Here is a 143,055-nt window from a genome sequence, read left to right as displayed (position 1 = left end):
GAGACAATATTAAAACTATATGAAAGACTGTAGCTGCACTATATACAGTATTTGAGATACATTTTACTAATGTATTATTTGACATTATTATTTTTTACTTCTAATTTTACCTTTTCTTTTGAGTACGTTGTGTATACGCTTTCGATAGAACTTTATTTTGAAAAGCAGAAATAGGACTCCTTTTGCAATCCACGAAGCACAAACTGCAGCGTCTGTTGCAATAATGTGTACTGCCCAAGATTTTGTAAGGAAAACTATATTGCAAAATATACAATGATGCTGCAAGTCAGTTATCAAGGAATAATGTTTCTGCACACTGGGACTTGCAATGAGGAGATATCCTTTACTAAATTATAAATCTATTATGCTTTCATCCAGGCTATTTGGTATCAATGTAACATTATCATTTAGTGCAAAAAGTACATTAAGATATAACCTGCTCATGTGCAGGACTGATCCCATTCAAATTATATTCACATCCTCCACTTGCTACACATTTTTAAAATATGTTTTACACTTTCTTTGTTATTATTATTACTTACACTTGTCTCACTTCATTCCTCATTCTAATTAACCATATACATAACAAAGCCATATACGAGCACAATTTGTAACCAGCACAGTTCGGCATTAATGCATTATGCCGAACTGATACAGGTACATGATCAGAATGTGTAAGTTATTTGTTACATTGCTATGCTATAGGTGTCATGTCAGCTGTCATTTGTGTCTCCTTCTAATAATACACTTCAGCAGGTTGTACACTGATTCTGTCCACACTGACACAGACCATTTTAGTGGTTTCCTATAATTTTCAGATACTGGCATATCCACAATGTCCCCAATCTTAGTCTAATTACCCCATGCCTTCTTTTTAACCTAACTGAAAGCCACTTATTTCTAACAGAATGCTACAGAGAGTAATAATGCTCCATCTCCCACTGCTCTTGCCACTCACTGCATTTTCTTTACAGACACTAAAACATTCATCTTTTCCTAGACACACTATAATTTCCATTGCAAATGCTTCCTTACTGTGTTGTTTATTATTCGTTTTATTATTATTATATTTATTTTTATTTTTATTATTATTATTGTTATTATTATTATTATTTTACACTGTTAATTATTATTTATTAGTGAATGCAAGGTCGACGCTTCAAGCCGTCACACGGATTGAAGGCATGCTTTATTGTGAAAGGGAGCGGAAGTGTTGCTTGTGTTTTTAGCAGGCGGAACAAAGTTGCGTGAGCAGCAGGAGGGTTGTGTTCACGTCAGGGAGAGAGCGTATTAGCGAGAATCCTGTCAACAAACTCACACAGAGTGTGATTGATTACGTTTAATAAATGGACATCTCTTGACAGAAGCCTTTTTAGTTCAAGGAAAGCGGTGAGATTTGTGTAGCACTCGTGGATTATTATGAAAGTGTTGCAAATGTAGACGTTGCACGGTGTGGACGTTTTGTTTTAGCTAGCCCGGATAACGCAAATACGCTAACGCCAGCTACTTTGTAAATGACCGCACTCTTTAAGGCCCCGTGCACAGGTGGCTAACGATTTCTGCAGGTTAACGTTGGCCTTAAAGTTTGAATAATTGCTAGGGTGATGCGACACACACACACCCGCTGATTATAATGATAGAGATGCATAGCTAACATTAGCTAGTTCGCTGCTAACAGGGTCAAGCGGAGTGTTTGGCACTGTTGTGAGCTAAGTTTGTTTACCAATTGCAGCATATACACGTTATATGGCATGCGTGTGGATCAGCTGCAGTTAAATAACATTAATGAGTCCAAGAAATCCAATGTCGGCTGAATAAATAGTTTTAACATTCACTCTGTCTCTAAACCAACGTCACATCTGTCCACCCTGTGTTATTCACTCTGCCTCAAAGTTTTAACATCTGTACAGCTAAGAAATGCATCCTGAATGTCACCTTCCACAGACTCCTGAAACCTTCTGCCCAGATCCTGATCAATGCTCAGTGGTGAAACTATGACTACTGTCAACATCACCAGAGAAATTCTGCACAGGCAGATCAGGGTGAGTAAACGGATGTTATGTGTTACACAAGTAATTGTCCTGAAAGGTAAAGCTCGGTATTGATCTTAACTTTGATATATTTATTCCATGCACTGTCGAGTGTTTAATCGAAGTTGTTGCATCACTTTAGATCTTCTCAATATTTATCCATGCATTAAATAAGCACCAGCCTTTTAAAACACAACACACACTCACATCTCCTCTGGGAAATGAATTCAGTCTCAGGCCATAACTTCCCTCATGCTTCGAGACAACCAATCACAACCACTGCCAGATCTTAGTCCCACAGCATGTTGCATGCTTATTGGCTCACTGACTTATTAGATACCAAAATTTGATAATGATGGGCAACACATTCTCAATGTTAGGAGATGGAGAGGAAGTGTGGTTGATACCACAAATGTATTGCAGTGCGATACCCAGCCTCACTGATATGGCCCAACAAATAAAACATGTATAAGAGCAGGCGTCAATGTAACATTGGATTCATATATTCAGGACACGAAAGCGTCTGGCTTCCAAAGATTCTATCATGTGACTGACCCCTTCATCAAGAGACTTGGACTAGAGGCTGAGCTCCAGGTAAGTAACAACAAGTGTGTCATAGGGCTGCAACAAGTAATTTATTAATCTATTATTAATTGTCTTTTGAAAATCGATTAATCAGTTTGAGTGATTTCTTCATTGTGAATATTTTCTGGGTTGTTTGATCCATATAACAAATAAATCATTGAAACTGATTAAATTTGGTTTGTGGACAAAACAAGACACTGGAGAACATCATTATTTTGAGGTTTGGGAAACCCTGTATTTTTTTGCCTACATTCCTAAAGGCATTGCTTTGGTACCATGTGACTGATTGGTGGATTCAATATTTAAACAGGTGTAATTTATAAAGTGCCCGGTGGGCGTAATACTTCTGTATAATTCCATACCTTCCCCTGACTGTTCTTACTGTCTGTCGCGACAGGGTCATACAGGCTGTGTGAACTGTTTGGAGTGGAATGAACGTGGAGAGTAAGTCTTTGCAACCTATGCTTCCTGTTTAATTTATAATCTCTGTCATTCACATAATGTCACTGAATGTATAGTGGAAACCTTTTAGGGATGGGGTGTGTCAAAATCAAGTTAATGTCTTATATGTCATTGTCTTTTGCACACTTACTCAAAGAATACAGACCTGTCTTGTTTCATTACTATAGCACTATTGACACTCCTGACAACTTCAGCGCTCAAGGGGGGGATTCATTTAAATCACCAAAACAAAGCAGAACCAGCTGTTGCTGATGTTAACTGTTTTACAGCTTAATAATTTAACAGTGCAGGTTGTGAGGTGCTTATACTTGTCTTGTTTGACTTGTTGTTTATCCAGTCTACTGGCCTCGGGCTCTGATGATCAACATGCCATCATTTGGGATCCATTCAAACACAAGAAGCTTACGACTATGCACACCGGTCATGCAGCAAATATCTTCTCTGTAAAGGTAAGAAGGACTGAACGCAACATGGATGAATTAAATCACAGGTGGGAAAGTGAGCTGCAGTCATTCCCCTGAAAGACTTTTAAAGCAACCTGACCTTGACCTGCACCTGCATACCTGGGGGCCTTTGCAGAGCTCTGAGGTCAACTTATCGGCTGCTAAAACGGGGAGATGGAGCCTATTCTGTGGCTGCTCCTGTCATGGAACAACCTCCCTTTCATGTGAGAGCTGCACAGACCCTTGAGCAATTAAAAAAAACTTATTAAGAATGAATTCTTCTAACTGATTGGACAGTTTAGGACTTTGTAGTAGTATCTCTCTGAAAGTGCAATATCTATGTCAATAGGTGAATATAGCTTTTCACTCTCTAGTGTACTTCACATTCTGGGTGTCCTGTACAAAAGTTGCTCTGCAAAGACATTTTACCCTAACTCATATTTTCTGAAGTCCCGAAGAAAACAAATTCACTTACTGTACATTAGGTGGCACTGTTGACAAGTTCACGAGTGACCGGTTCAATGGAAAAAGCCATCTAGGTACAAGTTGTGCTGTGCTAAAGCTGCCAAAGGCATGGTGTTGTTTTCCCCTTTTTTTTTTTTTTTTACACAGAAATCGCCTCAAGGGCATACCACTGGTGTTTCATGAGAGATAATTTTTTGGAATGAGGTCAAATATTGGCTGGAGCATGTTGTAACATGATAGAGGGGTGGTACCTAAAGCCATTTGTGAGACTTAAATCTTAAGTTTTTAAAAAGGAATATCAGTAGACTGGACCTATAAATGCCCAGGTAAACATAATGTCAATGCCACTATTTTTGTTTGTTGGAAGAAACGTACAGCAATGTGCAGAAGTCTTAGGCCACCATTCGATTTGTTGTTTTAGCAATGCTATAACGACAAAAGAGCATCATTATTTCTATTTAACTCTACTGGAACACATCCAGAAAATATGTATGCAGTTTTTGTTGGGTTTTTTTCAGAAAAAAAACAACAAAAAAACATCCTCTACAGGTGTCAAGTATTCAGCGTGATCTACCCTACTGGAGTGGAACCTTAATTAATGTTAATGGTAAATCCTGTGTTTGTCCTACTATTTCATTTAAAGAAATATCTGCTGTAAAAAAAACGTCTATTACACCAGGTTTATTCAAGACATGCTAGGGCATCACATACACATGTTGCATGAATTAAACTCATTGACAGCTCTCTAAGATATAAGACCAGCTTTAAGTCGCATCACTTCATCCCAAATTCCATTGATCACAGAATTTGACACAAAACAGAGCTTGTGGTGCCCTGAAACTTTTGCACAGCACTGTATATGCCAATCACTAGAAACTTTGTTTTGTACTCATCGGATAATTCTGGTCTTTTTTTTTATTTATCCACACAGTTCCTTCCTCACTCTGGAGACAGGATTTTGATAACAGGTGCAGCTGACACAAAGGTCCATGTACATGACCTGACGGTGAAGGAAACCATCCATATGTTTTCGGATCATACCAATAGAGTAAAACGCATCGCCACAGCACCTATGTGGCCCAACACCTTCTGGAGTGCTGCAGAGGATGGCATCATCAGGTTAGAAAGCGAATCATCAATGCTTATTATACCTACATCAGCTCCACGTGGCTATGTCTGTGTTTCTGTGGGGCGCCTTGAATCTCATGTCGGCTGGTGACAGTCGTGAGCACCACACAGGAAGTGATTTGTTTTATGTCACTACTGAGGAAGATGTGGCTGAAGTACAAGAGCAACATAGAGCAAGTCAAGGGTCACCTGGTTACAACGGCTGTAGTTTGGCTGAAAATGCTAAGAAGCTCCTGTGAAAAGTTTCAGGAGTGGATTCTTCTACTAAAAAACCTGGCTGTTCAGCAGGATAAACATTATCAGCTGAGTAGTGGAGCGTTGGAGGGGTGGTGCTATAGATTACCCATCATTGAGAGGAGCTGATAGCGTTTTTAGTAATTACTCCAGAAGTTACGCGCTGGCGCTTTAAATAATTCGTTTGGACGATCATGAAATGTCCCATGTGTAATTTTGTAATGTGTTTGCTGTAGACAATATGACCTGCGAGAGAGCAGTAAACGCTCCGAGGTGCTGATCGACCTGACAGAGTTTTGTGGTCAGCTGGTCGAGGCCAAGTGTTTGGCTGTCAACCCACGAGACAACAACTACCTGGCAGTGGGAGCCAATGGTCCCTTTGTGCGCCTCTACGACATCAGGATGATTCACAACTATAGGTCGATAAAGTATTTCATTTTGTGTCACTCTATGCTAATAATTACCTACTCCTTTCTACGTTTTAACCAAATTGTTTTGGTCCTTACACAGGAAGTCTATGAGTCAGAGCACATCGGCAGCTGTGCACACATTCTGTGAAAGACAGAAGCCCATCCCAGACGGAGCAGGGCAGTATTATGTTGCAGGTGAATTGTCTGCGAGCACCTTTTATAGGATGTGAATATTTGGATTGTCATTATAAAGACATCAGCACAGGGAAGTGACTGTAAAGGTGTGTTTTCCAGGTCACCTGCCAGTTAAACTCCCAGACTACAATAATCGCCTACGGGTCCTGGTGGCCACCTATGTCACCTTCAGTCCAGATGGCACAGAGCTGCTTGTTAACATGGGTGGGGAACAGGTAATTCTTCTCAGAGCAAACAAGGACTGGTGAGGGGGAATCTATTCATGGTCATTGTTGTCATCTTTGTTTTATTTGTATGCTTCTTCTAGGTGTACCTATTTGACTTAACGTTTAAACAGAGGCCATATACATTCTTGCTTCCAAAAAAGTCATCGACAGGTCAGTCTGTGCAGTGTAAAGAAAGAGATAGAGATGGAGTACATGAAGTCTGGTGTCTGTAGGTGTACTGATAGTTTCTGAATCTTTGGCTCTCCAGGTGACACGCAGAATGGAAAGACAACCAATGGCGTCTCCAATGGACTCCACTTGCCAACCAGCCATATTCATTTTGCCGGAAGCAAATTGCACTCAAGGTAGCTGTATTCCCCCTTGACAGTGGCTGCTTGGATACACTGACTGATAGTTTCCACTTTGGCTGATATTTCCTTCCTTCGTGTCTTCTGATTTAGTTCTACTGAGCTTCCTCCTCACTTGGAGAAGATAAAGCAACAAGCCAATGATGCATTTGCACAGCAGCAGTGGACACAGGCCATCCAGCTGTACAGTTTAGGCATTCAGAAGTCCAACTGCAATGCCATGCTGTATGGAAACCGGGCTGCGGCCTACATGAAACGCAAGTGGTAGGTCCCATCGTGCCGCTGAGAGACGCGTCATATTTTCCTATGAGAGTGGTTAATGAGTGTTTTGTTTACATCTGTGATTCACAGGGATGGAGACCATTACGATGCTCTCAGGGATTGTCTGAAGGCTCTAACTCTAAACCCGGCCCACCTGAAAGCTCATTTCAGACTGGCACGGTGTCTGTTTGAGTTGAAGTACGTGACTGAGGCGCTGGAGTGTTTGGACGACTTCCGAGGAAAGTTTCCAGAGCAGGCACACAGCAGCGCCTGTGACGCCTTAGATAAAGATATCAAAGCTGCTCTGTTCACCAAGACTGAATCAGGTATCAAACATACGAACACAAACAAGTAGAAACTGAAACAAATATCAGTTTGGGTTAGTAATTTAACCGCTGTGTCTTTATTATAATGTACTCACATCACATTCCTTATTTATTTGTGAGTGTGTGTGTGTGTTTGAGTGATTGTGAATTCAGCGCTTAATGGTCTGATTTTTTTTTTTCATTAGCTGAAGATAAGAAGTCCAATAGCTCCATTCGATTCCACTCGTTCAGTCGGAAAGAGTCGATCCCTGAAGATGAGTTGGTGCTGAGAGAGCGCAGCTTTGACTACAAGCACAGATACTGTGGTCACTGCAACACCACCACTGATATCAAGGAGGCCAACTTCTTTGGAAGGTCAGGAGATGTCACTGTCAACCTGCAGCGGCCTCACTAGGGGGCAGTCTTGGTCTCAGTAATTAAAAGGCAGAGAACCATAAAGATTCACAATGAGAGGGTTGCTTTTATTCATAAATCTAGTCTGTATTAAGAGATTTTCCCACTTGAGCAAAATGTTCAACATACAGGTAACTATACTATTCTCTGTGCATACAAAATACTAAAATTGCATAATGCAAATATGTAATTACAAAATTTACTTTTAAAAAATATTGTGGATTTTTAAATCCATCCAAAAAAACAATCTAACTATTGTCAGTTGTTTAATGTATCAAATACTACACTACATTCCACAAATATGACATAGTGTCCATCTAAACACTGATACTCGAGATGATACACAAAGACAAATTTCCTCTCAACCGTACACAAAACATGCAAAAAGTGTTTGTGAAATGACCTCAGTGTTCCCAGTAAAAATGATGTTCTCCAAACACATTTCTTGTCAGGCAGGGCTGAATACTGTCCTTTTCACTACAGCAAAGGGCAGTACATCGTGAGCGGCTCCGACGACGGCTCCTTCTTCATCTGGGAAAAGGAGACCACTAATCTGGTGAGGATCCTGCAGGGGGATGAGTCCATAGTCAACTGCCTCCAGCCCCACCCCAGCTACTGCTTCCTGGCTACAAGTGGTATTGACCCCGTTGTTCGATTATGGAACCCCAGACCAGTGGTGAGCTATTGATTATCTTTGTTTTAAGCCCTGTATCCACCAAACGGTACAGTTTGGTTCACCTATTATTTAATTTGTGTTCATTAGTTGTGCTTTGGGCACCAAAATAACTGATTTGTTCCATCCCACATTTTGGGATACTCTGTGATCCTGCGCCTAAAGCTCGACAGAGAAATGTATTTTGTCTGTGTGACAGTGGGAGTGGAGTGGGAAAAACATAAATATGCTTAAATATACTGTGCAGTATGATAGAGAATGGATTGAAAACCACTAAGTTTATTTTTTAATGTAAAGTATCGGTGCACAACTGATCACGGTTGACTGTTCCAAACTGTGCTGTGACGTGTTGAACTGAACTGAACTGCACTGAATTGTGTTATAGTACACTCTTTTAAACAAACCCTTTCTCAATTTATAGACGGAGTGTGACAACGTGCGCGTAGTGGAGGACATGGAGGGCGCTGCACAGGCGAACCAACGTCGTATGAACGCGGATCCGCTGGAGGTCATGCTGCTCAACATGGGCTATCGCATCACAGGCCTGCGTGGCGTCGGCCCAGAAGGCTCGGATGACGAAGACAGCTCAGAGGGACAAGTTCAGTGTCGACCAAGCTAAGCAAACTGCCATTCTGCAGAACAAGCGTAGAAGCCAAGCGCTCTCCCAGCTCCAGTTTGAATCTTTATCCTGCCCCCACTATCTGACAGAAACATCGATTGAATGTCATGTCACATTTCTGAACTATGCATCGTCCGCCACCGTCCTGTAACGGGACCGGTGGAGACCACTTTGGGAAGAGGAAATTCATGGAGGGGCGGAGACGACACACACATCTTGCACCTCTAAAGCACCAACAACACCTCAGCCTCTCCTCCCTTCTGTGGAGGTCAGGGCAGACATTGAGGAGAGCACCTTCCACGCCACTCCCAGTTTCTCTCGCAGAAGGAGTAGTTCAGTACTTATACCTGCTCAGGTTTATGTTGGAGAGACACGCTGCATGTAGAAGGAGAAGCCCCCGCGGTCAGGTGACCTAATTTTCAGGTCATTGTGGCCACACAGTCGCAGTATCCTCCATAGAGGTTCACATCCCAAACCAGAAGACAGTGCTTTGTTACATCTCCTGTCTGCTCCTTGTGTTGGAGCTTCAAGTTGCAGTGCTCGCTCATCTCAGAAAGGCTGCAGACCCAGGTTACCGATTCTGAGTTGGACCTGAAAATATTTTCTGTTGCAGTTACAGAATGAATTAGAATCTCAAGGCTGTGAACGTTGCCCCAATAAATAAAAGTATTTACAAGCTTTGTTTAAGTTTGTAACTATGAGATAAATCTTCTGCCAAAGGTTGTCTATTGTTTCAGCAGCCAAGGATTAATGTTTGTTTTCTCCATTTCACTGAAACGTCACTGTTTTACTGTACCCTTTTAGTTTTTACCACAATAGATTGTTGTCAGGAGGAAGACGATATAAACAAAGAACTGTTGGTAAAAGAAAAAAAAAAAACATGTTATGTCCCGTTGATTGTTGATTGATTGTGTTATTTGGCATGAAATGTCAGTGTGAAACTTGTGTTGGGTGTAAGTGGGACACAGATGCTAATTTTGTGGTACAGTATACAGTATAAATGAGTATGATTCCTCTTTTCAGTGATTTTTCTTCATACGTGAGACATATATGGGTTTCTAATTTGATCTAATGTTTCTGTAACTCTGTTGATATTTACTAATGTCAGTATAACACTATAAAATGTGATTTTCTTAACAAAATGCTAAAATCAGTACATTTTCCTCCAAGTGCCAAAAAGTACAATTATTAAAGGTAATTGGGTAATAGATAGTACATGGAACTATCTCACTCGAATAGGTGTAATAGCTGACAATTAAGTGGGACTTAAATTCAGTCACTCAGACTAAATACTGACATTGACATCACGGGGTCGAGAATATGACATTAAGTTACTGTAATTCAGTCAGAAAGTGATGCAGAAAATGCAGAAAAGATCGTTGCTGTGAGGTTTTACAGCAGGATTGAGCTTTTGCAGGGGAAGCAGCAAGTATGTTCTTCAGAACTGGCAAATCACAGTTTAATCTCATCTGTGCAGGACGCTGCTGCTAAGAAAAACCTGTTTACGAACATAGGTGAGGGGTTTGGGGGCTCGCTCTCTGATCTAATGACAACCAGAGTCAAGTAATTTTTGGATCTGGTGCTATTCAGATGAGTAGGGCGTCACAGTGTAGTGAAGTAAATGGTCCTAAGAGTTATTAAATCCTTACAAAGAGATGTAAGAGTGCACTGACACCTTTTAATACAAAATCTCATAAAGGTAGAATGCTCCTTCAGTCCCAGGACACACAACATAATTATAGTTAACACTCTTCCACCACTAAATGCAGTCTTGGAGAAATATGTGGTGAAAGTACTGCAGTGTTCACGTATGTTAAAAGGCCAAGGCAACCGAGAAGGTCATCCTCATATGGAACATGCAGGGCAGATAAAACCAATATGTCATAATCTTCTGCATTCGGTGCCAAAAAGCCAAATATAGTGATCTTTTAAACCAATAATGCTCTCTTTTCAGCACAAGCAACATTTTAGAATGTATTTATTTTGCAGACAGTGATAACATAGTCCCTCTGAGATAACATTAATGTGTTTTAGTTTTACCAGCTTGACCATGATCACTGCTGTATCTTCTGTTCAGAGAGGGTGTTGTCATTCATACATACTGTATACTGTATATACTGACGTGGCTCTCGCTCTAGTCCTCTGCTGCAGTCAGCTGTTCAGTTCTGCTTCTATGAGCGCTAAGAAAAGCGACGCAGCTTTTCAAATTTATGGCTCAGAGAACAAACCAGCACGTCTAATTGACCTCAAAAGGGGGTTCATGTTAACAAATGGCTCAACAATAATATGCACAACGCTAAGTTTTCGTTTGACTTTGTTAATGACGTTTATTTTGTTTGTGTTCTGTTTTTCTTCCCATGAAGACCTTTGTTGCAAACAAAGTAAACGATGAAACACCAACAACATTATCGTCTCTGTTCTATTCTTTTTCTTATTGTAACACTTGCAACAGTCCCAGCAGCACTGAGACAGTGCTAACTATGTACCGTGTGTGAGGATGTGCTGTGAACTCTCTGGTATCCTGCTCATTCATCAGTGTCCGCTCCACTCTGCTTTTTGCTGACTATTAGGCAACAAATGTGTGCACAGTAAATCACAAGTGCGTTAAAGTAGTTAAAGGAGCATCCTGTGCCCCATATAGTGTGCAGTAATGAGGTGACCCAACTTCAGGAGTGTAGTGCCAGTTACATTGACAAAGCTCAGCGCTGACTGAGACTGTGACGGACAAATAACGAGGTAGTAATTTAGTTAGAGGCTCTTGAGCCTGAAAAACTAGCTTTTTACATACTGTTAAATAAAGCTTTTGTTGTGTTTATTGTGCCATACGTAAGAATGTGGTCAAAAACTTTACGTTACTACATTCAAATTCAAAAATACTGAGGTCTTTTAGGTTTCGTTTTCTGACGTAACTGGCAACCCGTGGTTGCTCGGCAGCTGAGACTCTACTGACTGCAATGATTGGTAGACGGTGGTAGGTGGCGCCACATGCCAAAACATGATTTCAAATTATAAACATGATTTGCAGTCTGCAAAAGATTTTTTTAAATGCAAATATTTTGGCTGTACTGTTGTTGTTGGTGAGTTCAGTTTGTTATATGAACATTATTCCCCAGTCTTTGTGACATATTAGGAGGATTTTGTGGCCAGTTGCTTTATATTTATTACATAATGCACCTTTAATGTAAATTCCCTCCTTAGGGTAGAAACAGTTAAACATTAGTTCCCAGGTGATGGTATTTTATTTCGAAAAATGTTAAATTGAAAATGCAGTTGGGAGTTTATGCAGTTTATGCTGTTGCTTTTACATTATAACCTATCCTATAATGATATAATTATATATAATTATATGATAATACTACCTCCTAAATGATAATATATTGACCTCAGACATGACAGAATATAAGGATGTTTCTGCGTCTGTAAACCAGCAGCATTCAATAATCCTATTATATAACCAGTCTTCAAACGCCGCAGTCCATGTTGTTGAACGCGTGCTGCGTTCACTGACCAACCGTCGACGCCAAAGGTGGCCGCGCTTATGCGCTTCCGCTTCCGCGCCGCCTGCGCGACAACTGAACTGACACCTTCTGTCACGGCAGTGATGGCGGACGCGGACGGTGTCGACATGATGATGAACTACCACGGTGATTTCTTGAAAGGCGACAGAAAAAACGGCCGTTTCCCGCACTGCATTGTCTGGACGCCCATTCCCTTTCTGTCGTAAGAAGCGAACACTTCCATGTTTTTAAGCTTCTCTTTAAGCTAGGCGGCAATGAACGCGGCGACTCTTTTTTCTGCCGCCCGCGCGGCAGGCTGCTGCTGTTGTTTAATTTGCAAGCGTCACGCAAAATGTAGCATATTTGTGTTAGCTCATGATGCTACCTGTGTGTTTCTAGAACAAAGCAATTGTCATCAAATAACTGCATGCTGTGTAATGGACCATGAATATAATATTATGTTGTGTTGTGCTGCAGGTGGGTGCTGCCCTTTATCGGTCACATGGGTATATGCACCTCCTCTGGAGTCATACGAGACTTTGCAGGATCCTACTTTGTTTCTGTGAGTATCTCTGTTTAGTCCATGTATTTAAATGGAATGTATGTAAAGTGTAAAGTATCATAGTCACATAATACTTATTCAAATCAATACATGTAACCAGTCTTGCATAAGGTAACTTAAAGGAATACTTGAGTAAAAGTATCTTACCAGAAAATGACTTTGGTAGAAGTTGAAGTCACTTTTTTAATAATATTACTTCAGTAAAAGTCTTAAAGTATGATATTTACTGTACTTAAGTATCAAAAGTCATTTTCTGATATAAAATGTACTTCAGTTTTAGAAGTAAAAGTGAGGAGTTAGGATGGAGCCATGGTAGCTCAGTGGCAGGGTCGTTGTCTTTCAACTGGACGGTTGTGGGTTCAATTCCTGGCTTTGCTAGTCTATGTGTGCTTGAGTAGGACACTTAAAGGTGCCATATGTAAGAATGTGCCCAAAAACGGTTACTACATTCAAATTCAAAATACCGAGGTCTTTTAGGTTTTGTTTTCTGACATAACTGGCAACCCTTAGTTGCTTGGTAGCTGAGACTCTACTGACTGCAATGATCGGTAGACGGTGGTAGGTGGTGCCACATGGCATAACATGATTTCAAAACATAAACATATTTTTTAATGCACATATTTTGGCTGTACTGTTGTTGTCGGTGAGTTCAGTTTGTTATATGAACATTATTCCTGAGTCTCTGTGACACATTAGGAGGATTTTATGGCCAGTTGATTTAGATTTATTACATAATGCACCTTTAACCACGTGCTGAAGCGTATGAATGAATATGGCAATATGTGAATGGCAAAACTATAGTGTAAAGCAGCTCATCAAGACTAGAAAAGCTCACTATAAATACGGACCATTACCGACTCTTCTTCTTCTGATTTTATTTGGTAGGAATGAGTAACAAAGATAGTTCGAGGAAATGTATTGGAGTAAAAGTAAAAGTTGCTAGAAATACAGAGTAAAGATTTGTGTATTTGCACTCACTTGCATACTCCTATTCAAATCAATACATGCTACTCACACTCATTTAATTGACACATGTAAATGTCATAATAATAATAAGGATAATAATGATAAATAGACATTTAGACATAAATAGATTTATTTAGCAGCTTTAAAACAAAGTTACAAGGTACAATAACATAAACAAGGTGGTAAAATAGTTGAAACGTCATGTTGAAATCATGGAAATACGAAAACGAAACAGAAAATAAAATCCCACATAAACACTCAGATATATGCCACATTATAAGAGATTAAAAAGATGATGATGGTGAGTTGTCACAGTTGCGTGACAAGCCCGGTTTTTGGAATGTCCGTATAGGGCCCTGCTGCTGGAGGAGCTCAGGTGGATTAGTAGGTCACAGATATAGGCAGAGTCATTAAGAATAGAAGAGAGAAAAAAACAAAAAGGAGCCTGGATCTCACCCGTTTGCACACAAGGAAACAAAAACATGACCTCCTTCGTGAAAGGTAACAATCAAATGTGAACACTTCGGGAGATTGTGTTGATTAAGAAATAGATAAGCAGATTAAATGAAGATTTAAAAAAATATATAAATAATAACACATGGATAGATAGAAAGAAAGAAGCAAAAGCAAATGATGAGAAATACCCAAGAGATTGAGTCACTATGCTCTTTAAATCATTTAAAATGTGACCTCTTTTTTCCAGGAGGACAACATGGGTTTTGGCAAACCAACAAAGTGAGTTTATCTACAAAAAACACTCATATTAAAAACATATCATGTTTAAATTAGTATGTTTACATGGATTGCTAGTCCGAATATGACAATATGCCATGCACACAGCATTTCCTGATCATGTTCATACTTAAAATGAGCAATAATGAGCTACTTAAGACATGTGGATTATTCTGATTTTAGTCCCATTATGTAGACATGTCTTATTCAGATTATAACATCCTTTTTGGAGTAGTTGCAGCATTGCAGTGGATGTGATATGGAGTGTTGTAGTAGCAATTAGCGTCACTTTATTTTAATAAAGTCAGCTTGAATCAGATTGTGGGTGTTTATGACTGCAGGTATTGGAAGCTCGACGTGGACAAAGTCTGTGGTAACGGAGTTGCAACGTGGGACAAAGCAGTGCTCGATGCGTCTGAGGAATACAAGTGTCGGCCGGTGAGACCATGTTCTAAGATTTGTTTTTATTTCACATGCCACATATTAACGTCCACTAAAATGACATCTGCCTTTCCTCTTTCTTTGAAGCACAACCTCTGCTTTGATAACTGCCATTCCCATGTTGCCATGGCCCTCAACCTCATGCGCTACGACAACAGCACATCCTGGAACATGGTGAACCTGTGCGCCCGGTCTCTAATTCATGGAAAACATGTGAGGTACATATTCACGCCTCTTATGCCACTGATTCTTGTACTGTGTTATCGAGATTTAAAGTCATTTTCCGACTGCTATCAGGGTCGTTTCTCACTCTTGGTCCTGGGGAGCCACTGTCCACTGTCCTGTCCCACCTGATTCAAATAAATGGATCGTGACCATGCTTCAGCAGAGCTTACTGACGAGCTGACCATTTGAGTCAGGTGTGTTTGAGCAGGGAAAGATCTAAAACATGCAGGACAGTGGCTCCCCAGGACCAGAGTGAGAAACCCTGATTTAAATAAGCAATGGTGTGTGGGCACCTTACTCATATGTACCCCATATATCACAGTATACAGCACGTATCCCAATCTCCTGATGCATCCTTGCTTTTCAGTTCTGTACAGTGCGTGTGCAGGGGGTTGTTGGTAAAGCAAGATGATGCCTCTCAATTCTTCCTGCATCTGTTTTTGACGTCTGAGTCATAAAAGTGGTTATGTCAACATCGTTACCAAAGGTTGATAATGTCTAGACACACAAATCTGATTTATAGTTAATAGTAAAATATCAGATTTTAGAAAACAAGGTAACTACGGTGGCCTGCACGTGCAAACCGTTATTACAAAATGTTATGCGATATTACAAAACACTTTTACAATTCCCAAAACAAATTTCACCAAGATTGTTCCACTATAAACAAAAGAGACAGAACCAGTTACCAGCTGATGTTTTTTTCTTCACACAGTAGTCAATCAGCCAGTTTTATATAGCACTTCCTTTCAACTGGGCTTTCAAAATAAGAGCCACCGACTTTGGCTTTTTTACTACTTACTACTAAAGTGCTGAACATAATAGAGGTAGAGCTCTCCCCACATTCACATAATACTTATTCAAATCAATACATGTAACCAGTCTTATAAGGTAACTTAAAGGAATACTCGAGTAAAAGTACATGTATCTTACCGGAAAATGACTTTGGTAGAAGTTGAAGTCACTTTTTTAAATAATATTACTTCAGTAAAAGTCTTTAGGTATATGACATTTACTGTACTTAAGTATCAAAAGTCATTTTCTGATATAAAATGTACTTAAGTTTTAGAAGTATTAAAAAAAGTAATGGAGCCACGGTAGCTCAGTGGTAGGGCGAGTACTTGAGCAAGACACTTAACCCCATGCATAAGCTTGGTAATGACAATGGGTAATGTGCGTGGGACCTAATTTCAACTTTATAACATGGTAATTGTCAATTTTCATCCACAAACATTTACATGTGAAGGTGTGACAGTGGCGGCAGCCTGCAGAATTCTCATTACCTTGCTATTACTTGCTGGATTTCACTTCGGAAATAACATTTACCACCATAACAAATGACCATACTTTGCTATTACCAAGTTGTACTGTATTGAAAAGTGAGTTACCAAAAATTTGCCATGGTCCTCCAGTTCCCGTAAAACTTGGTCATTTGCTGATTTAATCGCATGGGTATTTTCTGAGTTACTGAGCAGTAATATTTAGCATCTGTATTTATAGCAGTAGCATCTACGTCACAACCGTGTACGCTACACATATACACTCTTTATAGTGCTCTGCTGCTGGATGCTCATGAGCATTAAGAGACATATGGCTCAGAGAGTCCCCCCTCATTATTCTCTGCTGACCCACATAGAGTACGCTGGCGTCACAGTTTGTGCTGCCTCTGCACATACACACATCACCCCCCACCCCCCCCACCCCATCCTCCCTCCATACACACAGGAGTCGTTTAAACAGAAGGGTAGTCTTGTAATTCATCACTGACAGCAGCGCGCCCCTCTCTGTCACTGCTGGAGGTCACCTCTCTGCCGGGGCTCCCTGCACCGGTTGGTTGGAAAGGACAGTTGGTGTACAGTTGCAGAGGGAGAGAGGGAGGGGAGCTGTGGGCTTCTGGGAGCAAAGGGATAGGAGCATGTGACACAATGACACGTTACATGTCCTTATGTGTCCAAAATATACCACAATGGGTGTTTTACCCCTCACTCACACTTCCACTTGAATCATCCATGTGTTTTGGCGATTGCTCTAACATGTGCCTGCCCTCTTTGTGTCCTTCAGCTGGGCGGCGTTTCTGAAGACCTGGCTCCCCTTCCTCATGCTGTGTGGAGTCATCACTACCTTCATCCTAACATTCAACCTGCAGTAACAGCAGAGCGAGACGTACTCAAAGACTTTGGTTATACTTTCTCCATGACGTGCTTTGACGGGGACATTAGTTCCCAAATGAATGACTTCATTAGTGAGCCACAGTGATCTAGTCTCCAGGAGTCTTCCTGTTCATGGGCAAATTATTTCACTTAATCTGTGAATTAGTAAGATGTGTAAACCGCAGCAAGTAAACATCTTTTCAAAAGTTACCACTGCTGCTATTAGCTAAGTGATTATTATAGGATTATGACGGCAGATTCCACTGTCGAAGAGTAATAATGGCGAGTCCCTGCTATGTAGTTTTTCTCACATGGCAGTGACGAATGTGTTTTCAGGCTGCCTAATGTACATTTCAGTGATGAATGGCTACAAAATGGACCATGAAATCTTAACGCTGAAATATATTCATCAATTATTTGTCTAAGAGATATGAGCCGCTTCCAAAGATAGAATGATGTAGGACCCACATGTGAAAAATAGTGATACTGTCTCGTCTCATCCCTTCACTCCACTTTCCCCTGGTGTACAAAGTCACATTTGAGGAGGGTTTTTTTCCCTATTATATTGTGTTTTTGTTGTTTTTGTAAATACTGAAATTCAACACTTTTAATTTTCATTTATATATATATATATATGCTGCTATTTTACATCATTACTAATTCATTTGTTTTGAACGCTACGTATTTGAAAGAGTATTATTTGTTATTGTATATCCGTCTATTTAATATTTCCATTATTAGAACTCTACCTTGGATGTCCTGTAGCGTTTTTTTGTGTCTCCACGTCAGATGTGTAGGTCACAGGCTGTGGGCGTCCTATTCGTCCTCTGTACCTTTAAGGGAACCACGCACCTTTTTTATCCAGCAGATTCTGCGTGTTGTGAACTACCATCAGTTCATGGGAACCTTTATTCCCTGAGTGGAGCAGATGAGGGAGGACTGATGCTGGAGCGATCCGGGTTTACCACTTCTGTAGTGTCTGATTAGTTTGTGAGGAGAAGGACAACAGCTTAGGATCAAGTTTAGACTTCCCATGCAATCAAGTTTTGCTCTTCTGCAATTCTTTTGTGTCTCGACATTTTTTTCAATATTTCTTTTTGAATTGGCATTGGTTTAACTTCGACATGTGCACTTTTGCAGTTTGTGTGTTTTTGGGAATTCTTCTTTTTACGCCGCACCAGTGCTTGGAGTGTCCGTCGGGCTGCGAGTGTTTTGCTGTCACTCGCACAGTGAAATGTGTTTCCAAGGATCTGCTCACGGTGCCACAAAGTGTTCCAGGATATACAAAGTCTGTGATCATCACAGGGAATAATATACACCAGATCTCACCTGATTCATTCACAGAGATGGAGAATGTCACCAACATCATTTTAAGCAATAATAGGTGAGAATGTCAATACTTTGTGTGTATAATCCATGTTTATGAAGCCATATTGATATTATATAGCTAACTCTGTTGATGTGTATCTCATAAATAAACAGTGTCTTATGTCTGTGATAGTGTGGCTTTCAATTATTTGCTTTAACGGAACGCTGAGATGCATCAGCGTTGTGAGAATGACCGTAAATGTTACAGATGTGGTCGTCTCTGCAGGATCACAGAGATGGAATCCCACAGCTTCTCCGTCCTCATCAACCTGCGTTTCCTGGACCTCAGTGGGAACCAGCTGGCACTCATCCATCCTGAGGCTCTCAGCATACCTGGCAGCCCCCTTCAGGAGCTCAACCTGAGCCGCTCGCTCTACAACTTCACTGCCGTGACGGACCTCACCACGGCCCTGCGCTGGGGTGGCCTCAGGGGGCTCCTCCGCCTTGACCTGTCAGGAAACCACCTTGCTCTGCTTCCCCCAGGGATGTTCTCCCACCTTCCCAATCTGCATCATCTCTTCCTCACCAACAACTCTCTGGTAACCGTCTATAGTGGGACCTTTACTGGCCCGAACCACCTGCAGGTGCTGGACCTGACACACAATGCCTTCAAGACATTTGGTGCTGATTCTCTACAGGAGCTGGAGATGCTCGGCAACGTCCGCATCCTTCTTGGTAGCAATCCTTTCACTTGCACCTGTGAAATCCGTGATTTTGTTATTTGGCTGAATGAATCGAGAGCTCAGCTGGATGTGGATGCTGTGAGATGTGCCACACCAGAAGCGATATCCAACACCCAGCTGCGAGGGCTCAGTGACCAGGCCATCGGGTGTGTCGTTCCAGTTCAAGCAGAGGTGGCCGACCTCACGCTGCCGACGTCCTACGTGTTCCTGGGTCTGGTGCTGGGGTGCGTGGGCATCGTCTTTCTTCTTGTGCTTTACCTGAATCGCAAAGGCATGAAGAAGTGGATTATTGAAATGAGAGACGCATGTCGAGATGTCCTGGAGGGTTATCACTACCGTTATGAGCTTGACTCGGACCCCAGGCTGGGCCACATCCCGGCAGACAACAGTGGCAGCAGAGCACAAGGCCATTTAAGGATGGCTCTGTCACAGCAGCTGCCAACTGACACCTGTATTGTCCAGGTTCCCACAGACACACAGGTCAAACAGGTGACCACCTCACCCCCATCTGTGTGTGTCTTATGATCTCATATGAAATCAGTCAAAATATGGGCTTCATGTATTAATAGTTAATAGTTTAGGAGAGTACATTTATAAATACATTTTTCTTTTGATCTTCCTGTACATACTGTAGTTATAGCCTAAATTAAAAATCTCACCCTACAAGTGCCTTTGTGTTTTTGAGGCACTAGAATATTGTTTTGTAAAGTGACATTAATATTGTATGTTTTTCATAAATTTTATAAGAATATAATGCAAGATACAAGATAGGTTGAACTCATACTAGACGAACATCTCCCTGCTTTTTTTTTTTTTCTTTTTAGTGTGATTTCATTGTATAATCTTGAGGTGCTTTAGAAAGTAGATGAATGATTGTCAGCATAGATACCCAGTGACTTAAAGAACAAATCGTCAATAGGTTTTCTGTGCGTCAACTCAAGAAATATCAATTTGAATGTATAGTCAGCTGTGTTGCTTTATTTTGCTGAGTAGTATTCATAATGTGAGCTGTATTACAGTCAAAGCCAGTGCATGATATATATATAAAAAGACCTTGTATCATAAATAAAATAATATTGATTAAACGTCTTGTTCACTTGTTTTATAGTGACTGCAGTGAAAGTGGGTAACACCATGTTACACAGACTCTAAAACCATTTTTCTCCAGGTGAGGCAGCTCGACTATTCCAATACACAGACTGTGTGATTAAGTGTTTCCACAGAGGGAAAAATAGGGCAGAATGAACGATATTTGGAAATACACCTGCTGGCTCTGCAGCTGTGCACCTCCTTGAGTGTGTGTGTGTATGTGTGTGTGTGTACTATTTGTTATCTCTTTAGGACCGATTCTGACTTCAACACTGACTTTATCAAGACCAGTCGTCCTCATGGAGACTGGTCTGGTTAAGATGAGGGGGACTAAGATTTAAGATGTGGTTCTGCAATGCAGTGTCCTAGGAACAACTGCACATACCTGTGTGTGAGAGTGTGTGTTTACAGCACGTTATTAAAAATCCAATTATTGCCAGACAAAAGTGCAGAATTTCATCATTTGTTATGTTGCATCACACGGTGGCTATGGAAAGCTCAGACTTTCTTGATTAGATTCTCAGCCATTTTCACTACTTTTCTTCTTCTACTCCATTACATCTCATCTTTTGTTTACTGTTATTTTCAAATACTTGATGACATGAAAAAAAAAATCTTATTTCAGAGTAAACTGTGCATAGTTTACTTTAAACTCAACCAGTGGACTCGCCCCCTGGTGGCAATTCAATATGTCCTCCTGCTGTCCCTTCTTCAATTTATTGTATTTTGTTGTAGTTATTTTATTTTAATGTAATTTGAAAGGCCAGTGTGGCCACTATGGCAAGCAGTTCTAACATTTAATCGGTAGACAGGATATCCATCACCAGTATGTGCAACGTCATTCTTACTAGTCAAAAGTACAGATACACAATTACAGATATCTGCAATTCACATGAATGGCAAAAGTGCCATCATTATGACTGAAGAAAAAAACTGAATTAAGGTTATGTGTGACATTATAATGACGAGTAAAAACTGAATTAAATAGATCTGTGACATTATATTGACTAGTAAAAACTGAATTAAGGATATGTGTGACATTATATTGACTAGTAAAAACTGAATTAAATAGATCTGTGACATTATATTGACTAGTAAAAACTGAATTAAGTATATCTGTGACATTATAATGACTAGTAAAAACTGAATTAAGGTTATGTGTGACATTATATTGACTAGTAAAAATTGAATTAAGTATATATGTGACACTATATTGACTAGTAAAAACTGAATTAAGTATATCTGTGAAATTATAATGACTAGTAAAAACTGAATTAAGGTTATGTGTGACATTATATTGACTAGTAAAAACTGAATAAAGTATATATGTGACATTATATTGACTAGTAAAAACTGAATAAAGTATATATGTGACATTATATTGACTAGTAAAAACTGAATTAAGGATATGTGTGACATTATATTGACTAGTAAAAACTGAATAAAGTATATATGTGACATTATATTGACTAGTAAAAACTGAATAAAGTATATGTGTGACATTATATTGACTAGTAAAAACTGAATTAAATATATGTGACATTATATTGACTAGTAAAAACTGAATTGTAGATATCTGTGACGTTATTTTGATATAATATTTTTATTTTATAATATTAGTGAATTATTATTTATTTATTTTTCAAAGAAGAAATAAAAAACAACATATTTTTTTGTAAAGTAATTTTAATCCAAGACCAAAAAACAAAAGCCCCAGTACTCCTCTTACTTCCGCCTCGCGTGACGTCAGGCGCCACCTGTGGGTGGGTGTAGCATCTGGGATTAGCTGTAGCCGCAGGTAGTAGTCAAACATCGGGGAGTTGTCGGCTCAAGTTTGTGACTTTTTGCAATCAAAAGTCAGAGTGTGGTTGAGCTGGGTCGTGTCGTGGGGTTTATCGGTTGCGTGGTCTGGCGGACGTGGACTCACCTGGAGACAACGTGCGGGCGGCGAACGAGACAGAACTGCTGGTGTTTTCGGTGTTTTTGAACGTCTCTCTGTGTCTCTGTGTCACCGAGACTTCCGCGGTTTGCTCGTTGGACAGGTTGTCTGCGGTAAAAGACGAACACAACTGTTTCCTCTTATGCGGTGAGTCCGTGATTTTTCTTCAGGTGAAGCCACGTTAAACTTCAATGTTGTGTGATATTTTGACGTGAATAGTTTTCATGTGACACAAACCTGACTTCCCCCCTCCTCCTTTCTTTTCTTTTCTAAAAAAAAAGTGAACCAAATTATTATCAGGCGAGCAATCAATCCAGCTGGTCTGGTTTATTTACATACTGACTATTCAAAGGGAAGCTACTTTAGTCAACACATGACTTTAAAGTGAAGTGTTTAACACACAAGTCTGTTTTAATGTGCGCTACTGCAGCTAATGCACGCTTGTGTGGAGAGGTTTGCACCTTGTTGTTGTCTCTAAAATAAACCCTGTCCTCACTCACGTTTCAGAAACATGTTTCTGGGTTGTAAAAGGCAGTTAATAATCCAATTCGATCTTAATTCTGAATTCCTGCAGGTTAGATTATTGTAGCTGCTTGTCTATGGTGCTGTATATAACTCCACCCTCTCCTGTAAAACTGCACAGAATATCAACATATGCATATTGTAAAATTACAATCCAGGTTATTAGGCATGTGGTTTTTTTGTGTGTTTTTTTTAGAATGGTAAAAAAAAGGAGTATTTAGATGTCTAGTGAGATTTCATATATATTTTTTTAAATAAATCCATGATGTTGGAGTGAATAATAATGCATTTAAGTTACAAATGGTCCAGAACAGTGTACACTCCTGTTGTGAAACATTTGCACTGGTTACTAAACACGGGATTCTGCTGTTTGTCCTCGAAGCACTCAGTGGCCTCACGACACCAGTACATTTCTGATCTCCTCACCTTGTATTCTGCTCCTAAAGGTCATTTAGGTCGTCCTCACAACAGACGCAGTCAATTCCATTCTCTCATTTGAAATCCACCAGTGCCCCCGAATTTTCTCCGTCGCTGTGGAATAGTCTCCCTTCCCGCATTAGGTTTTCTCTCACCAGTTATATTATGAAATGTAATTTGAAACCATTTAATCTGCATCTGTGTTATTATATATCACTGTTTTAATGTTGTTCGTCATAGAATTTTTTCCTTATTTTATCTTCTCTAACTCTTTGTTTTTGTAAAGCTCAACTCCTGTTGTTTTAAATGTGCTGTATACACTGAGTGGCCACATCATTAGGTACACAGGACACCCATAATAAAGTAGCGCCAACTGTGGTCCGCTGCTGTAGCCCATCTGCTTTATAGTTTCAAGTGTTATGTGCTCAGAGTTTGTCTTCTGCATATCTTGCTTATAGCAAGGAATTCTTTATCTTGAATCAGTCTGCTTATTCTCCTTTGAAATGCAAAGTCACTCATATCACCTTTTGCAACTCAGCCTTTAGACTATTTAAATTTACATCGATTTCACCTAATTAAATGTAATTAAATATGTCTTGACCTGGCTTGAAAACTTGTCTCTCACACACCAGGTCCCAGGTGTTTTGAGCCATGCCTGGCCACAGCTCAGGGGCTCCCCCGGCGTCCCGCCACCACAAAACCCACAGCTCTGGCACCAGGGCAGAAAAGTACAGAAATAATCGGACTCTATCCAAGGAGAGTCAGGACTCTTACAAGGATCCTCATGGCGAGCATCTACATGAACACCACACTGACCACTCCCGGTATTCAGAGAACAAGTACAGTCGCAGCAGAGGCCACCCAGGAAACGGCACAGCGCGGGGCTCAGAGACTATAGGATTTATACCTGGGTCAGCAGACAACACGCCCAGCACCAGACATGCCTGTGGCTCCTGTGCCTCCGTGGGCTGGAGCAGCTGCAAGGCTCTTATCTGCTGTGTACTAACCTGTGGATTTTATAACAGCCAGGAGCCCTGCCTGTCTGCTAACGAGAGCTCCACAGATCATCCCCCTAAATCAAGTAGAGAACCTCACCCTTCTAACGGCATAGCTGTGTCCAACCCCACCTGTGGCATTTCTCTGGAGTCCACCCAGGCCGCCAAAGTCTCCAAGTTGCCCACAAGTGACAGCTTCCGGTACCCGGATGTGCGAATCGGAGGTCAGACCGTACAGTATCAGGTTACTGCCACCAAACGGAGCCGCACAACTGGCAAAGGAGAAAGCCACCGGCCAGTCAGCAACACCAGCCTGTTGTCCCGTGAGGACTATGACTTGGACGACGTCAGTGAAACGGGCACAGACATTGACTCTCTCATCACCAAGAAGTTGCTGGAGCTTTACGCTCTGCACCAGATTGACCAGCTGGCCAAATGCACCTCTGACTCGTCTTTCTCCCGCAAGACCAACGAGATCAGCGAGCTCATCTACAGCATTGCCCAGGATTACAACCTGGAGGAGCAGGAGGCCGAGTGCAAGCTGGTGCACGGAGTCATCCGCATCAGCACGAGGAAGGGCAAGAGAAACAAGAGCCATCAGTCCACAGGGCAGCGCCCTAATGGTCGGAGTGACGGGACGCTCCCTGACAGCGGCAACGAGACCATGACCAACACCTTCATCAGCAGTGACTGTAAGCACACCCAACTTCGTTTGTAATGATTATTACTACTGTATAAATATTTATAAGATGCCATGTGACAACATGGCTTTTCAACACCAACTTACTGCAACACACCAAATAAACTAATCGCCTAACCTGTCCTCCCTTAATGACTCATAGTCATGTCTGTTGGAACGCGGCTGAAGCTCCTTTGTTTGTCTTGTAGTTTAAAACCCTGAAATGCCAGGCATTTTACAGCCAATGACCTATTTACAATTGGTTGATCTCAGGCAAGCTGATACAAGTACCTGTTTTCTCCTTAAACATGTTGCACAATAAACAGGATGGGTGAATTAATTGGAAAAATTAGGGCACATTAATTTGTGTCAAATCTCCTTGTTTGCTTGTGTTGTTGTTGTTGTTGTTGTTGTTGTTGTTGTTGTTTTGCTCGTCTTGTTTATTTGCTTGTTGGTTTTTTTTTTGTTCCTTGCTCCAGTCCCAGAGGTTAAAGTGTCAGAGCAGACGCCGTCAGACGAGCTGGCCAGGAAAATGAGACATTACAGTGGGAAAAGTGAGTACATGTATGTGGGGAATTTTCCACATCAGACGGCACAGAGCCTTTTTGTGTTTTCCATTTTGTTGAAAAAGCGCTTCAGATTTGAATTGGATCCAGAATCGTGTGGCACAAGGGTTAATACACGGGAAGAAATAATCATCTTAATTGTATCCATTATACTCATAGAGGTGTTTGCCACAGATATTGAGGTATAATTACTACCAGGCTGTGTGTGAATCCGTTTCCAGGGCTCAGTCCCTGCGATCCATTGTACCTGCTGCAGCTGCAGGCATTTTCTCACCTCCTCTCTTACTCTCCTGTAGCATACCTCTCTTTAAACAGTGAAAGCCCCACATTCCAGTTCTTTTCTCTGCATATTACAATCCCTTGCTCATTAGCCACCTCCTCCCCTCATCTGCCACCTTACACCCACCTATAAATCTGCCTCATTATTCCCTGCAGCTTAGTCGTCATGCTACACCACCTGCTAAAGCAGCAGATCAAGTCGCATTAAATACATGTCATTTAATGTCCCCTGGTTTATTATGTCATTTTAGTGAAGAACTTGGGTTACAAATTGATTACTGCCGCAGCAGCAGCCTCTCTTTTTGTTCTGCAGAGAGACTTCTAAAAGGACGGGGGTGTCCTGTTGCATGCTTTTGAATGAGCGTACACTACATTGTGTTTGCACAACTTTCACATCACAGGCTGGGAATGTGGGAATCCAAGAAACCTCACCTCATTTGCAGGAAATGTACTGTGTTCCGTATTTCTATTTCCTGTTTGTTTTTTCTATTCGGTCAGTGCATTAAGTATTTTTGTTTTTCTTGCAGCGTACTCCTCCAACACCACCACAGCGTACTCGGCCTACCATCACGACACTGAAACAGACTCTTCAGGAGCTCCTCTGCTTCTCTGAAGGCCAACACAGGAACAAAAGCACCTACACTGACGAGAGATATAGGCAAACTCAATGGACAGTTTTATTCTTCTGCTTTCATTTATCCTGTTCCTGAGCGTCAGTGAGTTGGACGACTCCTTTTTTCTGTTGCCATGTCATTTGAATTCAAGGGCTTTTTTTTAAATGATTTTTTTTTTCAGCAAAATGCCCAACTGAGGAAACACAGAGAAAGACAAAGTGTTAATGTATTAGTTTGCAGTGTTTTAAAAGCTGTTTTCAGAGAAAGAAACATGGCAACACTCCATGGAGCCTTAGCAGTCAACATAGCTGTCCTCATTCTTGCCTGTGATTGTGTATTCAAGCCATCGTGCATGTGCTGTATGTATGGGTTCATCGACTCCTGCCATTTAGACTTGTTAAAGGCATGTTTTGATCTGAAAACTGTACTGATAAGCCATATTTTTTTGATGTGTGTATATATAAGTCATTGTTACTTTGTGAGTTGTGAAACCACTTAGCATATGGCCGAATTCTTTTCCTTTTTTACCATACTTAAAATAAGTCATGTTTTTAACAAAATAAAAATCTCAGTGCTTGTTTATGCATTGCCATGTGTATTTGCTAATTATACATATCAGGTAATTGATTTTTAAAGTTGTGGCAGATTCAAGGTTTGTCTTAGTAATAACACACAGTAAAACACAGATGAGCTACAACAGTAAATTATCTTTAAATAATCTACTTCTTATTATAACTTGCAGAAAAACTATAATACTCCATGCTTGCAGTTCATTCTGACAAACCTTTATGACAGTAACTTCAGTTCTGCAGGTGCGTTGGTTTTGCAATTCATTTTGCACACACAAAACACGTCGGATTCACGTGCTACACTTTCTTTCGTCTGCTTTTCCACTTCATGTTAGCAATTATTGTTGTCGAGCTCACCTCCCCAAGGTCACCGTGTTATACCAGACAGGCTTTTTCTGCCCTCAGCAAAAGAAGAAACTTGTTTGGCGGGTTTTGACAAAAAGGAAATAAAATCCCAAGCTTTGACTTTGTCGCTTATTGCAAAGGGAAGAAGCCGTGCAGAAAATCAGCCTGATTTCAGGAACTTGTCCTGAACTTGTTTTGACCCGATCACATGAATGATTTGAACTGGATTTATGAATAATGCACATTCAGTATCTTAGAGTTGCACACCCTCATGTGATGACAGGTTACAGCTGCCAACCTGAACATCACGAATGGTCGTTAACTTTATTTTTGTTTTGCTGGCACATTTCCAACCGTAGTTCTAGTCCCAGTGCTTGTTTTGTGTTGTACAGTATGTTTGTGTAGTCAGCCTTAAAACCTGAGATATCAAGTGTCAACATCTGGAGACAGACAGAAAGCTGCACGCTCTCACCCTTTTTCTGTTTGCGCGGAGCAGAAAAAAGTCGGCAATGCGTCGCAAAACTGAAAAAAAAAAAAGCAATTTATCCGTGCTCGAACGTTGACCTTTTAGCTGTTCTTTTGTGTAAGTGTTGAGTTGCAGTTGCCCTGTGTTACCCCTTTTCCTCTGGCTCTCTGCCCCCACCAGCACATTCCTGTTTTACCTGTATGAGTTGTCAAGTAAAGGCTCACTGTTTCACAACAAACATACCACAAGCTGTGAACCAAGGAGGCCCATTCTGCGTCGAACAAGGCCTGACGATCACCAACAGCAGCAGCAGCAGCCGCACGCCCCGTTTAGCATGGAAGCGATGACCTTTAGTGGATTGTTTTGTGTTGGGCTTCTTTTATGTTGCATGGTGTTGTTGTTGTTGTTGTGTATTACTTGTGCTTGTACAGCAGTCGACTGCCTGAGGGGAGGGACATGTACTCTACTAACTTCCATGAGGGGGAGACAGAGTATTACTAGAAAACAGCAACTTGAAGACCAATTCTATGGTGTGGTTGAAAACCGACAGTGGAAAAAGGAAAGTAACAATCACATTTCTGAGGAAATCAGGAGAAAATATTGTGGATTTCACTGGAAGCTCGAGGTTTTATCCAAGGTCACCAGTCGGTGTCCAACTTTTATCACTTGTTTTGTCCAAATGTGAGTAATATCTAGTGTTAAAACAAAATACTTATTCTAGACACTGAGTGTGGCTGCGGAGAAAGCAATAACAAAAAGAAGGCTTTATGATATAAATAGTCACTGCATCTATGAAGCTTTAGCAATTCAAAGTTGATAAACTTAAATGTACATTTACCTCAAGGTCTATTCCTTTGCTTCATTCCATTTCTATTTTTGTAAAAATGTTTTCCTAATGTATTTTTTTTTTTTTTTTTTTTTTTTTTAAGGTAAAATAGCCCATTTTCTTTACAACCGAAAAGATGGGTCACTTTGTAAAAGTTGCGAAAGAGTGATTTTGTATTTCCAAATGAAAAATTAAAAGGTGAAGGAAGTTTAGAATTAGATGAGGGATTTCTTTCCAAATAATAATCATCCAAACCGTTTTAAATGTAAATGTCTAGGGGTATGATTCTCGCTTTGAGTGTGAGAAGTCCCAGGTTTGGTTCCCCCAATTTTTACGACCAGGCCTAGGGGGGAAAACCTGATCGCAACAAGAATAAAGAGACTCCCTCTTTCCAACTCCCAAGAAACCACCAGCAACAAGTAAAACAAACCATTTTTAAAGGTTTATTAAAACCAAGCACAAAATGTCTGCTGGCAGCCTGGCCTCCTGTACAGGACCAATCAGCTGCCAGGATCCACCTAGACTCACTCACACATGTCACTCACTCAAACACACACACCTGCAGCCCATCTCACACTCACACGCAGACACATACGCACAAGGAAAAAGCATTATGACCCTGGGGTCGTAACAGATGGAGCAGTATTTGGCTGCACAACATTGGCAGAGCTGCTAAATGAACTGTATTAGTAACGTTTTGTCATCGTCATCGTCATCATCATCATCATCGTGCCATGTTCGGCTGACTGTGAGTCTTCTTAAAAGACAGACGGGACGGCATCTTTATGTTCATGTACAAAAATATATATTTATTTGACAGGTTCTGTTAATGCAGACACATTCTTATTTACAACAAAACATACAGACGCAGCATCTATGAACGGTGGGTTCAGTTCAGTCTGTGCACATAAATTCTTGTCTTTGAAATTCTTGCCTAAAGTGACCTCAGCTTCAGTGTGATGATAAGAAATGATTTCTTTCCAGTTCACTGACTCACATAGTTTTTTTTTGCTTTGCTGTGAGCCATTCCTTCATTTTATGAGGGGAGGAAGGCCAACAAAAACATCACCACTGTTTTCAGGTCGCAGTGCGTGAAGTCCCTGCTCGTCTATCTGCAGAAGAGCATGTCCACCAGCAGCTCCAGCAGGTCGGCCTGGCCGATCACAGGCCGGAAGAAGAGTTCAGTGATGAGACTGGGTGTGATGCTCTGCAGGGTGGAGGCTGTGAGCAGGATTCGAGCAAAGCGCTCCTGGTCTCCTGGGTGAGTGAGCTGGACCACCTCACTGAGGGCGTGCTGAGCCTCCTGTTGCAAGCCTTCGACAAACAGAGCTGCCTTCATATCTGGAACATCTGTTGGCCGTAAAACACGAGATATTAGTATCACGTTGCTTTTACAGTGACTGAGAAATGTGTTAAAAAATATTTTTGGTGTAACAAACCTGGATTGAATATTGTGGTGCCTTTGAGGTATGCGTACTCCTTTGGACTCAGATCCAAACTCCAGAACTTTTTGAGGCAGGACTTGAGTTTGCTGACACCACCGATGGTTGGCTGCTCTCTCTCCGTCTCTGGACTCTCCTGACGGTTGAGCAGAATCTTTTTCAGCATGCTGTCAGCAGCGGTGCCAGTCACCTCAAAGTCCACATGCTCCTGGGCCAGACCCAGGATGAAGAGCGGCGCCCAGCAGCTTTTCAGGAGCGAGAACTGGTCGTCTGGCGGCAGCTGGTTGAAAGCAGGTAAGTTCTTCATGAAATGGATCGTTTTAACCAGAACTGCTGAAGCTTCTTTGCAAATCTCAACTGGCCTTTTCAGGCACACAGTCCGCCGCAGCTCACAGTTGCATCTGTGAGGCACAGAAGTGTAACTGAATCTGTTTTGATTTGATTGGCTGTTATCCATTTGGCTCAGGATGTTGTAGAGAATAGGGTTCGAAAGCCTGTCACCGTTGGTTGAACAGTGACACCCGGTATCCATTCTATCAGCCTTGGAGATCTACGTAGTCGAATGTAATTGTCCTCTCGCACACAAAGAGCTTCCGAGTGTTACTGCTGCTGCTACCAGCAGCGTCCCTGTATTTATGAGGCCAACCCACCCTGCTCCATGGACCTTGACTTGTCAATATATTTTCTGTGAAAAACAACCGTGTGCTCTGCCAGGTGACTGATGGAACAGCCCCCGTGAAAACCGATAAGCTTTTCTCAATGAAAAAGGAGTTGGCGGTGTGACGCCTGGATATCAAGAGGGTTGGGCCTTATCTTGTTACCCGTGTCATTAACCCAGGCAGTACCAAGCCACCAAGGACTGCAGAGGTAATCAGCCCCTGTGCACACTGCCAGCTCACACCTGGAGCGCTGGAAAGAGGCCACAGCAGAGAGCGGGCATTGACCTGTGAGTGAAGTCCTCTTTTTCTTACTGTAATCCCACAATAGCAATTTCATTTTGTAGAACTTTGTTATAAAAGTTTTCAATACAACCTTTTTTTTTTCTTGACACATTTTGACACATTTACATATATTCACACAAATTGACACATTTATATATGTATATTTATGGAGTTGGAAAAGTTAGAAATAATTAGTTTCTAATCTACAAATCACTCTAGATCAGGGGTGTCAAACTCATTTTCACTGAGGGCCACATCAGCATAATGGTTACCCTCAAAGGGCCAGATGTAACTGTCATACAGAATAAATGTAACTAAATGTAAGCAAATATAATGTAAAATAAAGGTAACTACTCCGTAACATATTGCTAAATAACTTTCTATATTTATTACTTATTCAATTTCACTCGTCGCATGATGCATATACGATGATACACTGTGATCTAGTGGCAGGATGCCGTCACTTTGTGGGTAACGCAATCGCCATGCATTGTGGGAAATGTAGTTTATGGTCATGACTTAAAGCAGCATAGACCTACTTTAACACGGATCTTTAAGACCAATTAATCACTCGCGGGCCATATAAAATGACATTGCGGGCCACATCTAGCCCCCGGGCCTTGAGTTTGACACATGTGGACTGTTCTATACAGACAATAAACAAACTGAGACATATATAAAAAGAGACTACAACAGAATTATTGTTGAAGTTAAAGAGATTGTCCCAACAATTATTTCAAACATGAGCAAACTGATAAAAGGTTTTCTATATTTAATAGGGGGAAAAACACACTTTCTTTGCCAGTAAGTTTATCTTTTCCAGAGGTTTCAAATGGTTCATGCCTGAGATCAGACGTTCGTTTAATTGCAGTACATTTTTTGGCAGTGGCAGTTTTGGCAGATTTCTATAAACCGGATATACTGAGTGACTGCATGAGATCATATTTTTGAACGTTTGCCCCAAAAAAGTTGATCGCAGGAACATTTGCAAAAAAATACACACATCATTCATTTTGAGGATAAAATATCACCGAAACTTTTACGACACGGTGTAAATCATCATTCTACCTGACTCTTCTTTGAAATACCCAACTCTCAAGTGCAGCTTTATTTTTATTATGATAAACAGTATTATTTTTGTCACAGGTTACAGTAAAGTGAAATCCAAATGTGGTTGACTTTAATATTGTATAATATATATATATATACATAATATAATATAGTGTCTGGATATGATGAATAGAATTTCTTTCACAGTCACAGAATTCACTTCAGACTGCATGTTTTTGTTGATACTTTGCAGCTTTGATGCATCTCTGACTGACTTTCCAACTGTGTTGCTTTTCTTTTATTATTAATTTCACGTGACACAATGTTTCCAAATGTCATTTAAATTAGTTTATCCTAATGTTTTATCGTCCCTGTGCCTGGCACAGAGGTTTGAGACTGATAAGCAAATGAGTTTATTACTGTCACATGTAAACAAACGGCATTCTTACACACTTCTCTGCTTTGCATTTTGTTTTTGACATTTAACACAGTAAACATATTAAAAAGTTGACCACAGCGTATACAGTGACGAGTGACACAGTTTATAGTATATACTTGTTTTAGCAGAACGTTCAACGCGCCAGTACAGAAGCCTGGAAACCAGTGAGGGATGAGTTCCATGAGCGGCGGAGTCAAGGTCAGTCCATAAAGTGAACGACTGCAATAAAGAGATTATATGCCAGACACAACTGGCAGTGCCAGTCACTGAATGTTTGTTTTACTCTGCTGCTCATTCTTTCATAGATTTCTCTGAAACTGTGCTTCAGGAATACTTAATAATAATATTGCTTATATAAAGGCCTTAACCCTTTAAGGTACGCACCAAGAAAAAAGCAAAGGAAAATAATTGTTTTATTATTTTATTTCCTTATGATAACAATAATGACAATCAATATATATATATATATATATATATTTATTTTTTTTTATTTTTTTTTTAAATTAGACCCTACATTATTTCAGATACAGGCCTCGACCAAACGGTTGAGACGTCTGTTCATAATAAACCTGGTTTGCATAATTCCATAAAGTACAACATTCACAAGTCACATTAAGTTTTAGTGAGTTCAGCTTGATGCATTTTTCAATGAGATACAGTGACTTAAACCAAATGGTTGAGTAGTACCTTAAAGGTATATGACATGTACTGTACTTAAAGGTGCCATATGTAAGAATGTGGCCAAAAATGGTTACTACATTCAAATTCAAAATACCGACGTCTTTTAGGTTTCGTTTTCTGACGTAACTGGCAACCTGTGGTTGCTCCGCAGCTGAGACTCTACTGATTGCAATGATTGGTAGACGGCGGTAGGTGGCGCCACATGCCAAAACATGATTTCAAAACATAAACATTTGCAGTCTGCAAAATATTTTTTTTTAATGCAAATATTTTGGCTGTACTGTTGTTGTTGGTGAGTTCAGTTTGTTACATGAACATTATTCATGAGTCTCTGTGACATATTAGGAGGATTTTATGGCCAGTTGCTTTAGATTTATTACATAATGCACCTTTAAGTATCAAAAGTCATTTTCTGATATAAAATGTACAATTTATTTAGGAAATGTAGTGGAGTAAATGTAAAAGTTTACATTTAGTATAGAGAAATTAATTAACAATTTAAGTATTTGTACTTTGTTACAACACTGCCCATAAGGGATATTGATTTTATATACCCTTACCCAAAAAGAGTAAAAAATAATAATAATATTGAAACATACCTCTGTGGAATAAATACCAGAATCTTAAACATATAAAGGCTAGTGATGCTGGTGGATTAAGTAGAAGAAATACTTTTAAAAAAGATCATAAATGTGACTTAAATAAGAAAAGTAAAACAATAATATATAATAATAATATACAGATTTTGAATGCATGGAGTAAATAAAAAATGTTGCCAGGAATGAATCTGAGCCAATATCACAGGGTTAATCAAATGAGACATTACCATACCCATAATAACAGGAGCTACATCAAAATGTACAGCAGCTGGCGAAAAAACACGATGTTGTCGTTGAGAATGTGGTACTTTCCTCAAAGTGACCTGTAATGCCCTCGACAGACCTCATGAAGCATGCGGAGAGTTGTAAAGGCTTGAGATAAGGCCCGTGTTTATAGAGGTTAGGAGCAGGCAGAGACGGACACGGAGGACAGACGCTTATCTCCACCAAGACAGTAAAAAATAAAATGTCCTTCATTCTGCAAGTGAGTGGAGCAACCGCTGCTTTGTGAGTTCAAGGAAGTGAAACAGTTCAGGTCTGGTGTAGCATGATGTAATGGCTGGCAACACAGGTTTTTCTATTGGCTGTTGTTGCAGTTAAAATGATGCAAATCTGTGTTGAGGCGGCTGAAGGAAAAAAATGTATACAGTAAATGTAATTATTTTAAACTTCATCTTTTTTTTCTTTTTTTTTTTTTGAAACAGAACTGTGCTTAAATATCCCTCCTTTTCTGAAACAAACAGTGGCATTTGTTCTGTCTGAGGTTAAAGTTTCGCACGCATGCACACACACACACACACACACTACTTGTATTAGTTACGCTGCTTTTCAGGATATTTTCTGGCTTGACCTCATGGAAACCTGGTCCTAATGGGCCATTTCTGAATACCTGGAAATGTTTATAGGGCTACTTGATTTAAGGTTAAGGTTTAAGGTCAAGGTTAAGGTTAGACAATATCTGGTTATGTTTAAGATTAGGTATAACCATGTGTTTAGGCTGTACAATTGAATGGAAGTAATTTAAGTGTTTTAAGTAGAATAGCCGTTTAAATCTCTAAACTAAATCTGTTTAAATGTGTGTGTGCGTGTGCGCGTGCTTCACTGTTGTGACTGCGTGGTGGAACATGACACCTGACCTTGACCAAATACAGTGGAGGTTCATTTTTCACAGGGTCGTCGACCCAAAGGCGATAGTTAGTTGGAGTTCTGATCACATGTTCATATACAGTTCTCTCAGGGTCACTATTAAAGTCATGTATTAACGTGGCGTCAGTGAGCCACATGCAAATATGTAGTCTTGCATAAAAGGGATTATTGAGTAAAACTGCAAGTTTATGACCAGAAAGTGACTTTGGTAGAAGTTGATGTTACTTTTTATATAATATAATATTTTATAATATTACTTCAGTAAAAGTCTTACTTCAGTATATGACATTTACTGTAGTTAAGTATCAAGTAATCTTCTGATGTAAAATGTAAAAAGTGAGGAGCAAGGATTGAGCCATGGTAGCTCAGTGGTAGGGTGACTTGTCTTTCAACTAGAAGGTTGTGGGTTTAATTCCTGGCTTTGCTAGTCTATATGTGTCCTTGAGCAAGACACTTAACCCCATGTTGCAGCGTGTGAAGGATCTGTGAATGGGTGAAAACTGTGTAAAGACTAAAAAAGCTCTAAATAATTACAGACCATTACAAGCTCTTCTTCTTCTGATTTTATTTGGTAATAATGAGTAACAAAGATAGTTAGAGGAATAAAAGAGGAGGAGGGGAGTAAAAGAAAAAAGTTGCTAGAAATGTAAATAAAGTAAAGTACAGATGCGTATATTTTGTACTTAAGTACAGTAACAAAGTACACTGAATATTATATATTATATACATTACAACACTGCAAATCTGGTGACCAACTCACTCTCATGAGGTTAGATGGTGAATAAATCTATGAAATCAAATCTCTTCTCTTTGTTATATTTCAGCACAGACAGACAATTGTTGCATCTATTTGTATGTCTCCACGTGAGTACATGTCTCAGTGGTGAAAATTTGAATATTTTAAGAACTGATCTAATGAGATTATGAACTTAAAAGGGAGGTTAAACTCATTATATCTGGAAAGATTGTGGACAACCTAACACTAACTTTTAATTTCTCACTCATGACATTCTTGAGAATTAGTGTAGGCTCCCACAAGCCATAATGCCAATGACTAATGCACAGTAAGTGCAGTGTGTAAAGTGATGTCAGAGTCCAGACAGCCGAGTTGACAGTTTTACTGCCTATTACTATCAAAACACAATGATAAATGCTGAGGTGAAGGCTAAAAGACTGGGCCGTGGTTAAAGCCGCTGGGTCAGTGAACTTTGGCATATTTCATGGCTCTATCTCTGAAACACATTTGAGTGTAATGAAGGATACTGAACAGTTCACTGTGGTTGCTCTAATTGGTGATTGTTAACAGTTAGTAGTGTGTTACCAGGACCCTGGCACACTTCCGGGGGGTCGAGATTAAAATCATTATGAAATATATAAGTGTATGTGTTTTTACTATTTTACAAAAGCCTTCGATGTACAATGATTATTATATACATTTTGAGTTTTGTTAACTGAAAATGCTCATAAATTACAACAGATCATAGTCGAATGACTCCATGTGAAATACAGGAGGGGTCAGAGAAATGTTTTTTTGATAAATTAATCTAGACCCTTAGGGTCTGACACCGCTGTTGTGGGATTATTCACGATCTCTTCCATATAAGGGGAATTTCTGTTTGGATTAGATTGCAACAATATCATGGCAAATGCTTAATCACAACAGAGCACACAGACAAGAATTTAATGTGGTAAAAAATGTATCTATTTATTTTTTTGAATTGTGTTTTGCACCAATACTTTTTAAATGTGTGCTGTTTCTGTCAGTTATATGTGTATAAAGGTCACTCTCTTCTCTCCTCAGGTGATATCGCATTATCAGCAAGGCTAAAAAAAACCTTCAGGTCGTGTTATTTCAATAATGTTGTCAGCGGTCTGTTTGCTGTGAGGCCGTGGACTATTTGTGTGTGAGTGAATGTGTGCGTTGACCTTAGATGAAATGGTAATGACACCAATGGAACATAGTTACAGGTAAACTGTGAGCTGAGTGTGTGTGTGTGTGTGTGTGTGTGTGTGTGTGTGTGCATCCTACAGCCAATGTTACTGGTCATCCACTGACTGCGAGTGGTGAGGAGGATCACAAGCCCTGATCCTCCTCACCACTCGCAGTCAGGCTTCTTGGAATGTTACTTAAAGTAACCACGTAATATACTGCTGCATTACATTACAAAATTAACATCCATTTATCATGATTTGCTATCAGTGGCTCAGTTAAATCATGTCTGATCACTTGTGTTGAGGTCACTTAAAACATAATGTGATGGAATTCTTTCACATGCATCGCAGAACATTTTAGCTCCATCTGGTGGCATTGACGGTCCACTCAAAGTTCACCGAGTTGATAAATAGCAGGTGAAAGGTAGGACACATACAGCAAGAGGCAACGCACTTGATAGTGTGTGTTGAAGAGCACGTAACTGCCTGAAAGGTGTTACAGGACTTCTTTTCATGTCCCATCCATGACCAGTGGTGTGCGCAGACATTTGGAAAAGCATGGGCGAAAAATGAAAAGGGAACCGACTGTGCAACGGTGGGACAGGCGTCATTAGTATATAAAATCTCCACATTCTCACACACCTGTGTATGCCTATAAAGGGACATCATTTACAGCACAGCATCACTTTCAATCACCAAGACATTTCCTATACATCATTTATTATCATTTCCTTGAAGGACACCCTTTGGTACACTGTCATGTAGCCTTTTAATTGGAAGGGCACCCATAGGAAACAAAGTTGCAAGGGCAACTTATTGGGCGCTGCTTCACTTTTCTCCACGAAAGGCACTCCTTTAGAATCTATATTTAAAATGTGTATTTGCTTTATAAGCCACATATGAATGGCATCCATTAGGGCACTTCCTTTTTATCACTTTTGAGGATATTTAAGTGTGCGTTTTATGACTCAAGCATGTGTCACGTCACTGTCGTATAATATAATATAATATAATATAATATAATATAATATAATATAATATAATATAATATAATATAATATAATATAATATAATATAATATAATATAATATAATAGGAACGTTGTGTCAGCATTTCCAAATGTAATGTTTTCTGGGGAAATGCAATGCACACGTTCCTGTTTTGAAACCGGATGTGACGTCATTTCTGAATCGCTCTGTTGTCCGGGCAGTAAACAAACATGGCGGACAGTGGCAGTGTAGCTTCTGTGTATTTTGCCGTCAGTAATATTCCTGTCGCTTTTCGCTCTGCTGACCTGAGGAATTATTTCAGTCAGTTCATTGAGAGCGGCGGTTTCCATTGTTTCCATTACCGGCATCGACCGGAGGTTCTCAGAGAGCTCCCCGAAAACACAGCCGCTGCTAACGCTGCTAATGCTGCCGCTACTGGCAGCGACATGGGCAGCTCCGGCTACTCAGAAGAGACCGAGGAGCCCTCAGAGAACGACGGGGTGAAGAGGCAGGCGGTGAAGTCCTGTTGTTGTGTCGTCTCAGTTCACGGTAAAGAAGCAGACCGGTTCGTCAGAATGTATTCGGGGAATCAGTGGATCGACTCGAAGGGAAACTGGTTGGCCAAACGTTGTGTGATCAAACGAGTCAAAGTCACACATGAAGAAGGTTGGTGAACAAGAGAATGCGAGAACCCTTACCCTCACCCACAGGATAAATACGATAGATTGAATAGTATGTGGACAGATAGATGTACCTTATTGATCCCAGTCTGGGAAGTTATTCTGTTACAGCAGCTTTAGACACCAGGCATAGAACATAAGGATTTACTGTGCATTCATTATTATTTGTTGTGCTTTATTTAGCCAGGAAGATTTCACTGGGATACAATACCTCTTCTTCCAGGGAGTCCTGGTCAAGTTAGCAGCAGTTTCAGATAAAAAATAACTCACACTATGAAAGTTAAAAGGAGGTATTTAAAAGAGAGATATAAAAAAGGTTAAAAGGTAGACAAAAATAAAATAATAGAATATTATATACAAAAGTACAACTATATACAAACATGACCTTATAAGTAAAATAATTAGACAATGCAACATTGTAGACCGAGTTAGAGAAGATGAATAATCTGGTTGAATAACATGAAGGTACAGTGTGACTTTTTGTCTTGAGCTTTTCCTTTGCTCAGTTTTGTAATAAGACTGGAAAGCTTCTTCTCCTACACTTTTTTTGAATTATTATTATTGATTATTCTTTTGTTTATGAAAAGAAGTTTTGCTGTTATTTATATTCTTTTATATTCTCCCACCCCTTTATTTTGTTATTTTATCATGTTTGATCAAATACATAAAACGAAACTGTTTGGCATATGAATAAATGTGCATATTTGCAGACATGCAGTACAGGACAGGACAGATGGGAATGGTGTCCATGAATAGAAAATGGTGCAGATGGTGTGGGCATTAATGTAACACTTTGTACTGTCAGTCATCATTATACCAAGAGGAAGAGAAAGACATAAAATCAATACTTGTGTTGCCATGGCAACACTGAATACAACTATGTGTGTAAGGTTTCTTGTAAGTGCTGCCACTGTCACAAATACAATAAACCACATGGAAAGTGGTTGTTTGATGAATTCTAAGTACTGAAACCTTATTCCAGTGTAGTTCTTGAACTTGATGGGCCTGATTCTGGCACATTGAATTAGTGTTTCTACCCACTCACCAAAATTTCATAGGACAGACATTCATGATGCAGAGTCTTGATTCAGCAGCTTAACACACTCTTTTGTGTCCTCTGTAATGAATATCCAAACCACACAGTCGCAGCCACTTTGTGTAATAAATGAATGTTTATGCAGTTTTAGGTAGCAGTCCAATACAATGGTATGTGCAACTCATTAAAATGTTTAAATTTATGAGCAATGTTACTTTTTAACGTCAACTGTGCATTGTGTTTTCACTTAAATTTACTTTTGATGGAATACAGTAAGCCTGAGAAAAGTTTCCTTAAGCTCTTTTGACAACAAATGTTGTTTTATAGATTATGACTAATGAATAGAAACCTCTCAGTTGAGGCCCCTTTATTAAAAAGTAAAGTTAAGTATTACCACTGTACATGTAAACCATTTCCTCTACTTTCAGATAATGGATCATTCCCCTATAAAACAAAGTACGAGCAGCGGCATCATATTTCATTAACGGAGCGTTTCACAGAGGCTGACCTCAATCGCTTGCCTGAGATGAATCCACCTGCCCTGATGCAGAGCGGGAATGTGGGCACATCGGTTAAAGTCTTCCTTCAGCTCATCCAGTCTTGTCGACTGCCCCCACGCCTCATCCGCAAGTTGGGCCTCACTTTCCCCAAGACCAGCTCCAACCGGCGTTACGGCAACGTACCGTTCAAATATCAGGACACTTGGACACTACCGGCCACAGAGGAGACTGTATTAACAGCTGCTGGGCACGAAATATCAGGACCAGCCACTTCAGCTGCTTTACCCTCGAGACATTTGGCTGATACCACAGGAACCACAGAGACTGATGAGCTGCAGAAAGAGGAGGAGGAGGAGGATGCAGAGTCAAATGCAGATGATGTGGGTAGACGTTTAAATAAGCTGTCAGTTATTAGCATGTGTAATCTGTGATATAGGGCTGGCTGAATATTTGTCATCATCGTCACTGAGGTTTGTTAAATACTGTTTGCAGGATGATGACCGCTGTGAGGAGTGGGAACGCCATGAGGCTTTACATGAGGATGTAACGAGCCAGGAGAGAAGCAAAGAGAGGCTGTATGAAGAGGAGATAGAGCTGAAGTGGGAAAAGGGTGGCTCAGGCCTGGTGTTCTACACTGACGCCCAGTACTGGCAAGAAGAAGAAGGAGGTAAAACTAGTGTACATTCATCACAATAAACTGCATATATTATTTGGTTGTTTTTAAATTATTCACTAGTTAAAATGATGTTTACTTGTTTGTATTTGTCTTCTCTTTAGATTTTGATGAACAAACAGCAGATGACTGGGATGTCGACATGAGTGTTTACTATGATAAAGGTATCAAGTTTTTTTTTATATACATTTCCAAGGGTCTAGGTTGAGAAAAGGAGCCAAATAGTATTATCTTTGCAAATTTACATCTTCTTTAACTAAGCTATTGCCTACACAGATGGAGGTGACATGGATGCCCGTGACTACGTCCGAATGCGATACGAAACGAGGCTGAGGGAGGGCCTCAAAGACGTCTCTGGCTCCAGTCAGCCTATCGGCAGCTTTGAGAGGTTTACAAAGGTAGGAAGGTTGCCTCTGCCTATAAATTGCTTTCAAAAAGTCTCCTACAGTCAGTCTAATAATTTAATTTGCCTTGGGTAGGGTGTTGGTCGCCGTGTGATGGAGAAGCAAGGCTGGAAGGATGGAGAAGGCTTGGGGAACAGTCGAGTAGGAATCCCTGAAGCCCTGGAGAGTGAGGGACAGCATCCTAAGTGCAAAAGGGGCTTTGGGTGAGCATCAATTAAAAAAAAACATGGAAAAATATAGTTGTATGTTTTGGTGTTGTATAATTGCATTGTTTGTTATCCATTGCTTGCCTTATGCTGTTGTAAATGTTCTTTTTGCAGATATCATGGAGAGAAATTGCTCTTACATCCTGTGAAAAGGCCCAGAAGAGATTTCCATATAACTACAGTGTATGATAAACCAAAAGACATTGATAAAGGTGACACTTTGCTGAGACGCCAACCAAACACTAATATGAAGTACAGAGGCTGGCAGCCAGGTGGCAGCATTGGACCACAAAGATGACATTTAATAAATTGTTATTGTTATCAGAAATTATATATTTTATCTACCTGTTTGTCTACTTGTGATATTAAAACATTTCACACAATTCATTCAACATGTGTCGAACCAGTTTATTTTTATTAAATGCTTATTTCATGCATTGTAATCAAATTGCTGACTCACAGGCACTTAATTTTTTTTTTCAGTGTTAGTGCCTCACATTTTGATAGAAATGAATAAATTGTATTACTGTTTTCCCTACATTTTACCAAAAAAAATTTGAACAATGCACACAATTCTGAAAACTTGAAGTTTATGTGTCATACATTTTCAACTCTAAACCACAATTGCAATGGTCTCACTCAAATATTCTTAATCAGTTCAGATCAAATCTCTGAACAAAAATTGCTTATTTAACAATTTGCTCACCCAGAAACATTGACCTTCAAAGTGAATAAAAGCATGGTTTTGAGATCCAAGTTTCATTTTGACAAAATCACAAACTCTTCTTGGTTGGTGTTTGTTAAGAATTTTAAGATATTGGGCCACTGTTTCTGAAATGTGTTTACCATTTGGAAAAACTGTAAGAACGAAACGAAAGAAATAACAGAACCAGACAGGAATAAGGAATTATCTCGCGCCATTATCTCACAACGCTTTTATTTTGGTAACGTAACCCGGAAGTGATTCGGAAGTTCGGTCTTGGCTATCGACCATTATACGCATGCAAACATTTCACCATTGTTACGAAGTAATTATTCGCCAGGAGTTTGTCTAAATTATAAACTGCAGTCAATACCAAAGAAAAGAAGGTATCTTTAGTATTTGTTGTAGTTTTTACTACACCGACTTCTAACTTAAGCTACGTAGATAGCGCTAGCATAGTAGCGCCTATCAAAGTTCCATTTCCTGAGTGTTTATTTACATACATTAGTAAAAGTAATGAGTCTTTGGTAAAGGTGAGTAAATGGTGAACTCTTCATCCAGACACTTCAGTGTTGTTTATTGACACACAGTGAAGTGGAAGTTAATCTCCTCAGAGTAGCACGTGTGTCTCATCTGCATCCTGGTCGTCATTTAATGTGAAACCCAGCATCAGCTCAGTCGTCGTCTTGGCATTGAAACCATGTCCGGCCACACAGGAGCAACCCACTCCCTACGTTTTGGCCAGGTGGTCATTGGACCCCCGGGTTCAGGCAAAACCACCTACTGCCAAGGCATGCAGGAGTTCCTGACTCACCTTGGACGTAAGGTGGTCGTGGTGAACATGGACCCTGCCAACGAAGGACTCAAATATACCTGTGCAGTAGATATCGCAGAGCTGGTCACTCTGGACGACGTCATGGAGGGTCTGAAGCTCGGGCCCAACGGTGGACTCCTCTACTGTATGGACTATGTTGAAGCAAATCTGGACTGGTTAGAGAACAAGCTGCAACTGCACAGTGACTGTTACTTCTTGTTTGACTGTCCTGGACAGGTGGAGCTCTACACCCACCAGAGTTCAGTGAAGAATATATTTTCACAGCTGGCCAAATGGAACTTCAGGGTGAGCTGCTACTATGATAACATGTAAACAACACTTAAAAGTCACAAAGTGCTGAACAGAAGGACAAAGCAGGACAATTAAGAGACGAGAGAAAGAGTGTAAACCTCCTCTAAAGCCTCCCAATTTCACAGTGTCAGTACACCAAGGTTATAATAGTTTTAGATTTTTCATTAGTGTTAGTTTTTATTTAGTTTTGACTGTTTAAAATGAGTTTGTTCATAGAGCATGTTTGCTAGTTTGTATTTGTAGTTTTTATTACTACTATGAGTTTTTAAGGACAGATGAACAACCATCAAATATATACAGTCTACAAGAAAGTCGACTGAAGTGCAAAATGTGCATAATACTACAGAGGTTGGATGTAGTTAGTGTGAGAGGTAAAAAGACGCACATGAACATAACAACATGAATAATGATAGATAACCCTTACATCACGTTGCTTATGAGGAAAAACATGAACAAAATAATAATAACAAAACAAACCCATAGACTAGAGGTTTGATTCACTTAGATGAACCAACTTAAACCAGTTAACTACATAACTAATGTTATATTTAACTTGCATAGCCTTATGTCTCACATTGTAAACAGCAGCAAATTGAAATAATTTTATGATGAATGAAAAGTCAGCAGAGAAAAAAAAACACTTCATATGAACTCAAAAAGATTATGTATGACCTACAATTTTAGTTTCAGTTATCGTCTGTTTTAAAATTCTAGTTTTTAACTATTTATTAGTTATATTAACTATAATAACCTTGCAGTACCCACTCCTCTATCTCGCATTTACCTATTGTTCTTTCTTAATGTCTTTTGTTAACAGAGTCCCCACCAGAATTGAATAAAACAGAATGAAAGAGCATTCCTTAAGATTACTTTGGGGTCCAGTACAGAATAAATATCCAAACAAATAAATTAACGATGGCCAGCAGTGACCAGTCACTAGCTGAGATCTATGAATAACCAGCAGAGATGAAAATATCAAATGATGTGATGCTTTATCCATACATTCATTATTAATCTTTACAAGTAATTTAAACTTTAGATTGCACTTAATGACTGCTGATCTCCATGTTGTTGCTTCGTTTAGCTGACAGCCGTGCACCTTGTGGATTCTCATTATTGTGCTGACCCAGCCAAGTTCATCTCCGTGCTGTGCACCTCCCTGTCCACCATGCTGCATGTGGAGCTTCCCCACGTCAACGTGCTCTCCAAAATGGATTTGATCGAGCAGTACGGCAAACTGGGTAAAGGCTTCACCTCAAACCAAACACATGCACACACAGACAGAAAACAATATTGTATTCACTGATTAGTCAAGCTGCAGTGTGTAACTTTTTAAATGTAAACAAATAACGACTGTGTTTCTCAGTAGAGAGGCAGTTTAGAGCTCTTGTCACCCGACGACATTCACGTGTTACACGCAGGAAGTGATTTGTTTTTGTGTCGAGGCAGACAGAGGCAACAGCAACATTGGGCTAGTAAAGCAAGATGGCTGCAAACACGTTGTAGTGTGACTGGAAAAAAGTGAACCAAGCGCCAACAAAAAGTTTCAAAAGTGAATTCTACTGCTTGAATCAGTAGTTTGATTGATAAGCACTTCTGGCCCTAGTCTGTGTTTGTGCACATACAAAATGCTCTAAAAGTGTTTGACACAGCCTGTGTTCAGACGAAGGACGTAGTGTACAGATAATGTTGCATTGTTTTTGTTCATCAAGACCAAACTTACACAGAATAATACAACTACAAATGGGTTACACACTGCACTGCAGCAGTACAGTATATATACACACGTCACAGCACCATGGTTACATTGTGTTTTTATCCTTGTCTGTTCTTTTATTCTCGTACAGCCTTCAACCTTGACTTCTACACAGAGGTCATGGATCTGACCTATCTCCTCGATCACCTTGCTGCAGACCCTTTCTTTAAAAAATTTCTCCGTCTAAATGAGAAGTTGGCCGAAGTCATACAAGATTACAGCCTTGTCTCCTTTGTGCCCCTCAGTGTACAGGTAAACCTGCTGTTTTGGAAACACCCTGTAAAATATTAAGAACAAACAGAAAAAACACTTGGATCGTTGCACATGTTAGCCAGTAGGATTTAATGTTGCTACAAATCAAAGTACTATATGGCTCAGTAAAGTTAATTGAATCAGCGAATAATTAGATATAATTTATGAGGCATTTCCTGATGTATCATATTTCCTTTACCAGCTTTGTTTGTGTCTATGTACTGCATTTTTTTTGTGCCACCAAAAGAGGAAAAACTGCAAAATTAAAAGTCTACTTTTAGCTGGAAAATGTTTTAAATAAATAACGGAGCTAATGTAGCGCGATCAGAATAAATGGCTGACAGATTGTAAATACTTTTTTAGAGAAATATTTTAGCTCACTAATTAAAAGTACACCAAAGTAAAAGTAACGCAAATCAGTCATGACCATGAATATCTTATAGCATTTTCAAAATGTAGACTGGATCAATTTCTTGTAGATGGATTAGACTGGTAAAAGGGAAGAGGATGTCTCCACACTGTGTTCACTCCCTGACATTATTTCTTTATGGAGACTGATTTGATCCTGTGCGTGTCCAGAGACAAGAGTCTAGACTGCTGTACCATCACTGCACATAGGACAAGTCATTTATACAAATGGCACTTGGGAAATTGCAGCCTTGATGCTTTTCTGTGTTTTTTCGCCACACTCGCTTAGTTAAGCAGACACTAGTTACCTTGGTTACCAATGGCATTTAACTCGGCAAGTTTAAGAATCGCACAACGCTCTTGACCTTGAAAAGGCAAGATGCAAATAGCTGAGAATCAGAGATCTAATAAAGTTTGTAACTTTCTATGTACGTGTAGTCTCTGGATACAAGGTTTGAGTAACAAAAACGGCACAAAAAGGAAAGCTGCAGTATCACATCACAATTACGACATCATGAAGCATCACACATCTGAGTACTATGAATTTTCCCCTAAAAGCACATGAACAAGGTGTCTGTGAGTTTCTCAGCAGAGCTTTTTGTCAGTGGTTAGTTCCAGTGAATTTCTACAGGGGGAAAACCCCTTTTGATTAAATGCTTCTCTTTTCTGTCTCCAGGACAAAGAGAGCATGATTCAGGTCTTGCGAGCAGTGGACAAGGCTAACGGCTACTGCTTTGGAGACCTGGAGGAGAGGAATCTGCAGGCTATGATGTCAGCTGCTGTGGGGGCAGACTTCCAGTTCAACTCGTATCCTTTCCTAATCACTGTGGTGACTCACTGTGACTCATCTGGTTTAAAGTCAAACCTCTACATCTTTGGAAGGAGTCTGAAAGACGGAATAAGTCTTGACCAACTAGAGATAAATACATTCTGCTAAAAGGAACCTGAATCTGAGAATATACATTTTAAATTATGGTTTTGTTTTGTTGTATGTTTTCCTTAATAATTTCCCTTCAGTACTCTTGGAGTGCAAGAGAAGTATGTTGAAACCAGTGGGAACAGTGTGGATGAAGAAATTATGGACCTGTAAAATCTGGAAAACTCCCATTAAAAGGACGTAATTGGCTGCATTTTTAGCACAACTATTCCAGCGGAGTCTTTGCAACATCCATCTCGGTTGGCCTGAATAGAGAGCCCCTCTTTTCTGAAGCAGTGGAGATGTTTCAAGGTCGCACCACATCTCATGAAAAAAAAAAAAAAAAACAGAAAAACACACAGATTAACTGATAGTAAATACTTTTATTGAGTTATCAATAAGAAGTGTGATTTATAGTATTGGTCTACTGCTCTCTATTGCCAATACATGTTCACAAAATGTACATATAAAACCCCTTTTTAATAAATAATAGATGTTACATATTTGAAGGCCTTACTCTTTTTTTCTTTTTAGCAGGTACATTTTCAATGTCAAATATTGAGGGGTAAGGGTTTATGAAGTGATTTTTCATTTACCAACAATAAAATGACTGAAAGCTCCTGCACTATCTATATGAATGTGTGGTGAATGGTTACATACTTACATAAATAAATGTTTTGATATATGTGATGGTAGTTTATATAGTTTCATAGTATAGTAGTACACAATTAAGTTCAGTTTTGAAAATGGTGCATTTAAATTAAAAACCTCAAGTTGCCCTGAAGTGCATTACAAACAACAATTTGTAATGCAATCACTAAAACAAACCAGGATTAAAATGAAGCAATAAAACATCAAAAGTTAAATTAACACTGTATTGGTATCTTGCTTAACTAGAAGTGGAAGCCAGTGAGAAGAGAATGCTCTTCAGCTGTGTTTTAAATGTTTTGTTTTTTTTAAGGGTCTGCTCTTCAATGGAAAAGTAGCTTGTTCTATATCTCAGTGGCAGACACTGATAAAGGCTCTGTTGCCTCTGCTTCTGAGCCTGGATCGAGCGATATCTAAGCACGAATGGATCAGGACAAACAATACAGCATCAAATAAGTGTGGTGCCGGTGAAGGTTCTCAGTCATCCAGGTCATAATCTTCTTCAGTGGGACAGCCAACTACTGAAGCAGTATAAATATGGTGATTTTTCTAAAATCATATTATAATAATACCAGTATGATTTTCCATCCACCTACTGAGCAATAACAGGTGTATAATATCCACTGATTATTTGTGACCACAGTGAAGTGAGTCATAAACAGAAACATCACCAAACACATCAGAAGTTGAATGACTTTGGCCAAGAGCGAGTTCTTATATAGTTGGTCAGTCTTGTCCAGCAGGTGGCGCATGTGCTTGTAGATCCGTCTCCCGGATCCACAAAAGTCTGGTCCAGCTTTTCCAAAAAGCCAGAGCAGAAAAATTAAGTCAGGCGGGGAGAGGAAGCCACATTAAATCTGTGTTTCTGCACAACTGGCCCTGTGTCTGTTCTCTAGGATGGAAGAGCCTCTGCTTTTTCTTTTAAAGCTGCTAAAACTAAAATGTTTGACTCTGAATAGATGCTTCTAATCACTAATCTATATTCACCGTCTGACCCTGCTTCATAACCAAACAGCCACGTATTATTAATTCACTGCACATTATTGAAAGTCTCTACACACAGTCACACACACAAATCTTTAGCACAGGCCCCTCATGTGTGTGTGTGTGTGTATGTGTGCGCGCGCGAGCGCGTGCACTTCTCGTGTAGTCAGACAAAAATAAAGCGTGATCCACTCTGCGAGCTCGCGCTGATGTGGGAAATCACATTACTAAGCCTGTGTGGTTTGATGTGGATGGGAAATTATACACGGACACAGCAGAGCTGGGCTCTTCGTGCATTAGGGGGTGTGTCAGGCAGAATGTTAAATTGTGTTCCGATGTTTGTACATGTGATCAAGTATGCCTTCTCTCTGCTACTTCCTGCCCCCCCACCCCCAGCCCCCCCACCCCCAGCCCCCTAGAGGTAGATGTGTGTGTATGTGTGCGTGCGCGCGCGCGCGTCTGTGTGTGTGAGCGAGAGAGAGCAGAACTCTCTCACTCTCTCGCTCTTTGTGTGTGTGTGTGTGTGTCGTGAGAGAGAGCAGAAACTGAAATGCGTTCTCGTCCTACTTACATTTACAAACCTGAATTCTTATTCAATGCCAAATGTAACTATTAAACGCCTCATAAAGCTCACCATGTCTATGCATTTCATTAGCACACACACACACACACACACACACACACACACACACACACACACACACACACATTGAAAGCTACTACTAGTTAGGACTCTAGTTAACCTAACCACAATCCACATCTATTCAATTAATTAATCCTATTTTTTTATATATAAATGTAGGTTCTGTCCAAATTAGAGCCAGAATTTGGTCCCCACAAGGACTACTAGTCCTGAAAAAGTCAGTGTTTATGCAAGAAAGAGGCAACAAAAAGGGGGGGGGGTGGCGCACACACACACACAAACACACTTGTTTTTCTGCAGTTGTGAGGACATTTGAGGCACAATTACTTTTACCCTAAAAACCAAGTCTAGATCCTGAAGAAACCTAATGAAGTTCGGTTACACATGTCCCCACAACGTATCAAAGACACACGCACATACACACACGATCACACACACACATACACACACTTCTCATTACCATCCCGCCCCTGCTTCAATGCTGTGCACACACCCTATGCGTTATGTGGATGCCAAAAATGTCTGCTTCATTTGACTGAGAATAGGGGTGAGGGGGGGTGGTGGTGGTGGTGGTGGTGGGGGGGTAATGTCCCATTTTTCTAATTGTTGGGAGACTTTGAAACTGTTCATGCATCCTCTGTCTGGTAGATAAGGTCTGCTTTTTTTTCTCTCTCCCTCTCTCTCTCTCTCTCTCTCTCTATGTGTGTGTGTGTGCACGGCGTGGTTCAATGTTAGCAGGGTGAGAGAGAGAGGGAGCTGGAGCCTGCGCGCCCATCCCCCCACACTCAGCAGAAGAGTGTTTCTGCTTGGAGTGAGAGACAGACAGAGAGAGGAGAGGAGGAGGAGAGGAGAGGGGGTGGTAGAGCCGAGTAGAGCAGAGCAGCAGGCAGGGGAGGGAATAAGAGAGAATGTGCATTGGTAGTCTCGTTTGCTGCAAGGCTTCCTCCTCCTGCTCTGGAAAAACCTGTGTTTGTTGCCTTTGCCTGCCCAAATACTTCCCAGAATAAGTGGTGGGAAATAAGTAAAACACGATTATTCATATTGGTGAAGTGGATTTTCAAATTAATATATATATATATGTATATATATGAGGCTGAGTTGTTGTTCTGTCTTTTCCCTCCAACTGGGGGATTCATTGCAGTGATGCCACCATTCTCAGTTTCATTTCCACCTTTCAGTGAGTGGTGCAGCTGTAGCACACACACACACACACTAGCTCTCTCTTTCTCTCACACACACACATTTGAAAAAATTATATATTTCATAAATTAATCAGATCATATCCCACTGCACTCATTAAAATACATCTTGCACATGCAAGTTTTTGTGGTAACACACAGTCTTCCTTGATTTGAAAGTCCTTTTTTTCTCTTTTTTACGTGTTGGTAACAGAACACGGTTGAGTTGTGTGAATATTAGACCATCTTCATGAGCAGAAAAATATTCCATCTTAATGGGGATGGAGAGGGGGAGACAATGTAAGGTTGTAAAACAAAAAAGAAAAAAAAGAAAAGAGTCCACTCCGCTCTGGTGAGCTGGGATCCAGTCCGTGATTTGCAGCTATCTGTGTGGCTCAGTAAAATGGCTGTATGTAGCGGAGCCTCGTGTTGGTTGGGTACGCTCCCTGCCTCTACCCGGGCTCAGTAACACAACTCCCACAACAATTTCTGTCGCTGTTTTACGCATTGTATGGGGTCTCCATCGTCTCTCTAACCAATTTTCGGAACCGGAACTAAGGGGATGGAAGCCGGATTCGGTCCGGAATAAGGGGTGGGAATGAATCGGCTCAAGGATAAATGGTTATAAACAATTATTTATATTCAATGCTAGCTTGCGATTGTAACTGACTCGCCGAGAGAGGGAGAGAGAGGTGGGGGGGTATATCATGGCCGCTCAGGTCGCTAGCGCCGCCACTCTTAATACCAGCCCGCCTTCCGAACTCAAAAAACCGGATCGAGAACCCAAGGAGGAGTCGGTACCGGGGGAGAAGCAGTCGGATAAAAAGCAGTCGGGCTTGGACAGCGGATCGCCGGGCCGGGGAGATCTGCAGGACGGGGCCGAGGCTGGAAATGCAGGGGGAGGAGGGGAACCTGAGATGAAGAACGGGAATGGGAACCCGCCCAGGGCTAACAATAATAACCAGAATGACTCTGTTGGACCGGAGGGAAATAACCATCCCGGTCTCGTGCATCACCACGGCACCGCTTTTCCACCACCTTCGTACGGATACAGTCAGCACTACGGTCGGGCCCCTTTTCATCAACATGGCGGACAACAAAGCCCTGGCATGGCAGCTGCTGCGGGTCCGGTCGTGCAGTCGAACAACATGATGGACCCGTATCAACCCAATTCGCACGAGCATGGCTTTTCCAACCACCAGTTTAACAATTACAACCCATTCCCGAACAGGACTCCCTACCCGGGCCAAGGATACGCCATGAACTCGCCGCGCAATACTCAGGCGCCGACAGCTGGGGGGCAGCCAGCTAAGCAGCAGCCAGCAGCGGGAGGACCCACGGCGATGGCTGGATCATACAGTAACCAGAGATATAACATTGGGAACCCTCAGCCCACATCCACACCGACACTGAACAAGCTCCTAACGTCCCCCAGCTCAACGCGGGGATATCCCAACTACCCGTCTAGCGACTACAGTAGCCAAGAAGGAGCTAGTAAGGGACCAGCAGACATGGGCAGTAGCGGCCAGTATGGAGGGAGCAACCCGGGCTGGCAACAAAGGAGTCATCACCCGTCGCCCATGAGCCCGGGAAGTGCCGGGCAGCCGCTAGTTAGAAGCCAGGTAAATTCATATTATTACAGGAACATGATGTGAGCTTTAGCACGTCTGCTTCCCCCCTCCTAGCTAGTTCACAACGTAGCAGGCCAGCCATTGTCTGATACCAGTTCTCAAAGACTCTAAAATGGCTGCCTCTGCTGTGTGTTTTTTTCCTCAACGCCAGGCCGTTAATTAGTTGTGTTTTTATACTTTTAAACGTACGTATTCACACAACGGCGACGCGTGAACAATATATGAGTAGTTGAATCGATGTAAGGACGTCCAGGGAGCCGAGAAGGCCCGACTTTGAGAAGGACTGAAAATACTCGCCGATGAGCAATGGCTCTTTTTTTTTTCTCGGTAGCTTTTCCACGCGCACCATACGTTGGAAGCAAACGTTAATTAAATTCAATGTACTCAAACAAGTCGGTTATAGGAAATGCAGGTTTTTCCTCACACATTTTACGATTATAGTTTCTCACAAAGTCACATTTCTTTTGTTTTCTTGTCCGATAAGCTGTAATTTTGTGGTCATGGCGGAGAGAGGTGTGTTATCATGTCTGATCTGCCTCGAACTATTCGTTAAATACCACCCGAACCTTCAGTTTTAAAGGAATTTAAATGCCCCGTGGTGTGTTTGGAAACAATTGAAATAATTGTATTATTATATTTTGATTAATTGCGGTTCTCTATGCTGAAAAGCCTCCGGGCTTCACATGCACGCTGCCTGGATGCAGCTAGCTCAGCCATATGAGTGAGTGTCAGCAGGCTGCAGATTGCAGTTTGCACTGGGATTTGAATTGTGGAGGTAAAATCCTGCTGTCAAAGCCAGGAGATAGTTGGTCTTGGGTTGACATGCTAGCTGAAATCTGATTGGCTCCTCATCCGCTGCTCATGGCCATTTATAATTACATGTGATGCAAGGCAACAGTTGCTGATAAGAGCAAGCAGCATTAACTGTGGTGGCAGGGTCAGCAGAGGTACTGCTGCTTCACTCCTCTTAACAGCCCACCATTCAATAAAACATGTAGTGTTGCACCTCGAGTGTAGATGATGTGCTGTGTTGTATTTTTTTTAATTTGATATTTGGGCAATTGTGTTCTAAAATGATGAATATTAATGCTAATACCAATCATTGTCTATAACAGATTGTGTCTGATATTCCCATCGGAACATTCCTGTCCTCATAGTTGATGGTTGAAATGTGTGTAATATAACGGCTATGGCCTGATCATTGTATGTGACAGGAAGTGTTTGTTTGTGAGCATAATATATATAAACCCATGAAGTAGATTTACTACAGTCACAAAATGTTTACAACATAACGACTTATGACAACATTTGCCGTTTCATTGGTTTCTATATTTATTGATTTCCATACCACCTGAAATGTTATCTTGGCAAGCCCTGGATAAAGGAATCTTTGACTGACAGGTGTCTTTTGTTTTTCACATATTGTAACTCTCTACATGGTATAAATGGTAGAATGAATTCTGTGTATATGTTGCACGCACATGTGGAGTGCTGAGGCATGCCACACAAGTTTGACTCTGTGGCTGCAAAGAATCCCCCCCCCCCAAGCCAATCAGAAGGCAGTCCACCATCTCTCACTCACCAAGGGAGTTTCCTCTCTGTCTTATGCAGATTAGCCATGTGCTGGTCCCATTTATTTCACTTCATTATGTTGGATCTACAAAATGTCCTATAAGGCATTTTGCCTACTATTTGTCAAGGACCAATGTTATTATGGGGAGGCTCATATCACTTAAATGTGCATGTGGGAATTCACTAATCACGTATTCTTTAGGTTTATCACTAGATTTTATGTCTTTGCTTAAATGATCATAAAACCCCTTACATGTAAGTGAAGCTTAGGAGAAGATGACACTGATTCAGGGGTTACCACTAAATGGCACCCATTTTAGCGGCAAGGTTATAGATCGAAAATATTTGTGTACATTTTTCACTCTCTCCATCTGTTGTGAAAGTACTTCCTTCACTTTCCGATGTCATTCATCCAGAGCCAGACTGCCTTCTCTGGGGGGAAAAAGCTACTTGGACCAGGCTCAAAACAGGAGCACAGCTGGGATATGTTTAAGATTGGGCAGACTGCCCTCCATTCGAAAGGAGATATATATAGCTCTGTTGACTTCCGCAACTATGGCAAAGTGAGGTGAAAAAAAAACTCAGAGTAATGACCGTGGGAAATAAGGTGAAAAAAAGCAGTTTCCGCATTCACTTAGGTTTGTTTTTACACACTTAATTCTTCGAAAGTTGTGCTCTGCTGCCAAGGTTTTTATGGACACTGAAGAAATGGCATAATTCATTTGTACACGAATGAGGGGGGAGGCATGCTTGTGTTGTTTGGTTGTTGGATTTATTAATGCATTTCCTCATTTTCTTACTACTTGCAGCCACCCAGTCCCATGGACCCGATGAGCAAAATGAGAGGCCAGCTATACGGAGCAGGCAGTCCATATGGTCAGCAGTCGCAACAGGGGCCTCCCACAGGTCCTCAACAGGGGCCCGGTTACCCTGGACAGGGCTATGGCCCTCCAGGTCCCCAGCGATACCCAGTAGGAATGCAAGGACGTACACCCGGAGGCATGGGTGGCATGCCATATGGTCCACAGGTATTACATATGATTTTTCTCACTCTGAAGTTAAATCCCAGTTTCATAATTTCATCTTTTTCATCTGTATCAGTATTTTACATCTTATGCATGTGCATTCTCTGTGTAGATGGGATCTTATGGACAACAGGGACCAGGAAGCTATGGCTCTCAAGGCCAGGCACCATATTATGGTCAGCCTGGCCAGGGTCCTCATCCGAGCCAACAGCAAACCCCTTACTCGCAGACTCCTCCAGGACAACCAGGTGGCCAAACACCTTACCCAGGGCAACCACACCCTGCACCAACTTCGGCTCCTCATACCCAGGGAGGACCACCGTATCAGCAGCCTCACATGCCCCCACAGGCCCAGGGGCCACTGCCAGGCCCATCCCAAGGGCCTCCACAATCTCAGCCACCTTATTCTCAAGCCTCGGTTCCACAGTCTGGCCAATCTCCCTATGCCCAGCAGTCAGGTCCTCCTAGTCAGGCCTCGCAGCAGCCAAGTTCCCAGCCACCTCCTGGATCACAGGGCCAGGCCAACTACCCAGGATCCACACAGGGGCCTCAGCAGCCTCCCTCGCAGCAGCAGCAGCAGCAGCAGCAGCAGCAGCAGCAGCAGCAGCAGCAGCAGCAACAGCAGCAGCAGCAGCAACAGCAACAGCAGGCACAGTCTCAGCCTCCTCAGCAGCCACCGGGACACAGCCAACACCCACAGGGTCCGCCTGCAGCGTACCCGCCGAACCCGCAGCAGCAAGCACAACAGTCCCCTTATCAGCGATTTCCTCCTCCACAACAGCAGGTACTACACTCGGGTTTTGGATCATGTTCGTCATATTTAATTATCATTCACAGTGTGTGTGTTCACATGCATGCGCCTCTGTATATCAGATAGCACACTGAAACACATGTTCTGTTGTCTTATAGGAGGTATCCCAGGACTCGTTTCAGTCCAACGCCCCTCCATCCACTCAGCCTAAATCTGGCCCAGAGGATGGCCAAGGCCGCCCATCTAGCCTCCCGGTTAGTTATACTTGTTATATCACTGCTGGAACATAAAATATCCTTTTCACACTGTACTTACTCTTCTCACCTCTAATGTTAGACTGTTACATTACATTCATGCCCCTGTAGTTTTCACAACACAGGCCATTAATTTTACTACTACCCAAAACATGACAACATTCAGCTTAATCACATTTAAAAACTTCATTTGTGTTACTCTGAAAGTCACCCATTAATGTTTTGAATGTTTTTTTTTTAAACTGCATGCTCATAATGCAGCTGCTGTTCTGACCTTCCCTTGATGCTTGTCGAGTAGATTTTGTGTACTGTTGCATGTTTGTGGTTGTTGAATGGTAGCTGTGTCGTGATACTTGAGGAAAGAAAGGTGCTGTGTAAAGAATACGGAGATAAATACAAGAGAGTTTGTTTGTGTTAAATCACATGGCAAGGCTGCTCCTACAAGCTGACTCAGCTTGCATCTTAAAACCTTGGTAACCATGACAACCATGTGCACTAATGTACACTTTTTTTGAGAGATAAATCAGGACAAAGGCCTCTGGGTCTTTGTGTGGGTATTATTTTTATGTGCCTATATTATATATATTAACAAATAAAACTTACTACAGCCAATATATGAAGTAAACATTATCTTACTAATAGTAGGCATGTGTACCTAAGTGATTTAACACAATCTGTTCAAATGTATAAAAGCTGAGTTAACCGAACTAAATTATCTTTGCTCCTCTGCTTTTGTAGGACCTGTCAGGCTCCATCGATGACCTGCCCACTGGAACAGAGGGCGCCCTTAGTCCCGGCGTGAGCACGTCGGGAGTGTCGAGCAGTCAGGGCGAGCAAAGCAACCCGGCACAGTCGCCCTTCTCTCCTCACACGTCTCCCCACCTGTCAGGCATCCGAGGGCCTTCACCTTCCCCAGCTGGTTCCCCCGCCAGTGCCAGCACACCCCGCACAGGACCGCTGTCACCCGCCAACATGCCAGGTGCGACTCTTCAAACACTTAACTTTAAAATCTCAGTGGTTTAATACTCCGATATGGTTTTTTTTTGAGCTCACATTAACTTCATTTAAATATTGTTGTTCAGGGACCCAGATGCCTCCCAGGCCATCAAGTGTACAGTCAGATGGGAGCCTACACCCGACAATGAACCAGTCTCCTATGGCCCAGGACAGAGGTATGCTGCAGTCAAACATAGTGTCCACAGTGATAACCATGACAAGAGTGGGGCATCAGCATCACTCTCTTCCTGTCTTTTCCTCTTTCAGGGTTTATGCAGAGAAACCCACAGATGCCCCCGTACGGCTCTCCTCAGTCAGCCTCTGCACTGTCACCACGTCAGTCTTCAGGGGGACAGATGCATCCAGCAATGGCTCCTTATCAGCAGAACAACTCTATGGGTGGCTTTGGGCAGCATACGGGACAATATGGCCCCCAAGGTGTGCAATTTAAAATCATCTCTGTCGTGGGTTGACTTTTCATAATGATGTTGTACATTAATGAATTTTGAATATTTCTCAGGGAAGTATTTTTATAGGCTTACATTTGTAATCATACATGTTTTCAGTTGAATGTACTACCCGTTTGAAAGGTGTTCTCAAACACAGTTCCTAGTACACAAACCTATGGAATATGCTGTATGTCCCCGTCTAGTAGGAATACCATGCTATGTTGGTCCCTCCCTCTTGACTCTGTTGTGGCTATTAATAGCTATGAAGCAGAGAGTCAGCTGACTAGCAGAGGCTTCTGTCAGTAGAGCAAAGACTGTGACGAAGGCTTGTTGCTCAGGGTACATAGCTCTCTGTGCTAATACACTAAAGGAAAATACTGTCATCGCATCGCAACAGTTCACTTTTAATATTTTTGTACACAGAAAAAAAAATGTGTAGCAGTAATATTTTTTTCCAGATTTGTGTAAAACTTGAGCCAAGTAGTTTCCCTAACTGTGTTTTTGAATTCATTTTTTTCATCATTAGGTTATCCTCGCCAACCTGGCTATGGCAACATGCCCAATGCTAACTACCCTGGGCCTGGCATGGGCCCAATGAATCCCATGGCAGGACAAGGTGGAGGGCCACCATATGCTGGCATACCTCCAGGGAGGATGCCTCCGAATCAAATGGGGGCACGCCCCTATGGCCCCAATATGGGTCCAAACATGGGGCCCAACATGGGTCCAAACATGCCTCCTAACATGGGGAATATGCCACCCCAGGTAGGCTCAGGAATGTGTCCACCTCCAGGCATGAACAGAAAGCCCCAGGACCCTGCAGCCATGCAGCACTCTGCCACCAACTCCATGCACAATAGGTTGGTTGATTCTATGCCAAACAATTACTTTTATTCACCTCACACATTAATTAAGGGTGACTTCTCGCTCATGATTAAATAAGACATAGCGGTCACACCTGCCAGCCTGCACCCGTTTTGCGTACCGGACACACATTTTGACATCAAAGTTAACTAGATCAATTTGATGCTCTGAAAGAATGCATTTTTTGGCCTGGTTCACACTAGCTGCGTTTCTGCTACACTTGGCTCGCCTTTCTTCCTACAATACCAATATATTTAAGACTATATGTTCCCAAATGTTCTGCTAGCCATTCACCATATGGCTTTTCCTATTAAATCCAAGATGGACTGATTAAAAACAGCGTGTTCAAAATCAGTAGTTTGTTTTCTTAAATTCTCCTACTTTGTTGTTTTTAATGGTTCTTTGTAAACACACCTAAGGTTGTGCTGAGTAATACACACGTAAAGAAAACCTCAGTGAACCACATCCTTTTTGCTTTGGAGAGAGAAAGAGCGAATCGGGCTTTCACCTGATATAATGTTAACCTACACAAGATTTCTTGTAGTTGTAGCATCCACTCTCTCCACAGAAAACGGCTAAAAAGCATTAACATATGAAAAAGATTCAGATTCAGACACTAAGACTACTGTGATATGTGTCAGTTTTGTCATTGCCGGTACAATGTCAACATCAACAGACTTTCGCTCTGTTTATGTTCACTGGGAACTGCGCGCGCCACGCATGAAATGCTGGCGACATGCCTGAGCTCTAAAATAGATGTGTCTCAAATGCCTCTCACGCATGCAGTGAGTGTGAACACTCTCATTTTGCTTTTTCCCCCCGCACATTTACATGATCTGACACTAATGGTGTGGTACTCGGACATTTTCCAAGGTTGGCAGGTCTGAGCAGTGCCATACTTTTATCACTGCTGTTTATACTAGACATTCATATATTTTGTACTTCACTCAGGATGCCTGGTTACCCCAACATGTCTCCTGGCATGATGGGATCTGGACCACCTTATGGTCCTCCCATGAACAACATGCCTGGAATGATGAACACTCAAGGTGGATCACCGTATCCCATGGGGCCAAACATGGCCAATAACTCAAGTGGTAAGTTGTATAGAAATGGCCACATAAAGCCTTTTCTCTGCTTTTGTGGAGCAATCTCCAATGCCTGTGATTGTGTCTAGGCATGGCCCCCAGTCCTGAGATGAACAACAAGATGAATAATAAAGTAGAGGGGACTGTTACGCCCAAGCCAGAGACTAAATCCAAGGTAACCTCTCTACTATATTGTACTGTGTAGTAGTGTTTGAGTAGTTTTTTTTTTGTTTAGCTCTGCTGTTAAAAATGTCTTAAATCGTTTTTTTTTGTTTTTTTTGCACAAAACAGAAGTCCAATTCTTCCACCACAACCAATGAATCGATAACACGACTGTACGAGTTAGGACCTGAGCCAGACAGGAAGATGTGGGTCGACCGCTACCTGGCTTTCATTGAAGAGAAAGCCATGAGCATGACCAACTTGCCTGCTGTAGGACGCAAGCCCCTTGACCTTTTCCGACTCTACGTGTCAGTTAAAGACATCGGAGGAATGACACAGGTTAATACAGCATTATCAAACTGTAGTAAATTGCGATATACTTGTCATTTTCTTTGTTTCTTTTCTAATTATCTCCCACTATCTGACCTCAGGTAAATAAAAGTAAGAAGTGGCGTGACTTGGCTACTTCCCTGAATGTGGGCACATCCAGCAGTGCTGCCAGCTCTTTGAAGAAACAGTACATTCAGTGTTTGTATGCATTTGAGTGTAAAATTGAACGTGGAGAGGACCCTCCTCCTGAGATTTTTACAGACAACAAAAAGAACCAAGCTGCTAAGGTCCAGCCACCTTCTCCAGGTAAGATCTGTGCATTGTAACATTTTGGCAGACTAACACACTATTTAGTGCAGTCCGAGTAAAACAAATACTAGCATTTCAAAAATCAATGCATAACCGATCATGTTTGAGTGTCATTAAAGTCATGTACCATATCTTTCTGCTCCTTCTTTATTTCAAACTGAAGCGTCCCTCTGCTCCACAGCTGGGTCAGGCTCTCTGCAGGGTCCTCAGACACCCCAGTCCACCAGCAGCTCAATGGCAGAGGGGGGAGACTTAAAACCTCCCACTCCAGCCTCCACTCCTCATTCCCAGATGCCCCCTATGCCACCTGGGTCCAGGTGAGTTTTGTTAAAGGTTTTTATAACAGATTTTCTTCAATAATACTGAGTGAAACTAATTAATTTCCTTACTTCTCTCCCTCTTACTCCCAATTACCCCTCCTCCCTCTCATCTTTGCTTACCCCTTAGGAGTAGTGTTAACCTGCAGGACCCCTTCTCTGAAGGAAATGACCCTGCTTTCCCAAGGAAGAACTTGACACCCAACTCTGCCTATCAGTCTGGCATGAACACAGCAGACATACAGGGGCGCATGGGTCCCTATGAACCAAACAAGGACCCATTTAGTAACATGCGGAAAGGTGGGCAAATGGAATAGACCAAAGCTAAATAGATCAAGTTGTCTTAAAAGCTTAACTGCTTTCTTAATTACCCATTACATTAATTCACCTCTAATGGGCTTCAATTTTGAATACATTTGCAGTTGGGGAGCAGTTTTTACCTGCTAACCAAGGCCCTAACAGCGGGGTGGGTGACCAACCACAGCAGCAACCGCCACAGCAGCAACAGCAGCAGCCTGCATTCAACAGAGGACCACATGGGGCAATGGGCACGATGCCAATGGGGCCCAGACAGCAGTATTCCTATGGACCAGGCTATGACAGGAGGTAAATATTGTTTAATACTACTAATGCATGAGATATTTTTTAACGGAAAGTTCTGTATATGTCAGAGAAATGTACCCAAGCATTTACCTTTGGGAGTAAGTACATACGTTTTTGATCTCAAATGTAAGTGACTTTGAAGTTAGGCTGATGCTTTTTAACATTTATCCTTGCATTGGGTTCATGATGACACATTGTTCTGTGCAAATAAATACAAACAAAAAGTCTTCACATTTAGTGACTCTTTGGAAAATGGTGTGATTGAGCTGATGTTGTTGAACTGTGGTACACATCACTTTGTTGTTTTGTTGCCTTTTCTGAGTTCTATTTTTTTCTGCTTATGAATCATACAAACATATTTGTGCTGAAAAACTTGGTATCTATTTATTCCTCTCATTACCCCCCCCCCCCTCACATTTCTTGGTGTTACTTGTCACACAGTTTATAGAATCTCACATCAAAATGTGTGGTATTAACTGTGAATAGTCAAACTGCACTCTCTAAAAAAACCAAACAATTCCCATTAGGAATGAATGAGGCATGGCAGTACAAATGAAACCTTTGTTAAGCAGGTATTTCTTGATATTTTGAACCAAATCTATACATTTGTTATTTGGACGTTGTTCTCCTTTTGTTGGAGTTTATTGCCGCTTGGTAACCAGAGATTTTTATAAAGGGTGTGTATCGCATGAAATGCAATGGTCTACCTGAACCTCTAAAAACTTCAGATTCAAGCCAACCTACACATGAATTTTTACATCAAACGAAGATGAATTTGTTGTCCTTTTACGGAAGTTGTACTTGTTGTCGCATGACTCGTGGTTTTGATTGAAATCACTTTGAAGTGCCGACCGAACCACCTATTCACTGCCACGTTGAAGTCCGCTCTAAAGTAGTTGAGAAAAAACTGCAAATATGGGTGATTTTTAAAATTCTATGTCTGCATTCAGCAAATCCTTTAAAGCCAGCAGTCAAAAATATTCTTCTATTATGATTAAAATAAATAAAGTAAACAAGGTTTCTTTTAATTGTACTTTCCCCCCATACAATGCTGTGAAGGTTAAGTATTCACACTGCCGTCTGTGTACGGCAGATGACGCGCAGAGCCCTCAAAAGAAATGCTGTGTGAATGCAGAGTTTTCACGCTGCTGCCTTTGATCTGCGCAAGGCAAACTGAAAACACAATATACAAAAAGATAAAAGGAAAACACCACATCAAGGCTGGACAATGTATTGAGGTGCACCAAAAAGGATGCACATTCTCATTTCTTAAGAAATGTTCTAGTTTTGAATTTATCATTCAGTTCCCTGCAAAGTTGTACGGCTCAATTATATCCACGTAAAACATTGGGACTATAATTATGTTTTGAATTTTGCATTTGGTGAGTTCAGACATTAACTACTGTATTAACTAACGTCATAGAATATATAGAATAGAATATAGCAGATGTGTTGGTCTTGTCTGATTTCTAGCAGTCATATGCTCACAGTGGCTTTTTTAATAATGGAAAATGTTTATTATTTTACAGACCAGAGCAAGGAATGGGTCCAGAAGGCAATATGGGATCCGGTGCTCCTCAGCCAAACCCTATGATGCCTGCCAATGCCGAAACAGGGATGTATTCACCAAATCGCTTCCCTCCACAGCAGCCACGGTCAGTTCACATATCCTTAATTTGCCATGCTTCTTTGGTTCAAAGCCATCATTGATTGAAACTGATTATTCTTCATGCATAGAATATTGTGCTTGTGTAGTTTAATCTTGGAATATTTCAGCAGTGCCGGCAGTTTTCCTTTCATATGTATTATCTTTATGGATGCGTATCAGTACATGATCACATCTTCTTGACATCCTGTAACAAAATACGTACCCGGGTCTCTTTTAGTTCATTTATGTGGATGTGATGATGTAAGCAGTCGAGGTTGCTTGAATTCAAATTTAAATTAGCTTTTTTACAAATCCCATTCAAATGGTTTGGGGGCTGATGTATACAAATAACATATAAGATAATAAAATGGGAATAGCTGTTGACATTCAGAATTTCTCTTTTATAATTAGTCATTTGATGAAAATAAGATGCAGATGGTTTTGAATGTGTGAAGCTGTAAACTTGAGACTGGATTTTTGTTTTTTTTTGTTTTATGGTCATACATTTATTACTGAATACCATGAAGAATGTGTGTCTGACTGCACATATGCGACAGTGGGTTTTGTCTTTCGTGATGCATAATGTTCATACAGAAACTGGGCTTGTTTGCAGGCATGATTCCTATGGTAATCAGTATCCTGGTCAGGGAACGCCCCCTACTGGCTCCTACCCAAATCAGCAGCCTGGAATGTATCCACAACAACAGGTAAAGATTTGCATTACATTAACACACAAATATAGATGGATAAAAAGCTTTTTTTTGCTCTGATTTAATTACTGTCATGGTAGAGTCAGTGTTTGTTGTGAGGAAATGGTTTGGACCCATTTGACATTATTTTACTTAAAATTGAATAAATGTTTTTCTGTGTACCTTTTTGAATGTGCAGAGTTACAAGCGTCATGGAGAAGGTGGTTACCCTCCATCAAAACGTCATGAAGCCGAGTACAGTGGGCCTTTCCCCGGTGGACAACAACCACCACCACAGCCGCAGCAACAGCAAGGAGGCACTTCTGCACCCTCTTCAGGACAGCAGGAGTCATACAATCAATACAGTGGTAGTGGGCCCTACACTGGCCCTGATCGCCGCCCACCTGGCCCAGGCAATCAGTTTCCCTACCCCTTTGGTCGTGAACGGATGCAGGGAGCGACTGGGCCAAACTCTCAACCGAACATGCCCCCTCAGATGATGCAGTCAGGCCCAGAGGGTCCTCAGGGGGGCATGTGGCAAGGACCACGAGACATGAACTATCAAAACTACCCCGGCCGTCAAGGTGGCCCTGGGGGCCCGCCCCAGGGACCTGGTTACCCTGGCATGAACCGTTCAGAGGAGATGATGTCATCCGAACAGCGCATGAATCATGATGGTCAGTGGGGTGGTCAAATGGGTCCACGGCAGCCTCCTTATGGTCCTGCAGGGCCTGGCCAACCTATGCCTCGTTCAGTACAGTCCAACTATCAGCCCCCTCAGGGTGTGCAGAACCACATTCCACAGGTGTCCAGTCCTGCCTCCATGCCCCGCCCAATGGAGAGCAGGACATCACCCAGTAAATCTCCATACATTCATGGAGTTATGAAGATGCAGAAGGCTGGTCCTCCAGTGCCTGCATCTCACATAGTGCCCCCTCCAGTACAGTCTCCTCTAATAAGGCGAGACATGCCTTTTCCCCCAGGCTCTATAGAAGCTAGCCATCCTGTTCTGAAACCACGTCGGAGACTCACCATGAAAGATATTGGTAAGACTACAGATGATAAATAGCAGCCATCTTTCGCTGTCAATTTTTGGTTGATGCAAGTGCTCTGAGGAAAATGCCAATACATTTTTTTCTTGACTCCATAGGGACACCAGAGGCCTGGAGAGTCATGATGTCATTAAAGTCTGGTTTACTGGCTGAGAGTACATGGGCCCTAGATACTATCAACATTCTCCTGTACGATGACAGCAGCATTTCAACCTTTGATCTCAACACGGTGAGACTTGAGCTCTAACCCTTAATGACACTATTGTATGCATGGTGAGCATGTCTTAATGTTTCTGTATTTCTGCTCTTTCTTTAGTTGCCCGGTTTCCTTGAGTTGGTGGTTGAGTATTTCAGACGTTGCCTCATTGAGATCTTTGGCATTCTCCGAGAGTATGAGGTTGGAGACCTTGGCCAGAGGACACTACTTGATCCCGATGCCTTTAAACAAGACTGGGACTGCCCTGAAGAAGAGGACCCACAGGCTGAGGACATGGATCAAGAAGAAGATGATGACGATGATGAAGAGGAGGAGGAACAAGAAACAGATGGGCCAGCTCATGTAAAAGAGGAGAAAGAGCAAGAGCAGTGCAGCAAATCTCGTGGCCGAGATGAGATGACAGAAGATGAGGAGAAGAAAAGTAAAGGCTCTTCATCTGAACAGACAGGCTCATTGCAATCCTTACCTGCCCATGAGAGACCTAAGCAGGCCAGCAAATTTGACAAGTTTCCCCTGAAGGTGGTACGAAAGAAAGATCCATTTGTAGCTGGCCAGTCTAATAATCACGGTAAACTGCAAGAGTTTGACAGTGGGTTACTTCACTGGAGTGCTGGAGGAGGAGACTCAACAGAACACATCCAGACCCACTTTGAACCACGCAAAGACTTCTTGGAACATCGAGAACGATTCCCTGTGCCCTCAATTTTGCTGAAGAGACGAGTCCCTGAAGAAGAGACACAGGAAATTTGCTTACCAATGGAGGAGGAGAAAATGAAGCAAGATGATGAAGAAATGCCGCAAGAGTCCTCTTCCTCTGAGAAAGTAGCTGTCTCTGAGAAGGCCACTCCTTCACCAAGCAATGAGGAGGAGAAGAAAACGACGTCTGAAATTAAGACAGTGGAGAATGTTGCTCTCCAGGAGAATAATAGACAAATTCTTTCCACCGGCAGCGTTTTATTCCAACGGGCACGGCAGAGTGGCACCATCCTGGAGGATGAGCCTCACAGTAAAGACGAGGGGCCGCTCGTTACTCTGGCTAACTGGCAGGATTCCTTGGCTCGTCGTTGCGTTTGTGTCTCTAATATTGTCCGCAGTCTGTCCTTTGTACCAGGCAATGACCATGAGATGTCCAAACATCCCGGGCTGTTGCTGCTACTGGGCCGTCTGATCCTGCTCCACCACAGGCACCCTGAGCGCAAACAGGCCCCGCTCACCTATGAGAAAGATGAGGATACAGAAGAAGGAATGGGCCAAAGGGATGAATGGTGGTGGGACTGCTTGGAGCTCCTGAGGGAGAACACGCTGGTCACATTGGCGAACATATCAGGCCAACTTGACCTCTCCATCTATCCAGAGAGCATCTGCTTGCCGTTGTTGGATGGTCTTCTCCACTGGGCTGTCTGTCCCTCAGCAGAGGCCCAGGACCCCTTTCCCACCCTGGGCCCTCACAGTGCTTTGTCGCCTCAGAGACTGGTCCTGGAGACGTTAAGTAAATTAAGCATTCAAGACAACAACGTGGACCTCATCTTGGCCACTCCACCATTCAGTCGGCTAGAGAAGCTATATGGAAACCTGGTGCGGCTAATTGGCGACAGGAAAATTGCAGTCTGCAGGGAGATGGCTGTTGTCCTACTGGCAAACCTGGCCCAGGGTGACACTATGGCAGCCCGAGCCATTGCTGTTCAGAAGGGCAGTGTGGGCAACTTGCTGGGCTTTCTGGAGGATAGTCTGGCTGCCACACAGCTTCAGCAGAGCCAGAGCTCTCTACTACACCTGCAGGGGATGCACTTCGAACCCACAAGCCCGGACATGATGCGGCGAGCTGCCCGGGCTCTGCACGCCTTAGCCAAGGTGGAGGAGAACCACTCGGAGTTCACACTACATGAGTCCCGACTCCTCGACCTTTCGGTGTCTCCCCTAATGAACTCGCTGGTTTCTCATGTTATCTGTGATGTACTCTTTTTGATAGGCCAGTCATGACAGCTGTAGGGAGCCGTGGCTCCACTTTCTGGGGGTTTAATCCCCAATCCCCTCTTCCCTGGTAACCTGGCTTGTGTGTGTAACAGGGCAAGGAAAGTTCAAGTGACTGTCTTTTTAATTTATGAAAATCCTTCAGATTCCATTCTCTGAGCCCTCCCCAGGCCGTCCTTCCTTGAGGAGGATAATCACAGAGCTGTGGTGGATTACAAACCGGAGAGATGCCCACAAAGTGACACTACTTGCAAAATGAATGCCAACTGGATGATACAAAGCAGAGCACCGTGGTTGGGAGACTGTTCTGCACTTGGGGGAAAAGTACTTTTTAATAAAGATAAATAAATGAATAAATAGCTGAAAAACAAAAACTGTAACCAAAGTTGCTGTCTCGTTTACAGTGAGTTTGGGAGACACAGTGTGCCCTAGCTCTCCCTCAAGGGCACAGTGAGTCTGTAACTGGTTGATGTTCAGAGGTGAAGCAGACTGACAAGTGGCCTACTGGTTATTGTTGCTGTAGTTGGATTCTCACCAGTCAGCCTGGCAGCAGACACAGTGCTGTCAATAGACACCTTCACCAGGGAGGCCTGTGCAGTGTGCAGTAGATTGTAGGACATTTTCTGTACCATACTGCTCTTGAGTGTAAGCATTCTGTAACACACGTTTCACACAGAAAGCTGATGATGCAGCTCTTCTAGAGTTTGAGGTCATTTTAGTTTGGTGTTAAACAGAAAATGGCTTTCTTCCCCAAAGTATCAAGAACCTACAACACCCTTACCTCCTCTTATCCCTTGATTGTATGAATACCCTTATGAAAAGAAATCACCTCTTAGGACTGGTTTTCAACTTCAAATACAGCTTTGCTGTGGTGTATATATAATGTTGTACATTACACTTCCTTTCTCTGTGTCTGTCTCTGTCTGTGTCACTATTCTCACTCTTCTTATTGGTGAGGAATGGAGGCTGACTTGTGAGTTTGGTCCGTTACCTCCACTCCCTGCTGATTAGACCCACTCCTCTGGTCTCTCCACAGCTCCACAGTACGGCAGACACGGCTCAGACCTGTTATCTCCTGGTACAACAAAAATAAACTAGATGAAGTACACATTGACAACTTTTCTCTGAACATGGATTCTGCATATTTGTATTTCAGACTATGTAGCTAAGACAACATGTAAATTCCTCCCTTTCCCTTTTTTGGCTCAATGAATATCATTTATTCAGTATGAAATCTTTATACTATATGTTCCACGTGGTAAGAATAAATGTACATTAAATCTTCGTAAGCTGTTTGATGATTTTGTTCCAGAATCATTACCTCTTTTGAACAACTCGACAATTAGGAAGTGTCTATATACTTCCGTGTTTAGGAAACTAGCTGGATATCTTGTTTGGTAGTGTCTGAAGCACATTACCAGGGGTTTGTAAAAATATTCCACAATCGTACATTAAAATGAATATATATATATATGCTCTTCATAGGCCTGTATTTTTTTTTTTTTTACTTTTTTCCAAAAGGCTTCTCAGTAAACTTTGTTTGAATTTTGTAATCCAAAGTAGTGACTACATTACTTTATAATCAAAGAATTGTAAGAAAATATTCCCAAAGTAAATGCATGAGGTAGAATTATTATTTTAAATCTTGTAGGGCCCCTGGGCTAGAACAAAAGTGGGAACTTCTGTGTTACGGTTTATGCGGTGCAGTAGAGATTACAAAAATGTATTTCTCTAATTTGAACACATCAGTAACCTAAGAAGGCAAACACAAAAGAACCACTTAGAAACCAATTCATATGTTCCTAGAAGGTTCTCCACACTAAGTCACATGTAAGTTGCCAACCATTAGCAGATGACGGGGAGAACCACCATCAAATGTAATGCACAAAACGGGACAAACCAAAGTTTTGGGTGTGGCTTTTTCTTTAGATTTGTCCTAGACGATATTAAAGATAAGTTGGTTGTTGTACTTGTTCTAGTAATACATTATTAATACTACAGTTATCACCTGTTTAGGGTTAGCTCAGCTTCAAGGCTCTTATATCAATCCTTCATACATTATTTTTTATGTAGGAAATATACTTGCACCATTTGCAAAACCAGCCCGTCTTAAACGCCACCTGCTGGAGAAGAAGGGGAGAAACTACTGTGCTGTCGTTCATCGTCAAATAATGTACAAATACGTATAAAGAGACGAGTCACTAACGAGAATTAAAGCCAACTTATGATTTATTATTTTCATAAAATGTTGTGAGAGTATACTTTCATGGGAGTCACAGGAGGTGAAATTACATGTGGGCTTCCTCGTCGGTCTGAGCCCACGAGCTTTTATTTTGAAATGTGTCTCCCTGATGCACCGGAAGTGATGCCGGATGGAGCAGCATAGAGGGGAAATATGTAGGGACAAAGATCGAACCTGAGCTTTTAGTAAACAAACGTTCTTTTACTTCTAACATGAGCGGTCATTGAAGAAAAAATAATTATCCGCACCCGAAATAGTCAAACGAAACATTTTTTCGAAAAAGAGTCTAATTTTATCCGGTGGCTGCTTTCTGTTAGCTATGTTAACGGAAGATCATGATGAATCCAGATGTGACTACCTCGTAGCAGCAACAATGCTCGGGCCTGTCATAACCGGCCTTTTCAGTTTTTGTCCGTCACATTAGTGACCATGGATGTCAGAGCAGTGCTGCAGTTTGCTACATTCACCAGGAGCCTCTCGCTTCTGTTGCAGGTATGTTAAGAACAACGCGAGTTAGCATGTTGCACGCGTGACATTCTGCTAATCTATTGCAGCTTTCCCCACTTCATAGCCTCTGTTCCCTTCATTTCCTTTAATGGCCTAGGCCTGGATTGATGTGGAATATTGAATATTGAATTTTTATGTGGAATTGTAAGTCATTTACAGAAAATGTAAGCTAGTTTTTATTTTGAGGGGAAAAGACGAGAGCATTCAATAACAGAAACAAATTTGCAACGTCACAGAAAAATATACTGTTCTAAACGAATACAGGAAAAAAAAAACTCCTTTGGAGTGTGAAAATAGTTGGAAGGAATAATGAAAGAATTATATAAAATAGGGAAGAATAATGTTGAACAATCATATTTAAGCTTCCACTTCAGTTACCATATTCATACATTATTCTAACCAGTCAATAAATATTTGTTTTCTAATATAACTTGTAACGTTTCACATATATAAATGTAAATAAATGAATGGTGTAAAAGAAAACCCAGCATCCACCATTTTTAAAATAAAATAAGACTTTATTTTTAAACATTGAAAGGACCGACGAATTCAAATGTCTTATATATTATTATTTTATTACCCTTTACCCATTGAGCTTGAGATCTCATTTACAATGGTGACCTGGCCAAGACGTCATTAACACGTCTTAATAATTACCACAAAACGATTTGTCTTGGCAATTATTTGTTTTTGTATGATAGAAAATAAAAAATATGTAATAAATATAGTCATGGATATTATAATAATAATGATAATAATAATAATAATATGAAGGATTTCAATAGGTTCATCACACAAATTATTGCCAGGATCTGTTCTGTCCCCTGCCATTCGTGGCTAAATATCTCACAGACAAGGTGACTAGTCCTATCCAATCCCATGCATGGCTTATTTATTTTGCATCAAAAGCTTATTTTAACACTGTAATGATGTTTCTCCTCAGGCTGTGTTGAACGCTGTCATCCCAGACCATGAAGCTGATGCGTTCATGCCCCCGCGGACAGAAGAGCCTCTGTACCTGGACTCCGCAGTGGAGTGGTTACTGGGTGGCCTCTCTCACTGGGACGCAGAGCACTTCCTTTTCATTGCAGAGAGAGGATACCTCTATGAGCACAACTTTGCTTTTTTCCCCCTCTTCCCCATTGTGCTCCGTGGCCTGGCAGAGACACTGCTGTGGCCACTGAGCGGCTGGCTGAGCGTGCGGGGCCGTCTGCTGGTGGCTGTTGCTCTAGGTAACAGTGCCCTCTTCCTGCTGAGTGTGGTTGCCCTGTATGCCCTTAGCAGAACAGTTCTGCAGGACCGACGTCTTGCTCTGCTCTCCAGCCTTCTTTACTGCGTCACACCTGCCAATGTTTTCATGACTGCTGGATACTCTGAGAGCCTGTTTGCTGCCCTCACGTTTGGTGGTCTGTTCCTCCTGGAGAAAGGATTTACCTTCCGAGCCTGCTTGGCGCTCAGTATAGGCACCGCAGCTCGATCCAACGGACTTGTCAACATTGGATTCCTGCTGTATCTACCATCACTGCACGCCATTTCTCAGATCCGTGTTTATCGCACAACAACAAAAAGCCACTTCAAAGTCTTCCATTACATTTGGGTTATCATCCGTCTCCTGCTCACTTCCCTCTTAGGAACTGCCATTATTGCTCTTCCCTTTTGTGCTTTCCAATACTATGGGTATAGGACGTTTTGCACACCATCTGTCTCCCTGGAGCAGATACCTCCAGCTCTTATCTCACTGGCTGAACGGAAAGGCTACCGTGTTCCAGATGAAAATGGTCCACCACCCCTCTGGTGCATGAGACCCCTTCCCCTTCTTTATTCTCATATCCAGGATGTGTATTGGGATGTGGGCTTCCTCCGTTACTTTGAGCTGAAGCAGACACCAAACTTTATTCTAGCTCTACCTATGGCTTCCCTCGGCATAATGGCAGCTTATGCATATTTTATAGCTAATCCAGAACTCTGTCTGAGACTTGGGCTCTGGGAGACGGGTGCAAACAAAGGGCTTGAAAAACCCACACCGGGATTCTTCAACCCCAGAGTGTTTGTGTATATTGTGCACTCTACAGTACTTCTGATTTTTGGAACTTTGTGCATGCATGTGCAGGTAGGTAAAACACATAATCACCCTTTAATGGAACATTGAAACTCTCTAGATGTGATTAACATGTGTTAATTTCATATTTTTACCCCACGATTACAGGTTCTAACCAGATTCATGGCCTCCTCGTCTCCTGTGCCATTTTGGATAAGTGCTCATCTGCTCCTCCTCAATGAGCCACTTCTTCATCGAAGGAAAACATCAAACCCCAACATACAGCTACAGACAAATTCCAGAAATGGATGCAAACACACACCTCAAAACCCCATAATTGCACTGCTGCTGCATTTTAAAATGTGCTCATCTACAACACAAAGCATCCTGGGATACTTCCTCTCTTACTGGGTGCTGGGGCTGGCACTGCACTGTAACTTCTTGCCATGGACATAAGACATGACTCCGCTTTAATTGCAATATTTATGTGTAGGACTAGGTTATTTACCATATTTTACTTGACATGAATCCACAAACAAAGCCATTTTTCTCTGCAATTGTTACATTACAGAAATAATGATAATAATAATATTACTGTAATTGAATCCAAATCAAGGTAAACAAACAAAATACTTTGCCTTATATTTTGGTGATGATGTCCAACTTGCTGTCTTGCTTTCATTTTTAATGCAGATGTATTCATGTAGTAGTCAACAGATTTCATTACCACATCTTCATCAAATATGTTTGTTGTTGACTGAGAACTTTTGGTTGTACATTGTACTTGGGGAAAAAACACTTGCTGAAAAGATTTTATCTACTCTGTTTGTTATTGCACTGCATGTTTGTTAGAATTATGCTAAGATAAAGCTGGGGTCTTTTGGATGTGACTTAAAAAAATAAAGATTTTGTTGCAGGAAAATACAATACAATTGTATTGGTTTGGAGTCGGTGTGTTATGGGACACTCAATTATTAGAACTTAATATTGGAACAACCTGAGGAGAATGCATTTTTACAAGGGATACTTTTTGTATATATATTTTACAACATAGCTGTTACAATAGCAACACAGACGAAACCAGAAAATGAGCATCATTAAATTAAAGCTGTGATGTGTGTGACATTTAAATATAAACTGTTACAGTCAAATCATTGTCAAATGAGTTCACACCATGCTGATAAAGTAGTCAGCTCCACACTACTTTAACATCAGGACTGACGGAGGGAAGACAGAAGCGCAACAACTACATGAGTAGAGTGAGACACCAGCACTTTAGGTTAAGTAATTATCCCTGGTCCTCTGAAACATGAGGTCCATTTAATTTACATTTGACTGCGTCCCAGTAGAGAATTTGGAAAAGAGCATGGATGTAAACAGTTCTAGCCTTAGTCAGGAATACCAGTCTATAACAATGTTTTATATGGTATTTTGTCCACACAAACAGTCATGTCCATGGATAGAAATTGAACAGTACTGTGTGTGTGACTGACTTAATATGAAACAAATAAGAGAAAAGTACGATTAGCAGTAAAAGAAGCACTGTTGAGTGGCAGTCATCATGGAATCCTATCAGGGTTTGTGACTTTCTGAGTTGGAAATCAGTCCTGATGAGCGTTCCAATTCACAATTCCGACTAGTAACTGGGAAATTCTGACTTCCTACTACAACTGATGGGCACCATGAGTTTAGGGCTGGTAGCAACAATAGCTGACAACATAAGTCACTCACTGGAGCTTTAAATGTATAAATATTCACAGTTATTTAAGAAAAAGACATCAGAAGGTAACTATGTGAATACTGTAGATGGAAAATGCCTTAACTGACTGACAAATAGAGACATTAACTCTTTGCGATTAGGAATGCTGAACCATTGCCTTTTAACTGTGCTCTCCATTCATTTCATATGAGGAAAAAGAAAACCACCTTTGCCTTTGATAAGCACTTTCTATATGCCTTTTCGATTCAAGTTGCAGAAAATATAAATTCAAAAAGTATAAAAACCGGGGGGTTGGGGGGGTTAAAACTCTAATGGTAGTTAGAAAGCATTAACGACCCAAACGTGTACAAATTGTTAGCATGACTAAAAATATAGGAGTACAACATTACAATATATATAATACACTAGTCATATAATAATTTAAGAGAAGGTTTGCACATTTCAACGGGGATACAATATGTGTCACACCAATACCGTTGACGTCATATCCGGCTTATTTTCCGCTGCACCGCTCGTAAAAAGGAAACCGCACGCAGCGTAGAGCCGGAGCTTGCGTGACTTTGTTGACTCTACAAAAAGACGGAGTCCGCGAAACGAAATGAGCGTAAATATTAACATGTAAGATGGCAGTTAACCTCGAGCCAACACTGGAGTTGATTCAGCGCGTTAAAGTCGACCGCGGAGGACAATTACTGTGTTGAAACCTCCGAAGACTTCCCGCTGGTTAACTGAACGCCAACCGAACAGAGAGACTGTAATGTACCATGACTGAATCTTGAGAGCACCGTCTCTCGAAAAAACGCGACGCGGAAGGAGAGTGTGTGGCGTGGATGTGCCTTTAGCTACCTCCGAGCTGTGGGAATATCACTGTTTACATCATGAAGAACTGCGAGTACCAGCAGATCGACCCGCGGACGCTCGCTGTGTCGCCTTCGTCGGCGCAGAAGCAAACGGGGAAGAAGGCTGAGCGGCCGCGGAGGAAGTGGGAAGTGTTCCCGGGGAAGAACAGGTTTTTCTGCGGTGGACGGATCATACTGGCCAGACAGAGCGGCGTCCTTCCTCTGACTCTGGGCCTTATTGTTTTCACCTGTGGCCTTTTCTTTGCATTCGAGTGAGTAACTAGTCAACATGACCTTTATGTATTCAGACACGAAAGGAGATTGCTAACGTGGATGTAGAGGTGCCACAACTGTGAGCTTTGTTTGTGTACACAGATCAGCCATATTATCAATGTTTCTGTGTGGTGGCTGTACATACATACATACATGCATGTATACTTGTATACATACTTATAAATATATAATCTACAGTGTACAGGTTGTGGCACATGAGCAAAAACAACACAGAATATTTAAGTGAAATGCAAAAGGTTTAGTGTTGAACTTAACTGTTGACTTATCACACACAGACAAACATTTTTCATTAGAGTACATGGAGTTCAGGATACAAAAGTGCTATTGTCTTATACAGAAATACTCAAGTTCAATTAAAGGTCCAGTGTCTAAAAGTCAGGTGAAATCACTCATTTGGCAGAAATTGAAATGTACCATCACGTGATAATGTGTCTTGTTGTTTTACATGACCTCACAGTGATCCTTTTTTGGCCCAATATCTGATACCTGTGTGTGTGTGTGTGTGTGTGTGTGTGTGTGTGTGTGTGTGTGTATATGTATATATATATATATATATATATATATATATATAATAAACTAAACTAACAACTGCAGAGGTCATTAAGTCTCTTCTGTAGTTAAATTAATATAATATTTTGCATAATCCTGTTACAGCAGGTGTAGATATAACATTTCTTCATTGAGCAAAATAAATAAGCGTAAAAGATTTTTTGGACCGCCATGTTCTTGCAATAGCACACAGTTTTGATGCTGGCTGAAGTCTGCATAGAACACACGGAAGAGAAAGGAAGGGTGACGGATATTTATCTGCAATGTGCAACTCCACCAATAAATGTTGATCAATTTTGCACACTGTATCTTTTAAATAGGTATGGCTAAGTTCATACCACTTTTTGGTGTCTGATATTAACACTTTTACCCCCTTCAAACAACTTAGCTGTTATTAACTCATACTGTATGAGTCGTTTACCACCAGCTACAAGCAGCCATTTTGAGAAGTTTTCTTCCTCCGATACCCGTTCCAGTGATTTTGACCAGTATATCGATACTGTTTTTAATGTTATGTTGATCGCTGTATGTTTTTAATAATATACGTAAATCTCTTTTTTTTTTACACAGTTGCCCCTTCCTGGTGGAGCATCTGACCGTCTTCATACCTATGATTGCTGCGGTGCTCTTTCTGTTTGTTGTCATCTCCCTGCTGTGGACCAGCTTCACAGACCCAGGCATCTTACCCAGGGCCACTCCAGATGAAGCTGCAGACATAGAGAAGCAGATAAGTAAGTGCCACCTCAGTGTTGTATGTTTACTGTGGGACAGATGGGGTAAAGGAGCTTTAACATATGGTGGATTCATTTGTATTTGAACTGTGGACCGACACCTAAGCAGCTTACTTTAACCAATGTGGTGGAAGAGCATGAAAGCTAGGCAAAACTTTGTGTTCATGTGTATCCTTTAGCTCAAATGTGTGAGACTTAGTGGGTTTGTCTACTTGTATTTCTCTATTTTAAGATACCTCAGGATCGTCTACGTATCGCCCCCCGCCACGGACAAAGGAGATCCTCATTAACCAGCAGGTGGTGAAGCTCAAATACTGCTTCACGTGTAAAATGTTCCGGCCTCCACGAACCTCCCACTGCAGCCTGTGTGACAACTGTGTGGGTAAGGATGTGTTGTGAAGTTACCACTTATCCCCACTGCTTTAATTTAACTTAACAAATTAATACCTTTGCCAGGAGTAACACACTATACTTGTATCTGTGAGGATTGCCATTAATTTAGCCTTATGTAGACCACCGTCCCCTCTTATACCACTAATCTGTGTCTGATTCTGAGGGGATGAAACGTACTAACTCATTGGTTGCCAGCCATTTTCAGCGCAGAACTGCCAAGTGTTTTACAGCATTTTGACTGATCGAGACCCACTAAGCAGTGTTTTCTATGACTATGTAAACACCAAAACTACCAAAAGAAAGACTCTTTTCTTTCATCGGACATCACTGCCAGTGAACGGTTATATTTGAATTGATGTCTATAGATGTCATTGGCAGCCAATGAGTTAAACACAGACATTTACAAAAGTAAAGATGGCACTCACACAGCGCAAACCTCAGCCAAGGCCACTGTTTCCTACATTGACCCTGACTTCTCTGAATCTGTCTATAACCTGATCAACACCAAAATGTCTTCCTTAGGCCATAACCTACATCCTCAGGAAATAAACAAACACAAACATGGACAAAAACATAACCCCCTCATCAGCTGACTGTTAATCCTTATATTTGAGACTCTGGAGGTCCTACCAGTCGCCAAAATGTGAAAAAAGATGACTCACTCATTTTTTTGTGGTCCTCCCCAGTCTAAGTACTGGAGATAAAACACGCAATGTTGACTTCTGCACTCCTTGGGACGTCACAAGACGCTAAATTCCTGGAATTGTTGTCTCGCGGAGCTCCGCTTTGTCTGTAAAACACGAGAGTGCTGACGAGGGCAACGGCATCCGAAAACCGGAAGTCAGTGAAAAGTTCTGTTCTTGGCTCCACAGTGCAGCACAGAGTCCTACACAAACTTCCAGCCTCAGAGGATTTATCTGTCCAGTGGATACATGTTATATATGACAGCAATGTGCCTGCTAGAGCCTGCAAATGATCACTTTTCCAAATGCTAACTGCTGTTAGCTCCCAGTAGCCTCTGTGGCTGATGTCATTTCCTGTCCCTTTAAGTTTTGTTTTATTTTTTTTGAATAACGATACTACTAAACAGAGCGTTCTGAACAGGGCTGTTTTGGCAGGGTGATTGAACTGCTTTGGTGCTTCATCCTTATGGTATTTTGACCAAAACATGTCACAGACATGTTGTTCATTAGGACACCAGGGAACTAGTTTAACTTGGAGAAATGGGGTATAATATGGGACCTTTAAGAGTAAGATATTGCCTTAAACATATTTAAATGTTGACATAATAACTGCGTAAGTGTAATATGCTGTACAGTTAATTTAATATTGAACCCAAAGCTGCTGTAAAACCTCTCCTTTAATGTCTGCTGTGCGCTCTGTTTTTCACCTTCAGAACGATTCGACCACCACTGTCCGTGGGTGGGAAACTGCGTGGGCAAACGCAATTACCGCTTTTTCTACAGCTTCATCATCTCTCTCTCGTTCCTGACATCTTTTATTTTTGGCTGTGTCATCACACACATCACACTCCGTAAGTATTCTCACTCTGCGGAAAGACGGGATCGTCTCCGAGCGGTGGTTTATTGTTGTGTAATTTGTGTTTTTGAAGGTTTTACAAATGTGTTCTTGTTCTCTTCAGGTTCTCAAGCACGCAAAAGCCTTGTTCAAGCCATTCAAGAAAGCCCTGCCAGATATCCTTTGCACATATCACGCTCGTATAATTAATCGTAATTAATTAGTTGGATCTTTTTTAATTGATTTATTTTCTGCCAAGACGTAACCTAAGTTACGCTGTTGACAAGGCAATATCCACTTCCTTACAGCATAAGCCCAAGCTTAAGAGGATTTGGTTTGCTGCCTCTTGTCCGTGTGTGTAGATGTCAGTGTCTAGACAAGTATAGACTGCATGACTGCTGCCATTCACAGGAAGTATGTGCAGTTTGTCATAGACTAGAGCACATGATTTGAGAAACATATTGGATCCTATCAGGTCCTCTCCTGATGTAGATACTAAGCAAAAGGGGGGGGAAACACAGCAGTTGTAACTGTGTTTATTTGCCTTTTTTTGTCATTGTTGTTATGCTGCCTCAGTTTGATCGTTATGATCAGAAACACTGTAACATTATTTGTTTGTATTCATCTGTGTGAGTTGAACCGCCCAGTCCTTCTCTGCTCTCAGCCATTCTCTGACCAGTCTGCAACTGTCTCGCCTCACCTTTGAAAGTTGCCGTTTCCTCCATCTGTCTTGACACAAATCTAATCACTTCCTGTGTGCAGCATGGGAATTTAGATGGGCAACACAAGATCTAGACACCACTATACTGATACAGGGTGTCCGCAGGTTCTTAAAAAGTATTCAATGTTGATAAATCAATTTTGGGAATATCAAGGCCATTAAAAAGTCTTAAAATCTTAATAGCGATTTTCATGAGGTATTACATTTTGTCCATGGCGTTTGACCGCAAAAAGTATGCATGAATGTATTTATATATTTTCCTCCCTGCGTTTGTTAAAAACAACGATGCGCAGGCATACTCGCCCTGCAAGATTGTCTCGGGCCGTCGCACGCGTACACGTGGCGTTACGCATCTTGCGACAGCGAACGTGCTTTTCCTGGCACAAAATAATATCGGAAAAAATCGGCAGATGTGGGAAAATGTTAAACTATTTTGAGAAGGTCCTAGATAAAATGGTAGAACAGTGGTTTGAATGGAACTGACATTTGTTTATATTTTATGTGGATAATAACAGAAATGTTATCATGCCTTGACCCTTCCTTGTGTACTGTGGTGGAGTTGGTGGTTTGTTTCTTCTCCATCTGGTCTATACTGGGCCTCTCAGGCTTCCATACCTACTTAGTAGCCTCCAACCTCACAACAAATGAAGATGTAAGTATTCAGGGTTCATGATTCTCAAACTAGACTCGGTCCAACAGCTGACTTTGCTCCTTCTTTCCTCGCTGCACAGATAAAGGGCTCCTGGTCAAGTAAAAGAGGTGCAGATGAGTCTGGGAACCCGTACAGTCACAGCAGCATCATAACCAACTGCTGTGCAACGTTATGTGGGCCCATGCCCCCGAGGTGAGCGAAGACATCTTAATCTTCCTCTGAAGTTTTCCACGTCTGTCTGTCTGTCTAAGTATTAGTTGGAAACGCTTCATTAATCCGCCGCTGTGTTTTCTAGTCTCATAGACAGACGAGGTTTCGTGCCTCCCGACGAGGTCGTCCCTGCTGCGTCTGCCTCAGAGATAGAGCTGCCACTCTTCACGGCCAAGAATGACGCACACATGGTAGGATGAACCAGCATGTGGCCCCTCCCAAGTCCTGACTGTGCCCTTACCCTGTGTTAGCCCCCGTCCTTCTGTGTGCCTTATATATCCACCATTTGTGTTTCACTCCCTCACCCTCCAAACCCCCCCAGGGGTTACAGATTCAGCACCTCAAGCACAGTTAAGGACACACTGTATTATACACATTGAATCTGTTCTAAAAGTTGCGTTGAGTGTATGTATATATATATGTTTCTATTTGAGCATTAAGAGTGTTCAGCTTACAGTTTCTTCTAAAGCCATATTATTCACAGTAGCCTTCTGATTAAAGGAGCTACACAGTGTTGAAGCTTTGGAGCTGCTGAAGATGTCGCACTGCTGTGTTATTTGTTATTGTAGCTTTAGAGCAAAGTGTTTTTGGACAAATGTGTTGTAAGTCACGTGTTTGAACACCACTCGGGCAGTTAAATGGGCAGAGAAACATTTAACAGTGTGTTCAGAATGGTGTTGAGTAGAGCTGTGATGACAAACAGTGATTTGATTATTATTCAGTTTCTAAATTAATTGCCAACTATTTTGTTAATGTATTAAACAGTTTGAATGTTTTTTTTTATAAAATAAAAACAAGATTTCTGATTTCAGCCTCTAAAATGTGAATGCTTCATTTTAATTTTCATTTATCCGGTTTCTTTGGCTCTGTGGACAGAACAAAAACATTTATTTGAGGACGTCGTTACCTTTTTAGGACGACTTTTGACACTGTTTTATGGAAAATATAAGTTACAGATTAATCAAGATTATGAAAATAATCGTCAGTAGCAGCTCTACTTGTTAAAAAGGCATTGAACGATTTCTTCATGCTGATGTTGAGCTGCTCATACAGTATGTTATGTTTATTTTGTGCTGTTGTAGAGTTGATTTTTTATTTTTTTTATTTTTTTGGAGTTCAGCATGTCGCTGTATCCGTTATGTTGTGGTGAAGGTGTGCGCGCACAAATACTGATTTTTTTTTTGGACATGCAAATGATATCTGATGTTTTGTATTTTGCACTTTATCGCCAGTCATTTGTCACATGCGTTGAATAGATTTCTCTCAATATTGTCTCATGTGTCTTTAGTAAATTTAAGATTCAATTTCAACAAAAGAAGAGTTCAATTTATATTCCTATAATGTTTTTGGATTGCACAAACTTTGAGGGTAACGCAGAGATTTGCTTTGCTTATCTTGGTGGATTTTTTTGCTGTTAAGTAGAGGTCGACTGATTTTTTTTTTTGATTTTTTTTGGATATCATTGCAACAGATGGCCAATATTTGTTTTCTCATTTTCCTGCTCAATCTGATAAAACTCAACTGTTTTTAATCCTAACAAATTATACACAAAATTGTTAAATAAACATTCATAGAATGCATTTTGTATCTGTAGTACATTTATGTAATTAAAATAATATATAAACTTAATATTAAAACAAAACAAAAGTGTGTTAACACATAAATAAAACTCGGTCAGCTAGTGAATTACAAATGTCATTTGCAGGTTATTGAAAAATGGCCAAAAAAATTGGTTTACCTCTGCTGATAACTGTATTTTTTCCCTAAAAGTCTGCTTTTATTTTTACATACAGGATATCTTTTATCTACATAAAATATATCATGTGTTATTTTCTATGTTAATTCAATAAACTGTATTTTTGTATTTGGGGGATTTTTTTTTTTTTTTTTTTTTTTTTTTTTTAAAACATTCTCTGAATTACAGTTCTGTGCAAAAGTCATTCAATTTGATTGTTTTAGCAATGCTACAATCACCGTACAGTATGAGTATATTTCTCAATCAGGAAACGTGTGTGCACTTTTCAGATAACTTGAAGGAAAACCGGTTTAACAGGTTAAAGTATCATGTAGTCAATTTAGTGTGACCTATATATATGTTGACTTGAACAAAAGCACAACTCTGGCTCTCTTTAACCTGGAGTGAAACCCTAAATTAATGTTACTGGTAAAACCTGTGTTTGTCCTTCTATTTCATGTCCAAACTTTTCTGCTTGCGTCTTTTGCACAGAACTGTACCTTTTTAAAGATGTTGTGTTTTATGAGGAGTGTTTTTTATTAGCTATACTAATTAAGTGAACTGTTAATGTGTTTATTTACTGTAAACTGTGTGTGTTTTTTGTGCCTGTAGCTGAATCATTGGATGAGATATTTTGACACTTTTGACATATTTTGTGCTGTATCCATTCCACTCTGCTAGGAGGAGAACTGTCAGGATATTGCTTTGTCCTGCACAGCCTGAAGGGCACTGCTGCATGTAGACGGTCGATGGTAAGAGTAGGGTCGAACGTCAAAAACAAACCATTCGCAACATCTCGTTCATCTGCCATTCACTCTGCCGTCCTTCATTCTGTACTTGCTGTAAAGCTTTTGGAGTGCTTCTCTTTTCTAACAGTTGATATTTGTGTGCCGAGCTTTTAACCTTTCACAGTTAGACTTTTGTGTATCGACGGTGTTGATGGATGCACTGTCTTGAGCATGCTTCACTACCATTCATTCACCCTGTCATTAACAGTCACTTATTCATGCAGCACCGGACGGAGCTCTTGTTTGAAGCTAAATGACTTTTCTCTTTGTCTTGTCTGTAGTTCGGCGACGTCCGCGTCACCGTCACGTCTCCCTCAGTTTTTGCTCTGAACAAATCCAGCAGAAACTCGGGGAAGAAGCAGTATCATCTCCACATACAGTACTGTGCACCAAGTCTTAAGCACCACCATTAGATTTGTTGTTTTAGCAATGCTATAACGACAACAGAGGATAATTATTTCTATTTCACTTTACTGGAACGCATCCAGAAAATGTGAATGCAGTATTTATTTATAATTTCTTTTAAAACATCCTCTACAGGTGTCAATTATTTAGCGTGATATACCCTTACACTTATAAAGATACAACAAAAGAACAATTACACAGCTCTGTTAATACTGGTGTGGAACCTTCACTAATGTTACTGGTAAATCCTGTGTTTGTCCTACTATTTCATTTAAAGAAATATCTGCTGTAAAAAAATCTATTACACCAGGTTCATTCAAGACATGCTTGAGCATCACATACACATGTTGCATCAGTTAAACTCATTGACAGCTCGCTAATATATAAGAACAGCTTTAAGTCACATTACTTCATTCCAAATGCCCATGATCACAGAATTTGACGGACAGAAAAAACAACAGGTGGTGGTGCCCTGAAACTTTTGCACACTACTGTATATTTCTGTAGCATGGTTTTTGCAAACTATTTAAAAAAAAGTTTATCTTATTTTATAAAGATTGAAGTACAATCGCCTTTACAAATTGAATCAGCGTCCAATCGTTGTGATACAATCGTATAACGACAAAAGCATATTGTCCTTGTCCTGCTCTTCACCTTTGTTCATTGCTGCCTTCTAATTGCATTGTCTAATCATTGCTTTTTTTTTGTGCCATTCGAGTTTCAAACTAATCCTTTCACTCTGTACATTTCTGTCTCACTTTTGTCCATCTTGACCCTAACCCATCAGCTTGACCTCTTTTCCTAACTCAGCCCTGTCTTTCCCTTTATGCACATAGTGCACTCGGAGCACAAAGGACATGTTGGAGAGGATGGTCCACTCCTCAGACTTCCATGGCCTGTGTCCACCTGGCACCTCTAAGACCGCTCCTCTGGGTTTGGAGCTCACCAGTACGCCAGCACCATCCACGCAGCCTTCGCCGTCTGCTCTGTGCTCACAGCAGCATGTTCACCAGCCTGTGGCCTTGCCGTGCACCACATACAGTAGAAGCAGCAAGAGGGACTCGCCGATGTCCATCAACCCGGCGTTTCGTCTGGCTTCTCCCTCTCCATCGCTGAGTCTTGTCAGCCTGATTCTGGACGATTCACCCGACACTTTAGGCTTCTCCCCAATACCGTGAGCCCAGTTTACCCAGTTATTATAGATGAGCAGGAGGAGTCATCATGGACTTATTCCACTGCTTTTATCACTGGCAATGAATTTTGGCTATAACGAGACATTATCCACAGTGGTTGTCATGATGTGTTGTTTCCTAGAGGTTTTTTTTTCTTCTTTTTTTATGTTCTGCGAGCTTTATCAACACTCTTCTACAATGTGTGTCCCTCGGGGAATGGAGGTAAATCTTAGTAACACTTGGAAGCACAATATAGAGATATTTTTTTAAAACACCTTTTTAGTAAGACACCCCATAACTTGTCTCCACACTTTCCAAAGACACCCAAGCCGTCGGCCGCAGTGTTTACGTTCCCGTTATGTCTCGTACAAACTGGTCTTTAACTTGCAGTGGCTGCAAGGCGTGCACGATCAATTCAAAGAGTTAGCCTTATGTCATGTCATCGCTACACAGCCAAGTGTTGCTGTATGGATCCATTTTGGCTGTTGTTAAATCAATGACTTAATCCGTTTGAAGGCAGTAGACACGGTGCAGTGTGTGTATTATTTTCAGTATTTGCATATTTTGTACGTCAGCTGCTTGAAGCTAAATGGCACATATATTTTTGTAAAGTGCTTCACTTTAGCGGTAATTGGAGGACGGTCCATTAAACATATGTGTTTGAATTCTTGTATTCACATTTGTACTATTTACTGTATGTATGTGTACAGACTGTACAATCTCCATTTTTTTTTTACTTTATCTAATTTGTTGGTTAAAGCCAAGTATTTAAATCAGCCAGGGCTTGTATTGGAGAGTTAGTAACCTCCTTTTAATGTGACGTACTAAGTCACTCTAAGTACAAGTGAGCATCTGTTGTTTTCCTTTGCCTAAAGGCAAACTGACAGAACACGTACCTGTTACTAGTGTGTAGGTGGTAAAAGGGTGGTGGTTTGAGGAGAGTGTCAGCAGAGTAAAGTTGATGAGGCCTGTTGTTGTGGAGGCCAAGTTGTAATTTGAATGGCCGTGACCTTTTACTGCTCTTACAGCATGAAACTTAACCCCATCTGTCATGGCGGAGTACAGTTTCCTGTGAGTTTCAGTGTTAGCTTGTGCCACTAGGGGGCAGAATGTGAATAAGGATTGCAGCCTCATCAGTGGACAATAAGAAGAAAGGCCTTTTGATGTTTTATTTATTTGTTGTTAAATTTTTTTTATGGTTGAGAAACGAAGCTGTATATAGGTTGTGAGTTTGTGAAGAATCACTTAGCCATAAGCAGTGGGTCATTCATTCATTCATTCATTCATTCATTCATTCATTATAGTTTGTGTAGAGGAATTTGCAAGCAGCGCTTGTATGAAGAATCTTGTTTGTAGGATGTGACAGTGGAACTGTAACATTTGGTCAATAAAAACGATCAGTTTTTTTTGTTGACATCTGCTTTTGGTTATCTTTTCTTTCAGGAATGAAATCTGGCATAATAATAAAAAAAAAATATTGTTGCTATTTAAAGGATTTCAAAAACAAAACCCTCTATCCACTGAATAGAAACTGCTGTGGTATCCCACGTCAGTCCATGACATGGTACAGACCGTACGTCAGTGATTATTAGCCTGAGTCTTTGTGACTGCTCCCTCAAGGAAATGATTCAGAGATGCATGTTGTCCATATGTGGTCGGCCTCGTGCAGACTCTCGTGTCATGAGGAAGATTCATATGGGCTGCGTTCATCAGACGAACCGTGGAAAACAGCTGGTGCTACACTGAAAGTATCCAGGTTCATGCACAGTATATTAATTACCCGTCATATTTGCCATGTAAATAAGAACGACAAAAAAAGGATCTGAGTTTGACAGTAAGATTCTGCTGTATCCTCCTTCTGCCCTGACATTCACTTCCCTTAAATAAGATCAAGACTTTTGGACTGTGGCTCAGAGATTTTCCCCAACCTAAACAGCCAGATAAAACAGAATATCATCTTTCAGAGAACGCTAAACTGTTTCCTTGGCATTGTCGACAACATGATGTTTATTCTGTGCCGAGGATTATATATTTTTAAAGAAGTTTTGCCTGTAATTATTGAAATTGAAAACTAGAGAAAAATAGCCCATTGGCCAGTGATCACAACGGATGAACCGTAGCAGCCGAGGATGGAATCTGAGGTTATTAAAAAAAGAGACATCACTTTTTTTTTTTTTTTTTGCCCTTTCTGGTCAGAGGTGTCTACATGTGGCAGCAGCATTGTGTGGTCCCTCGCAGCTGCTGTGCTGCCAGCAGGTGGCGCTATGACCTTCACTTCTCATGTGCTTTTGTTTTCTCGCTGGGTCTCTCCTCTCTTGTGCACATCAGTCAATACATGGCAAAGTTACAGGCCACTTCCTGTTTTCAAAACGGTGGCTAAATTCAAAATGGCTGACTTCCTGTTGGGTCAAGCTCATGTTTCTGTACGTGTTCAGAGTCGGCCTGTTGTCTCATATGTGAGACGACAGGCCGACAGGCGACAGGCAAGTTTTGAGCAGATCGGTTAATGTATGACGGAAGTTTCAGGGCACTTCCTGTTTCGTAGCTAATGGTCAAAATTTGCCAAAATTCTGATGGTTTCCATGGCCACACACTTTTGAATCTGCAATACCTTTTGATAACTTTTCATCTTTGATATGTTTAGTATAAATGTACTTAAGTTTTTTTTTTATGTAGTTACGATTATCATTCTCAGAAGAATTTATTTACAAAATGTGCAAATAGCTAAGATAGACGCCAAATTCAAAATGGTCGACTTCCTGTTGCGTTAAGGCCATGGTTCCAATAGACGTTTTGTTTGTCTGAGTACAAATTTGCGTGTTTCTTATGTAGTTACGATTATCATGTTCAGAAGACTTTGTTTATTTACAAAATGTGCAAACAGCCAAGATGGACGCCAAATTCAAAATGGTTGACTTTCTGTTGCGTTGAGGCCACGGGCTTTTTTGTTTGTCTTGGGCTGTGACAAGTTTGCAACACGTTTTGTGAAATTTGGTGCAACTTAGTTTCGGCTTTGACCTAGGGGGTTCACCTTTGGGTGCGCTACTGAGCCATTTTGCACCACTTTTATATATTACCCTTATTTTATGAAATCTTTCACCAGTTCTGAAGTGCGTGCAAATTTTAACCAACCGTTATTGCCAAAAAATGTATTCCAGGAATTCCAATTTCCCTTATTATTATTATAAAAGAGGATTAACTTTCTTAAATAAATGTTTTGATTTGGCTGAGCCACAAAATTTGATCCTACATCAAAGACGTTGGCTTCACACGAGGAAAAAGCAAAAGCCTCTCTTCTTTCGGCACCTGTGTTGCATTTAAAACCACAGACCCTCCATCGCCCAGAAGAGAAATCTGATGATGAGTTTGATGGTGAAGGTTTTCAGGTCATCAGAGTGGAGTGGGTTTATTTATCAGCAGTGTTGAGATGAGGATTATTTGAGCCCTTCGTCACTGCAGGTGATTATTTGTTGGTTCTTTAACCCCAAATGGTGTGGCTCAGACTCACAGACAGAGACGGCCACCCAGTCCGTGGTGGAGTGGTTTTCAAAAATAAGAGGATGTATTTTAGTCAAACCAAGGTGATTTTTTCCGTCTAAAAATCATTGTCTCATCTGCTCCTCTGAGAAAATACAGTATGTGGTTTTATATAATCCATCCAGACAAAACATCGTTGTCCAATGTAACTCTTTAACTTGGCCGATTCCTTCTTTTTGTCACAACAACAGTGGAAGCTGAGCTTAAAACTAATACATTCCAGCCCTTCCAAAGAAACAAACCCTCTACCATTTCACCTCTGGCTGTCATCCTCTCTGTGATTCATCACGCTCGTTCCTCTTCGGCGAACCACTTTGGGCTCTAATGTCATGTGTGCAGTTGTGTGTCACTCTCTCACAGGTCTTTGCCTCATCGCTCGCCGCTCGGCCTCTGGAGTGGAAGTGAAGCACCTCAGCGAACAACAACAGGTGACTCACAGTCAGGGCTGCAGTCAGCATCACTTTTGATGCAGAGGACTGAAAAAACGCGTCTCTGTGTGCAGGGCAGTGAAGCTGGATATAATTAACCCTGCACTGAGCAGGACGAGCCAGCTGCCAGGAGGCTGCAGCTGCCAGCAGGCACAGTTTGTTGTCTCTGCCAACGGAACATGAAACGACTGGATCCTGTGAGCAATGTGCACATGGTGGTGAAGATTTGCTGGATCCTAAATATCCGAGCCTTGTATTCTCACTTTTTGTTTTGCCGTAGTTTCCCCCGTCAAAAATGAAGGGACACTGACCTCTTCACAAACGGGGTCAAAGCTTCGCAACTCGTGCAACCTCTGTGAACCCAAATGTGTTCAAGATTTCCTCATAGAATGTCCACACTGAGTTTGTCAGTGTGTGTGTGTGGGGGGGTTTGCTCAGTACTGGACGTCCACTGTATGTTTGCACAGATTTCCTAAGAACACCTCTGGGTGTAACATGGGTGGACTCGATTATCAGTGCCTTTGGGCATTGTAGTCTATGCTAAGGCTAAAAGCCTTTAAGTACACAAAGCTCATGACAGATTAGACTGACAATATTCTCTTTGTTGGTTTGTGCATTAGGACTATACGCGTCTGACTGTGGAGCCTCAGTTGCACAAGCTGTTCTTAGGTTGTGGTGGTCAGCAAAGTCATTTAATTATACATTTATATTATTCATTCGCTGCTTTGCACCAGGCTGTTCAGCCCTGGTTTGTGACCATACCATAATCACATCTCCCAGCTACTGTGGTAGAAGTATGGTAATCATTTTGGAAGAGGTAAGTAATATTATGGTAAAAACATGTTTTTTTTTTTTATTGTATTCATCAAGTAATAGTGTCATAACAATGTATGGCTTTTTTGCAGGACACAAGAAAGGATGAATTTCAACTATAAAATGGTAACTGACAATTTTGATTAATAAAGATGTTATACTTACTATTTTTTGTTCACATTGCCAACAATTTACCTGGATATTACTGTGGAAATGTTTTCCAAACTTCACACACTGCATGTGTTAAAACAGCATTAAGAGCTTGAAGGTTTTTTTCTTTAGTCAACAGACTGGCTGAATGAATAAAAAGGACATAAATCATCCTCTTCTCTTTCGCAGTGGAAAAGTGTCGGCCGTGTGTGATGAGGTGGAATCTGCTTCCCATGGAAACCTGAATATGTGCCATGGAGCTGGATTAGTGTACCAAGGTACCAGTGGGTCAGACCTTATCACGGCAGCTGTTATCATGTGGACTGTTGGAAATGACCTCAGTCAGTCTCTCGTGTATAATGCTTTGGTTGCTGACGAGTCATTTTTCAAATATTATATGACGGTTTTATCAGCAGATAACATACTGTACCATTGTTTATTTCTTTATGCTGCGCTGTTTTGACGTCTGCTCCATTTCGCTGTGTCACATCTTGATAAAGCAGTTGACAACTTCCTATACTCTGTCGTCTGTTTAAAGAAAATCACAATGTATCACAATTTAATTGCTTTTTCCCCCACCCGTGACTTTTACTTTGACTTTTATATTTTATGAACATGTAGCAAAACAGATACCGGAATACTGCAGAAGACGATGTTTGTGCAATAACCATGAAAGCTCACTGAACTTCATGTCACTGGTCACGACCCAGGTTAGCGTAGGCTCCCACCATAAAGTGAGGAGGGCAGAGGTGAGAAAAGGTGAGGGACAGATAGATAGTGTGTGCTGAGTCACTGAGAGGACAACATCTGAAACTGTGTTTGACTTTACGACCATAGTGCAGTTTTGTAAGGCAAGAACGAGTCGAATGCTCCACATCGCTTATCGTGTTGACAGAGGTTACTGAAGAATAGCGAGAAAGAGCCGGTAGCAAAGATGCAAGGAGAGATAAGGAGATGTTCTATAGTCAGACACAGATACTGTGAGGTGTGGCGTGACAGTCTTTTGCCATATGCCTGTTTCCTGCTTTCACATACAACGTTGCATAACAAGCTTTTGTTCAAAAGCTTGTGGAAACATCCAGCGTTTGTACTCTCCGACCCACCTATGGCACGACACAATGCATGTTTCCATAATGTCAAAAACCTGGATGATTATCTGATAAACATGCAGCCAAAATATCAGCAGTATCAGTTGTGTGAAGCGTCTCTGCTGTGCTTAAAGCTCCAGTGTGTCATTTCTGCCCACCCAATGAGGAATGCACGGGATGATTTTTTTTCCTGATAGATTCTCAGAGGTTAAGATCAAAATCTCAAAAAACAAGAAAAAAACAAACGACTGTAAGTAAACCCATATGGCATGAGCTTCTGCAGAGACGCTGCTGTGAGGAAGACATCGCCGTCTTCCAGCTGCAGCTCTGTCTGTCTGCACAAGCCAGGATTATGAGTGTTAGGAGGACATTTTCCATGTGTGCTTCTTTCTGTTTTCAGCCAAGGAGGCGAGCAGTGACGTCAGAGCTGTCCTTTGAGGGCTGTAGTGCCCCTGAGCAAGGTAACCTGGACCCCGTTGCTACTGCACCTGGTTTGTGTGTGCTCACTCACTGGTGTGTAAAAAGCATGGGTTAAATGCAGAGGTCACTAATTGGTGTGTGCGCAAATAAAACTAATCCTAATTCAAAGCTGTCCAGTCAGTTGGCATAGTTTCTCTCTTTGTGGTCCTTTAGTTTTTCTTTCCTCTGCTACCGGACGACGGGCGAGGAGCTCTGATTTCTGGGAATGAAACCAGAGCTCGCTGCTAAATAGGGGTTTCCTTCTCGCTTCTGGTACATGCTCCAGAAAGGGGAAGCAGTCGCTTAATTCCACTCTTTTAATATGTGCTGTCCACACACCGGGGCGAAAATTACAGAGCATATTAGTTTTTATAAGCTTGCCTAGGTTGACTCAGCACGATCTGCACATTGTCAGCAGCTGTCAGGCTGTGCGTTCATCCCTGTAGTACAGTTAATAATATTTGGCCAAAGAAGAATAATACAAGGATTAGTATCCCAAGCGAGCCATTCATCGACTAACACCAAAGGCGGAAATTGAAGCCAAGTGGTGGTGGTTTATTTTTCTTTTTCTTTAAGTATTTGACAAGGTAATTTGCAACAACAGGACCCTATAATGTCTTAGTTGGGTGTGGGCCCCGGGTTGCATAACATGACTTAAGCTCCAGTTTGAGACTGTGACCAAGTTAGGAAGTTCCAGACATATGGTGGAAAGAGAGGGTATTTTATTACCAGGGCCATACATTCCTCTCCTCGACTCTTCTTTTCTACGAGGTTATTTCTTCTGTGAGCAGAAGAAATCGCACGTTAAGACACCCATGTGCTCGACAGTGAAGAATAACATGTGCACACAACTCTGTGCGCCTTGAAATTGATTTATTAGGAAACTACTTTTTCATCACACCCTCTTAAGGAATTTCTCATCTTGCCTTCTTGTGTAGGTTTCGAGTAAATCTGTGCTTTTCAAACTCACCGTCGCTGTTAAATGAGACTTTTTTCCACTTCATTTCATGTCATTCATATTCTGCACAGCTCCAGCGTGAGCCTTTTCACCGGCGTTCTTCCCAGACATCCATAGGGTAACATAAGTCAAGCCTTACGTAACACGGTCTGACACTATATCTGACCGTTGAGCCTCAGAGAACTTGAACTATGCAAGGGCCTCTCTTATCAAAAGATATTGCCTGGGACTTGGTAAAATTATAAACCTGCTGGGAAAAAAAAAGAGAAGAGAGACAAGTAGTCATCATAAAACCTGTAAAGACAACAAAACAACACATTCTGTAACAGAACATATGCACACAGTTGCCATTTTCAGTGCATGTGTGGACAAGGTGGAGAGCAAATGATTGAAACAGTTTGAATGTAGTGCGTTGTTTTCCTGAAGCACACTGCTCGCCTCTGCCGAGCACCACTACAGCAATCAATCAAGCAGGCGGTGGAGGCGCTCTGACGTCAACAGCGCAGCTGCTTGCGTAACCGCTGCGCCATAGATTTGTCATCTGGAGCAAAGTAAACCTCTCTTATCACACGCACCCTCTATCGCAGGTAAAGCTCCACAGCGTCCACGCTGACGAGTCACCCTAACCTGCTTGTGCAGTCAGGTTATCTGCCGTCATGGAAAGTGTGGTCAGAACCGAGAAACTGGTTTGATTCGTCAAAGTAGCAGTGGACTTAAAAAAAAGCAATGTCATGACATGACATGAAATATAATAGCAGCAGCTGCATCACTATTTTAGCTATGGCAACACTTTCAAAAGTTACACATGATGCGCCTTCTAATAATAGCAAACACTGTGGTCTTCTGGTGTTACATGCCTGAATGTGCACAGTGTTTAATCAAGGAAGTCCTTTTCAGGGACACAATTCACTGTGACTGGAGGATCTATAAATGAAAAGAGCTTCACAACTCATCCAGTGTGACGGACGCGCTGTTATCTGCCACGGGCACAATTGATCATGGTGACATTTCACGCTTTGCTGTTTTGTAACATCGATTTTTTTCCAGCCACGCGTTTACGACGCACTGCCGTGTCCCAACCATTTGTCTCTGCACTTGAAAGAAGCCCCATTCACAGTTGTTGTTCCTCTTCTTTTTTTTTTTTCTTTTACTGCCCACAGAGCAAACACTGACAGAGAGGATACATACAATACAATAAAAAAATAAGCACAGACATTTACAGTAAGAGGAAAATCTTTTCTCAAGGCTCTCCACAGTGTGTACCGAAGACTCTAAGATTATTATTATTCTGTTTGGCTGTGGTCAGAGCTGGAAACTACACCTATATCATGTTGCATGATTTGTTAAAGGTGTGTTTAAGCATCCGTCTCTTCACGCCTACAAGACTCACAGCACCAATTGATTTTAGCAGGATGTCAGGGATAAACAAAGGTTGTAACTAGGAATTATATACTAAGCAGTGCACACATCTTTGGCTGATTTTTATTGTGTCATACTAATTGTGTTGGCGCCTTCACATTCGACTGACACAGGGCGTTGAGGGAACCTGAGAATGTCAAGAGGCCTGACATTTATCTGTCGTCATTGTTCTCTTCTCCCCGAGTGTTTCACATGCAGGTAAACGCTGGCTCAGGCCCCCAGGATGCACAGCTGCCACACGGTTGGTTATTTATAGTCTGGGTGACGCAGATCTCTCGCATCAGCGTCTGTCGGACCCTCAGCGTGGAGACACCTCTGTCCGGCTGACCGACAACCGGTGATACCGTTGCCCCCGGAAACAGGATTATGTTGACATCACAAGGATTTGAAGTGATCGTGTGTTGAGACGAGATCCGCAGTGTGCCCACGACCTGACCTCTCTGAAGCCCGAGAGGAAGTGTAGACCTACACACACACACACGCACAGAGGTATTCTTTTTTAGGACACTGCATTGACTTTAATTCATTTGGACAACCAAAACAAAGCGTTATTCCTAACCATAACCATAACCATACTTACCACAGTTGAAATCTAAACTAAACCAGTTCTTCAGAAAATAGAAAGTGTGCCTCATTGAGAACAGGTTTTGGTCTCCATGAGGACAACTGGTCTTGGCAAAATCAGTGTTTATGCCAGAAGAGCTTCCAAAGACACACAAACACACACACACACACACACACACACACACACACACACACACACACACACACACACACACACACACACACACACACACACACACACACACTGTGATCATGTGTTTTATTGCTGCGCCACTAAAAGCTGCGCATCAAGCCAATCATAAAATGAACTTTACTCTCTTGTAAACTTTTTACAGGTACACTCACATGCCGTGTGGACGGGTAGTTGATGATTTATATATGTCACACACACATATATATGTGACAAATTTGGGTCAATTTGAAAGAGGAAATGAATAAAACTTTGACCTGCTCGTGTCTGTACACGGGAGAAGAGGATGTCGTCGTATCATCACCGACATAAACATCTGTCTTCCACAGTGTGAGGCCTTTTCATTTCTGGATATTTAGTGCATTTAATCACATTATCAGCTACACACAGGGTAGAATAAGATCAATAATATATCAAATCAATAAGAAAAAGATGGAAACATCAATTTATATGTTTCTTCTCTCTTGTTCTTTTTTAATGTCTTACTTAAAATGAATGATTATATAACAATGCTTTAGTTTATTTTCATGACATAGATTCATTCTGTTCACAGCATATGTCAGATCCTCACAGTAGAGCAGGATGGAGCACACCACAGCGATCCACCGTGACGGCAGGAAAAGCTCAAATGAACGGTGCCAGTGCCATTTTTCGAGCCGTCACAGTTCACTGTGCACTTTAAATCCACACAGAGATCTAGATCTGACTCTCATATTGCCCTCACATTGTTCTTTGTGAGTACGGAAACAGCCAGAGTGGACACTATCTGACAGAGACCTGGAGCTTTCTGAGGAACTTTTCCTACACAATAAAATAATGTAGAAAAAAAAAAAAAAAGACGATATATAGAAGTTAGTTAGTTAGCACTGGATTCTGTATCTGATATGATGAAGTGATCGCTATAGAAGCAGAATCCGTGTTCTGTCGGTTCCCAATCGTTTGATCTTCTATGCTTATTTTGTGCACATTTTAGGATTTTTATGTTTTTAGAGATGTGGTAAAATGCCCTTCCTTTACTTGTTCTTCTGTTTTTGCATCAACAGGGCACAGCAGTAATGACTACAAGAGTGACTACAGTGAAGAGATGAGCTGCCTGGCATGTTGCCTGTTCTATATGTTGTTTGGTGTCTACGTGTACAGATTTGAACTATGTGGGTTCCTGCTAAAATGGCGTTATTTTGGTTCTGGAGTGTTGCGTGATAGGATTATATGACTCTATGAAGCCTAAAAAGTTAAAAAATATTATTTTCAGTATAGAGGACTATATCTCAATTTGCATCAAAAGAAATAATAATAATAAAAAACCATTGCAGATTAGGAGGCTGGGTAGAAATATGCCAAGGACATTACAGGTTATCTTTCATTAATCACTTAATAAATCATTGACAAGTTCAATGACTTGTAGACTTCAATTTTCCATCGGCTGAATCAATAAACATCATCACCAAGTTACAGCTTCCCTCTCTACATGGCCGTCTACTAAAAAAAAAAAAAAATCCCTACGACAATGTGTGAAGCAATATTTTACAGTTTTAATAACCGGCTATCATAGTTTAAATTACTCTGAGAAGCAGCTTCTGGATTTCATTGAAGCAGATGATGGATTTCCATGGAGTCAGTTTTATGTGACATACTCTGACAAAGAAGAGCTACATTGATGTGTAAACTGAAATGTGTTACCATGTAAATGTAATGGTCCCAATAGAGATGTATACAGTCTATCGCAGTAGTTTCCACCTGGGACCAGGACAGAGCTTTTCTTTATTATTTGTCTTTTTCTTAAGACTTATTTGTTCATAATACCTGCCCAGGATCACAAAACCAGTTTTATTTTCTTGGTTTAGCCAAGAAGATATTAAGCTTGTCAGAGGTTAAGTTGGGTTGGGTTTTTTTTTTTTTTTTTGGGGATAATCTTCCTCTTAAAGTGATCAGGGCGTCGCTGCAAAAACATCCGGCATGCTCTGCAAACATTCCCCGCATGGGCAAATAAAGCAGTAGTAACCTGGCATCGCCAGACCAGTTCACGCTTGGCGTTGAGTGAAGGAACATGTGCTCAGTGTATACCGTCTGCTGTCCATGCACGTGAATGACAGTCACTTCTCTGTTGTCTTCTTTCACCCCCCACAGAATATATAATTTAAAGACTTCCACGTGACATACGTAAATATTGGCTCCTAATCGTGCTTTGGCTGAAGAGGGCAGTTCATCAGATTTTCTTCTTCTTCTTCTTCTTCTTCTTTGATGATTACTGCCTTCTTCTGGTTTTAATCGTCCGTCTGTATCCAGAGTCTTCTCTCATCTTAAAAATAAACCCCTCCACATCTGATCACAGTCAGCAACACCTGAACTTGTGGCGGCCTTGTCTTGTGTTGACGTGTTCCCCTCGTATAGGTGAGATCAGAAATCAGTGACTGTTGTCCGGTTAAGAGAAACCAGATGATGAGCAAATCCAAAGTGAAGTTGAACCGTATGTGAATTCACTGGTAAATAGAGGTGTAATGTTTTATGGATAATATAAACTGTGGGGACTGAATCAAATAGTGTATGTTTATGAGTAAACTGTTGTTTATTTCACAACAATGAGTGTTAGGGCTACACAATGTAGCTTCAGATTATTCATGTGCATTATACACATACGTGTTACATGTGTGTGGAAACACAGCAGCACCAGATGTCAGCCTCTGAAAGGCCTAAAGTACATATAAAAAGCACGTTATTAGAGAAGTATGATATTGTTTTTTTTTGCCGAAATCTGTTGGATGTGGATATATATTGGGAGCGCGATAACCGATATTGATATTTTACGTCCTTTTGCAAACAATTTACATCATTCAAAATCCTCCTAATACGTCACAGAGACTCAGGAATAATGTTCATATGACAAACTGAACTCACCTACAACAACAGTACAGCCAAAATATTTGCATTAAAAAAAAATAAAAATCTTTTGCAGACTGCAAATCATGTTTATGTTTTGAAATCATGTTTCGGCATGTGGCGCCACCTACCGCCGTCTACCAATCGTTGCGGTCAGTAGAGTCTCAGCTGCCGAGCAACCACGGGTTGCCACTTACGTCAGAAAACGAAACCTAAAAGACCTCGGCTGAATTGAATGTGGTAACCGTTTTTTGGCCATATTCTTACATATGGCACCTTTAACTTGAGTATATTTTTTAGACCAGTTACTTATTTGTACTTATGTAAAATAGTGGTACTTATACTTACTAGAATATTTCAGATAAAAGCAAACGGGAAACCAGTGAACACGAGGGAACAGAGTGTAGTGTGAGGGAAGACCAGGCGCACAGCATGATGATGATGATGATGATGCTCACAGCAGAGGGAGGAGTGCTGTCAGTGTGCGTCATATGGAGGCTGTTCCCTGCGAACGTCCGCAGTCAATGACCAAACTCAGCAGCCAATCACAGGCCACATGCTAATGAGGCGGTTTTAAAGCCTGCGGACCTTCCTTATGAATGTGCTCTCTGCACACTGACCGGAATTTAGAGTCGCACACACCGAGCAGGGAGGAAGCAGCCGATAACACTGTCACTCCAACCTCAACTTCTCCCCTAACTCTGTGCTCTTCTTCAGTGCAAAACAGCGGAAAAACGGGAATATAAAATCCATCCATCCATCCATCCGGCTTTTCTGTGCTCCCGCAGGACAGAAGAAGACTGAGTCGAGAGGAAGCGCTGGTTCGTCACTCTACTTTATTCCCCCTTTTTCCTCTGAAAGTTAACATCGTCATGTCTTGCGGTGATGCGTCGGATCGTAGTCGGAGGTTCTGCGTGTTGTCTTGGGATCAGGTGCGGCGCTTGGACTCGATCCTCGGGGAGGCTGTGCCCATCCACGGCCGAGGGAACTTCCCCACTCTGTCCGTGCAGCCACGCCAGATTGTCCAGGTATAAAACTATATGTGTTAAAAAAGTTACCTAATGATTACATCTTATTCTTTATTAAGTGTGTATGAGTAAATATTAGAGCTGGTATTGAATCTTGTGCAACATGTGGATCACATGTTCTGTCTTCTGAGAAATAAATATTGAAGTTAAACTGTAAACCTTTGTCAAATTTCCCCTCAAGCATCTATTATTATAATCTAATTTATTATTCCTACTGATACAGATTGTGTGGATTCACTTTTAAAAAGCAGCTTTTATACATGCAGGCTTTTAGTTCGACAAGGGTTTTTATGGCTTTGAATCTGTGTGTTTTTGTGTCCCATTTATTCTATTGTACAGCACTTTGTGATTTTAAATCTGTGAAAGGTTTTAGGCTACTTACATACTTACTGTGATTGATCTGCAAAGAATATCAAATCAGTGTCCATTATCTTCATCATCCCCTCCACATTTCCACGTCTGGATCACGTTACCCTTCCACAGGTGGGGGTTTCTGTGTAGCTGCCTGTGCATTTCAGTGGTAATGAGCTCCGGTAGAATTTCACGTTGAACGTGGAGTCGATCCCCCTGACAAACATCATGTCATCGACTGAATTCTGTCTTTCATTTACACGTTGAATGCCTGAAGCCCACAGCTTCATGCTTGTGGTTGTGGAAACACTGAATGCTCCATTGAACGTGCAGTTGACTTTAAATACAGGTTTTGAGCCCCAGATGTGGGGATTGTGATGTTTCCCCCTGGATTTGTGGAAACCCCGTGTTATTTAATTCTGCTGGAATCCGCCGTCTGCTCCAGATATTCATTTAGTGGTTGGTTGAACGCTGATGAGGAGTGAAGCTCCTGTCATGATGGAACTAGAAATGAGACTATAGACCTGTTGCTGTAATGCATGTTTATCTTTTTTGTTTAATGATGCAGCCGTGCTTCCTCCATGCTTATGTATCAAAGGATGTGTGGTGAGTGAGAGGGTGGACCTTTTGTCTTCCTGCAGGTTTGCCACGAAACATCTACTGTAGCATCATGAAGTGTGAGAGTCCAGAGAGGGAGAGAGAGAGAGCTGTGGGTCAAAGTTAATAACGGCCTCTGTTCTCCACCACTAAACATCTCAGCGCTGTGACTCACAGCTTCTGCGCAACCAGATACAACCATGTACATTTTTTTTTTTTTACCCTTTTGTTAGTTTTGCTTTTCATACAAAGTGAGACAGACCTGGTTAAACCGGAGTCAGGTTTCACTTCTGGGATCTTATGTAAGACCAATATAGGGACACGAAGGGGGAAGTTCAACCTGTTGTCTGGGAACAGAGAAAGGATGCTGAGGTTAAACCTGAGGCAGAATTTCACTGTGAATTACACCAATGTTGATATGTGGGTATATGTCCACAGAAGCATAAAGGAAAACAACTTTAAAACCACTTATGGCCATTTATGACATTATGAGACTTGTCATAATATAGAGGGAGAGTCAGGTTTTTTGCAGGGCAACGGTGGTTGTAATTTATTCAGTAGAAACGAGTAGTGTAACTTAACACTTGCAGGCAGTCAGGCATTTATTTGTTGTTTTACAGCCTGGAGAATGCAGTAGGGCGTGATTTTTTAATAATAATAAGTAGATCATTCCGTCATCCCCAGGTAACTGAATCAGTCCCAGTATGGGAAATGAATCCTACTGTTCACTTGATTTATAACGTTCCCTGGGGAGTTCATGGTCTCGGTCACTAGTCTCAGATGTTCATCAGTAGAACATGATGTCAATTTCACAAATGATGTTCCCATTTTAGAGGGGAAAATGGAGGGTAAAGCACAGCACATCTGATTTCACAGACACGGTTTCCCCCGGTTCTTGCTGGTGGTGATGTCGGCATATGGTGTCCATCTTCTCCCAAATGTGGCTTCACTGAGGTGGAACGCCCTCGTTTGAAGCTTCTGACAGTTTTACTGGGACAGAGGGAGGGAAATGCTGATCCTTAATGACCTGAGGTTATGGCATTTGACCTGAAGCATGTTTTTATTCCGCTGGTCTCTATCCACTAGTGCTCAAGCACTCTTGGTTACAGCTGGAGATTATAAACCCTCATTTCCGTTTTCTGAAAAAAAGGACCTGAAACACAGTGTGTCTTTGTTTAAGTTTCATTCAGTTTGAGGCTGCTGGTGATTAAATTGACTTCACTTTCACAAACTATTGATTTGATGCCGTGTGGAGTTATTTGAACATTTTTTAGTGTGTACTGAAAAAAACAATTTCATGCATAACACCGTGCTGCATTTTTTTTTTTTGTCTCATTCCTGTTTAGGTTGTGCGGGCAAGGCTGGAGGAGAGAGGTGTGTGTGTCAAAGACGTGAGACTGAACGGATCTGCTGCCAGCCACGTGCTCCACCAGGACACTGGACTGGGCTACAAAGACCTCGACCTGATTTTTGGCGTGTCGCTGAAAGACGACCAGGCTTTCCGTCTGGTGAAGGACGTCGTGCTGGACTGTCTGTTGGACTTCTTGCCAGCCGGGGTCTCCAAGGAGCGCATCACAGCACTGACCCTCAAAGAGGCCTATGTACAGAAACTGGTGAAAGTCTGTAATGACACGGACCGCTGGAGCCTCATCTCGCTGTCCAACAACACGGGCAAGAATGTGGAGCTTAAATTTGTGGACTCTTTGCGGCGACAGTTTGAATTTAGCGTGGACTCCTTCCAGATTTGCCTCGATTCGCTGCTTTTGTTCGACCGCTGCTCGGAGACGCCCATGTCTGAGAGCTTTCACCCCACCGTGATCGGTGAGAGCGTGTACGGGAATTTCGCGGAGGCCATGGATCACCTGTGCCGCAGGACCATAGCTACGCGCAGCCCTGAGGAAATCAGAGGGGGCGGTTTGCTGAAATATTGCCACCTACTGGTGAGAGGGTTCACGGCCTCTTCAGAGGCGGACATGAAGCAGATGCAGCGCTACATGTGCTCGCGCTTCTTCATCGACTTCCCCGACATATGCGAGCAGCAGAGGAAGCTGGAGGCCTACCTGCAGAACCACTTTGCCGGGATGGAGCACAAGCGGTACGAGTGTCTGATGACGCTGCACCAGGTCGTGAACGAGAGCACGGTGTGTCTGATGGGCCACGAGCGGCGCCAGACGCTCAGCCTCATATCCATGCTGGCGCTGAGGGTGCTGGCCGAGCAGAACGCCATCCCCACTGTGACGAATGTCACGTGTTACTACCAGCCGGCTCCGTACGTGCAGGACATCAACTTCAGTAATTACTATATTGCACATGTTCAGCCACCGCAGGTCTCACCGTGCAGTAATTCGTACCGGACGTGGCTGCCGTGTAGCTGAACTGACCACGACAGGAGGGCCAGCGGTGGATACTTCGCCATCGCCCATCGTCTTTGCGGAGAAAGTGGACTGGAAATACACTAAATTGAAACCCACGTTTTGCCAAATGTGACTTAACTACAACAATCTTGTACTGCTGTACATCTGATTGAGCCGACACATGAACTTTTCTCACGTTGCTCTTGCAAAACATCTGTAAGATTGCTGGTCATTTCTGAGATGTAGTGACAATATCTTATTTAAGTATTATATATATACATATATATATATGTATGTGTATATATATAAAGACTTTATGAAACTTTATAAAGTGGATGTCAGAAATACATTTTGAGGAAACATCAAAGCTGGTATTATTTTCATACTCTGGCTTTATTTTTATTTCTTTTTTAATTACATACTGGACCAAAGATGCATTTGTTGTTCAGAGAGGGAATGTTGTTATGATTCCAAGTGCCTAAAAATGAACCATGAAATGTTCTTAAAAAAAAAAAAAAAAAAACATCTGTCAAGTCAGAACTGTGCATTCAGTGTTTTCTAGATTTCTCTGTTTCTCTTTTCAGGAACAGACGCATTCATTTTCGTGAGATTAAAAAAAAATCCATAAAACTCCATTTTTTTTTGTATTGTGGTTATTTTTTTGTTACCATGCATCTAACACATTGGTTATTTTGTATTGTTTACATTAGATTTCCCAATCTAAGCTGCTTCACTATTCACTCACAAACAAGATGTTTTTATTTCACAGAATGACCCTTACCCTCGGATGGACGGACGGACGGACAGACGGATGAATGGGGGCTTGTTTGTTCCATACTCGATAAGCTGATGACAACAAGGTAGCTCATTTCACGTTACCAGGCCCATTGAAATGTATACATTGTCGACTGGAGTGAGCTGCACTTGTTAAAGTGGGCCTAGAGATCAATTACAATCTGAGGACATTGAACCATAAGGAGGCTTTTCTAAAGCACAATGGCCTCTCTCTCTCTCCTCTGTGATACTAAAGCTTTTAAACAAAGACTGGCCTGTTCTTCCACCCATGTTACTCGTGGAAACCCAGCCCTGTTTGCTTGACTGATACCATATCCGTGTCATTTCGCCTGAGTCATAATCAAAAATCTTTACAGGCATTGGGAGAACGGTCTTGTTAAAAGGCAGAGATGAAGGAAATGATGCACAGACTGGCTCTTCAGGTCACATTTGGTCTAATATTTACATCCAAAAATAGAAATAGTTTAATATGCCACATTTTTAAACCACATCCCTCCATTTCTTAGTTTTAAAAAGGCCAGCTGTTGAAATACTGGAATTAGAATTATGGTTTTGCACATATACACAGACTTATCTTTGCAGAAATCTGCTGAATGTGTTTTTAGCGGTGGTCACAGAGGTGGTTTACTGGAAACACTCGGTGCCAGTAAGTAATTTAGACCTTTTTATAATGTTTATAATGGGAAATTCATTTACTTTTTTGTTACATACTCTTAACACCTTGGTTCTCAAACTGTGGTATGTGTACCACTAGCAGTACACAAGCTGTTCTACTGCATATAGTGTAGAGTGAATATAGAGTGCATAGAAAATTGAATAAATAACAAAAAAATAGAAATAAATTAAATGTAATTTCACTATATACCAGTGTGTGTGAAGTATATGTGAGGAAGAGGAGGATGAGGGTTTGGGCTTTTAATAGTCATACATCCATAAACGCATTATTTCCTTAAAGTGCTGACGGTGATTTTTTAAAAAGTCTGTTTATTTTCTTCTTCATAAATCATTTAGGAAACATTCTAATTGTCTGTTTGTTTATTCGAAATAATGTTGTCAGCAATCTTAATTATGCATCCTATCTTTTAACCCTTAGAACACAGGTTACTTTATTAAAACATATGTACGCAGGCTATAAAAATGTGCAATATAGTGTCTTGTATCCTTTTCCCCCCAGCACTACCTATAGGCAATCTGATGATATTTTTCCCCCCATTTTCACAAACTTTATAAACAAACCTGAGCAAAAAGTACAACATTTTTGGAAACTGAATTTGTTGGAAAATGCTTGGCTCGTTTTTATGAACAAAAAATGGAAGAAAAACGGTCTATTTTGTGACCTACACAGATATTGCTAGATAATTACTTTGACTCAACAACTCAAAAGAACACGAAAAAACACATTATGTAAAGCCTGATGATATGACCTATATACACATAAGCAGTTGTGTATTATTCCCACTGTAATTTACTTAGTGTGCACCTGTGGCACAGATCTGTGCCGCGTGAGCACTAAGGATTAATATGCACAAGTTTTCCCATGACAGGATTTATATCACAAATCCTATATCAACAGTGTAACGTCCTGAAAGAGTGCGTCCCCTTATGAAAAGATGAGAAACACTGGCCAAGTTGTGATCCGACACTATCATCACCTCTGTTTGCTTTGACTCGGTTTCATTTCATTTAATGTTTGCACGTCAGTGGAGCCGAGACCTAATATCTGGATGTCAATAATAATTAAAGACACACAGTATGATTCAGCTTCACCACCGTCACTGGCTTCCAGCTGCAGGAATGTTCTAGTCGTGATATAATTTAGACAGCTCAAGAATTGATGGCTTTATAAAAACATAAAAGCTTGAACCGATGCATTTAATTAAAAATATATATATTTTTTTAAACGACGAGATGGTTAGAAACTTTATCCCAGAGATAATAGCGTTAGATTTGTGAGACATTTAATTTGGGCTTTTAAATTGGAGTGTGTGTGGGCTGTGGTTCTGTGCACACGTCTGTGTGAAAGGAGCGTGATGACAGGACGGATACGCAGTAATGACAGAGATTTCGCAATTTCTCGCCACAACACATATCAAACTCATCCTGGCCCCTGGTCTGTGCTATTACCTTCCCCGAAAGAGGGTTTGTTCACCCAAAGGGCGCGATTATAACGTCCCTCTTACCCATCATCCACAGGGAGTTTCTCACTCGGCGCGTCTTCTCGGTGCATCTACTTTTCCCTGTGAACCTGAAGATATGAAGATGTTTTAAGTTATGCTGCACTTTGGGAGCACATGACTCTGTGGATATGACATCATCCCTCGGGTGCAAAGGGGAAACACATGTCTTACTTTGACTGCATGATTAGATCAAGCTGACAGTGCAGCTTCAGCTGGACTGGAGTGGATGTGTGGGTTGTTGTCTGTGTGTTGTTGTTTTGTTGCTGAGGTACAGCGCTGAGAAATGTCCACAAGTTCATCACTGGGTTCTCAGGAGAGAAATGTCCATAAACAACATCTTCATAAGACGCCTTCAGTATTAAATCATTACATCATGTTTTTCAGTCAAAATCTAACTACCTACCTACCTACTTTAATGCAGTGGACATTAGACATTTTTATTTGGACATTTTTAAATGGTAGGATGCTAATATTTTGAATTTAGGAGTAGACTGTTAGTGCGAAATATTTCCATACTGTAGATTTTAAATTAAAACGTGAAAACCAACCAACCTACCAACCTACCAACCTACCAACCAACCAACCAACCAACCAACCAATCTACCTACCAACCTACCTACCTACCAACCAACCAACCAATCAATCTGCCTACCTACCTACCTACCTACCTACCTACCTACCTACCTACCTACCTACCTACCTACCTACCTACCTACCTACTGTATCATATGGCCTACTTTAATGTATGGACATAAGACATTTTTATTTGGATATTTTTAAATGGTGGGATGCTAATATGAATAATATGAATTTAGGAGTAGACTGTTAGTGGGAAATATTTCCATGTAGTGGAGTTTTTAAATTAACACTTGAAAAAAAAAAATGCTTTGACTTTATAAAACAGTTGCACAAATCCAGCTCACATTAGGTTGCAGACACCATAGTGGGGTGTTGAGCTTCTGTAACTTTCTGCAAGAAAACAAATGAGAAAATGATTGAATAAAAAGTACATTTTTTTTTTCCATTTCTAGTCCAGGCAATATGTTTGATTTGATTTATGTTTGAGAGAGTGTCTGATTTAGAAATATATACGAGACTAACTGTGTAAGTGTTTGATATACAGTAAGTATGCTTATTTAAACATGAAACCTCATTAATCTCAGTTGAAAGCAGCCTCTCAGTGGATCTCGGTCAGTCTCAGATGCAGCTGGATGTCGGTTAGACTCAAGCTGTGAATGTTTGTGTGTGTTCTCCTTTAGAAAGTGATGTCATGATGGCCGGATGGAACATAGAAATACAGACTGGACAGTCTCTGCCGGGGTGATGGGAGTCAGAGGGTGCAGGGTGGTGAAGTTTGAGGTGGTTGTGGACTCTGTGTGTGTGTGTGTGTGTTCGTGCACACTGGGGGACCAAAATAGCTCACAGGAGAGAAATAGAATCTGTTATTTCACTTTGGAGTTGAAGGAGCGTGGGGAGGGTGTGTGTGTGTGTGTGTGTGTGTGGGGGGGAGTCACCGCTGATCCAAACTGCTGCTGGAGCGGCAAAATAAAGTGTGAGAGACACTCTCTCTCTCTCTCACACACACACACACACAGGGGGGAGGGAGCTGGCGCTGAGCATTCCTGGCATTACAGCCCACTGACAAACAATCCTAACTTTATCCAGTGAGCCGAGCCAACTGAATGGCTGCAGTGTGTAGAGTTTACCCACTGAGGGGGGCAGTGGCCAGACAGATCCTCTACTCTGTCCCCATCCAAACAGGAGGAGGACCTGTCAATATTTTGTTTTGTTTTTTCAGTGTTAACCCATAGATTTCATTTAACAAAAATCACATCATCTTCAGTATATTTTAAAGTAAATCATTAGCGAAGGTATTTTTCACTTGTTTGTTATCCTCATCGCAGCAGCAGCTCCAGATGGCCATTTGCTCGTCTCGGGATTTATGCACCAAAACATGTTCATAAATTCTAAGAAACATAAACACATGTCTGCCTTTTATAAATAAAATATGTCCTGTCAGCTGGAATCAAAAAGATTTCAAGGCATAAAATAACATCCGCCTAGTTCAGCTATAAAATGTCTTTTATGGTACCATAACAGCTCACCGCCCTCCTCTCTGAAAGATCAAACTATTGTCTGCCTTTTTTAACATCATACACCCACATGGACACATATGTGTAAACTCCACAACACAGCCATTGCCAAATAATTCATACTGTTATACAATACTGGGAGTCAGGTCATTAAGGGGAGACTGAAAGTTCACTTTTGGTTAGAAAACAGTGTTCACCAAACAATCGCACACAAGGAGCTTTGGGTACTTTCATTTGATCCGCTGTAACTCACCAAGCAGTCATAGGATGAGTTAATCAGTACACTCAAAAGTGATGTTCAAACAAAGTAAAGTAACTACGCACAAAAGCTCTGGGTTTTACAAATACAGAATGATGCTGGGGCCGCATGCATTCCTTCTCGAGGCTCCTTCTAATCAATTGGACGTGATGTGGAGCCAACCATCATGGCCTCTTTCACTTTTGTCTCCCTTCCTGAATTCCTGGAGCAGGACAGGAAGTGTGATGCTGGGAAGAGGACATGGTTGTGTTCTTCATTAACACTGGTGCCTCTGTCCACCACTGTTATATGTCCCATTCTCACGAGTCAAAAAAAACCCCATTTAATCCCAGATTTAAACAATTTGTTGTTTTATCAGTGGGGATTAGTTGAACTGGAATTCACTCCTCAGTCAAAATGCATGTGGTTTTTGGGTGAAAATGCAATTTTTTTTTTCTCTGTGTACTATATTTTCACACATTGTCATTAGCATAGCTGTTAGCATTAACGTTTGTTGTGATCCTCACTGCTGTGTGTGACGCCACTGCTCTTCATTTGATATACTGAATAAATTCTCCGGAGTACAGTCAGATCACGGATGTGCACTTCCTGATTTTGTTTAGAGGTGTGATAACATCTTCCTTGTTTTATTGTTGTTGGGATTTTTTTTAAAACTAAGGAACTGTTTTTGATACAGGGCTTTGAACGTTCTTCCCCACATGCCAGTGTTTCCTCATGCACACTGTATTTGTGTCTCGGTGACTGGTTGTGTGTGTAGAGCGGTGAAACTGTGGAAACTGAATTAACCTAAGGGAATAAATAAAGTTATCTGTAATCTATAATCTGTAATCTGTAATCTGTAATCTGTAATCTGTAATCTGCACAGGTGATGCAGGAGTGGAAAAAACACACACACCACAGGGCAGAGTAACCACTCGCAATGGAAATGGTGTTTATTGACTTTTTGTAGCAGCTTCAGCTACTAATTTCCCAGTGAAAGACGCCATGTTGGGATTTCCAGAGAACCTGAACCTGGTGTGGGTTTGTTTACTCACAACCTGGGAAAAGTCATTGTTCCACAATTGAAGTTGTCTTCATGCCGTCACAGAGCTCTGCTTTTCACCCCCGCAGCTGCTGCTGCTGCTGTCTGACTGCTGAGCTCCTACATTTAGTCTCCCGCTGAGAGCGACTGGGGTTGAAGTTGGCGCCCAGTTCACTGAGCACATCGGCTTGATCTGGTTGCAATAATTCCATGGCTTTGTGCTGATACTTATCTGAGCAAAAATCATTAAACACGCCATGTCTAGATGTTGCTCCAAAGACATCGGAGAACTTTTTGCGGATGGCAATCTCCCCGCATGCAAACCAACATGTCTGTCAAACTCGATTTCTTTCTCTGTCTGAAACTGAGACCTGATGGAAAATGAGGCCTCATCAAAACACATAAATCAGGGATTTGTTTTGCCAGTGTACTTTTCACGTCTCAAACATATGCTTTTCGCTCCAAACCATGTCCCTCTGCAATATGTATTAACATCGACTGGCAGGGAGGCGTCTTAAAGATCATGGAACCCAGTGTTTTGCTTATATTTGGTCCACACGCGACTATGGTAAAATACTATCTAGCCTGTGTATGGGCTTCATGTATGGACATGGTGAATTGGCTTCAATAACAGTATATATCCACTAATTTTATTTAACCATTTTGTCAGTATGTACATTTAAATCATGCCTTCATTTATTTATTGAAGACATTTTAGTTTCACTTTGCTATGAATGAATAAATCAAACATTGGACTGAGAGACATTTATATTAACAAAGAGTGGTCTGCACGGAACATTATATTGTAATTATTTAATGACGTTTCTGAGCATTTAACTGCGCTTGTTAAACAGTCAGTGATTATGAGCTGGTAATAACTCTTTTGTACTGCAGCTGGCTTATTAATAATTATATGTCTTACAGATAACACTCACTATTTTAATAGTTCATTGCTGACTCTCTATTAGCAATCAACAGATATTCAGTATCATGGCAACGGGCAACCAGTTATACAACTGATAAGTGACATACAATCAACTAACTGGCAGGAAACCATAAGGTGTGCTCTACAGATTCTAACCCTGACCCTCTACAAAAGTGCCTGTGGACTATAAATGACATTTTTTGCAGTGTTATTAACATCAAAATCCTGTAGTTGACTGTCAACAGACATATTTAGTGAGGGCGCTACACTTTCACACTTACACATCTGTAAATGTGTATCAGGATGATCTCACTAAAGTTATAAAATGTTGAGAACACATGTTGATATAAACACATGTGAGCTGTTAAACTGTTGGCAGGATACTGAATACCTAGATAGATACGACTATATACTATACTATAAATTGATACCTTTTTATATACCTAAATTGAGCCTTTTAATAACAAAGTTCGAAAACGTAACAGTTTTAGATGGCAGAGGTAGAATAACTCCAGGAAAGTAATCATTTTCCCCTCATGTGATAGCCTTGTTAACTTTTTATTAGCATCTTCTTATTAATAACACAATATCATATCCCAGCGCTTATAAGCTCCATGTGTTGACTTTGGTTGTTGTGTTCTGTTCTTAATCCAGCATATTTTCCAGTTACTCAGTTTTTCCCTGACTGACTGGAAATGTGCAACCATAACATATGGATTTATATCTGCTCAACCCACACTGGAAGCATGCCTCAACCTTTTCTAGGATAAATAAGCAGGACTTCTTACAGGAAAGGCCCAGTAAGAAGGATTTAGAGTCATCTGCCCTTCTGCTTTGTTTTAGTCAGAGTTTTAGACACTGAACTATTTACTCCAAAATTCTCCTCACCCACGGCCAAGTTTTATTTAATATTAATTCTTGTTCAACAAGCTCAAGTTAAAGGAAATACAAAACCATTTTTTTGTTATTTTTATGCTAACGTTATACTGTACTTCACCCTTGACCTTTGCCCTTTGCCCCTAAAGTCTGAAAAATGAATTCTGACACCAGTAGCATTTTTCATGACCACTGATGCCTTTTTACGCAAGTTCAATATATCATTAAATTGTTGTCTGTTCTGTTCAATTAGGTGTGTTGGAGCAGGGAAACATCTAAAACATGCAGGACAGAGGCTCCTCAGGACCAGGAGTGAGAAACCCTGCTCTAAACTGACTGTAGGTGAGTGTGAATGTTTTTTTTAGTCTCTATGCCGTCCTGTGATGGTGACGTGTCCAGGGTGTACCCTGTCTTTCGCAAAGTTCAAGTTTTCCATGGCAGCTGAAATTAACCTGTATACCAAAATCCTAATTTGTGCACTGGTATATGGACACAGATTCTATACTCATCCTCTTCTCTGAGACTCCTGAACTTCCTGGAGGCCACATAGACAGAGAGAGTATCTGTGTGCTGTCAGTGAACCAAAACACTTACAAATATACACATCATCCTTCAACCATTTCCCCAAACACAGGCAGAGACACACCCACTGCATATATCCACTGACAAGCACGTTCACAGGCATTGATATATATCCTGATTTCATTACTCTGGACTCTCCCGCTCATGACATCACCCACGCATTAACACGTCGGCCTGTGTGACCTTGGGGTAACCTCCAAGGCCATCAGGAGAGTTTTTTTTTTCTTGAAGCTCTTGGACAGGATTACCAGTTTCCTTTGGGCTGTTGTAGTCTCATGTGGTCGTAATAAATCCACCACAAACTTGAAACAAAAACAGCTGAAAGATGTTTGGATAGACCCTTGTATTTTTTTTTTCTCCTTCCAGATTTCACTGTTTTCAGTTACTCTCACATGGATCCAGCTGAGGGAAAATAAATGTACAGTAAATGATCAAATTCAAGACGATATACTGTGATCCCTCTTATTTTGGGCCATTCCATGTGCAGTCGCAGTGAAAATTTGATTCAGTGCAGTTCAGTTTTGCCCCAAACAATAAATTCATCCACTGAGGTTCATGACGTGCAAATAAAAAAAGGGGAAACGAAATGAGAAAATGAAACATCAGCCTGCGGAAAGTATGCATATTCAATGAAGAACGATGAAGTACTAATCAGTCACAGATGACGGTGAATAAACTAATTCCCCACAATGACGAACTGAATTCAATTAGTTCTCAAAGTTTTGATACCTGAGGGTCAATTTAGGAACCCAACATTGGACTGAGGGCCGCCAAAGCAAAAAAACCCAGAAATAAATCCCATTTGTAATAATTTTAATAACCAGACTGCAGTTCTACAGTTTACACGTATTAGTCTGTATCCAATTATGTCCAATAAACATTTAGCAAGCTTAGTAGCTCCTGGATTAAAACTATCAATTGTAATTCATTGCGGGCCGCCAGAAATGTTTCTGCGTGCCGCCATAGGCCCACGGGCCGCACTTTGAGAACCAATGATATACATGATATACAGTTCTACTTTAAAAATAAACTTCAAGGTGTGGGACGCGCATTGTGAAACACATTCTGATTTTAATGTTGTGCACACTGTCCATATCCTACAGTGTATATCTCTGTCTCTTAAATCGTCACCACGGTTCCTGTAAACGTCTAACTTGTGGAGGCAGAAGCTGTTGACAGTGATAGGGACTGGAAATGTTGCATGGTGGTTTTGAGCTACGGTGATCTAATTGGATTAGTGGGCCGTTGAAAAGGAAATGAGAGTAAGAATGGATTTACACACTGTCGCAATTCAGCCTGTTAGCGTAGGGCTTGTCAATTAGCACAGCTAGGTCGGACTGGCTTGTGTTTTGACGTAATATGCAAATGGCTCTGCGACTGAGCGGTGGACGCACGCAGTGACTCGAGAGCCACCAACACAGAGGAGTTGTCTCGCCGGATGGCGTTCAAACACAAAAACCTTGTCGAACGTTTCCTCGAGCCTCTCTTCCGCTTCATTTCAAAGGAATTCCCCTCTTTAATCTCAAGTCAAAGGTCGTTATGCACTTGTTTGTCAGCATGAAGCTGAAGCTCCAGAGCTAACGAAGGGAGCACAGAGATCAAATCGCAGCCTTGTGAAGAACCACAGGATCTTTTTGCAGACGCACTATACAAATGACTCAGTGTCTGTCCACTATGCCAGTGTGTAATTGACGGTTGTGGATAAGTTATAGTACATATTTTACATTTCCCTTTCCAGGTTTTTTTCTGCCTTTAAATGCATCCCTGGGGTATTCTCTGTGCAGTGAGAGAGAGGGTGAATCGTTTCTCTGTTTCAATTCTTCATGACCCCCAGTTTAAGAGATTTATAGTAGAAACTGTACTTTTTTGAGTCAGGAATGGGGTTAACCATGTCTTTCTCAGTGTGTAATTCAAATTTAGTTTTGTTAGTCATTTAGTTATTTTGGTTGGATTGTGTCTAACAGTGGCACCACCAGTTATTTTGGTAAAAGGTAGCCTAAAACAGTGGCACCACCAAAACAGTTTTGGATGTGGTGTGTGCCTGTCTGTCTGTCTGTCCGTCTGCCAGAAAAACTGAGGCAGCTAAAGGTACAAGGATGTGCTTAAAGTCTTTGGGTGGTCCAACCTCTCAGGGAGATTAAGGTTTTTTTTGTGTGCAAGTACCAGTAGTGTACAGTGGTCATTATTAACAGACAAACCAACCCCAGCAGGCTGGGATTACCTTCTAGCCAAATGCAGATGTGAATGTCTAAACAATTCTCCCACTGTGTTTTGACAGGCTCTATTACAGGCTCTGCATCCTTCCTCAGATCCAGAAAAAAAATAAATTGACAGCTAAATGAAATCATTCATTTTCTGGTCTGATGTCATCCAAAAATTGCCATAATTGCCCAGTTCTGGCGTCTCTGGTCTGGGACTGGCAGAGACACCGGCGTTGGGCGAGGTGCACACAGAAGAAAGTATACTTGTGGATGTTCCCTACTGGATTTGTGTTAACTCTTTGTTTAAAAAAAAATGAGGGATGTGTTGTACAATGGAGGGGGGGGGTGCAGGACCGCTCTCCTCCTTCTATTCAGAAAGTTCCAGCTCACTGTGCTTTTAACTTTCTACCACAAGCAAAGACAAGATAGGACTTGTGATGTGGTCAGACCCGAAAAGGCTAATGATAGACTGTCAACCCCTGCAGCAGAGCCTGACCCAAGAGTACGTCAGAGCAGTGTATGCGATGGGAATGCACACGGATGCTGTTATGCAACCAAGAGCCACCTTGAATTCAGAGTGAGGGGAGATGCAGTGTCTGCACCAAAAACAAGAAGCTGCTGCTGATTCTTTGTGCAAAACTCTCATCTCAGCTGCCTCGAGAATCGACTTTCACATTCACTGCGACCAAGTAATAAACTCAGTGACCAGGTAATAAACTCTTTATTACCTGGTCCACCACTGGCATGGCATAAACCCTTACTGCATGCCCGCTGAACTTCACTTCTTTCCTTAACCAAGCTTCAACAACTCTTTCCCACATCTTCACGGTGTGGCCGATCTACTTTATGCCTCTGTAATTACTGCACTTCTTCTCCATTCCCTCGGGAATTTTCTTGCTCTCCAAGATTGTGTTAAACAATTACGTTAAAACGTCCACTGCTTTCTTTCCTACACATCTCCATACCTCCATGTGTATGTCATCTGGACCGAGTGCTTTTCCACGCTTCATCCTCTTCATAGCTGCCCTCATATCCTCCTTACTAATCTTCCTCCATCTCTCCTCCTCTCCCTCTCATTTTCCTCATTCATCAGCTCCTCAAAATACTCCTTCCATCTCAACACAATTTGCATGTTTGCATGTTAGAACTTTTCCATCTTTGTCCTTAATCACTTTAACCCGCTGCGCATCTTTTCCAGCTCCATCTCTGTCTAGCCAATGAATACAAGTCCTTCTCTCCTGCCTTAGTGTCCAGCCTCTCATACAACTCACTCTCAACTTTTGCTGCACATCTATACTCCCAGTTCTCATGCCTCCTGTCTTCATCTCCCTGGCTGCTCCACTTTTTCTTTGCTATCGTCTTCCTCTGGGTACTTTCCTGTACTTCCTCGTTCCACCACGAAGTTACACAAAGGATTTTATAGTTGTGCTTTCCCAGTCTTCTCTCTTCACTACCTCTCAGAGCCTGCCACGACTTCTCCCTGAACTCTGCGCAACGTTTTCTTCCTTTTCCAGCTTCCGCCATTTAATACTTGGCTCTGACTTCACTCGTTTCCACGTTTTGATTTCCCTCCTACAGACTGACATCAAATTCTGAATGCAATGCCGCGCCATGTTCTCCCCTGACATCACCTTGCATACCTTCAGATTGCACCCCACCATTGAACATTTTAAATCACTCTTAAAGACCCAGCTCTTCTCTTTGGCCTTCTCTTCAGGATAGGAATAGTCAACCCGTACACTTCTTTCTAGATTTTCACTATTTTGCTGTTTTACTTAAATACTTGTATTTTATTTACTTTACTATATATTTTATGTTGCCATGCCTTTAACTCTATGAAATTAGAAATGATATTGACTGGCTGTTATGAATTCTCAATGGTGGTATCAGTGGTATATGTGAGGCAGAGGGGGATGATGAGAGAGCAAATTATTTTATTGGGAATAAATCTGTCATAGCTGACTTTACTCGGCCTATTTACACCTCTGTATTTGGCCATAACTGTGTTACGTAAGACCGTATGTAAGAGGTCAATATTTTCTCAGGTGGTACCTGGTATAAAAAGTTTGAAAACCACTTATCTAATTTAAGGTTTGAACCCAAGGAACGGTGGTACAAGATGTACACACAGAGTAAGAACAGGTCAGACAGTCTATGCGTCTGATAAGGGGTCAGAGGCAACAGTAGGGCAGCAGCTCTTTAGCTTCATCCAGTTCTTTTCTCTTCCTGATCACTGTCTTTTCCTCTTGGCCTGCTTCCTCTCTTAACTCACACTGAGCCGTTCCACTTCTTGAGCCGGCTGACACTATCTCTACCTGCCAGACACACTGTTGTCATCAGCCAGGGGCAGGGGGCAGTTTACACACTCAGCCTGTTGTGTAAGAGCAGCATAAAGGGATTAGTCTTTGTGCTCAAGACAAATACTTAGCCTATAGGCTACCTTACCCTGCCTTCATTAACACGGTTAAGTTACAAGCCCCCGAAGTGCAAGATGATCGCCACAGCCCGCTCTTAGATTCATGGGTCCGGCTTTATATTTAAAGGCTATAAATTTGAACACACTGTTGTTTAAAAAAAATAAAAAAAAATAAAGAACACTTTCATTTTATCTTGAGGGCTGACATTTAACTTTTCCAGACAATACTGCTGTGTAATGATATACAATTATGTGAGAGAGCATTGCTGTCTACATAAACTGTGTCCACATAAACTGTTGGGTACGAGTACATTTCTAGACAGTGAAATTCGAACCAATTAAAGTCTTCATCCCACTGATATTTGAACCAAACCATTGCAAACCTGCACGTCACATGCTTTTGCCTCCCACAGCCACAGCTGAGAGACGACGTCCAGTTCCCAGTGGACTGTGGGAGTTTAGCATCATGAATTTAGGCTCTGGGTGCTCCCCCCCCGTTCCCTCGGGGGAAAGGTTTTCAGTTAAAACATTATGTAAGTGATTGCTTTCAAGAAGTTGTCAAAGTTTATAAATAAACACATTTCTCCCCCCCATGGGAATACAAAGGCCCTTGTCGACAACACTGGAGTTCATCCTCTCAATGTTTGTTTATCGGACCTCAGCTAACTTACTGTAAAACCACAGAGGAAGCATAAGAATAGCATAGACCGACGCGAATTACAGGCTCAAGTCATTTTAAATAATCTTTTATTCAAAATCTAAAAGGTGTTCGTTTTTTAGTCACTGGATTTCTGTGATTCGTGAAAAACAACTGTTATTTTTCCTCAAGTGACTTCCTAAAAAGAGTAGACAACTATAGTATTTAAATTATAAGAAATCTGAATAAAATATCAGTCTTTGCTCAAAAGGATTGTGAAGGTTTCAGTGAACCTGGTCTGAATGTGTGTGTGTGTGTGTGTGTGTGTGTGTGTGTGTGTGGGGGGGGGGGGGGGGGGTAACTGGAGATAGTATATGTGTAGTGACTGTAGTCTTACATCACAGCGCCCCCCAACGGCAAGAGGTTTTTACACATCAACTTTGATTTTGCACCATGCAAGACCAACATGCCTAATAATAATAATAATAATAATAATAATAATAATAATAATAATAATAATAATAATGATAATGATAATGATAATGCTAATAATAATAATACGAATAATAATAATAAGAATGATGATAATAATGAATGGCTGTGAGTGAGTGTGTGAGTGTGTGAGTGTGAGGCTGTTTGGCACAACAGCTGCTGATCTGGAGTAAATACTGACTTCAGGTTAGATCAATCATTAGACAGTGACCTAGTTTTAGGCCACATACGCGCGCGCACACCCACCCACACACAAACTCACTAATAAAACACACAACAGAGAAAAGCGATGCTCAGTCTGATCCAACACAGTTCCCTTCACCGTTGAAGTTAAAAAAAATATGGTTTTAAATGAGTCGCCGTGAGGTTGACGTACGTGTGTTGTCCAGTGTGTACACTACAGTGTCTATATTTAGTTGTTGTCATGTGTCTCTGCTCTGGTCAGCTGGGCTCCTGCAGCAGGACACGCCTCTGAAGTGAATGAGTGCGCCGTGCGTAAAGTCCGAACTGCAGCGCGGATCCATTTTTCTTTTCTTTTCTTCTCATTTCTCAAAATTCGCAGAAAGTCCTCGCACTTTGTTTTTGGGGGGTCTTAAAGTCGATTAAATGCAGCGATGACGCGAGAGGAAGATCTCATCCGGATCGCAAAGAAACTGGACAAGATGGTGTCTAGAAATAACACGGTGAGTACATGTATTTTGACACCCACAGGTGGCGCGTTCGTTGCCCTGCTGCCACCGCGTGCTGCGCCGAAAGCCCCGTGAATGTCTCCTCTGTAAAAGAAATGGTTTGCTCCGGTTTGTCTGAGAGGATAACTTTGGTTTCCATTGACCCCGCGCGCGTGTGTGTGTGTGTTTGTATGTGTGTGTGTGTACACAAATGTAACCTGAGAGAGTGACTGTACTGTGACAGAGATCAACAGGTGTTTGGCGCGGTCTCTCCACTTGCGGAGTGTTTTCGGGTCCTCCAGTGTGCTGCGCCTCGTGGGTCAAGCTTTGTCACCTTGTCCGCGCCTTTGTCGACGACACGTTAAATAAAACAGACACAAAAGTGTAACAACAGAAAGTTGATAAAGTCAAGTGCGTGTTTTGACTGAATGCGCGCGCATGCAGGACTGTGGTTACAGGAATTCAAGCTTGTGATAACAGAAAAGTCATCATCCGTTCTTCAGGTTTTATGTCATTAATGTTCAATTATTCATTTTCTAAATGCTGAGGAAAAATACAAATGTGAACAGTTACTATTTAGTCATAACCCCATGATTTCCATTTGTATGAGTCTAAGTATGTGTCCTTGTTTTTGTTTTGATTGTGCAGGAGGGCGCCATGGACCTGCTGAAAGAACTCAGAGGTTTCAACATGACACTCAAACTCCTTCAGGTAGATCTTGCTGGATCACTTACGCTTACCCGCCACTTTATTAGTTACACAGGACGCTCACATTAAAGTGGCCAGCTTGGCACCTGCTTTGGTCTACTGCAGCTGAAGGCCGGCTGCTTCAGGGTTTGACATATGTTTCAGAGAGAGAGAGAGAGAGAGAGACTCTGCATACCATGATTGTGACAGGTGGTTCTGTCATTCTCCAGAGAACTGCAGATCACTGTATATATGCTGTTGTCTGCAAAACCCGAGATGTCGCATGCAAAAACACCAGAAAATACAAAAAAAAATAATCCTGAAAATCCTTTCCTCCTCACTGCTGTATCAACTTCATCAGGTTGTTTTGACCATGGCGACATACCAAAATACCAGTGAGCAGCTGATCAGAGGCGCAGCTTGTGAACAGGCAAGGCAGGCAACTGCTTGGGGCCCCCGAGGCCGATATGGGGCCCCCCGACACTTGGAGCCTGAGGACTGTTTTTGCTGAAATGTGCAGTGACCAGCCGCCTCCCCGTACAATGGGCGATTTGCAATGACATCTCAGTAGGAAACCTCCCTAAAGGGGCCCCACCTCACTTTAACCTCTGTGAAGTTTTCGTTCTGCAAGTTGTAAAATGAAGAGGATTATTTGCATATCTATCATATTATTTGCATTATATATGTGTAATGCAGATCTTTTTTTTTTTACTAAGTTTCTATAGTTTTTTAAAAGCTATTTACAGTATTTTATTGTTCTTTACATTTATATTTTCAAATACTTTTTAATAACAAGGTGTTACCATGTTATTTCATTCATTTAAAAAAATAAAATAAATTAAAAAAAATAAATAAATGTTTTTTGAACTCATACATTTTTCGTTGGTGTCAGATTATTTATAACATAAAGGTGATGACCACTGGTTGGAAGGGCCACCTGGGAATTTTTGCTAAGGGCCCCTACAGACTCTAGAATCGCCTCTGCAGCTGATTACATGTGTGAGTTAACAAGCAGTTGAGCAGGTGTACTTAATAAAGTGGCCGGTGAGTGTATAACATGTTTATAAAAAATAAACAGAAGGTGGCGGTGCTCATTTATGTGTGTACGATTGTTGCAGGAAACGAGGATAGGCATGTCCGTGAACGGGATCAGGAAACACTGCACAGACGAGGAAGTCATTGCCTTAGCAAAGGTCCTCGTCAAAGACTGGAAAAGACTCCTGGGTACATATGACTCTGTGACATTAGAGTTGATTTACACACTGTATATATCTACACGGTTTACTGAGCATGTAATAAGTTGTTTGTGCATTAAATACAGCAGCAAACGGGATGATTTGCTCATATGATCCCCCCCCCCCTCACTCACTCACAGACTCTGGCTGCTCTGAGAAATCAACTGAAATGAAGAATGGACTGGACTCCAGCACAACTGCAGTGTCTCCAAACAGCTCCCCCTCCAAGACACAGAGTAGGTCAGTACTTTCACGGGCGTTGGGATGGGACGATACCACTTTTTTTCTGTCCAATACCGATAACTACCGATATTATTCCGTCATTTTTGACCATTTAGGAACCATAAAGCTCTGAACAATACATTTGTGCTGAGTCATTTCAAAGATATCCAGACTCCCAAAAAGAAGAAATAAACAGCCTAAACATAACTCAGCTAAAATGCTTTTGCTGATTTTTATTTACATTTTTAAAGTCTGTGCGTAGTGAAGCATGCGGCCTATAAGATTTTTGGCTTGTAGCCTATCAGATTTTATGTTTTTATCTGTCCAATATCTGATCCATTGATTTTGGCCAGTATCGAACCCGAAACTGACCGGTATCTGTGCCTTGCTCAGAGGCACCGCAGCCTTTGATATTTGATAAGTTACAAGTCCAGTTCCTTATGTGACTGTGTCTGTAATGTGGTTGTTTTAAAACTGATTTGTAAGTATTTGTATTAAGAAGTGTAAGTTTCTTAAGAGGGTTTTTAACTGCTGCTCTGCATTTCTCTTCAAATTTTATTAGACCATCAACTAGGGATGTCACGATTATAGATTTTCTTGGTACGATTATTGTTGGAGAATTAATCATGATACTACTATTATCACGATTATTATGTGTTAATTGATTTCACAACACTATGAATGTTTAAAAGCACATGAGCACTGCTTATAGGTCTTACATTTTCATTTATTTATATATTTTGATACCAACATAACATAATAATGTAGCAACAAAGTAAAGTAACCAAAAAGTACAAGAAAAATTACAATAATTACATTGGAATAGAATAATAATCACCACTGCTCTGTAAACAATAAAAAATGCGGCATATTAACTATGTATTTCTCTCAGAGAAAACAAGCGTGACTTACTGCTGCCCTTTAGCAGTATAGCTGACCGCGGTGAAATTAGTTTCTGGTTGGATATTCAACAGACATTCGCTCCAGATCTAGCGGCACCCTCCTCCGTCTCCACCCAGGGATAGGTGCACGATCACGGCTTTTTCAAAGTCCGACCATGGATGTATTATAAGAACTGGATAGAGCACCGCCCCCTCTGCCTTGACGTCAATTTTGTCAGCATGGCCAATTGTGGTACTGCAACAAAAAATACTCTTGGCCCAAAAAGCAATTTTCCCATTGACCACATGTCGTCGAAAATCTGACAATTTTTTTTCAAAACATTTTTTGGTCCAAAACTTGACAAAAACGTCACACTATACTGTGTAGTGCGTCATACTATATACTATGTCTCCAAAATATGACAATTTTTGAAAAAAAAATTTGGTCCAAAATTTGACAAAAACGACATACTATACTATGTCGTCCAAAATCTGACAATATTTTTGAAAAAACGTTATTTTGGTCCAAAACTTGACAAAAAGGTCATACTATACTATGTAGTGCGTCATACTATATATACTATGTCTCCAAAATATTTCAATTTAAAAAAAAAAAAATTTGGTCCAAAATTTGACAAAAACGACATACTATACTATGTCGTCCAAAATCTGACAATATTTTTGAAAAAACGTTATTTTGGTCCAAAACTTGACAAAAACGTCATACTATACTATGTAGTGCGTCATACTATATAAACTATGTCTCCAAAATATGTCAATTTTTTGAAAAAAAAATTTGGTCCAAAATTTGACAAAAACGACATACTATACTATGTCGTCCAAAATATGACAATTTGTTTGAAAAACGTTTTTTGGTCCAAAACTTGACAAAAACGTCATACTGTACTATGTAGTGAGTCATACTATACTATGTCTCCAAAATGTGACCATTTTTGGAGAAAGAAAATTTGGTCCAAAATTTGACAAAAACGACATACTATACTATGTCGTCCAAAATCTGACAATATTTTTGAAAAACGTTATTTTGGTCCAAACCTTGACAAAAACGTCATACTATACTATGCAGTGCGCCATAGTTATTTATTCGTAGCATTTATTTTCTTTTTTAATGTATATTTTTGGGCCTTTTTTGCCTTTAATGATAGCATAATATCGAGAGACAGGAAGCAGAGAGATGGGGAATGACACGAAGGAAAGACCGCTAGGTGCAGGTTTCGAAACAGGGTCGTCTGCAGCGAGGACTACAGCCTCAGCATATGGGGCAGGTGCTCTAACTGAGCCACCATTTGACCAAAATGGTGGTCCAAAATTTGACTAAAACATCATACCATAATTTGTCTTTCAAAATGCGACCATTTGTTTGAAAAACCTTTTTTTGGTCCAAAACTTGACAAAAACGTCATACTATACTATGTAGTACGTCATACTATACTATGTCGTACAAAATGTCACCATTTAAAAAAAAAAAATGTGGTCCAAAATTTGACAAAAACGACATACTATACTATGTCGTCCAAAATCTGACCTTGTTTTTGAAAAAACCTTTTTTTGGTCCAAAACGTGACAAAAACGTCATACTATACTATGTAGTGCATCATACTATACTATATCTCCAAAATGTGACCATTTTTGGAGAAAAAAAATTTGGTCCAAAATTTGACAAAAACGACATACTATACTATGTCGTCCAAAATCTGACCTTGTTTTTGAAAAACCTTTTTTTGGTCCAAAACGTGACAAAAACGTCATACTATACTATGTAGTGCGTCATACTATACTATGTCTCCAAAATGTGACCATTTTTGGAGAAAAAAAATTTGGTCCAATATTTGACAAAAACGACATACTATACTATGTCGTCCAAAATCTGACAATTTTTTTGAAAAACGTTTTTTTGGTCCAAAACTTGACAAAAACGTCATACTATACTATGTAGTGCGTCATACTATATACTATGTCTCCAAAATATGACAATTTTTTGGAAAAAAAATTTGGTCCAAAATTTGACAAAAACGACATACTATACTATGTCGTCCAAAATCTGACAATTCTTTTGAAAAAGTTTTTTTGGTCCAAAACTTGACAAAAACGTCATACTATACTATGTAGTGCGTCATACTTTATACTATGTCTCCAAAATATGTCAATTTTTTGGTAAAAATAATTCGTTTTTGAAAAACCTTTTTTTGGTCCAAAACGTGACAAAAACGTCATACTATACTATGTAGTGCGTCATACTATACTATGTCTCCAAAATGTGACCATTTTTGGGGAAAAAAAATTTGGTCCAAAATTTGACAAAAACGACATACTATACTATGTCGTCCAAAATCTGACAATTTTTTTGAAAAACGTTTTTTGGTCCAAAATTTGACAAAAACGACATACTATACTATGTCGTCCAAAATCTGACCTTTTTTTTGAAAAACCTTTTTTTGGTCCAAAACGTGACAAAAACGTCATACTATACTATGTAGTGCGTCATACTATACTATGTCTCCAAAATGTGACCATTTTTGGAGAAAAAAAATTTGGTCCAAAATTTGACAAAAACGACATACTATACTATGTCGTCCAAAATCTGACAATTTTTTTGAAAAACGTTTTTTTGGTCCAAAACTTGACAAAAACGTCATACTATACTATGTAGTGCGTCATACTATACTATGTCTCCAAAATGTGACCATTTTTGGAGAAAAAAAATTTGGTCCAAAATTTGACAAAAACGTCATACTGTACTATGTCGTTCAAAATCTGACACTTTTTTTGAAAAACGTTTTTTTGGTCCAAAACTTGACAAAAACGTCATACTGTACTATGTAGTGCGTCATACTATACTATGTCTCCAAAATGTGACCATTTTTGGAGAAAAAAAATTTGGTCCAAAATTTGACAAAAACGACATACTATACTATGTCGTCCAAAATCTGACAATTCTTTTGAAAAAGTTTTTTTGGTCCAAAACTTGACAAAAACGTCATACTATACTATGTAGTGCGTCATACTTTATACTATGTCTCCAAAATATGACAATTTTTTGGAAAAAATAATTTGTTTTTGAAAAACCTTTTTTTGGTCCAAAACGTGACAAAAACGTCATACTATACTATGTAGTGCGTCATACTATACTATGTCTCCAAAATGTGACCATTTTTGGGGAAAAAAAATTTGGTCCAAAATTTGACAAAAACGACATACTATACTATGTCGTCCAAAATCTGACCTTGTTTTTGAAAAACCTTTTTTTGGTCCAAAACGTGACAAAAACGTCATACTATACTATGTAGTGCGTCATACTATACTATGTCTCCAAAATGTGACCATTTTTGGAGAAAAAAAAAATTTGGCCCAAAATTTGACAAAAACGACATACTATACTATGTCGTTCAAAATCTGACACTTTTTTTGAAAAACGTTTTTTTGGTCCAAAACTTGACAAAAACGTCATACTGTACTATGTAGTGCGTCATGCTATACTATGTCTCCAAAATGTGACCATTTTTGGAGAAAAAAAATTTGGTCCAAAATTTTACAAAAACGACATAATATACTATGTCGTCCAAAATCTGACAATATTTTTGAAAAACGTTTTTTTGGTCCAAAACTTGACAAAACGTCATACTATATTATGTAGTGCGTCATACTATACTATGTCTCCAAAATGTGACCATTTTTGGAGAAAAAAAATTTGGTCCAAAATTTGACAAAAACAACATACTATACTATGTCGTTCAAAATCTGACACTTTTTTGAAAAACGTTTTTTTGGTCCAAAACTTGACAAAAACGTCATTCTGTGTACTATGTAGTGCGTCATACTATACTATGTCTCCAAAATGTGACCATTTTTGTAGCAAAAAAAATTTGGTCCAAAATTTGACAAAAACGACATACTACTATGTCGTCCAAAATCTGACAATATTTTTGAAAAACGTTTTTTTGGTCCAAAACATCATACTATACTATGCGTCCTAGTTATTTATTCGTAACATTTATTTTCTTTTTTAATGTGTTTTTTTTGGCCTTTTTGCCTTTAATGACAGCATAGTATAGAGAGACAGGAAACGGGAGGCAGAGAGATGGTGAATGACACGCAGGAAAGACCGCTAGGTGCGGCATTCGAACCAGGGTGGCCTGCAGCGAAGACTACAGCCTCAGCATATGGGGCAGGTGCTCTACCAACTGAGCCACCATTGGACCAAAATGGTGGTCCAAAATTTGACAAAAACGTCATACTGTACTATGTAGTGCGTCATACTATACTATGTCTCCAAAATCTGACAATATTTTTGAAAAACGTTTTTTTTAGTCCAAAACTTGACAAAACTTCATACTATGCTATGTAGTGCGTCATACTATACTATGTCTCCAAAATGTGACCATTTTTGGAGAAAAAATAATTTGGTCCAAAATTTGACAAAAACGACATACTATACTTTGTCGTCCAAATCTGACAATATTTTTGAAAAACGTTTTTTTGGTCCAAAACTTGACAAAAACGTCATACTGTACTATGTAGTGCGTCATACTATACTATGTCTCCAAAATGTGACCATTTTTGGAGAAAAAAAATTTGGTCCAAAATTTGACAAAAACGACATACTATATACTATGTCGTTCAAAATCTGACACTTTTTTTGAAAAACGTTTTTTTGGTCCAAAACTTGACAAAAGCGTCATACTGTACTATGTAGTGCGTCATACTATACTATGTCTCCAAAATGTGGCCATTTTTGGAGAAAAAAAAATTTGGTCCAAAATTTGACAAAAACGACATACTATACTATGTCGTCCAAAATCTGACAATATTTTTGAAAAACGTTTTTTTGGTCCAAAACTTGACAAAACGTCATACTATACTATGTAGTGCGTCATACTTTATACCAGGGGTCACCAACGTGGTGCCCGCGGGCACCTGGTAGCCCGCGGGCAGCCAATACGGTGCCCGCGGGCTCACTTCACTTCACCTCACTTGCATGTATCCGTATGATCTGTCAGTAAAATATCTTTGATATTGTTTATAAAAACTGGTAATCGTTAGGAGTAAGCACTGAAAGGAATGTGTATGCAGTTGAATGCATAATATTAATCATTTAAATGGTAAACAAACAAAAAAATATTATATGGTAGCCCTCCATATTATTTTTTACCCTTAAGGTAGCTCTCTGACTCAAAAAGGTTGGTGACCCCTGCTTTATACTATGTCTCCAAAATATGAAAATTTTTTGGAAAAAATAATTTGTTTTTGAAAAACCTTTTTTTGGTCCAAAACGTGACAAAAACGTCATACTATACTATGTAGTGCGTCATACTATACTATGTCTCCAAAATGTGACCATTTTTGGGGAAAAAAAATTTGGTCCAAAATTTGACAAAAACGACATACTATACTATGTCGTCCAAAATCTGACCTTGTTTTTGAAAAACCTTTTTTTGGTCCAAAACGTGACAAAAACGTCATACTATACTATGTAGTGCGTCATACTATACTATGTCTCCAAAATGTGACCATTTTTGGAGAAAAAAAAAATTTGGCCCAAAATTTGACAAAAACGACATACTATACTATGTCGTTCAAAATCTGACACTTTTTTTGAAAAACGTTTTTTTGGTCCAAAACTTGACAAAAACGTCATACTGTACTATGTAGTGCGTCATACTATACTATGTCTCCAAAATGTGACCATTTTTGGAGAAAAAAAATTTGGTCCAAAATTTGACAAAAACGACATACTATACTATGTCGTCCAAAATCTGACACTTTTTTTGAAAAACGTTTTTTCGGTCCAAAACTTGACAAAAACGTCATACTGTACTATGTAGTGCGTCATACTATACTATGTCTCCAAAATGTGACCATTTTTGGAGAAAAAAAATTTGGTCCAAAATTTGACAAAAACGACATACTATACTATGTCGTCCAAAATCTGACCTTGTTTTTGAAAAACCTTTTTTTGGTCCAAAACGTGACAAAAACGTCATACTATACTATGTAGTGCGTCATACTATACTATGTCTCCAAAATGTGACCATTTTTGGAGAAAAAAAATTTGGTCCAATATTTGACAAAAACGACATACTATACTATGTCGTCCAAAATCTGACAATTTTTTTGAAAAACGTTTTTTTGGTCCAAAACTTGACAAAAACGTCATACTATACTATGTAGTGCGTCATACTATATACTATGTCTCCAAAATATGACAATTTTTTGGAAAAAAAATTTGGTCCAAAATTTGACAAAAACGACATACTATACTATGTCGTCCAAAATCTGACCTTGTTTTTGAAAAACCTTTTTTTGGTCCAAAACGTGACAAAAACGTTTTACTATACTATGTAGTGCGTCATACTATACTATGTCTCCAAAATGTGACCATTTTTGGAGAAAAAAAATTTGGTCCAAAATTTGACAAAAACGACATACTATACTATGTCGTTCAAAATCAAATCTGACACTTTTTCGAAAAACGTTTTTTTGGTCCAAAACTTGACAAAAACGTCATACTGTGTACTATGTAGTGCGTCATACTATACTATGTCTCCAAAATGTGACCATTTTTGGAGAAAAAAAATTTGGTCCAAAATTTGACAAAAACGTCATACTATACTATGTAGTGCGTCATACATTAACCATTTTTTTGAAAAACGTTTTTTTGGTCCAAAACTTGACAAAACGTCATACTATGCTATGTAGTGCGTCATACTATACTATGTCTCCAAAATGTGACCATTTTTGGAGAAAAACAATTTGGTCCAAAATTTGACAAAAACGACATACTATACTATGTCGTTCAAAATCAAATCTGACACTTTTTCGAAAAACGTTTTTTTGGTCCAAAACTTGACAAAAACGTCATACTGTGTACTATGTAGTGCGTCATACTATACTATGTCTCCAAAATGTGACCATTTTTGGAGAAAAAAAATTTGGTCCAAAATTTGACAAAAACGACATACTATACTATGTCGTTCAAAATCTGACACTTTTTTTGAAAAACGTTTTTTTGGTCCAAAACATCATACTATACTATGCAGTGCGTCATAGTTATTTATTCGTAACATTTATTTTCTTTTTTAATGTGTTTTTTTGGGCCTTTTTGCCTTTAATGATAGCATAGTATAGAGAGACAGGAAACGGGAGGCAGAGAGATGGTGAACGATACGCAGGAAAGACCACTAGGTGCCGGATTCGAACCAGGGTGGCCTGCAGCGAGGACTACAGCCTCAGCATATGGGGCAGGTGCTCTACCAACTGAGCCACCATTGGACCGAAATGGTGGTCCAAAATTTGACAAAACGTCATACTGTACTATGTAGTGCGTCATACTATACTATGTCTCCAAAATCTGACAATATTTTTGAAAAACGTTTTTTTTAGTCCAAAACTTGACAAAACTTCATACTATACTATGTAGTGCGTCATACTATACTATGTCTCCAAAATGTGACCATTTTTGGAGAAAAAAAATTTGGTCCAAAATTTGACAAAAACGACATACTATACTATGTCGTTCAAAATCTGACACTTTTTTTGAAAAACGTTTTTTTGGTCCAAAACTTGACAAAAACGTCATACTATGCTATGTAGTGCGTCATACTATACTATGTCTCCAAAATGGGACCATTTTTGGAGAAAAAAAATTTGGTCCAAAATTTGACAAAAACGACATACTATACTATGTCGTCCAAAATCTGACAATATTTTTGAAAAACGTTTTTTTGGTCCAAAACATCATACTACACTATGCGTCCTAGTTATTTATTTTCTTTTTTAATGTGTTTTTTTGGGCCTTTTTGCCTTTAATGATAGCATAGTATAGAGAGACAGGAAACGGGAGGCAGAGAGATGGTGAATGACACGCAGGAAAGACCGCTAGGTGCAGGATTCGAACCAGGGTGGCCTGCAGTGAGGACTACAGCCTCAGCATATGGGGCAGGTGCTATACCAACTGAGCCACCATTGGACCAAAATGATGGTCCAAAATTAGACAAAAGCGTCATACTATACTATGTCTCCAAAATCTGACAATATTTTTGAAAAACGTTTTTTTTAGTCCAAAACTTGACAAAACTTCATACTATACTATGTAGTGCGTCATACTATACTATGTCTCCAAAATGTGACCATTATTGGAGAAAAAAAATTTGGTCCAAAATTTGACAAAAACGACATACTATACTATGTCGTCCAAAATCTGACAATATTTTTGAAAAACGTTTTTTTGGTCCAAAACTTGACAAAACGTCATACTATACTATGTAGTGCGTCATACTATACTATGTCTCCAAAATGTGACCATTTTTGGAGAAAAAAAAATTGGTCCAAAATTTGACAAAAACGACATACTATACTATGTCGTTCAAAATCTGACACTTTTTTTGAAAAACGTTTTTTTGGTCCAAAACTTGACAAAACGTCATACTATACTATGTAGTGCGTCATACTATACTATGTCTCCAAAACGTGACCATTTTTGGAGAAAAAAAATTTGGTCCAAAATTTGACAAAAACGACATACTATACTATGTCGTTCAAAATCTGACACTTTTTTGAAAAACTTTTTTGGTCCAAAACTTGACAAAAACGTCATACTATGCTATGTAGTGCGTCATACTATACTATGTCTCCAAAATGTGACCATTTTTGGAGAAAAACAATTTGGTCCAAAATTTGACAAAAACAACATACTATACTATGTCTCCAAAATCTGACAATATTTTTGAAAAACGTTTTTTTTAGTCCAAAACTTGACAAACTTCATACTATACTATGTAGTGCGTCATACTATACTATGTCTCCAAAATGTGACCATTTTTGGAGAAAAAAAATTTGGTCCAAAATTTGACAAAAACGACATACTATACTATGTCGTTCAAAATCTGACACTTTTTTTGAAAAACGTTTTTTTGGTCCAAAACTTGACAAAACGTCATACTATACTATGTAGTGCGTCATACTATACTATGTCTCCAAAACGTGACCATTTTTGGAGAAAAAAAATTTGGTCCAAAATTTGACAAAAACGACATACTTATACTATGTCGTTCAAAATCTGACACTTTTTTGAAAAACTTTTTTGGTCCAAAACTTGACAAAAACGTCATACTATGCTATGTAGTGCGTCATACTATACTATGTCTCCAAAATGTGACCATTTTTGGAGAAAAACAATTTGGTCCAAAATTTGACAAAAACAACATACTATACTATGTCGTTCAAAATCTGACACTTTTTTGAAAAACGTTTTTTTGGTCCAAAACTTGACAAAAACATCATTCTGTGTACTATGTAGTGCGTCATACTATACTATGTCTCCAAAATGTGACCATTTTTGGAGAAAAAAAATTTGGTCCAAAATTTGACAAAAACGACATACTATACTATGTCGTTCAAAATGTGACCATTTTTGGAGAAAAAAATTTGGTCCAAAATTTGACAAAAACGACATACTATACTATGTCGTTCAAAATCTGACACTTTTTTTGAAAAACGTTTTTTTGGTCCAAAACTTGTCAAAAACGTCATACTATGCTATGTAGTGCGTCATACTATACTATGTCTCCAAAATGTGACAATTTTTGGAGAAAAAAAATTTGGTCCAAAATTTGACAAAAACGACATACTATACTATGTCGTCCAAAATCTGACAATATTTTTGAAAAAAGGTTTTTTTGGTCCAAAACTTGACAAAAACGTCATACTGTACTGTGTAGTGCGTCAAACTATACTATGTCTCCAAAATGTGACCATTTTTGGGGGGAAAAATTTGGTCCAAAATTTGACAAAAACAACATACTATACTATGTCGTCCAAATCTGACAATATTTTTGAAAAACGTTTTTTTGGTCCAAAACTTGACAAAACGTCATACTATACTATGTAGTGCGTCATACTATACTATGTCTCCAAAATGTGACCATTTTTGGAGAAAATAATTTGGTCCAAAATTTGACAAAAACGACATACTATACTATGTCGTCCAAAATCTGACACTTTTTTTGAAAAACGTTTTTTCGGTCCAAAACTTGACAAAAACGTCATACTGTACTATGTAGTGCGTCATACTATTCTATGTCTCCAAAATGTGACCATTTTTGGAGAAAAAAAATTTGGTCCAAAATTTGACAAAAAACGACATACTATACTATGTCATCCAAAATCTGACAATATTTTTGAAAAACGTTTTTTTGGTCCAAAACTTGACAAAATGTCATACTATACTATGTAGTGCGTCATACTATACTATGTCTCCAAAATGTGACCATTTTTGGAGAAAAAAAATTTGGTCCAAAATTTGACAAAAACGACATACTATACTATGTCGTTCAAAATCTGACACTTTTTTTGAAAAACGTTTTTTTGGTCCAAAACTTGACAAAACGTCATACTATACTATGTAGTGCGTCATACTATACTATGTCTCCAAAATGTGACCATTTTTGGAGAGAAAAAATTTGGTCCAAAATTTGACAAAAACGACATACTGTACTATGTACTGCGTCATACTATACTATGTCTCCAAAATGTGACAATTTTTGGAGAAAAAAAATTTGGTCCAAAATTTGACAAAAACGACATACTATACTATGTCGTCCAAAATCTGACAATATTTTTGAAAAACGTTTTTTTTAGTCCAAAACTTGACAAAACTTCATACTATACTATGTAGTGCGTCATACTATACTATGTCTCCAAAATGTGACCATTTTTGGAGAAAAACAATTTGGTCCAAAATTTGACAAAAACGACATACTATACTATGTCGTTCAAAATCTGACACTTTTTCGAAAAACGTTTTTTTGGTCCAAACTTGACAAAAACGTCATACTGTGTACTATGTAGTGCGTCATACTATACTATGTCTCCAAAATGTGACCATTTTTGGAGAAAAAAAATTTGGTCCAAAATTTGACAAAAACGTCATACTATACTATGTAGTGCGTCATACATTAACCATTTTTTTGAAAAACCTTTTTTTGGTCCAAAACTTGACAAAACGTCATACTATACTATGTAGTGCGTCATACTATACTATGTCTCCAAAATGTGACCATTTTTGGAGAAAAAAAATTTGGCCCAAAATTTGACAAAAACGACATACTATACTATGTCGTTCAAAATCTGACACTTTTTTTGAAAAACGTTTTTTTGGTCCAAAACATCATACTATACTATGCAGTGCGTCATAGTTATTTATTCGTAACATTTATTTTCTTTTTTAATGTGTTTTTTTGGGCCTTTTTGCCTTTAATGATAGCATAGTATAGAGAGACACAAAACGGGAGGCAGAGATATGGTGAATGACACGCAGGAAAGACCGCTAGGTGCGGGATTCGAACCAGGGTGGCCTGCAGCGAGGACTACAGCCTCGGCATATGGGGCAGGTGCTCTACCAACTGAGCCACCATTGGACCGAAATGGTGGTCCAAAATTTGACAAAAGCGTCATACTGTACTATGTAGTGAGTCATACTATACTATGTCTCCAAAATGTGACCATTTTTGGAGAAAAAAAATTCCGTCCAAAATTTGACAAAAACGACATACTATACTATGTCGTCCAAAATCTGACAATATTTTTGAAAAACGTTTTTTTAGTCCAAAACTTGACAAAACTTCATACTATACTATGTAGTGTGTCATACTATACTATGTCTCCAAAATGTGACCATTTTTGGAGAAAAACAATTTGGTCCAAAATTTGACAAAAACGACATACTATACTATGTCGTTCAAAATCTGACACTTTTTCGAAAAACGTTTTTTTGCTCCAAACTTGACAAAAACGTCATACTGTGTACTATGTAGTGCGTCATACTATACTATGTCTCCAAAATGTGACCATTTTTGGAGAAAAAAAAATTGGTCCAAAATTTGACAAAAACGACATACTATACTATGTCGTTCAAAATCTGACACTTTTTTTGAAAAACGTTTTTTTGGTCCAAAACTTGACAAAACGTCATACTATACTATGTAGTGCGTCATACTATACTATGTCTCCAAAACGTGACCATTTTTAGAGAAAAAAAATTTGGTCCAAAATTTGACAAAAACGACATACTATACTATGTCGTTCAAAATCTGACACTTTTTTGAAAAACTTTTTTGGTCCAAAACTTGACAAAAACGTCATACTATGCTATGTAGTGCGTCATACTATACTATGTCTCCAAAATGTGACCATTTTTGGAGAAAAACAATTTGGTCCAAAATTTGACAAAAACAACATACTATACTATGTCTCCAAAATCTGACAATATTTTTGAAAAACGTTTTTTTTAGTCCAAAACTTGACAAAACTTCATACTATACTATATAGTGCGTCATACTATACTATGTCTCCAAAATGTGACCATTTTTGGAGAAAAAAAATTTGGTCCAAAATTTGACAAAAACGACATACTATACTATGTCGTTCAAAATCTGACACTTTTTTTGAAAAACGTTTTTTTGGTCCAAAACTTGACAAAACGTCATACTATACTATGTAGTGCGTCATACTATACTATGTCTCCAAAACGTGACCATTTTTGGAGAAAAAAAATTTGGTCCAAAATTTGACAAAAACGACATACTATACTATGTCGTTCAAAATCTGACACTTTTTTTGAAAAACGTTTTTTTGGTCCAAAACTTGACAAAACGTCATACTATACTATGTAGTGCGTCATACTATACTATGTCTCCAAAACGTGACCATTTTTGGAGAAAAAAAATTTGGTCCAAAATTTGACAAAAACGACATACTATACTATGTCGTTCAAAATCTGACACTTTTTTGAAAAACTTTTTTGGTCCAAAACTTGACAAAAACGTCATACTATGCTATGTAGTGCGTCATACTATACTATGTCTCCAAAATGTGACCATTTTTGGAGAAAAACAATTTGGTCCAAAATTTGACAAAAACAACATACTATACTATGTCTCCAAAATCTGACAATATTTTTGAAAAACGTTTTTTTTAGTCCAAAACTTGACAAACTTCATACTATACTATGTAGTGCGTCATACTATACTATGTCTCCAAAATGTGACCATTTTTGGAGAAAAAAAATTTGGTCCAAAATTTGACAAAAACGACATACTATACTATGTCGTTCAAAATCTGACACTTTTTTTGAAAAACGTTTTTTTGGTCCAAAACTTGACAAAACGTCATACTATACTATGTAGTGCGTCATACTATACTATGTCTCCAAAACGTGACCATTTTTGGAGAAAAAAAATTTGGTCCAAAATTTGACAAAAACGACATACTTATACTATGTCGTTCAAAATCTGACACTTTTTTGAAAAACTTTTTTGGTCCAAAACTTGACAAAAACGTCATACTATGCTATGTAGTGCGTCATACTATACTATGTCTCCAAAATGTGACCATTTTTGGAGAAAAACAATTTGGTCCAAAATTTGACAAAAACAACATACTATACTATGTCGTTCAAAATCTGACACTTTTTCGAAAAACGTTTTTTTGGTCCAAACTTGACAAAAACGTCATACTGTGTACTATGTAGTGCGTCATACTATACTATGTCTCCAAAATGTGACCATTTTTGGAGAAAAAAAATTTGGTCCAAAATTTGACAAAAACGACATACTATACTATGTCGTTCAAAATCTGACAATTTTTTTGAAAAACGTTTTTTTGGTCCAAAACTTGACAAAAACGTCATACTATACTATGTAGTGCGTCATACATTAACCATTTTTTTGAAAAACGTTTTTTTGGTCCAAAATTTGACAAAAACATCATACTAAACTATGTAGTGCGTCATACTATATACTATGTCTCCAAAATATGACAATTTTTTGAAAAAAAAAATTTGGTCAAAAATTTGACAAAAACGACATACTATACTATGTAGCGCGTCATACTATACTATGTCGTCCAAAATCTGACCTTGTTTTTGAAAAACCTTTTTTTGGTCCAAAACGTGACAAAAACGTCATACTATACTATGTAGTGCGTCATACTATACTATGTCTCCAAAATGTGACCATTTTTGGAGAAAACATATTTTGTCCAAAATTTGAAAAAAAAGTCATACTTTAATGTGTCATCCAATATTTGACAAAAAGTCATAGGTATGTCGTCCAAAATTTGACATAAAAGTAATATCTTATGTCAGTAAACTATGACTTTATGGACATGTATAATTTAAAGTTAAGTGAATGCCATTTCACTCGTCGCGTTACACTTCCGGCATAATCTTTTCTGACAGTATTGAGGAAACGTTACGACTAATATACTGTAGCGTTTAATACCGCGATTCATTGTTAAATCAAGTAATCGTGACATTCCAAGCATCAAGTTGAAATCTCAGTTTTTGGACTGTTGTATTTCCATTTTATATATCTTTACTGGTTTATATTTTCATATCCAAGCTAATGTGATGTGTGAAGAGCTTTGTGTATTTTGTCATTCCTTTTTCTTACAATAAAATAAACCTCCCATATGTTTTCCTATATTTGATTTCCTGCAATAGCCTTATGTGCATTACACCAACAAACCTGTGAGTATAAGAGAGTGTTTGCAGCCTTTTGAACAAAAGTTTCCTTTGTTTCTGTTAGTCACAGGAGACTGGATGTCAAACTCAAGAATGACTCAAATCTTGACAAAAAACACTTGGATAAAAACATAAAAGAGAAACATAGCGATGATCACAAGAACAAAAAGAGACATGAGGATGACCTCAGCAATGTAAAGCACTTAGAGGAGCCTCAAGAAAGCAGTAAAGAAAAGCATTTAGAAGAATCCAAGAAACAAAAAAACGTGGAGGTTCAACACCTGGAGACAGAGAACAAGAAACAGAAGCATGTTCCAGACCTGCAGAGTGAAAAATACAAGACAGAACCAAGGAAAGAAAGACCATTAGAGGCACCAGAAAAGCTGAGACGCGTTGAAGAACGTAAAAAGGGGAAGCACCACGAGGAGCACAAGAAGCACCGCGATAACGTGAAGAAGGACAAGCCGAGGGAAGACGGCAGACACGAGAGGCCGGCGCATACGCCGCAGCAAGAGAGACTGCAGAGTGAACCGCAGAGAGACAAACCCACTGATATTCACAAGCCAGTGTTTCAAAGGTGAGCAGAAGGTGGCTCAAACGCTGATTATTACACATCAGAAGCATCCAACAGAGCTTGAGACTGACTTATTTATTCCAGGAGAGGAGTCTTAGATAGCAGCATTCTGTATCCCACCCGGTTCCCCTCTCCTCCTCGACCTGCTCGACCTCCTCTCCTGATCAAACGTCCCTCTTTGGATGTGAAAATAGAAAGGTCAGGTCTCACCTGAGCCGCGGGAACGTTTGTGTAAATACTGCATGACATCATGACGTCTCTGAATTACTCATAAAACACTCATTTCTTGACACACTTTTTATAACCAGACTCGTGGTCTAACTGGATACTGGCTGTGCATGGTGCATGCTGTGATGAGTTAGTCAGGTGTGTGTTTTAAGATATCAGATTTTATATTGAGCTAGAACAGCATGCGCTCTGATCTGAACTGTTGTGATATTTGTTCAGGAAGGACGGTAAAGACTCTTCCTCCCGACATACGCGTCCTCACGCTTCTCAACCGGCCTCTCCTCGACCTACACTCGAAGCAAAGAATGAGAGGTCAGACATGCTTTGGCGCATGTGTGTGCTTTGTTATGCGATACAGAGATGTGTGGAGGTTTCAGTCTATTCTCAAACAAACGTGACTTTGTCGCATCAGGAAAGTTCCCCCGGACCCAAACGCTCCAATAGCTCCGCTCCCTCTTCACCTTCATCCACCTCCACCAAGGTCAGGGTCTGCACTTGTGACGCTTTGCAATCCTCAGATTTGTTTTTCGTCTCACCCTGAAGTGATTCAGCTCAAACACGTCTCTTAATTTAGAAAAGAGCCTCCCGACCCCAATGCTCCTCTTCCTCCGCTCCCTCTTCACCTTCACCCACCACCTCCTCCGAAGCGCCCTTCTCTAGAGGGGAAAAAGGACAGAGAGAGGTCTGGATCAGATGAGTGGTGCAAGTCTGAAATCGCAGCCTTGAGGTGTCTGGGAGGATTTGGTTTTTTTTTGTTATTGCACTTGCAAAGTTCTGCTCTGCATTGTATCCTTATGTTATTTGCCACAGCAGGAAGGAGTCGCTGGACTCGAAACCTCCGTCACAGAAGAAACAGACATCGGATCACGTGAAGAGAGACAGGTCAGGCATCTGGGGATTACACAGAATATTGACACTATATAGTATATTAGATTCATTTAGTTTGGAGTAGAGTTAGGTCAGATTTTTGTATTACTTATTCATTTAAAGGTGCATTATGTAATAAATCTCAAGCAACTGGCCATAAAATCCTCTTAATACGTCACAGAGACTCAGGAATAATGTTCATATAACAAACTGAACTCACCAACAACAGGAGTACAGCCAAAATATTTGCATAAAAAAAGTATTTTGCAGACTGCAAATCATGTTTATGTTTTGAAATCATGTTTTGGCGTGTGGCGCCACCTACCGCCGTCTACCAATCATTGCAGTCAGTAGAGTCTCAGCTGCCGAGCAACCAAGGGTTGCCAGTTACGTCAGAAAATGAAACCTAAAAGACCTCGGTGTTTTGAATTAGAATGTAGTAACCGTTTTGGCCACATTCTTACATATGGCGCCTTTAAGTTTACATAATGTAACTTTTGTTCAATGTATTTATATTTACACATTCTTTTTTATACAAATATATAAAAGTTCTCTGCGGTGCAGACAGAAAATCAGATTTGTTTGTAGTGTTGTTGTATGAGTGATAAAAACATAGTTCAGGCTAGGGTCGATCTGCTGTTGAGTTTCATCACAGCCTCTGTTTTCCTTTTGCAGGAAAGACTCATCGGACAGCAAAGTCTCCAACAAAACCGCAGACGAAGTGAAAAGAGAAAGGTTGGCCTGTCAATACTAATTATTATCATCAGTGCATTAAGAGTTTGCCTCATTATAACAACCTCATCTTGAACATGCAAATGTTTCCTTTTGTCAGGAAAGATTCCTCTGATGGAAAACAACCACCTCCCAAAAGGCCCAGCTTGGATGTCATGAAAGAAAAACACAGGTGCGCAGGAGCAGTAAAACAAGTTCTTATGCATGTTTTATTTTTACACTGCTTTGTGTCAAACAAAATACCCAAGTGTGTATTGTAATATTTTCGTCTTTTATTGGGACATAAATTGTCTTTTCTTGCAGGAAGGACTCCTGTGACTCAAAGCCTGGACAACCTGTGAAACGTCCTTCATCTGACTCCAAAGCTGACAGGTGCAACTCATATATGACAAAACCAATCTCACGCTCACTTTAAACAGAAATAAACAAAGCCAATAAATCCTGATTCACTGAAACGCTCTCATAACACACAGCAGACGTGACTCCACTGATGCAAAGAAAAGCTGTCCTCTACCAGCAAAGAAGCTAACCAGTGAAAGGTAAAATGACTTAAAGGGGGCATATTATGCAAATTTAACTTTTTAATCATTTAAATCCTTGGGACTCTGGAGGTCCTATCAGTTGGCAAAGTGTGAAAAAAGATGACTCACTCATGCTTTTGTGGTCCTCCTCAGTCTAAGTACAGGTGATAAAACACGCGATGTTGACTTCCGCGCTCACTGGGATGTCACAATGCGCTAAAATCCTGGAATTGTTGTCTCGCGGAGCTCCACTTGTCGTCTCGCGGAGCTCCACTTGTCCACTGTCCATAAAACACGTGAGAGTGTTGGCGAGGGCAGCATCTGAAAACTGGAAGTCCGCGAAAAGTTCTATCCTTGACTCCACAGTGCAGCACAGAGTTCTACACAAACTTCCAGCCTCAGAGGATTTATCTGTCCAGTGGATACATGTTATGTATGACGGCCATTTGCCTGCTAGAGCCTGCAAATGATCACTTTTCCAAATGCTAACTGCTGTTAGCTCCCAGTAGCCTCTGTGGCTGATGTAATTTCCTGTCCCTTGAGTTTCGTTTTACTTTTTGGACCTAAAGAGATACTACTAAACAGAGCGTTCTGAACAGGGCTGTTTTGGCAGGGTGATTGAACTGCTGTGGTGCTTCATCCTTATGGTAGTTTGACCAAAGCATGTTCATTAGGACACCGGGGAGCTAGTTTAACTTGGAGAAATAGGGTATAATATGACCCCTTTAAACTCCACTGATGTAATGATTATGTGAGAATGATTTATTTTTATTAGAAACAAACAGGTAATGATGCTGACTTTATATCATAGGAGAGACTCTCACAGCTCCAAGACCCCTCAGCCTGGACCTCCACAGAGGAAGCCCTCAACTGACGGTGTTGAAAGGTATCTCAGAAAAATCCTAGTGATGTTTTTCATGTTCACTTTGGCTGAAGTAAGAGAATCTGCAGAGAGGAATATCACAGGACTGCTCTCACTCGTCTCATTAGCCTCATTTCCAACAGCAGCTAGGCTTTAGTAAAAAAAAAAAAAAAAATCTCTGATAACCCCCAATCACACAAGTGGTCACATAGGCAATTGTTCCTTTTTGATAATATGTCTACTTCTAAGTTTTGTCTGAAGTTTTTAAAGGCACAGTATGTAATTTCTGCTGCTCGGATTCTCACTCAAAAAACCTAGTTTTAGCATCAGCATCAGGAAGCAGGATGAGATCATGGGAATTGTGTTGTATATAACACTCTCAACTCGTAGAACCAAATATTTCATTCCTCACTCAGTCATTTCCCTGGAACATTTCTATGGAAGTGGTGCAAAAACATATCTTTAAAGAAATAGAGAAAAATTGTCCATTTGTTTTTAGATAGTTGAATGCAGAAATTCTAAATACTTTAGATATTTACAGGCCTGGAACCTGGATGAAATAACTGAGGCAGCTTTAAAAAAAAATTTGAGTGGGGAACTGTTTTCATTAAATTGACAAACCACAGAATATTATGCCTAAAAAACAACACTAGACGAGTCAAATTTAAATACTCATCAATTTGAACAATTTATTTGCTTAATGTTGTTGACATTTATGAATGAGCCTCCTTCAAAATCAGCAGGACAGGCATGTAGACACAGCTATTTGTAGGTTGTAACTCTTCATCTCTCCCACACTGATTGTCGCTTCACTCCCAGAGGATAACAATTGGTATCAGACACAAAAATGTGTTATCAAGCCATCCTCAGAAAAATGCAGCTAATGGAGCTAAGTCCTCATGAGCTCCCTCAGATGTCTATGAACAGATATACACCCTCTCGTACAATTTTATTTATTTATTTATTTCAATTTATATCTATATAAAAATATTCAAAATTTCGGCTCCTGAAACAAATCCAGCCAGTTCAGTTTGGTCTAAACCAGACCAAAAACACACAGATGGGAAAATAAGGCTTTGTGATTGTGTCTTTAGCAGGAAAGGAAAGCTTGAGGCTCCTAAAACTCCCACTACTCCCACCAGCCCCATGTCACCCGGCTTCAGTTCTCCTGGAGGTCCACTGTCCCCACACCTGGCTACTGGAGACACCGTCAGGGACAAGTGCATTGAGATGCTGACAGCTGCCCTGCGCACAGACAGTGAGATTATTGTTACACTTGAACATTTACAGTAAAACACAACATCCTCATACGTTGACAAAGAAACAACAAACATGCATTAAAGCTCCAGTGTGTAGAAATTGTAACCACAAATTGAAAACGCTGAACAAACATCGAGTTGTAACACTGTCCACAGTCTCTCTCTTTGTCGTTGACTTGAGATTCTATGCAGAACATTGAGCGAGTAAAGTTAATCGAGAGAGACGTGATGCCTGGGAAATGCAAATTCCAAGATCTCTGTCTCACCAAAGAACACGACAAAGATCCCAAGGACAATCACTTGTGTGCTGCAAATCAATAAAAGCGGACGCTGTGGGAGAAGCGGCTTTCACAAATTCCTCTCACATCTTAAGATGTGTCAGCACATTTGGTCCTTGAATTTGAGGGAATTCCTTTCCTTGAAAGTCCTTGATAAATCTTGGAATTTGATGTCAACCAAGGTGTGGGAACCTGTAAAAAGATTTTGAGTGATTATACACTACAAACATTCTTAAGGGTTGCATCGTCCATTTCTGACAATAAACTGGACCTTTATGGAGCATCGAACTACATAATGCATACACATTATATACGAGTTGTGTGCAGATTAAGACGAATTGTGTCTTTCTGGTCTTCACAGATGACTACAAAATCTTTGGAGCTAACACTGACAGCATGGCAGCAGAGATTGAAGATCATATCCTTCAGTTTAACTGAACTGTTTTAGTTGGTTTGATTCATCTGTCAAATGGAAACAATGTCAGCCGATGCATACAAACCACTGTAGAGTTTACCTTGACTACATGGTTGCACATATCTACCAGGAGATAAAGGCCACCGACATGAAGTATAAGAACAGAGTACGCAGCCGCATCAGCAACTTGAAGGACCCAAAGAACCCCGGGCTTCGCAAAAACGTACTGGCTGGGAACATTGACCTGGGCCGCATCGCTGCCATGTCTGCTGAGGTATACGCAGCGCGACCGCTGCCGCTCATGTACTCTGTATGCTGAACTCAGAGTTTGTTTTGTTGACTTCCCATTGTCCTCACCGCTGCCTCGGCATGTTGTCGTGATGTAGGAAATGGCCAGTGACGAGCTGAAACAGCTGAGGAACGCTCTCACGCTGGAGGCCATCAGGGAGCACCAGATGGCCAAAACCGGTGGCACCTCCACAGACTTGCTGCAGTGCGGCAAGTGCAAGAAGAGGAACTGCACCTACAACCAGGTACTGTAAACACAGACACATGTATTTATCCTCCTGTAGACTCAGTCACCGGCATATTATCAGGCAGTTTATTACCTCCTTCATTTTCCTTCAAAGTGGTGGAAATGATGAGCTACACTTGCACGACTTATTTATTTAATGTCCCAAAAGTCTGCACTGGATTGCAGAAAAAAAGCGTCAGCTTGGAACAATTTACAAAAGCTGTTGACTCTCAGATAGCTATGTGTGATAGAATATTTTAAAACTGAGTTTGAATGACTTGGAGTCACATGAATCTGGTTGTGGATGCTTTAATGGAATCCCTCTGCCCTGTTTTATTGTGGAATGCCGAACATTTTAATGGCGCACATTTGATCATTCTGTCTTTTATTGTTGTTTTGGATGAATATTTTATGGTTATTATGATATGTTATGTCGCTCTATTATTTTTCTGTCTGTGACCCCATTACATGAGTTGTTGCTAGTCCTGGGCCAGGACATTCTTGTAAAAGATATTTTTAATCTCAGCGAGGCCTCCGTGGTTGAATAAAAGTTCTAATTATAACATAGAGTGTGTGCCAGCACATGATGCACACATGCAGACCTTAACGCACACAGAAAGTGGGGTTACAATAAAACAAAACAACTTACATTACATTTTCCAGTGTAACTGCAGTAGACTTTGAAAGAAACCACTTAATCATTATAGTTAGAAAAAGTGCACTCACATGCGTTAAGAAGAAGTAAGAAGGTTGGCGTGCAGCAGTCAGAGACACAGTTTAATGAGCGAGAAGAAAAGCAGCAAAGAGAGATGGGTAAATAATGAGCTTGCTGTCAGGTTTGGTCAGTGGCATTTATACAATGACTGAAGTGTCCTGCCCAATGATACTTTGGTAATGGATTGGAGAAGCTAGGGATCGAAGCACTGACCTTTTGGTTCAAGGACGCTCTGCTCTTCCTCTTGATCAGCAGCTGGCCTGTCATGTTTAATCTGGATTCCCTTTAAAAAAAAAAAAAAAAAAAAAAAAAGATGTGTGCACCACTGTCCCCACAGTGTGAGACAGCTGTAGACATTTTTTATTGATTTGCTTCAAAATAGAGAACAGCAGTGAGGAGTCCTTGGCCCTTAAGTCCTTGTAATGTAAGTGTTACAGGTGCACATTCAAAAGATGAATAGAAAAGAAACATTTAGAGCTGCCTCAGGGCTGCAGTGCCACTCTTACGCGATTATATCATTACTCCTTTGTGTATTTGGGGGCATTATTCAGAGATCACCTTACCAAGGACACGGACAACTGAAATAAATCAATCTTTCAGTCAGACAACTCGTTTAAAATGTTTTATTGCAGCAGGGCGGCATGTTTGAGTTTGGCGTTAAGGCTCCGGTCACAACTCCCCCCCTACAGATCATACTGCATGGGATGTGAGGAGCGATGATAGAACGACGCAGCAAACGGAATGACAGGCAGTGAGGGAGAAATGGGACGCGCTGCAGTTTAGATAGATTGCAAATTTCAAATGGTGTGTGTGATATATGTCATAGTGAGCGAGTGGTGTCACCTGAATGCCTAACCCATGCCTCGACGACTGCCTGAAGCTACATTTATTAGATTAGATTATATTGCAACTGCAGTAAATACTCAATATTAAATTGTCCATTCATGTCATTTTAATGATAGATTACCCTGCTTATTTATGCGTGTGTGTGTGTGTGTGTTTATTAGGTGCAGACACGCAGTGCTGATGAGCCAATGACCACATTTGTCCTGTGTAATGAATGTGGTAACCGCTGGAAGGTATGTTCTTTCCTTGGCCTTCATTTCAATAGCATTATATCCTTGATCATATTGATTCATTTTAATCATTTTTAATATTTTCTTTGCAGTTCTGCTGATGTCTTCCAGGTCAAACCACATGTGTTTTGTTTGTTTGTTTGTTTTTTGAGCATTTTGAACTGCATATTTTCTATAATGTGAGGCAAAGAGAGTTTATAAATTATTGCAGCTTGTGATTTCAGAACAGTAGCATTCTTACGATTTGTACCCGGCGATTGTAAGCATGTGCTACAGAATAATAAGGGTTTGCTTTATTTGGTTTTGAAGACTGAGCATGAGTCATCAAATCAACCCATTTATAATTATAATGGTGCTATAAATATCGAAAGAAAATCAAGGTCCGGTTAATATACTGTGTCATAGTACAGCTGTTTTGTTTGTATATATAGAATCCCAACGAACTGCATAAATCATGAACAACTTAAAAAAGAATGTTTAATAAAAAAATAAATAAAAGACTTACAATGTCAGTTCGTCACTTTTCTCCTTTAATTGATTTATACTATTTGCTTTGATGTTTTATTATTATTGAGGAGAATAATTAGTAAGTCACTGCAGTTCTTTGCATTTTTATCTCTATTTTTTATTTTAGTAAAAAATATTGAAAGGACCAAAGATCAACAAATCAAATATTAAATTTAACACTTGAACAAGTATATTTACAATGTTCTCAGACGCCATTATTGTGTTGTTAATCATGAATAAATCAAATAAAGGGTGAATATAATTTCTATGTAAATGGCATCATGGTAGACTGATGGACGGTCTAACGTTTGTCTCTTGAATTACTGAAAATAAACAGTAGATGGCAACAATTCATCATAGCTAAAAAAAACAAAGAAACACTTGCAGTGCACGTTTGCACAACAGATTTTTTTTTTTTCAGTGCGAAGGACAAAAACAAATGCAGATGCTCATTTATTAGTGTCGGTTGATCAGGCTGGTAAAAGCAGACTGAAAGTGTTGCAGAGGGTGTTTTGTAACAATCATAAAAACCTTTTCACAGCAAACAATGAAAAACCTTCCTGAACACAGCTGAGTTTCTCAGGACAAAATATGTTCATGCTTTGAGTAAAATGGAAATGACAGTTTCTGACAAAATCACTCCATACACACATGTTAATGTTAGCATTCATATTTTTTATTTCAATAGAACTTAATTATTAATAAGGAACTGAAACAGAAATACAGACATATTATGAATAAAAGAAGTAAAATGATGTTGCTGAATATTCCATTAAATGGTTCTTTCAGCAAAGAAATTTAATAATCAGAACGAAGGCCAGACTTTCAGTTTATAATCATTTGTTAATGTTGTTTTCCTTGAGTGGAAGATACTCTGCTCTTAAACTTTACTCTATTGAATAAAAGCTGTAAAATCGGTTTAACTATTTATAATGTTATTGTTTTTACCGTATCAGCCTCTAAATGTATGACTAAAACACACAAGTCTGTGAAACGTATGTAAAGATTTATAAAAGTATGTTGACGTTAAACTGATGCCATGTTTATTAAGCTATAGTTTCAAAAATGTTTACAAACTGCATAGTGCCGCAGATCTAAAAGAAACACTTATGTTAATGTTTATACTGTAAACCCACGTGTTGCGCAAATATACATATACATATACATGTGTCATGCCAAATTAATCAAAGAAAGATGTAAACTTATACTCACATATATTTCCCTACATTCGGGCTTTGTTTGTTTGTTTGTGCTTCCGCACTTGCACTTGCCACTATGACCAGCAGAGTGCGCCATAGGCTTGTTGCGTGAATGGGGTGAAGTCTGCCATCTCTGATTGCCTTGTTTAATATAGCTCTGTCAGGGAGAGAAAAAAAAAAAACACAATGCTGAAATGTTTAATAATCAAAACATTTTATCTGCGTGTTTGTGAGTTTAAATGCTGCATAATACTGGACATTACCCGTATTCATATCTGTAATTATACGGTTTATTCACAGCTCTTTTATTCTAGACATGTAGTGGTTGACGATGCCCTATTGGAGTTTTCTGAAATGTTTTTTCTTCAGGGTTGATGCGAGTCTGTTCCTTTTATAAAAGCAAAAAAAAAAGGCAATCAGAGATGGCAGACTTCACCCCATTCACGCAACAAGCCTCTGGCGGCCTCTGTTGGCCATATTGGCAAGTGCAAGTGCAGAAGCACAGACAGACACAGAGAGCCACCAAAAATAATACTTCACTGCCCGCTCCGTGGGGTGAAGTAAAGTGTACAGTGGAGCTTCCGTCACTTCAATAGTTTAGATAGCATCAAATATGTTCCTGAAATTATAAATGCATTTTAAACAGTATTCAGCACATATGCAGTTTGGTGAATGCCAGTAAATGTAATAAATGCCCAAGTTACAGAGATTTGAGTTTTTTTCCCCCTCTGTGTCATCGTTAAACACGGTTTGTTTTAGATATACACAAACACAGCAGAGAGAAAAACCTTGGACATTCATGTCTAGTACAAACTGGTTTATGACTTTTAACAAAAGGGGTTGGAAAAACTGTACTGATGCAGTGTTGCTTAAACACATAGATATGTCGGGGCAAAAACAAAGACCCATTTCTCAACAGCGTTTACTGTTCAAAGATGAACTACCTCAAGACTCTGTGAGCGTGTAGGACTGTAGACATGCACTGTTTTATGCATCTAAATCTACTCCTATTGAATAATATACTGTTCAGTCACGGCCACACAGTGGTGCATGTGGCTATAGCGCTGTTGCCTGTGTGCGTGGCTTTCCTCTGGGTGCTCCAACGTCCTCCCACATGTCCAAAAAAACACACAGAGGTTAATTGGACACTCAAAATTGCCTGTAGGTGAGAGCGAATGGTTGTTTGTCTCATTATGTTGGTCAGGGTGTTCCCTGCCTTTCACCCTATGTCAGCTGGGATTGGTACCAGCAGCCCTGCGACCCTCGTGTGTGGAGGATAACGTCAAT

At 40.3% G+C, this 143,055-nt stretch overlaps 12 protein-coding genes across 18 annotated transcripts; 11 read left to right on the top strand and 1 right to left on the bottom strand.

The window, feature by feature from the left end:
• The first annotated feature begins 1,287 nt into the window (after positions 1-1,287).
• wdtc1 (WD and tetratricopeptide repeats 1) lies at positions 1,288-11,179 on the top strand. Its single transcript, XM_083895706.1, has 16 exons — positions 1,288-1,389; positions 1,945-2,042; positions 2,541-2,624; positions 3,013-3,059; positions 3,415-3,526; positions 4,917-5,104; positions 5,584-5,766; positions 5,858-5,952; positions 6,052-6,167; positions 6,260-6,329; positions 6,427-6,523; positions 6,620-6,790; positions 6,878-7,113; positions 7,299-7,467; positions 7,990-8,182; positions 8,601-11,179. Exons 2-16 carry the CDS (start codon positions 1,977-1,979, stop codon positions 8,796-8,798), a joined length of 2,025 nt encoding a protein of 674 aa, XP_083751832.1. The 5' UTR covers positions 1,288-1,389; positions 1,945-1,976; the 3' UTR covers positions 8,799-11,179.
• A 1,220-nt stretch (positions 11,180-12,399) lies between these two features.
• LOC310926199 (transmembrane protein 222-like) lies at positions 12,400-17,370 on the top strand (the record flags this gene model as incomplete). Its single annotated transcript, XM_083888298.1, has 6 exons — positions 12,400-12,518; positions 12,773-12,857; positions 14,527-14,558; positions 14,897-14,993; positions 15,084-15,214; positions 17,283-17,370. 6 exons carry the CDS (start codon positions 12,400-12,402, stop codon positions 17,368-17,370), a joined length of 552 nt encoding a protein of 183 aa, XP_083744424.1.
• A 1,125-nt stretch (positions 17,371-18,495) lies between these two features.
• Positions 18,496-19,947, top strand: tpbg1a (trophoblast glycoprotein 1a; the record flags this gene model as incomplete). The annotated part of the gene is made up of 2 exons (XM_083897787.1): positions 18,496-18,755; positions 18,966-19,947. The coding sequence occupies 2 exons, from the start codon at positions 18,496-18,498 to the stop codon at positions 19,945-19,947; spliced, it is 1,242 nt and encodes a 413-aa protein (XP_083753913.1).
• Positions 19,948-24,040: 4,093 nt separating this feature from the next.
• On the top strand, positions 24,041-26,521 carry kdf1a (keratinocyte differentiation factor 1a; the record flags this gene model as incomplete). Its single annotated transcript, XM_083886182.1, has 3 exons — positions 24,041-25,076; positions 25,543-25,617; positions 26,436-26,521. The coding sequence occupies 3 exons, from the start codon at positions 24,041-24,043 to the stop codon at positions 26,519-26,521; spliced, it is 1,197 nt and encodes a 398-aa protein (XP_083742308.1).
• Positions 26,522-29,836: 3,315 nt separating this feature from the next.
• On the bottom strand, positions 29,837-30,702 carry nr0b2a (nuclear receptor subfamily 0, group B, member 2a; the record flags this gene model as incomplete). The annotated part of the gene is made up of 2 exons (XM_083900664.1): positions 29,837-30,078; positions 30,168-30,702. The coding sequence occupies 2 exons, from the start codon at positions 30,700-30,702 to the stop codon at positions 29,837-29,839; spliced, it is 777 nt and encodes a 258-aa protein (XP_083756790.1).
• Positions 30,703-38,176: 7,474 nt separating this feature from the next.
• gpatch3 (G patch domain containing 3) lies at positions 38,177-41,788 on the top strand. Its single transcript, XM_083897383.1, has 7 exons — positions 38,177-38,613; positions 40,092-40,543; positions 40,656-40,830; positions 40,941-41,000; positions 41,113-41,234; positions 41,316-41,443; positions 41,561-41,788. The coding sequence occupies exons 1-7, from the start codon at positions 38,178-38,180 to the stop codon at positions 41,742-41,744; spliced, it is 1,557 nt and encodes a 518-aa protein (XP_083753509.1). The 5' UTR covers position 38,177; the 3' UTR covers positions 41,745-41,788.
• Positions 41,789-42,489: 701 nt separating this feature from the next.
• Positions 42,490-47,095, top strand: gpn2 (GPN-loop GTPase 2). Its single transcript, XM_083896184.1, has 5 exons — positions 42,490-43,269; positions 44,360-44,516; positions 45,123-45,283; positions 46,368-46,498; positions 46,709-47,095. Exons 1-5 carry the CDS (start codon positions 42,850-42,852, stop codon positions 46,779-46,781), a joined length of 942 nt encoding a protein of 313 aa, XP_083752310.1. The 5' UTR covers positions 42,490-42,849; the 3' UTR covers positions 46,782-47,095.
• A 3,672-nt stretch (positions 47,096-50,767) lies between these two features.
• Positions 50,768-67,235, top strand: arid1aa (AT-rich interaction domain 1Aa; the record flags this gene model as incomplete). Of its 2 annotated transcripts, none has more annotated exons than XM_083886865.1 (20): positions 50,768-51,682; positions 54,073-54,291; positions 54,401-55,072; positions 55,198-55,293; positions 56,032-56,272; positions 56,376-56,465; positions 56,557-56,727; positions 57,265-57,598; positions 58,554-58,699; positions 58,780-58,865; positions 58,982-59,191; positions 59,284-59,488; positions 59,655-59,808; positions 59,945-60,108; positions 60,231-60,414; positions 61,941-62,066; positions 62,673-62,766; positions 62,948-63,794; positions 63,899-64,029; positions 64,117-67,235. In XM_083886865.1, 20 exons carry the CDS (start codon positions 50,768-50,770, stop codon positions 65,995-65,997), a joined length of 6,966 nt encoding a protein of 2,321 aa, XP_083742991.1. In that variant the 3' UTR covers positions 65,998-67,235. The 2 variants fall into 2 exon arrangements, with proteins under 2 accessions (XP_083742991.1, XP_083742990.1); XM_083886864.1 differs by having other exon boundaries at positions 59,939-60,108.
• A 1,398-nt stretch (positions 67,236-68,633) lies between these two features.
• On the top strand, positions 68,634-71,607 carry pigv (phosphatidylinositol glycan anchor biosynthesis, class V). Its single transcript, XM_083892144.1, has 3 exons — positions 68,634-68,722; positions 69,681-70,847; positions 70,944-71,607. The coding sequence occupies exons 1-3, from the start codon at positions 68,660-68,662 to the stop codon at positions 71,229-71,231; spliced, it is 1,518 nt and encodes a 505-aa protein (XP_083748270.1). The 5' UTR covers positions 68,634-68,659; the 3' UTR covers positions 71,232-71,607.
• A 1,739-nt stretch (positions 71,608-73,346) lies between these two features.
• On the top strand, positions 73,347-83,003 carry zdhhc18a (zDHHC palmitoyltransferase 18a). Its single transcript, XM_083890348.1, has 9 exons — positions 73,347-73,606; positions 74,748-74,908; positions 75,141-75,290; positions 76,698-76,835; positions 76,944-77,019; positions 78,090-78,192; positions 78,272-78,384; positions 78,488-78,593; positions 82,167-83,003. The coding sequence occupies exons 1-9, from the start codon at positions 73,374-73,376 to the stop codon at positions 82,506-82,508; spliced, it is 1,422 nt and encodes a 473-aa protein (XP_083746474.1). The 5' UTR covers positions 73,347-73,373; the 3' UTR covers positions 82,509-83,003.
• Positions 83,004-95,611: 12,608 nt separating this feature from the next.
• On the top strand, positions 95,612-99,943 carry tent5ba (terminal nucleotidyltransferase 5ba). The gene is made up of 2 exons (XM_083900984.1): positions 95,612-96,013; positions 98,308-99,943. The coding sequence occupies exons 1-2, from the start codon at positions 95,858-95,860 to the stop codon at positions 99,334-99,336; spliced, it is 1,185 nt and encodes a 394-aa protein (XP_083757110.1). The 5' UTR covers positions 95,612-95,857; the 3' UTR covers positions 99,337-99,943.
• A 14,318-nt stretch (positions 99,944-114,261) lies between these two features.
• On the top strand, positions 114,262-140,516 carry tcea3 (transcription elongation factor A (SII), 3). Of its 6 annotated transcripts, none has more exons than XM_083909083.1 (21): positions 114,262-114,472; positions 115,106-115,168; positions 116,263-116,368; positions 116,520-116,619; positions 132,086-132,598; positions 132,683-132,793; positions 133,043-133,135; positions 133,236-133,310; positions 133,398-133,550; positions 133,634-133,705; positions 134,366-134,425; positions 134,523-134,594; positions 134,726-134,794; positions 134,896-134,961; positions 135,755-135,829; positions 136,900-137,063; positions 137,704-137,765; positions 137,882-138,031; positions 138,144-138,290; positions 139,994-140,065; positions 140,155-140,516. In XM_083909083.1, exons 1-21 carry the CDS (start codon positions 114,404-114,406, stop codon positions 140,161-140,163), a joined length of 2,301 nt encoding a protein of 766 aa, XP_083765209.1. In that variant the 5' UTR covers positions 114,262-114,403; the 3' UTR covers positions 140,164-140,516. The 6 variants fall into 6 exon arrangements, with proteins under 6 accessions (XP_083765209.1, XP_083765210.1, XP_083765208.1 ...); XM_083909084.1 differs by having other exon boundaries at positions 132,680-132,793; positions 133,236-133,304; XM_083909082.1 differs by having other exon boundaries at positions 132,680-132,793; positions 133,637-133,705.
• The last annotated feature ends 2,539 nt before the right edge of the window (positions 140,517-143,055 follow it).

This window comes from Microchirus variegatus (assembly GCF_963457635.1).
Source record: "Microchirus variegatus genome assembly, chromosome: 1".
In the NCBI taxonomy this organism is placed as follows: Eukaryota; Metazoa; Chordata; class Actinopteri; order Pleuronectiformes; family Soleidae; genus Microchirus; species Microchirus variegatus.
This window is presented reverse-complemented; position numbering and strand designations above follow the sequence as displayed.

Excerpts from the sequence above, each read along its gene's own strand:
- zdhhc18a (XM_083890348.1), top strand. The coding sequence starts at position 73,374 with ATGAAGAACTGCGAGTACCAGCAGATCGACCCGCGGACGCTCGCTGTG. Across the intron at positions 74,909-75,140 it reads AGACATAGAGAAGCAGATAA|ATACCTCAGGATCGTCTACG; the intron begins GTAAGTGCCACC and ends CTCTATTTTAAG. Across the intron at positions 76,836-76,943 it reads CATCACACACATCACACTCC|GTTCTCAAGCACGCAAAAGC; the intron begins GTAAGTATTCTC and ends TGTTCTCTTCAG.
- tent5ba (XM_083900984.1), top strand. The coding sequence starts at position 95,858 with ATGTCTTGCGGTGATGCGTCGGATCGTAGTCGGAGGTTCTGCGTGTTG. Across the intron at positions 96,014-98,307 it reads AGCCACGCCAGATTGTCCAG|GTTGTGCGGGCAAGGCTGGA; the intron begins GTATAAAACTAT and ends ATTCCTGTTTAG.
- gpatch3 (XM_083897383.1), top strand. The coding sequence starts at position 38,178 with ATGGCGGACAGTGGCAGTGTAGCTTCTGTGTATTTTGCCGTCAGTAAT. Across the intron at positions 40,831-40,940 it reads CTGGCAAGAAGAAGAAGGAG|ATTTTGATGAACAAACAGCA; the intron begins GTAAAACTAGTG and ends TCTTCTCTTTAG. Across the intron at positions 41,235-41,315 it reads GCTTTGAGAGGTTTACAAAG|GGTGTTGGTCGCCGTGTGAT; the intron begins GTAGGAAGGTTG and ends TGCCTTGGGTAG.
- gpn2 (XM_083896184.1), top strand. The coding sequence starts at position 42,850 with ATGTCCGGCCACACAGGAGCAACCCACTCCCTACGTTTTGGCCAGGTG. Across the intron at positions 44,517-45,122 it reads CGAGCAGTACGGCAAACTGG|CCTTCAACCTTGACTTCTAC; the intron begins GTAAAGGCTTCA and ends ATTCTCGTACAG. Across the intron at positions 45,284-46,367 it reads TTGTGCCCCTCAGTGTACAG|GACAAAGAGAGCATGATTCA; the intron begins GTAAACCTGCTG and ends TTCTGTCTCCAG.
- wdtc1 (XM_083895706.1), top strand. The coding sequence starts at position 1,977 with ATGCTCAGTGGTGAAACTATGACTACTGTCAACATCACCAGAGAAATT. Across the intron at positions 5,767-5,857 it reads AGGATGATTCACAACTATAG|GAAGTCTATGAGTCAGAGCA; the intron begins GTCGATAAAGTA and ends GTCCTTACACAG. Across the intron at positions 6,791-6,877 it reads GCCTACATGAAACGCAAGTG|GGATGGAGACCATTACGATG; the intron begins GTAGGTCCCATC and ends TGTGATTCACAG.
- tcea3 (XM_083909079.1), top strand. The coding sequence starts at position 114,404 with ATGACGCGAGAGGAAGATCTCATCCGGATCGCAAAGAAACTGGACAAG. Across the intron at positions 134,426-134,522 it reads GACGAAGTGAAAAGAGAAAG|GAAAGATTCCTCTGATGGAA; the intron begins GTTGGCCTGTCA and ends TCCTTTTGTCAG. Across the intron at positions 137,766-137,881 it reads CAGAGATTGAAGATCATATC|TACCAGGAGATAAAGGCCAC; the intron begins CTTCAGTTTAAC and ends GTTGCACATATC.
- pigv (XM_083892144.1), top strand. The coding sequence starts at position 68,660 with ATGGATGTCAGAGCAGTGCTGCAGTTTGCTACATTCACCAGGAGCCTC. Across the intron at positions 68,723-69,680 it reads GCCTCTCGCTTCTGTTGCAG|GCTGTGTTGAACGCTGTCAT; the intron begins GTATGTTAAGAA and ends GTTTCTCCTCAG. Across the intron at positions 70,848-70,943 it reads CTTTGTGCATGCATGTGCAG|GTTCTAACCAGATTCATGGC; the intron begins GTAGGTAAAACA and ends CCACGATTACAG.